At 42.4% G+C, this 139,100-nt stretch overlaps 4 protein-coding genes across 14 annotated transcripts; 3 read left to right on the top strand and 1 right to left on the bottom strand.

Annotated features, from left to right (window-relative positions):
* The first annotated feature begins 34,042 nt into the window (after positions 1 to 34,042).
* Positions 34,043 to 83,685, top strand: LOC125760541 (putative transcription factor capicua). Of its 11 annotated transcripts, XM_049420746.1 has the most exons (19): positions 34,043 to 34,197; positions 35,489 to 35,645; positions 56,564 to 58,134; positions 63,048 to 65,090; positions 65,888 to 66,581; positions 66,691 to 67,573; positions 67,647 to 67,758; positions 67,880 to 68,101; positions 68,224 to 68,345; positions 70,105 to 72,701; positions 72,850 to 73,315; positions 73,458 to 74,018; positions 75,666 to 75,982; positions 76,981 to 78,203; positions 78,302 to 78,453; positions 78,532 to 78,669; positions 78,897 to 79,129; positions 79,217 to 79,355; positions 79,452 to 83,685. In XM_049420746.1, the coding sequence occupies exons 4-19, from the start codon at positions 63,544 to 63,546 to the stop codon at positions 79,580 to 79,582; spliced, it is 9,537 nt and encodes a 3,178-aa protein (XP_049276703.1). In that variant the 5' UTR covers positions 34,043 to 34,197; positions 35,489 to 35,645; positions 56,564 to 58,134; positions 63,048 to 63,543; the 3' UTR covers positions 79,583 to 83,685. The 11 variants fall into 11 exon arrangements, with proteins under 11 accessions (XP_049276703.1, XP_049276697.1, XP_049276702.1 ...); XM_049420740.1 differs by lacking the exon at positions 35,489 to 35,645; XM_049420745.1 differs by lacking the exons at positions 34,043 to 34,197; positions 35,489 to 35,645 and adding an exon at positions 34,410 to 34,485.
* Positions 83,686 to 83,980: 295 nt separating this feature from the next.
* LOC125760545 (SWI/SNF complex subunit SMARCC1) lies at positions 83,981 to 90,384 on the top strand. Its single transcript, XM_049420759.1, has 6 exons — positions 83,981 to 84,485; positions 84,968 to 85,087; positions 85,180 to 87,327; positions 87,395 to 87,668; positions 87,758 to 88,576; positions 88,696 to 90,384. The coding sequence occupies exons 1-6, from the start codon at positions 84,363 to 84,365 to the stop codon at positions 89,469 to 89,471; spliced, it is 4,260 nt and encodes a 1,419-aa protein (XP_049276716.1). The 5' UTR covers positions 83,981 to 84,362; the 3' UTR covers positions 89,472 to 90,384.
* Positions 90,385 to 90,688: 304 nt separating this feature from the next.
* Positions 90,689 to 99,648, bottom strand: LOC125760543 (uncharacterized). The gene is made up of 7 exons (XM_049420757.1): positions 99,191 to 99,648; positions 98,186 to 98,402; positions 93,344 to 98,099; positions 93,157 to 93,256; positions 92,665 to 92,745; positions 92,464 to 92,588; positions 90,689 to 92,383 (listed from the first exon to the last, which is right to left on the bottom strand). The coding sequence occupies exons 1-7, from the start codon at positions 99,230 to 99,232 to the stop codon at positions 92,260 to 92,262; spliced, it is 5,445 nt and encodes a 1,814-aa protein (XP_049276714.1). The 5' UTR covers positions 99,233 to 99,648; the 3' UTR covers positions 90,689 to 92,259.
* Positions 99,649 to 100,101: 453 nt separating this feature from the next.
* On the top strand, positions 100,102 to 110,026 carry LOC125760552 (5'-3' exoribonuclease 2 homolog). Its single transcript, XM_049420793.1, has 3 exons — positions 100,102 to 100,361; positions 100,472 to 102,950; positions 108,841 to 110,026. Exons 1-3 carry the CDS (start codon positions 100,287 to 100,289, stop codon positions 109,335 to 109,337), a joined length of 3,051 nt encoding a protein of 1,016 aa, XP_049276750.1. The 5' UTR covers positions 100,102 to 100,286; the 3' UTR covers positions 109,338 to 110,026.
* Positions 110,027 to 139,100: the final 29,074 nt, after the last annotated feature.

Genomic DNA, 139,100 nt, shown 5'->3' with positions numbered 1-139,100 from the left:
GGTGTAGAGGCAATGGGACGGACTCTCCTGTTGCTGTTCTCTCCAATTTCTCGGCTTCGCGGAAGACATCGACATTATCGGACGGACATCTGCGACGGTGTGCGACGCGAACACGTGACTGAAACGCAAAGCCGATAGAATTGGATTGAGGATCAATGCGACAAAGATAAAGTACCTGCTTGTCGGAGGCTCTGTCCGTGAAAGAGCCCGACTCGGGAGCAGAGTATCAGTTGACGGCGACGATCTCGAGGTGATAGAGGAGTTCTGCTACCTTGGTACGATCGTAACTTCGGACAGCAACATGAGCAGGAAAATTCGAAGGCGCATTGTTCATGGAAATCGTGCCTACTATCGCTTACTCCACAAACTCCTCCAATCCAGAAGACTCCAGCAACACACGAAATGTACGATATATCGCACATTGATACTTCCGGTAGTCCTTTACGGGTCCTAGACTATGCTAATGGAGGACGCCAATGGAGGATGCGGGTACTAAGAACTATCTTTGGCGGTGTGTGCGAGAAGGGCGTGTGGAGAAGGAGAATGAACCACAAGCTAGCTGAGCTGGTTGGCGATGCAGATATTCTGACGGTTGCCAAAGCCAGAAGGATACGATGATTTGGGCACGTGATGAGGATCATGCCCGGACTCATGCCCCAACAGGAAGGTGTTCGTCAACAATCCGTTTGGCACGAGGCGGAGAGGAGCACAGCGAACTCGTTGGCTGGATCAGGTGGCGTCAAACCTTTCAGAGATCGGATGCAGCCGTGGATAGAGGACTGCAGATCTGGACCGAGTTTCCTGGAAACGGATTGGTGACCTGGGCATGTCTTCGCGACGTGCTCGACCATAAGCAGCCCAAGAAATAAGACTAGTTAGCGTAGAGCGATCTATGTTAAATAAATGAATTTAATTTGTTCCAAATTCTCATACTTCAAGCAATCTACAAAACATTCCTTTATGAACACTTATTTTATAAAAGAAAAAAAATTTACAATAAATGTAAATTCGATTTATACAAACGGATAAAATATGTCAAAGCACAGCATCCCAACCAGTTTTGTATTGTCTGTATTGTTTACAACTATTTTTATCATATAGTTACAATCCAGACGAATGCGACATTAATAGACGCGTCATGGGAGCAGCGAAGACGACTCCTACGCTGCACCTCTGGTAATGAACGCCACGCGAAAACGAACCGTTGCATCAGAAAAGGCGACACCTCTGCTGATGCATCAGGTAGCGTTCACGCGCACTCGGGCGACGCCACTAAGGTTAGGTGCGTTTTGGGTTAGGTTAGGTTTAGGCATTCTAATACTAGAATCCAATGCGAATAGTTAGATGGTAATAAATGTAAAAATCTTAACTCTCGTCTTGTAATTATATATTGTTACCCTCTTAAGGTGCTTTTCTGTTAAAAAGCAGTTAAAATGTGTTAAAATTAACATCGGCAGGAAATTTTGAAGCTGCATTAAGAAAAGTTTATTATTTACAACAATTTAAGCGATAATTGCAGAAATTTAGAAGCAGCTTTAAATACTACTCAACGCCACAGGAAGCTCCCCACACACTTTTATGTTGGAGTCGTGTGCTGTGATATAGTTTGTCTCAAATTTGACTCGCATTTCAAAGCAACATATTTTTGGCTCTGTGGATCGCCTCTCACAACAGTCGTATGTCAGGACGCTCATATATCAAGGTATCGGTGTATCTCGAGGAATCGCTGTATTTCAAGGAATCGCTATATCCTGTTTTTGATCATCAAAGTACAGGGATGATAGTTGTGCCAGCTGCTAAATACGGGGAATATTGTTAATGATATTCTCCTTTCGGGCTTTACAAACATTCATTCAACGTATTCTGGGCGTAAGGTAATGGTAAGGCGAGGTAATGGGTAACATTTCTAGCCTAATATTTTTATTTCATAAAAAAAGGTTTCTATTGGATTACCAAAAAAGGATCAAACCGGCAACACTATCAAATATGCTATAGCGCCGCTCCAATCAATTAATCTTTTGGGTCTAACGAGAATGGACATTAACGAAAGAATACAAAGTTTGATTCAATTCTACTGAACCAAAGTTCAGTGCATCGCCTATAAGCAATGACGGATTTATAATTCTTGGAACTCTAAGCGGACATGTAGGGCCCTAAGCGAGAATGCAAATAGGGCCCCTGTAAAATGCTTGGATTGGAAAAACTGTTCTTATTTTATACAACTGCATACAACGCATAGTCCGCTTACTGTTAAATCTGCCACTGCCTCTAAGATGTATAAAACTCATGAATTGAACAGACCATCAAGGTATCGAAAGCACAGTTAATCCTAGTAAATGTCAAATTACTATTACACAACCATTCTGCAGGGCTACATTTTTTGTTTTACTAACAACATAACAACAAAAAGATATTACTTTGAAATCATTTTTAAAAATTCTTTTCGTATAGCATCCAGTAGCATCGTGTATCTTCTAATCGAAAACTTCTATAGTTTGCAAATTGCAAATAGAAGGACACTCTCATGTACATACACACACACACAAAGGCACACAGATACATAGGACTGGGCATAACGTCAGCTGGCCATTAAAGTTATGCAGCAGACCCTGCCCAAATGACCCGAATGACGATGCGACGAAACCAACGCAAATCTACACGTGCCATGCCTGCAGCTGCGCAACTGCAATCGGAATTGCATTTAAACGGGAATGCACGATTTTGCACCGTGCCGGATTTCCGCATACTCTTTGCAAAAAGAAAATAGGGGAAAGGGGGGGGGGGGCGAAACCCCCCAACCGTGCTGCATTTTAACATCCCAAGTAATGACAGTGTAATGAGACGCCTTTTGTGGTAATGTCATGATCATTTCGTTTAATGGAAGAAATCAATTATCCATCTCGCGCCAGATGTCACGAAGCGCTGTTACGATGTGTTACGGAACATTTCGCTACATTTCGTTATTTTACTTAAGGATTAATTTTGTTTAAATACCTACATTGTTCGAAACTTTTCTAAAACTCTTCCACTTACTAAATTAAAATGCAACACACAACATAGCAACGAATGTTTAATCACGCTTACCAGAAAATGTTATCAAGCTTGTAACCTACACAAAACCACGCTAGAGAGGAAAATAAAAACCCAAGATCATGTAATTTAAATACATCATAATGATAACAATCAGCCCTGTACCTGTACACGCCTCATTAAACATCTCGAATGCATCGCCACGGTTACCGGTGGCTGCTTGTAGGATGAAGGCGTCCATACAGCATCGCGCGGCACCATATTTGATTGCCGGAGTAAACACTCACATAAAACATACAAAACCGCCCGGCATTGTGGTAGAAGTGAGTGAGTAAAAATTTTCCCTCTGCAACAACATTTTCATCAGTGAAAGAGAACACAGAGAGAGAGAGAGGGATAGAGGGAGCAAAAAAACACGCCTTATCGTGCAAATTATTTTCCCGCAGCCCAACTCTTTCTCCCCTGTCCGCTTGTGGATGTTTTCTCAACAGAACCCAAGCGTACGGTGCTTTGTTTGAAGCAATGTAAAAACCTCATTTCATTTCGATTCACCACCCCCCCAAAACACGGTCCTTCATGAGAATTGAGGGGTGGGATGGGGGTCGTGTAGGTGTAGTTTTTACCTCCCACCACGAATGTAGCGCATATGTTATGTGCTTAATCAAAGATGCAAATTTTACCCAGTGTACAAAGATGTTGCTTTTTTCCTTGCTCCCGGTCACACTGTTTGCGTTCCACGCGCGGTATATCGTATTTGTATTTTTTTTGTTTTCGTTTCTTACTTATCATATTTCCTGCAATGGTGGTAAATGGGTTTGTGGGATGTATTTTTTTTTTCTTCATCCCTTCCTTTCACCCAATACAAACGGTAACGAGCGCAGAAAACAAATAGAAACATGGGTACGAACGCTCATCATACAAAAATCCTTCGCGTACGCTGCTAAAGGTGATGAAGGCGCAAAGCGATATAAATAAGAATAACCATCATCGTTAACTCACCAAGGCACAAAAACAAAACGAAGGGGGCACAGGCACACGGAGGTGGTTATAAAAATATTGGTATAAAATGTAGTAAAGCTACATGAAAAACTGGCTGTAAGGTTGACGGCATGCAATTGAGGTTTTTTTGGAAAATTCCGATTCCAACCTCGAATGGAAAGTACCTGCAGCAATACCTACCCACACTGCCCAACCGAGGGGCAAATACCGTCCACTAAACTTTCCTACACATTATCAATATCAATTATTATTGACATAAAAAAGAGATTCTGTTGCCTTTACACTTCAATTCCCCTCCCATCAAACTATATCAACAGCAGTAGCAGCAAAAAACGACTATCAAAAACACCCTCCTTCAGGCATCCTTCATCCATGCATGCAGCAAAAAAAAAACCATAAAGTCATAAAGTTAATCCTTCTCAAAACAACCTACACCGACACTGACCGTACTTTGATTGCTGCTTCACAAACGGTCCCACCGCAAGCTGATAAACGATCTTCTATGGCTTTGTTTTGCCACCGATTTAACGCGGTACCATCCCCATAACGATCGCCGGCAGCATCGATCTTTTTACTGCTTCATAATTGACACGGGGACGTATTTTCGTGATGGTGAAGAACGATTCGTTCGCCCGCTTTCGCCACGGTTTGCCGTTGTATTCCGGTGGTGTTCGGTACCACAAAATAAGACGAGAGACATTTAGAATGATACGATAGAAGGATGGTATGGTTGTGAAGGATTCTTCGTGATTTTGTGGGTTTGTGTGTTATTTTTTTACTCTTCGTCTTTTGCCACATCGAGCCGCACAGTACTTGTACGGGTTGAACGAAAAACACACCAAAGAGCAAGAAGTGTGTTAAGGTCTTGCTGGAAGTCAGTGGTCGACAACACTATGCAAATACTAAACATTCAAATTTGTATGTTGATAGCAAACTCCTGATTGAATTACGGAAATTAAACTCACAGTCCTTGTAGTCATTAAGGATTACATCCGGTTCTTTAGTTTGCTTAAACACATACTTTAATTACATTGTATTTTACTTTAGAAACTTTGAACTTTGTACTTGCTTTCAGAGTTTCGACTTGGACCCGGACTTTAATTATTACTGCAATTTGGACTTATAAAACAGACTTTGAAAATAGACTCCGGAAATAGACTGTGATTGTAGCCTGAAGTTTTGTTCTTAGCGGTTATGTATTTAGCCTTCTGCTTAAAAATCCTACTTTAACAGTCTGCAGCGTATAGACCAGGTCGACTCCAAAGTATGTGGCTGCCATCTCGGATACCACAACATAGATCATCTTCTATGGTCTTGTGTGGAGTAGGATGCTACTCGACCCCCTGGTTGGACGCAGTCCGGGTCATTGGAAAGTTGCCGAACATTCCGATTCGAAACCTGCTGGGGGACGTCGACTAAGCTTACCTAAGGGCCATCTTTGGTTTTTGGAGTGCGAAAAGATTATAAGTGTGATCCCCACTCCTTCCACCCCTCATGAAAGAAGTTGCATCGACCGACGCTATGGACCAACAAACAAGCAAAAAAGTGAGCAGGAGGCCACGAGTGAGAAACCCCAAGATCGGGCATAACCAGGAACATTCGAAATGGAAACCGTTCAAGACCCTCGCTACGATCAGGGCCTTGCACATGGACTACGGAACAAAGCAACAAAACACTCGATGTGGTGCCGGTTCACGATAAGACCCTTGCTACGAACATGACCCTGACTATGACGGAGTAATGCGCAACAATGCAACCGATCACATGCGTCATAAGGTTCCCTTTCACGGCTCGGAAGAAGAAAAGCCTCCCATTTAAGGTGAAAGGTGTTTCTATTCTATTTACAAGTTATGTGAAATAAAAAAAAAACATATGATCCCGATTTTTAAAAAATGCTTCATAGCGTATAACGTTATTGCGCAAGATTTATGAAGTAAAAACTAATTCTTTAACTTAGAGGTGTTGGGGGACACAATCTCGCCACTTTTCATCTCATTATTACCATCTTTTTTGTACGGTTTGTGTCTAGGATGGTTTGAGTTCTACAAAGTGGCTTTATATCATAAGATGCATATAATATACATATTGTATCTTAGCTAATAATAATAATATGTATCATAATATACATATTTGAAATAATAATTTTTTGTGACAAATGTATGAATTCTTTATTTGATATTGAAAACTAATTTCGATCGAATATTTCAAGAAAACGGAACATTTTAACACTAACATGAAGTGGGCATGAAGGGATACAAATAAGGTCCGTCTATATGATACGATTCCTGCTTGATTTTTCATTTTCTGCTAATATTCTTTGTATGTATTGGTGCGTTCGAGCAGAGTTGTCCAATCTTTTTCGTCATAAAAGATTAGCCAACTTTGGTGGATAACACGAATCTTTCGCTTGTATTTTTTTGACATTTGTCTTGTACACGTGGTTATAATAAACTGTTAAATCCTTTGACGGAAGAATAATAACATATCTTTTCTGACACATTTTATTGAAAGAAGATAGCAAACCTGTCAAAAAGAATCGTATCGTGAGAACAAGAACACACATACCAATCTTTTTGTTTTAGCTACCGGTGACATATTTGTGAGATTGGTGATCAAAGAATTGTATCATGTAGGCCAACCTATAGAACCAACCTACGTACTGAATCCTGTACAAATTCAAATTTAATTTAATTTAATGATTTCTCAACAGTGAGATTTTACGTATCTAGTACGACAACTGGGGCCACAATTTATGGATGAATTTTATTTTAGATCAAATTTTAAAAAAGTGTAAATGCTTCTATATTTACTTCAACACATTCTAGTTTAACTGGGAAAAAATCTATAAATAGTGCCATCTTAGCAAATTTGAACTAAAAACTTTTGAAATTTGACTTAAAACCGCGAAAGCTTTTCAAAAAATCGTTGCTGTATCGTTATAGCTAAACGTTGCTAAATCTCCAGAAATAAGGAACTGAACGTTTTACTTAAACTTGAAAATAGAACATGATCTCTACTGTTTTTTTCGTCATTTTAAAGATAATAAAAAAATGCCTTCGTTAATCCTTTAATCCGTACCTTCCCAGTATTTGCTTGCATCTCTTCGCCTGCCGTGGCTTAATGGTTCCAATCTAAAACGTAAATTCTTCAAAGCTAATGTAATCAACTAAAGAGTACACGGTCTTGGGTCCAAAATAAAAATAAATATTACACTCTGCAGGAAGTCCCAAATTGATCGTTCTATGCAAACATACCCAGTGGGCTTTGTAAATATTCGGTACCATTCTTCAACTAATTTGCCGACCACTGGCCTTCAGCAGCCATCTAAACCATACCCGTTTCCGGTTGCTGACATCGTCACAGCTAACCCCGGTGCCCTAGTGGCGGTGGCTACGGTTGGCTCTCCATCGCGTATTGTGATTTGTGGTGACGGTGGCGGTGATCCATTTTTTTTAGAGGTCATCAAAATTTACACCCTCATGATGCTGTTGCTCCCGTAAACGACCGGAGACTGGGTAGTTTTTTTACGATTCACCAAGGGTTTTTTTTTTTGGTGCTCGCTTGTTTGTTGCCTCGCCGTAATGTCCTTTTCGCAAATATCTAACGACGTACGCAGCAGCAACCCACCATCCAGCCCGTTTCGCAGCGGGATATCGAGTGGTTCTATTTTATGCGTGTGTTTCCGGTCGTTTTAGGCACCGAATGTTCCGAATGTAATCGGAAGTTGGTGAGCACTACCCGGCCCTCGTGCTCGTGCCAGTCCATTACGGTGCGCTAAGCAAAGGGGTGGGGGAAAAGGATTATGATGGACCAAACGCCAAGTAAGAAGAGGGAAGTCAGTGGAAGAGACTCCACCGGCCGGATGGAAGTTTTCTGTTCCGTTGTTTTTTTCTTCTTCTATCCTTGCCGTTTCTTTAACGTAGCCTTTTACCACCTCCAGGGCGCTTTATAAAATTTATGCTAAACAAATTAAAGCCATTAGATTTTATGAGATTGGTTTTTCTGCTCGCACCACTTGGCACTGCGATTTTACTTTGTAAAAGTATACCCCTCCCGGTGGTTTGGGATCGTTCGGAAGAAAACTCAAAGGTAGCAGCATCTAGCTGTCCGTTTGATGCGTTTGACCCTGGCCTTTTCCGCCTCGCGTTCCAAGTGCAGGACAACCCATTTGTCTGAAGCGAAGATGGGAAATTTTGGTCCATGAAGTAAAAAATATGACCCGTTTCATAAAGAGTTATGGAATAATGACAGGCAACCTCGGGTGATGCTGGTGGGTTAAGGGTTTTACTATGTGTGTGTGTGTTTGTGTGTATTTATTTTTTTGTTTTCCCACACCAACACCATCGCCTCCCTTGGGCTCTTTATAAAGCCACACGTTTTTCTTCGTTTGGTTAGTGGATGGTACAATTTGGATTCCAAACCGGACGTAGATTGATGTTTATTTTAGCTTCCCACCCTCCCCTCTCTATCTCTCTTTACCTCACCTTCCTCACTACCTCTCAATCCCTTCACCACTAAAAAACGATGCTCAAAGATTTCTTGAAGTTTGTCTTCAATTTATTTTTATTATCATATTTTTTCCGTAATTCTTTTTTATTTCTTACTTCACACAAAAACGATTCACCGCCACAACGGGCTGGGAACTTTTTCTTCTTTACCTCGGATTGCGTTGAAAGGGGTTTGCCAATGTAATCTTTGCAACTTTTGTAGTGTGGGACTGGGTAGGGAGGATTGATTCGGTTCTTCTTCTGTTATGCCACTTCGCTTACCTCCCGATGGTGCAGATTAAACGAAGCTCATAAATATCGTATAAAATCTCATCCTTGCGCCAGCTTAACGTTCATCATTTGTGCGTTCGCCTCGGTTGCCTAGCCAGTTGATGATTCTATGTGGTACGATCGCTCGGTTGCGCTTAAAAAAAAAGCGGCAAGGAAACAAGTCCGGAAATCGGAAAAAGAAATATGCCCAAATAAAGCGCCATTCTTACAAAGAGGTGTGGAGGGAGGGGGGTAAAGGGCGTGTTAAGGTTGGAATATAAATAATGCAATTCCAGACCAAGCTTCCCATGCGGTTTGTAACTGGAGGGTTAAAAATGGAATCCATCGTCCGCTGCTAGGAGCAAATGAATGTTTTGCCAGGCGGCTTTCCCATCCTTATTATCCACCTCCCGATCGCTTCTTCACGAAACGGGGGCGGGGAGGTTGTACAAAAAAAAAGTTCTCAAGATTTGTGGAGGTTCGGTGAGTTTTGTCGCTTCTCTCGATTTCCGACATTGAGTGAAACAGCCAACATCTTGTTTGAGGATAATTTTATTCCATCCAATCCCGGAACATGCCACAATTGGCACAACAACAACATCTTCCCTGGAAACTCTTTCCCTTCCAGAGGTAGATGCATGTATTTTTTTTTATTCTCCGTATTTCTATATTATTTCTGCCTTAGCATATGATGGAACTTGTAAGGAACGGGTGTGATGAGGTCTCTCCAGTTTTTTTCTACCAAACAATGATAGACGATCACATCCGAGAGGATGTGGGTTGAGTGTAAAGCATTTACCAGTGGTTCATAAGCAGCTAGGCCGACAAAGTGGCCCACCGCGTAGCAAACATACGACCCGTAGTGTCGTAGGCCATTCTGTTAAGGATAAGTATTATTTATGTGTACGTCATCGGGCTAGGGGGATAAATTGTGACTTTGCCCGTTACCATTAGCGAAAATGTCACCCGTTATGACAGTCACTTGAGCGTAAGCGTGCGGCAAACACGGGACGAAACGATGGAAAAGATCAGTGTGGAATTTATGCCGCATTATTAATGATACCGTAGGCCTCAAGAGTATCGCCTACGAAGGCGTCTTCAACGTTAGGCCAAATTATACCCCCAAAAACGTGATTGCATAAGTGATGCATTGATTGTGAGGAAGAATATTACGCATGCGAAGGATTTGGTTGGATCAAAGTTATTATTAGCCTCACTGGCTATGTTATGTACTGGTGCTGGTGGTGGTGTACATCACAGATACTAGCATTTTATAATGAAGTGTAAGAAAAGCTGTGTAGATAGCTAACAATAAGGATTGAAACGGGAAATAAGTTTGACATAATTATCTACCTTTCTCAATTTATTTATTTTTCTTTTCGAATCAGTTGTTTATTCAATTTACTGAACGACATTTTTTATACCAATTTTAAATTGATTATTTTACATTCTAAATATATTTTTGGAGAATATAGCAGAAGAAAATTAAGAAGAAGTGATTGTGAAAAAGATTATCAAATTGGTTAAATAACGTCACGTCACGCAGCAGAGGGTCGTTGAAACCAATTGAGGAACATCCGCTTACATCCACAACAAATAGAGACAGAAATGGGTGTAAGAATTCAGTTTATTCATGGAAAAGAGAAGATAAAAATGTTTGAACCATCTCAAATATGGATATGACTCCGTCATAATATGGGGAGCGTTCAATAGCTATAATAAGAGCGATTTCGCGGTAGTTCCAAAGCATAAAATAAATATAAGAATTACAGCTGTCCTCATTCGGATTCTACAGTCGTTCACTGTTCACACTTTCAAAACAGTATCAGAATATAACTACAAAAATATAAATAACTTTTTCAAATAAGTTTTAAGTTTTAAAAGGTTAATAAGGGTTATTTTTTCTATTTCGTTTGCGCACTATGACCTCCAGAAATATTGCCATTTCTGGGTTTTCTTGGCTTTACATACTAGTTTACATTAATACCTAGACAAATGATTTATGATAGTATTATTGAATACGTACTGTAAAACATGTTTGCGACATTGTTCATGCATTAGTTTTATGAAGTACTAGGCGCCTCCATCAACCTGATGCATAAGTTCTTTCAAGTACTAGGCGCCTCCATCAACTTGATGTATTTTTCTTTTAATGGTTGCCGTCGATTCGGGATGAAAACAATCTTAAAAAATTTATGTAAAGATTTGTAGAGACTATGAAATAATATAAATATTTTTTCTGCACTGGTTTTTTTAATACTCCAGCATACTCAAGTGATCTTGGCCTGTCATTTCTAACGCTTCTTGACTTTACATACTCGCAGCAATAGATGGTCGATTAGATATTCCACCAGTCATCCTCAGAGAGTACCAATTGACAGTAATCTCATTCAGATTTAATTGATTTATTCTTTTTTACCCGAAAATTCATTAAAAACTTAAATGAAGCTATAATTTTGGGGCATCATCAATTTCGGTTTTTGGCTTTTTACGTGTATGTTTGGCTGATTTTTTAATTCACGAAGAATTGCTTTAATTAATGGGTTGTTGTTTAAAAAAAGTATTCTAAAGTGTTAATTGAAAACACAAAAATATCTTTGAAATTATTGAAAAGCGTCTAGTTCTTTATCTAGGCAATGGATAAATAAAAAAAAGGTTTTTTTTTGTGATCCAGTGTTTCCGATTTCTGTTGTTTATTTTGCTTCAATTAACGTTAAAATCAGTTATCCTTTTGCAATAAATGTATTTTTCATGCTATCTATTGTCTTGTGCACAATTACTGGCTAACAAGACTTATTTTTATCTCGCATACGCCAAGTCGGATTTTGTCCCGGTCCTGACGAGGCTACCAAAAAAAAGTAACAGTATTGTACTATATTCATGGTAAGCCCTTTTGTCTTTTGAATCTATATACATTAAATCGTTGAAAAAGATTGATTAAATTAATTAAAACTTCACTCAGCATACTATATCCACCAGGAATATTATGCATGAGAAATATGCAATGAAACAAACTGTCGAAATTGTGCACCAAATTAATTACTAACTGTTGCATTTTTTGCCCAACTAATTGCCAACGGGGCTGCACCCATTACAGCAAAGATATTTTCCCACCCACGACAAACACACTAACTGAATTACCGGCGTTATTACGTATTATCACTAGCAGCATCTCCCGTGTGCATTACTCCATTAAATCATTTTAAGCGTTCCATTCCACCAATAACAATTTACATATCAACCACCCATTGACTGGCATCCCTTCCACAAACCTTGGATAAAGGGGGTGGTCTGAAGCTTCTGACCAGCCTCAGTGACGAACCAACAAACCACTCGATCAAATCGTTCCTGATTTCCGCTCCGTTGAGTCATTAGTCGATTGGTGACCAGGAGACTAATTTGCCCAAACGCTCGACTAAAAACGTACACCTAAATGAGCAGCATTCCATTGTTACCATTCCCGCCACCACCACGATGCAGTACGATCGTAAATTACTCACTCTTGACCGTATCGGTGGTCATTAACGTACATTTTTCCGCGGCCAGCCGCTAGCTAGAATGTGAATCGTCCTGGCAATTGACCACCGTCAATCGGAACCGCATCTTCCGTTCCATCTGCTTCGGGTTCGATTGTGATGATTTAGTTGTGCGATTTATGCGGTTGCAGTTAGTATATGTAGGTATATATATTTTTTTATTTCTCCTTGACTGCATTCACCCGCACACAGTTCCCATGGAAGTCAGACCATATAGCACACCTAGCGATGGTACGGTTGACTTCCTACAGTTTTTCCGCTTCCGGCACGGTATGCCACTGTTTTTCTATGACAAATAGTCAATTAACTCAAAGCTGAACGACTGATTTATGGTATTAGAATAGCACCAACCTGTGTGCGGGAGGGCGGTCGTCGGATAGTTGTTGTTGCCGGCCGGTAAGTTTTCCCTCCTGGGGCCCAACCTGATTCCACAATCGCTAGAAATCGGTGTTAAATACTATCACAGCAGCACGATACAAGTAAAAAGCGATAGTACATTGCGCTAAAGCACATACGCTCATTAAAACATGCGCACTGCCATAAATCAACCTAATCCATAGACCGGTCAGAAACCCGCGGTGCGGGGGATGAGCTAAAGATTTGGCAAATGGTATCCGGCAGAAAAAGGGAGCGGCATTGAATCACGACAGGAAATTCATGATCATTTGTACCACACTTCACCACGGTAATGGTGCACTATAATTGCTGCTGTTTCGGTGATTGCTCTCGACTTGATTGTTCCCATGTTAGTTAATCTAAATATGCATATACACACAGGCACGCAGGCACATATATTTAAGTTCAATCATGGCATGCAACCTTTGCGTGAACATGCGATCAAATGTTTGAAGCGGTTCCTGCTTCCTTCCGCGGGATGATGAATACACTCCCGCCGGAGGGATAACAATTGATAAATAATGCTTTTACTGGTGGAACTAGGAATCCTTCTAGCTGGCTACACTCCCTTTTATAACAGTGGCCAAAAAGATTCATTTATACCTAGACAAATGATTTATTGTAGCATTATTGAGCGCCTTCTGTAAGACATGTTTGCGACAATGTTGATGCATTAGTTCTTTGAAGTACTAGGCGCCTCCATCAACTTGATACATTTTTCTTTGAATGATTCCCATCGATGTCAGCGCTCTTTAAAAATTCGGGATGAAAATAAGTTTGAATAATTAGTTTAAAGGATTGTAGAGACTTTGAAATAATATAAATATTTTCTGTACACTGTTTTTTATTAATATTCCGACATACTCAAGTAGTATTCTGAGATATTCAAGGAAATTGGCCTACCATTTCTGGCTTTTCTTGACTTTACATACTAGTTTACATTAATACAGAAGCAATTAATTTATGATAGCATTATTGAGTACGTTCGGTAAGTTGTATTTGCGACAACGTTGATGGATTAGTTTTATGAAGTACTAGGCGCCTCCATCACCTTAATGCATTAGTTCTTTCAAATACTAGGCGCCTCCATCAACTTGATACATTTTTCTTTGAATGGTTGCCGTCGATTCGGGATGAAAATAATTATAAAATAATTAGTGTAAAGGGTTGTAGAGACTATGGAATAATATATATACATAATAAAATACAAATACAAATAAATGTAAATATAAATATAAACAATATCATATAATTAATATAATAAATAGAAAAACAAATCACCGTTCCATACGTACAATGGAACTTTAAGATGGGATATATGGCCTAAATTCCTGGTCTCGAAAAACTTTGAGGCTTTGGAGCACAAGCCCAGTACGGTGGAGTAATAGGCCCAGGAAGCTGAATTCCTCTATCTTACCACCCAAGCGCCTTAAAGTATTTTGTTGCCTTTTGTATTTTGTAAAATAGAATCTTCCACATTGTTGGAAACAGTAACGCTTCGTTATAATGTTTTAAACATTTGATATACTCCCATAATAAACGTTTAAAAACCCTACAAGTAGTTTGTTTTTCTTATCTGACACAAAAATGATAAACTTTTATCACCTTAGAGAAATGTTACGAACTTAGCATAATACTAAGAAATGTAGTTTTCATCGAGAGGAGTTTTTAGCTTTTTTAACGAAAAGTTTTTTCGTAAAGTTGAAAAAAAACTAGGAAATATTTATGTAAATAATGCAATATGGACACTCACCGATCCATCCTTCACTAACACACTCCCAAAAATATTCTTCTTCTCTACTCGCTCTCGCTCGCTCTTCGTCATATCTACATTTATTTTAACTATAGTGTTTATATATATCCTTTACATGCGAAAGCATAAATCTTAGTTTAAAGCTAGCACAATAAAAAGGGAACAAGAGGCACTAACATGTTTGACAGAAATCGACCCAAATAATGCGAATGTTTCAACAAATTCGTAATCTGAAACTTTAAAATAGATTTAACAAAGTGATTGACATCATCCCTTCCTAATCCCTAATACTCCTTTCGTTTCAATCAGTTAAACAAAGCGTTTAAAGACGCATTCCGTACCTTTCAGCCTCACAAATCCAATAAATCTCAGCTGCATCCAAAAACTTATTCCGACCAATACCGACACCTGCGCCCTGTGGCAAATTTCGGAAGGCCAGATGGGCATTCGGTGAGCTAATGAATGGAATGAATTGAAAGGAATATTTCTCCATCATCTGATCCCACCGGCAATATACTTGCCCCATGTCACCACCCTTTTATATGGCATGTCACAACTACCGAGCCCTCCCCGGTATCACCGGTAATGCAAGGAAAATGAATATAAATTTCACTTCATTTTCAGACACACACACACGCGCAAAAACTTTCAAATCCCTTCTTGGAAAGATGGTCAACAAAAGTAAACAAAATAAAACAAAAACAAACAAACGACACAGAAAAAGGAAATGTCGGCGCCCATTTTGTGGGTGAACGGATTTTCCTTACCTTTTGTTACGTTAAAGCCACGGTCCATGGGGTCGTTTTGTCTATTCGTGAACCGTGGGAATGGTTGGGTGAAGGTGCCTGGATCGGACAGCAAAGGGCATCCAAGCAAAAGTGCAAAACTTTTGCCTTACCTGTCGTTACCCTTATCACGGGCCACCGCAGTGAGTGCGTATGCTGCGAGCGCAATAAACAGTGATTTTACTCAGGCCCTTCACGATGCTATTCTCACGGAGCTATGTACTGATGGGAAAAAATAGAATAACATATTTTCACAACTATTGCTTCAGTGTTTGGTCCCAGTCAGCCTACAAGAGTGGGAGACTTTCCATTTTGAGTAATAAGAAACACTATTGTTGTTATCCCAAAAATCCGTATTAGATTTATATTGAATGAAAAACTATGTAATATTGTTGTGAAAGTCCATTTAATTTTTATCTGTCACTTTTCACGATTAAATAGTATTTGCATATCCAAATAGAAAGACCAAAAAAAGCAATTAAAATCAAAATCAATGTGGTGTACACTATAATTAGAATGCATCATAAACTTAATTATGTATATAGAATCACACAATTAATTTTAAAGCACAACCATTCGTCGACGCTACACATAAAGCACTACCATTAAGCCTGCCAAATAAATCCACACGCACTGTAAACTTATAGTTATCAATCAATCAATCACTCCACCAGAATCACTAATTGGCTATCAAATATGCATATCGCTACTGAAAATGTTTTATCGTTGATAGAGAGAACCCTGGTGAACTATTTTATGATACCACTCGGTACACGGTACACCTACAGGACAGCAAAAAAGGGGGTGGAATGTTTTGTAATCAAAAACAATTAATAACAAGCCATAACAGTTCGCCTCAATGGCCTATCGCTAGCCGTGTGCGAAAGTAATTGATTTTGATGGGGACAATAAAAATTTTAGAAACACCCATAACACACACACACACGACGAACGAACGCGAAAATAGTGCGAACTCTGGGTCACACGTGAACATCAGCAATTGGGGATGATAAAAATCAATTATTTTGACTAAATCATGCAAGAAGAATGAATGCCAGTATTATTGAGCATTCTTTTGATTGCGTATTTGGCAAAGAAGACATAAAGCACGTTGTACGGGATGGAAAGTTTATAATATAATCGATTAACAGATTAGTATGAGTCGTTGGTAGCTTCACTTGCCATTTTTAATTTTCTTTCAATATCAACTGAAATATGTGAAGGTAGATGTAGAATATTTATATCTTTCTCGAGCTTTTGCTAAGTGAAACCAATTCGATACAAAGCTTACTCAACAAACATTGTCAACTATTTGTACAGAATCAGTTTAATTTTGAAAACAGATCCAGAAAGTTGAAAGGATTCCACATCCAACCTGCTGTTGGATCCCTCTAAACCAGGCATGAGCAACCTGGGGCCTGCAGGCCGCATGCGGCCCTCTAAGTGGTTTTATGCGGCCCGTGAATCTAGCTTCAAAGCTTCAAGCCAATAGCAAGTTTTATATCAAATGTTATTAAGAATTAAAAGTGCAAATCACCCGGTTAATACAACACTCAAAAAAAAAAAGTTTTTTAATCACAATTCACTTTTCAAAATACAACAATGTGTCTAGTGCGATTACTACATTCATTATTATATCAATGCATCCTGCAATGTGGCCCGCCAACCAGTTTTTGATTTTGAATGTGGCCCGAAGCTCTAAAAGGTTGCTCATCCCTGCTTTAAACCGCTCATGGTCAAACACTGTCGTCTGTCAATTTACTATCCCGGGATTTCTGACAGATACATCAACGCTAACGCTCCATCTTCATCTCCATCTGGGTATATTAGGTCTGTGGACTACCAAAAAAGTCTTTCATCGTACAACTTTTAGAACTCATTGTTATAATGGTTCTGCTATTGTGCTTTCTCACATACGTGGATAATAATCCTTGTCAGCAATTTCCAATCGAACATGGCTAAGCGTCTCTTATCATTTTTGGACAAAGTCCATGTCTTAAATACGTATGGGAGTACTGGAGCTATATAGGTTGTATACAAAAACAGTTCCAATCGACGCAAAGTTTCTTCAATCCCGAGTGACCGATTGGCAACACCCTTACGCGTATCTCTACGCTTAATCAGCGTATACCAGAAGCTGTATTGATTTATAGAAGATGGTCCCCAAAGTTTCCATCCCTCGGTCATGTAAAACATTCTCCGGCGCTAGGTTGAAGAGTAGACAAGCCAGCCTATCTCCTTGGCGCAAACCCTTTTTTTTTTTTTTTTTTTTTTTTTTTTTTTTTTTTTTTTTTTTTTTTTTTTTGTTAACGGGGAGGGAACCTTCAAAAGGTACCCACCTCGAAGGGCGGCTTGCGGCTACAAACCAATCCCTCCGAGATGGGTTATGTGGGATTCATCGTGACGCTGGGCCCGAGAAGCGGACCCGGCAGCCGATGGGACCCTAACTAAACCACTCCTCGACCTGATCCGAACCCTGCCGATGCGCTTGATGTGCGTAGTACTCCATGCAGGAACGTTTGTGCGATGCACCCATCCTGTTGACGCGCTGCTGCTTTCCAATGCTGCTACTGCGTCATCCGTCCTAGTTGTCTCAGCTGCTGCTGCTGCTTCGTGCCTTCCTTCCGCTGCTGCTGCTTAATTCCGCCCGTCCGTAGCCGCTACTTCCGGTGGGGTCTAGCTCCTGCTGCTGCTCTGGTTACTCGTTGCTGCTGCTGCTGCTTCCGTTGTCGTCATCCTTTGGTGCGGTTACGGCGGTAGCTGTTGCTGTCCCGTTTGTTCCGTGTTCCGCCGGCGTTGTTGTCGTCTCCGTCTGGCCGTAGGTGGACTTTCCTCATTCCATCTCACTTGGAGGTTTCTGAAGATGGTCCTTGCGGCGGTCCGGACTGCTTCCCATGTGTTGCTGTTGGCACACATTTCCGCTGCAAGATTTTCTATCGTCAAGCGGGTGTGGCTCTGCTGCTGCATCTCGTGTTGGGTTCGAGCAAACCGTGGACAGTGGAACATTACGTGGTCGACATCTTCCACTTGGTGTTCACACACCGGGCAGTTTGAAGAGCCGTCGAGGATGCCTTTTTCGACGAAGTAGCTCCGGAGAAACCCATGCCCTGTAAAGAGTTGAGAGAGATAGAAATCAATTTCTCCGTGCTTACGATTTACCCAGGACATAATGTCCGGGATAATTCTCCTCGTCTTCATCCCCGGCGATCTCGGCTGCCCCGCTCCGGCTGTCCATTGTTGTTGCCAGCGTCCCATGGTCTCTTCCCTTTGCCGCTTTCGTATGTCTGGTCCTGGACTTCCCCTCGCTACCTTTTCGTCGTGGCAGCGGATGTCCTCCTCTAGGAGAAGGACTAACGGGATAGTGCTTGCGACCACGCAAGCGGCATCGTAGGAGACCGTTTGGAAGGCACTGGCCACTCGAAGAACTCCTGTGCGGTGCGTCCTCTGAACCGTGGTCCGGTGAACGTCCTTCTGAAGAAGCGTCCGTCCCCACGATGGTGCCGCGTAACGGACAATGCTATTCCCAACGTTAACCAAGGGTCTCCTTCTGCTGCTTTTTGGGCCACACTTATTCGGCATCAGAGCGGTCAAGACATTCGTGATACGTGATGCCTTGCTGCAAACCTTCTCCAAATGCCGACCGTGGTGCTGTTTGCGGCAGAGCTCGACCCCCAGGTACTTGAGCGATTCAGTGGATACGATCGTGTGTCCCCCCGCACGTAGTTGACCTACCTGCGGGTTGTGATGAGTGCAGAAGATCATGTAGCCGGTCTTTTGATGGGCCAGCTTCAATCCCACTCCATCCATCCAACGCTCGATCGTCTCCAGATTCCTCGTAGCAAGGTTGCTGATTTCCTGCGGGTCCCTCCCTATAAGGGTGAACGCCACATCATCAGCAAACCCTATAATGTCCGCACGCTTTCCGAACAGCTCCAAACGAAGAAGGTCATCGTACATAACATTCCACAGTGTTGGCCCTAGGACCGAACCCTGCGGGACACCTGCCGATACTGGTAACGAGACCATTCCTTCATCCGTTTCGTAGTGGAGCGTGCGATTCGTGAAGTAGTTCCGCAGCAACGCCTGGAGGTACGGTGGCGTGTTCCTTCGCTGCAGAGCTGCTCCGATCGCTGTCCAGTTGGCCGTGTTGAAGGCGTTCTTCACGTCGATTGTCACCATCGCACACAGTCGATCGCCCCTGCGCTTCTTGTCGAGCGCAACCCTTCCGTTGGCAATCACCCTGTTGATGGCATCCATGGTTGAGCGTCCTTTCCTGAATCCGTATTGGGCATCAGCGAGACCGCCCGTTGCATCCAGATGCTCCGTAAGTCTGCGCTGTATGAGTCGCTCCAATACTTTTCCCAGAACACTCAGCAGGCAGATTGGCCGGTACGACGATGATTCTCCGGGTGGTTTCCCGGCCTTCGAGAACAGCACTAGCCGTTGCCTCTTCCATTCGACGGGGAAGTGGCCGGAATCGATGTAATGCTGGAACGTTCTCATGAAGACGCGTGGAAACGCCGTCATCGCCGCAATCAAGGCCACGTTCGGAATGTTGTCGTCTCCTGGGGCACGCTGGGGATTGAGCGATTTTGCAATGCTCACCAGCTCGTCCTCGGTAACGGCATCCCGTGCCGTGTCCTCGTCCGTCAATCCTGTTGCCGTGGGCCATTCCATGGGCGGTTGCACCGGAAAAAGTTCGCCGACGATGTGCTGCAGCTTGGCTGGATCCCGTTCCATCGGTACTCGGGCTCCTTGCCACATCTGCCTCCGGATTTTGTAGCCTGGCCCGAATCCGTGGGGCCCCAGCTGTTCCGGAAGTTGATCGCCCTGCTCCTTCTTGCTCCGCTTGACCGCTTGCTCCAGTGCTGCTCTCGCTGCTGTGTACGCCGGACGGCGATCCTGTCGCTGCTCTTCCGTTCGGGCTCGCCTGAGTCTTCTCCGCATCCCGATGTAAGTGCGACGTAACTGGGAAATCTCGTTATTCCACCAGTACACCGATCGTCGTCCTCCCCGTGCTGCTGGCAATCTCGGCATCGTCGCGTCGCAGGCAGTTGACATTGCCTGCGTCAACTCGTCCGCCAAGAGGGTGCGGTTGTAGATGTCCAGTGACCCCAAAATTTCAACGAACAAGTCCTTGTTGAAATACCGGGTTGCCCATCTGCTCTCCGAAGCCTGCTGTGCACTGTGTCCCAGGTTACGCTGCGTCGTCGTCCTCCCGACCGCAAACTTGATGGTATTGTGGTCACTTGGATTTTCGTCGCAGACTCGCCAGTTATTTTCCCCCAGAAGAGACGAGCTGCAGAAGGAAACGTCGATAATGGAACTACGGCCACTGTTGTTGCTCCAGGTTGGCCGGTTGCCCCGGTTCAACAAGACTAGCTCAAGTGATGCCATAGCATCCATCACCACTGCTCCCCTATGAACTCGTTCTCCATCGTTGTGTCTGCGTTCCATCCCCCACGCTCCTGACCAGGCGTTGACGTCCCCGCCGATCACGGTGTCCCGATTCCGCGGAATCACCGACGCAATTTCGGTCCATTTGCGTCGATAATCCTCCACTGACAAATCGGACCCCACAGGAGGTAGATACACGGAGCAGAAAACGATACCACGCATTTCGACCACGACGAAGTAATCCCGCCGATTCTCGATTATGCGTTGGATAGGGTATCTTCCTGTCGATACTGCTGCAACTCTGCCCGTCGGATCCGCGACCCAGTTACCGTTGTTCTCCGGAATCCGATATGGATCGGCGATCAACACTATGTCGCAGCCTTCGTTCCGAGCAGTCTGCATCAGCATGTCCTGGGCCAGCTGGCTGTGATTAAGGTTCTGTTGAAGGACATTAATCATGACGAGGCCGGTTTTTTACCCCTTCTCCTACTTGGCGGCAGTTGCGCTGTCCGAACGAGTGCCCGATTGCTTCCGGGCCCTTGCAGACGAGGCATTTCCGTTCCTTGGTGCACGGTCCTGAGTGCTTAGTCTCCGCACATCGATGACACTTGCTTGACCGATCCTTCCCACGGCAGTGAGTGGCAATGTGGCCAAACTCGTAGCACCGATAGCATTGGCGCTTCACCTCAACCTTCTTGAACCGGCAGCACTGGCTGAATCCGACAACATGCTGTTTTAGTAGCACGTCGTCCGTTACTGCCACCTCTGGGCATCCGAAAAATGCGACCAGCGTTCCGTAATTGGATTTAACGGTACTGATCTGGTCCGCGTAGATCGTAACTCCCAGGGCTGTGCTTAGGTCCGTTGCAATTTCCTCGTTGGTGCAGCTTGGTGGAATGTTCGTGCAGGTGAGGCGAGTTGTGGGGGTCCGTGGTCGGGCTTTCGCTTTGCCCTCCAGTGCTTCGGAAACTTTCCGCCACATCTCAAGCGTCTCGTCGTGGCTCTTGCAGGACAGTTCCAGAAGAATATTCCCCTGGAAATTCATCCTTACACGCTCCACTTTCTGCCGATCATCCCCCAGCTTTTCCTTGAGGATGCGCATCATCTCGTCCTGTGTTGTGTTGTTCGTTGTTTCCAACTCCAACGCATCTGGGACGCGATGCGCGCGCTGCTTCGGTTGTTTTGGTTGTTGCTGATGCTCCGGTTGCTGCCGCTGCTGATGCTGGTTCGCGTCAAGCGCCACTGTTTCCTGCTTCCGCTGCTTCCTCCGTGCCCGTCGCTTGGCCTGTTTGCTCAGAACTTTTGTCCATTCGGGTGCCGGTTCTTGAGACTTGTCCTGGTCCTGTCTGTTGCCCGTAGTCTTGCTCTTGTTTTGTCTGCGTTTGCGTTTCTTTGTCTTTTTGGCTGTCTGTGTGTCTGTGTGTTTATCTGTTATGTTGCTTGTCTCATCGTTTGAGAGGGTCAAGGGTGTGTCCGTGGTCGTGGGGATGTCTGTTTCAGAGTTTTGTGTGGTTTCGGTCTTTTTGTTTGTTTGTGTTTTGGTGTTTGTGTCTTTTGGTGTTTTTGTCATTTTGTTTGTGTGGGTCGAGGGGTTGTTTGTTTGGGTGTCCTGTGTGTTTGTTGGTTTGTCTGTTTGTGTGGTGTCTTTGCTGTTTGGGTTGTCTGATGTTTGGTTTATCTGTGTTTGTGCTTGTGTTTGTTCCTGTGTCCACTGTTTTACAGCGTTCAACTTAAGCAGAAGCTTGTTGTTGGCCTCCAAGATCAATTCCGTCGTGTGCATCAGCTCTTCCACCTCCTCTTTGGTCGGACCGGGAGACAGCTGTTTTCTGGGAGACTGGGGTGCAGGCTGGGCCTCCACGAGTGAAGACCTGGCCACTTCACCTACATTACCCGTGGGCTGCCGCTCAACCGGTGTCACAATGAGTTCCGGTAGTTCGTCCACTGCACGTGGCGGTGATTCGGGAACGTCCGTCATTGTTGTTTTGTCTTGATTTCCCGTCTTTTTTTTGTCGTCTGTATCGGCAATCAAATTCAAGGTAGTCCTGAATTTGAGTGCCCAGTCTTTTGGCATAGTGGGGAGTCCTTTTGTCTTCTGTCCGTCCCGTATGTCACGGATTAAGCCAGTCAGTATCGCCATTGCCCGCTCTAAATCATTCGCGGGACTGTTGCCAACGGGGTACCGTTCCAGGAAGTCCTCCAAGCTGCGCCCAGCCGTAGATGTAACCAGTGGTCCAGCACTCCCCTCGATGATTGGCGCAAACCCTTGCTGTTAGAAAAAGATCCGCCCTCCATCACCTCCAGAGTTTTCCACCTGACATGTGACATTGGTCATTGTTATTCGTACAAGTCTGGTAAGCTTTGGAACGTCATGTATGGCGGCGCTCTAACACTCGTTCAACTTCCGGGAGCACAACTCACCGGTTTTGTAGGTGTCATCGCCCTGAATATCACTGGCGCGTCTATCGGTGAAGTGGAGTCACCGACGCAGTTGGCAAGATCTACGAGTGAATGAAATCAATGAAATTGGAGATTGCACATGCGAAAACTGAGTTCATACTCATTAGCAGCCACAAAGCAGTTTAGAAGGCGTCGATACTGGTAGAATGTATTGAGTTCCTAGAAATCCAAGTACCTTGGGGTTAAAATCGACGACCGACTGTATTCAAGGACCAGCTGGAGGAAGTCTGCCATAAGGCTATGAAAACGTCAAACGCATAAGCCTCATTTACGCCAAACATAGGAGGACCGAGCAGCAACCCAAGATGCCTCCATGCCAACGTCACGTCTGCGTTGAGATATGGAGCACTAGTTCAGGCTCACATCCTAACGAAGAAACAGCTCAGGAACGTTCTGAACAAGGTGTATAGACGGCCGGCCATGCGTATCGCACATATGTATCATCTTTGAGGAGGATCTAGAAAACATCCGTAAAGCACATGTCGGGGAACCCTTCACTGCAGCCGAAAAGAAAGCCACCAAAACTGCCTCAATGCAGAAATGGCAGAACATTTGGAGCAGCGCATCAAACGGGAGATAGAGCTTCTCGGTGATCTCCGATTTGCCAACATGGTTGAGAACGCTGTTTCTTTCCGGCTTCAAGAGTTACCTACACAGGTTTCGGGACGTACCTGTGCCAGATTATACGGACGAAGACGACACGACGGAACATGTCTTGTTTCACTGTCCAAGTTTTGCCGAGGAGCGCCAACAGCTGAACAGCAGATGTGGCACGAAGGTATGCCGAATTACCTTGGGGTAATTGATGCTGTAGAGCGTGGCTCTGTGGGAGACCATCTCAACATCGATTCGCCAGATCCTGGAGAGGCTTCAACGGAAATTGAGAGAGCATCAGCTAAATGGATGTGTGTGAGTGTTTTTGACAGTGCGTAACAAGACAAACTAAGTGACACAGCACTGCCTCTTCCATGAAGTAATACCACAAGGTGATTCCGTGGGAGGGTCCAAGGGGAGTTTTTTGTTACTGGATAAAAATCTCATATCCCCCATGGTGAGTGTCCTTCGAAGATTTTAAACTTCTTGTAAAAAAGATGCTAGTATACTTGGTCGGGATTCCAAAAGAATTCATTATGCCATATATTTTTGCCCTCGTTATGCTATTACATGCGGCCTTGAAATCAATTAATAAAAGGAAGAAATGGAGCTGTTGCTCCTCCATCTTCCCCATCATCTACCGCATGGCGAAAATATGATCAGTAGTTCTACGAATAAGACAAGTCAATCATGTAGTATTGAGGAGAATTTCTTGTAGGTGGTATTCAATATCGTTATAATATGAGACAGTAAACAGATACAGAGTAAAACTACCCTTAATCAGATTAAATTAAAGACCTTCCAAGAAGCCGATACGAAAATAATAATTTTCAAAAATATCTACTTCTATGATTCTACAAACGTAGATCTCCATCTGTTTTGTCTAATAACTTGAATTATCTAAAGTGAACTTAGTCTATTGGGCACAAAATCATGCCGTGATTTGAAATCTGATTGTATGAGTTATGGAAAGGAGCGTTCATCGACCATACTTTATGACTGATTCAGAATTAAAGATCGGCTGCAAAAAACTTCCAACAGGACTTTTAATCAAAACCAAACCAATTTCCTAACTTGACGCAAATAGTCGCAGAAACTCGTAAACATAACGCCCAAAACTCACTCGAAACGCAATAATACCGTACCACTAATCGTTAATCATGCAAATCCAGATTTTTTGCATCTGTTTTACATACCTTCGGTCCGCTCCTACCACACCGAATGTGGTGTGATGGAATGCTTGGCAATAAAATAATTTCCTCAAACGAATTTATTAAACCACCGCCATCAAAAGGCCACCGTTGCGTGTTTTTTCGCGTATTTACCTGCTTAGGTACCCTCCCCAGTCCGGTATCTCGGATCGCACACATATCCGGTGAGTTGGAATTTTCAAACCCGATCGACCATTTCGGACAAAACCTCAGTACGGCACCAACACGCGAGTCACATACACACACAAAGGGGGGGCCCGAGAAAATAGGGAAAAGCGACACCAAAGCGGTATGCCTTCTAGCACACGGACAACCCTGATGCGGTCACCGCGGTACGGGCTAGTACAGGTGAAAGTTCGGCAAATGCGAAACCAAAGCCACACGGGACCCTTACCTTCGGTTTGGCATAATGCAAAACGGTGCTCCGAGTTAGACCGAGCGGTTGTGTTCGCATTTTCCAAAAAGTACTACAAAAGCATCCCGAAGCGAGATCCGATTTGCCCTCAGGTCGTCTGTCATTACAAACACGGGTACACAACCACACGCTGGAATGATCCGAGGTTTCCCGAGCGACTCGTTCGTGGTAGTTGGGCAGGGTGGGTACTCTTCACCCTTGTCACCCTTGTCACTCTCGACCCCCAACTACGACGGTGGGTATGTTATAATTTATTTGAAAATTTAATAAACCATAAATGGTCGCTTTTACCCGGGAGCAGCGAGCGCATAGATTCAGCACCAAACCGTCACCCAGGGCTGCCCTAATTCCGAAACCCTTTTTCCACTCCGGAGAGTCCCCGGTTGTTTTGTTGTGAATGATCATGTGGACAAGCCAGTTGAAAGAAGAGTGAGAGGAGGAGAGAGGGAATCGCGGGTCAGAAACAATTCTTTTCTGACGGGTCAGTAGTCCCGGGGTTTTTTGTTACGTTCGCATCGATCAAGCCGAATTGAAGCGACGGATCGACGGATTGCTAAAGTGAAAAGGTTTTTGTTAGCTAGATGTACAACATAAACTGCAGTACTACCATGAACGGGTGAGTAGCTATAAAGGCATTCGAGCATTGATGGGCGAACTAAAGAAGGAGAAAAAAACACTAATTCGTTAGTTGATACAGTTTTCAATTATTATTCCCAAATGAAATGGATGGATGGATGGAAGTGAAATTAACTTTGATGATTTTAATTAAATTTTATAATATTGCTCAAATCACTTCCTTACTTAAAACTGTTAAAAGTGTATTTTTTGTTGAAGCTTACTTTATTTAATTTATTTTTTTAATATTTGTGAAAAGTGACGCATATACTATGGTAGGAAATGAAGAACTATAAAAATTTATATTAATAATTAATCCGGCTACAGTGCAATTTATAGTTAATATTTGCAGAAAGAGCTTCAATTATTTTCAATATTGTTTCAGTATTCCTTGTGGCATTTTCAAAACAAATTACAATTATCGACTACTTTAACTAATTTATTGGATCGTATAATATTTGATTATGAATCGATTTTTTTAGAAATTTAAATTAGTAAATAGTGTTTGATTGCAACTTTAAAATAAAGGGATAAATTTTTTTCAAGTAAATTTAAAGCATTTCAGAGTAAACCGCCCTAGTTAAAAATCAAATTACTGTGTAAATTCTGTACAGAAGTTTATATAAATCAATTTAATAATTTGTTTATCTTTGATTACAACAAATGCCTATAAAATATACTATGATTTATACTTATATGCATTACACAGTCTTGTGGCTTTAACATTTAAACAAATCAGTGAGGAAAACGTTGTATTTATGCTTATGCCTACATCCAATTGTACCCCTTTTCTCTCGTCCCTATCACACCCTCTCCTCTCCCACAAAAACCCTTTGAAACCCTGCTCTGCTATAATATGTAGCATCTAATTGAATAAACTTGCTATAATTTCAGATACAAATCTTTCTCCACGACACATTAACGATGCAGAATCACCCCACCCTGCAGAGGCGGTATAATGTCATTCTATCTAATTTGATACAAATCATGCCTGGAATATCGGCGCATACTGGCTGTCTTATTTATAAGCTCCCAAATGTAACGCTCCAGAACCGTAACCGAATGAGGCTCGAAAAACGATGAGTAATTGAATAATTATACATGCAAATTTACAGGCCACCCAACCACTACCATTCCCCACTCGCTCCGTCCCCGTAACACGTAAGTGGGAGTTTTTTGTGAAGGTAAACATGGGCCAAAGTTTTTGACTGATGGATTCAAACGTTGGTGTAAACATGCCAGCAACAAAATCAAAATCAAACACTTCTACACAGCAACGGTTTGCTAAAAGACGCTTTGTTATAAGATTGTTGAGGAATTTTTTTTTACCTAAAATTTCTAATTGTGTACCATTGTTTTTGGAGCGGTATGCAAACAGAATGTCCGGATGTCGCCCCCTAACAGCATCAAAGTGCACAAGATGATAACATATGATTTATCTGGTGTAATGAGAGCAACCGAATTAATTTCCACACGCTCGGTAATGAAACATGGTACCGACACGTGTCCTGATAAAACTAGACTTTTAGGTAGGCCCCCGCTTTGTGGGCAGTGGCAAAAGTCAAACGTTTCCAGGCCACTTAAATCGGCAAAGATAAACAGTAAAGTTCCGTAGAGTCAGCACTGATAAGCGAACCGAAACATTTTGGATGAAACAAAATGATTTAAACTTAAATTGTTGTTACACTCATTTTGTTCGACTTTGGTGGAAGGTATAGAGGGGACTGGCCACTTAATTTGATGTATGATCATTTAGTCTTCAGGTACGTGTCCACTATTGGAAGAGAAAGGGAAGTAAGGTAAAGAATTAAATCTCCTTCTTATCACTTAATGATAATATTATCACGCGACTGAAGTGACTAAAAAGGTCATCACAAATATACATCTTACGACCAGTCACGATCAGTCAGAAAACTTTCAGAAAACATCAGGAAAAAAACAAAAAAGAAATTTAGAATTTCCGCGAATGTCGAATCCCCGGACAATTTCGTTTTAAATTGACAGTTTTTTTTAAGTAAACTTCATTCTCTGCTCTACAATTTATTCCGCTTTTTAGATGATTTCTTTAAAGCTAACTTTAGTAAAAAAAAAATTCAAAATAATATTTAATTGAATTAGAAGACAGTTTCTACCAAATTTATCTTATTTCCTCCATTTTTGTTCTATAAAGTCTACAAGTTGTCAAATTTAATACCCGCGTTTTTTAATACCCCCCTGCGCTTCGTCTGGGACCGCTGACCGGATTATCGGACCAGATGTATGTTGCTTGGACTATCATCTCTCGAGGAAAGGTTGCTAAACGCCATTAGATTATTCGTGGCGCTGCTACACTACTCTCGATTATCAACCTCTACGTGCCCCTTGGTTCTCTCCATGTGCAATCCTTGCTAACATTGGAAAATCGACGAACTGTTTTTGAATCCTCTGACCCTGTCCCTGATTATGTGCCGTAATTTAAACGATGTCTGGGACGCGTTTGTGCCAGGCATGGCGAACGTAGTATTTATCAACAACATTAACATTCTACGCGCTATTTCCGAACTTTGATGTGCTTATTTGTTGGATGTCCTAAGCGCTGTCGAGTAGGCCACTTGGTCCGTTGACTAATAAATTATCACTATTACTACTACTACTATAAGTGTATTCCGTTAACTATCTGTACTTGGTTTGTAAAGTGTTGTTGAATTTACCATGGAACTTTTTACATTACAACATTCAACTGATCATAATTACATTAATATTGTTTAAACACAATAAAATAAAAAGAAGACTATTGAAAAATTATGTTTTTTTTTATGTTTTTATTATGTTTTTTTATGTTTTTATTATAAATACATGTATCTGCCATTTAGGCTAAACAATGATCCTATCCTATTATAAACCTAGAACTAATACTAAAAATTAACAATGAAAATTAACATTACTAACGTAAACTCAAAGCGGAAATGAAGGAAAAGGATAAAACAAGAGACAAGAATAACATTAAGACACATGAGGGGTGTTTAAAACACGAGTACGAAAGGAAGCAAGAGAGGAGTTAAAAAGAGAGGAGATTATGTAGTATAGTTGATTTTATAGCCATTTTCTTGCGTATCTTTAATAAGCATTCTCTATGTATCGTTTATACCCAACAATTATGTTTTGCAGTGCAAATTGCATACTTCCAGGCTCACATATAGCAACGCTTTGAGAAACTCCATCGTGATGTGGCTATGAAATAGCTAAATTCCATTTAAACGTACCATACGACACGATGTTAGTTTCAATGATCTGTTCCAAACAAATTTTGACGAATAATATTCCCAGCGAATCATATTTCGGTAATTGATTTCGCAAGGACAGTGATTCAGTTTGGAAAAACGTGACTTAGAACCATTCGTTCTGTGGTTTTTTCTTGCATTCTAACATATAGTTGCATTTATACTATCCTTCACTGGAGTGCAAATAGAAAATAAAAAAAAAAAAACAAAACAGAAAAAAGGTCACAAATCCTTACCAAACCCCATAAATCCATCGAAACGGGACAAAAACTTATTGCTCTAACTTTTTGGCCACCCAAAAACTACTCCACTTTACCGTTTTTCGGGGGACTGGATTTTACCGTTCGCTTAAAACAACACAAATCATATCAGCATGCGGAAAACCAAAATAACACAAAAACCCATCCAATTCCCTCCGAGGCATCAGTGTGACCCCACGTGGCGCAAGTGCACTGCTATGTTTCCATGCACTTGAAATAATACACCCGTACCAGATTGTGCCATTCGCCCAACCTCGGGCTGCTTCGGTCCATCCCCGCGAACGGATCTCCCCAACGCACGCATCGCCGACAACGGTTAACCGATATCGAGAAGTGCATTTTTCCCTCGATGGATGTTTTTTTGACACACCGATTTCAACAACTGCCACGCTCGAGTGTGGAGTGTACGCAACATGACTTAACGCTTAAAATTTTATCAATCTAGCTTCTTTTTTTTTAAATGTCCTACCTGCCCATTGTGGGCACACTGTGGTGGTTGAAGCTTGGTTGAAGTTTTTCTTGTTTTGTTGGGAACAATTTTTGCGTTTTCGTTTAACGCAAAACCGGACAAGTGAAAATCTGAACACAACATTAATGGAACATTCGATATTGACCGACAGTTCACGCCATTTTCTTCGTGCGTCGCGAGAGGCAAACTGAAGTGGACGGAACTCCACTAGCAGCAATATCAATATGAAATCCATTTGCAAACATGGAATTGTGGCTACCGCCCGGTACACTTTATTCATAGTATTGGGTGCAGCAAAACAAAACAAAAAATACAGGACAAATGATTGGTATGGAAACAGCTGCTTCCTCACGCATTTCGTTGGCCGTGGGTTTTACAGTGCTAAAATTGTAATACGATACGCCACAGTATGGATGTGGGTTTGAAGTTCATTGCAATATTATCAGCTCAATGAACAATTGATGCGGCGTACGGATAAAGGCTTTTCGCTTTTGTTGCCAAATTATTTCAATACTGCACAATGTACGCTGTGTTTTTTTCTGTTTTTTTTCTTTACTTGCTATGCTTGTGATAAAAACGAATTCACATTCACACTGACCAACGGAAACAACTAATACCACATTTAAATACAAATTTACTCTACAGGCACTTTTTATAGCAGCACCATGTTTTCGGTATATTTTGGGAAATGTGTATTTGTATAGTTGTAATCCTCTTTGGAATATATTTTTTTTGAAAAATGTTAAATTGAAACAAAATAAAAATGAAACTGGAAATGTACGAAAAACAAGTCATTTTTCGGAAATTAATTAAATTTGTTAAATCTTTTTGCTAAAGCCAAACTTTGCTAAAGCTTTGAGTACAACTTTTTAGCCAACATAAGGCCAACTTTAGCCTTACACGAAATGGATGTCACTTTGAAACTTTTCTATCAATTGCTTCTAGTAAAAATTTTATTTCCGATATTTCTGAATGTGGTTTACTTACCTCGGTAAACGATAGTTTGTACTCAGGACACTTTACTTTCATAAACCACTGGAAAGCATTTACTTCGGAAAATTACTGCTTCTTCGCGGACCTTTTGCTTTCACACATTTACTTTTTGCTTTCACTCTTTTTGACTTTCATTTCCACGCACATTTAAAATACCTTTGGCACATTAAAAGTCCTTTGGCTCATTTAAAACACCTTTGGCACATTTAGAACCCAACACTCGCCTACAATGGCCTCATTTTAAAATACACGAATTCACGAAATAAGCAATAAACTCTATGAGAAATAGATATCTACACAATATACACTTTTTACCACCAAAAAACAACCAAACATTTGGATTTTTTCTATTGGCATTAGCATATTAGCAACATACACACTTTAATGCGCTTTGACACAATTAAAACACAACACTCGCTTACAATGGGCACTTTTTACACGCCATAAACGAATCACGAATTCACACAACAAGCAATCACTGATCACTGAGAAATAAAGATCATCTTTTGTTCACGAAAAAACAACCATCACTTGCATTTTTTTCTATTGGCATTGGCACATTGACATTTTTGCGCTTTGACACAATTAAAACCTACAATGGCCACATTTTACACGCCATAAACGAATCACGAATTCACACAACAAGCAATCACTGATCACTGAGAAATAAAGATCATCTTTTTTTCACCAAAAAATAACAAACACATGCAGTTTTTTTTCTGTACACTTTTCACAATATGTACCGAAAGTTTGTTTTATATTAAAACAATTTATATTATTATTTTTTTTTTTTTTGAAACAAGCACGGACTATACGAAAGACAAAACACCACACGTTTTTGAGATGGTTTTAGAACAAATCTCGTTTCTGAAATGCACTGCACAAACACAAATGTGAATAATTTGCACGCTTAGTACAAGCATAGTACACGCACTGATTGTAAACTTGATTACACTCACACAAGTGCTCTCCGGCGTTAGCGTACAGTGAACTACGCTGACACAATGATCGCTGGCTTTAACGTTGGATTCAGAACGCAAGAATGTACATAGCCTGCAGAAGTAAAAGCGACATGGAACAAATCTTGTTATCGCTTAACCACGATCAACACGATTCCGTGAGATCTGAATCTGTAATGATGACAAATTCATTCCCGAAAGAGTTCATAAGGAGGGAAACACACTTGCTCATAGTGGCATTCTTCTTTCACTTACACTTCCTAACAAATATAACGAGAACATACGCCGACAGAAACCCAAGCCGACGCTGGTAACAATACAACGCAAAACACAAATCTTCACTGTTTAACACAATAGGTCAACACACGAATTGATATGCTAACCATTATTTGTATGTATTAAGATCCTCGGGGATCACTTTTTCGCACCATAAATAAAAAAAGCAACTCTTGCCAAATTGTCTACGTGCTGAGAGCTTTTCTCCATAACCCAAAAGTATCACTGTCCGATCGCTACTGATCACACTTACTCCTTTTCTCATGATCATCATCTCTTCTGCTTCGTTATCGCGACACACCTACACATCTTTAATTGTCGAAGCGGCCGACCGATTTTATTCTTTCGCACACACTTTGCTTCGGAGCCTGAAAAGAGCCTCGTAAAAAAAAGAATTCAACAATATACTCTTCGCTCCTTTCGTTCTTACATTTATAGCATGGACAATGTTACCATATAAACATTATTTAATAACATAAACAAAAATTTTGTAGTGCTTAGTATGAAAACGCTTTAAAGGGGCTTCGGTTTGATCTTGTGATTCATTAAGATCAGTTTCACACATACTCTCTTGATTTTGGAAGACAATCTACTGAAACTAACTTGCCGCGTAGATTGTTCAATTTGCGAGAATAAGGTAGGTATTTTTACAAAGTTGGAACAGATAAAGTAAATACTTTTTACTTTACTATTCTATAACATAGAACACTCAAGTTAACCCAAAACGCTCACGGCGCTGTTGGATAAAATTAACTCATTACCATATCAGATTCAAGAAGCTAAGAACTCCAGCTTTTTGGCAGTTCCATTGGCATATAAATTCGAGAACGAGAAGATTTTAGTCTGTTAAAATAATAAGGACACGCCTGAAATGCAATCCGACCCGAACTATCCGCTTCAATTTCAATGCATTCTTAAACGCGTGTCGTCTTCTCGGCCAGACTGTACGGCGGTGGTAAGCTTTACCCTTGATGGAAAAGGTTCTTTCTTCTTTCACTTCCTCCAACTCTCTGTCGCTCTCCTTCTCGTTTCCCGCCCCTCTGTGAGATAATGTTGCATGCTGCACTATTTCTCTGTGTGTGCCCAAGCTTCCGGAGTTGCTACCGGAAGGTAAAGGCAGTGTGGGTGGCTTTTGTCTTATGCTGATAAGCCGTTACGGTGAGCGGAAAATCCGAAGAACCAATGTACGGTTGCAGCGTACCGTGCGGTTACGAGTACTTCCCGCTACAACAATGCATTCGTACGCGATGGTCTTACGGTATGTGACTTAAGATTGGGAGATTCTTGCCAGCCGTGCATAATTTAACGTGCTTTCATAGATAGAAGGAATACTACTTTTGAGTGTGAAGCTTACGAGGTAGGACAAAAAGGATACCAAACCCACGAATTGAACGAGCCGATTTTTGACAGTATTATTTTTCTATTAACTTTAGATTTTTTGAAGCACTATACGGATTAGAGAAACAGTTTTTGATTTTTATTTTATTGAAACATTATGATTGAAACAAAAGTTCAGCGAGCGATAAGTGGCGGACAGTTGGGAGACGGATTTCCGTGCAATCAAATTTAAAGAAATTTTCTTTGCTGGTTGTTTTCGCACATTGAAGTGTCAACCCGTGTTGATAATTAATGTTTGATGTTTAAACATTCTAGCTGCATTTCTCGCTGGCTAATTTAATTCAATTATTCTGGATCATTTAAAATAAACCGGGTTACAAAAAAACACATGGTTTGAAAAATACAATATGGAACTAGAATTTTTTCAAAATTTTGCTAGCGCCCTCTATTGCACACTGGCGGAAGCGCAATAGAACAATGAAACATACGCTGCTGTCAATCTTCGGCAGCGGTCGGCAAATTTCAGCACGAAAAATCTCGAGCGCCAAACTAGCTCTGATAAACGCACTGACAGACGAAGAAAACCAAACAGTCAAAACAAGAGGAAAACACAGAATTATCTTGCGTGTGTTATTTTGTGCATTAATGCGAGTGAGCAAGTTTGGATAGGTCGTCCCATCGTGTCGAATTGTTGCAGGTAAACCCACGTACAGTGGAAAAGGAGCATAATTTTTAGCATAACTCGTTCGTATGTGACTGTAGTGGGTGTAAACAAAGCTGGTCGTTCAGTGTGCGTGTGCGTGTCCCATCGCCCTGGAGGAAAGAAATGGTTAATTGCTATCGTTTATCGATTGTTAAGATACGTTCAATTCGTTAAAAAAATCTTTACTTTTGTTATATTGAAAACAGTAGCCCAAGTTGTCTCCGCTCGTGTGCGTGTGTGTGTGCGTCTGTATACTCTCTGCAACGTGCTGCGTGGGTGTGTGTGAGTGTGTACAATGGTGCTTTAACCGTGCCTTCCGTTATGAGTGAATGTTGTACATTTTTCTGGGAAAATTAATACGCAAAAGTGTTCGGTGTAGTCTCTACGCACGATTCATCCCTTTACAACAATGCAATGGTACAAATGGATGCTACATCCATCATTACGCAGGTGTCGCGGGATGATGATGAACGCAATCGACCACACCAACACAGCGGCAGACGCGTAAACACGCACATCGACGAAACCCGTCGTCATCTCGTACGGAGTAGCTATGTGTGGTGTGCAGCCAACGGAGCTAAAAAACCTGCGGACATGCGAGCACACTATCTCTCTGCCCGTGCAGTGATTCTTTCTCAGCAGTGCTGTGCGCCAGCTCTGGGGTTCTGTGTTCCGGGAGCAAGTGTACATGTGTTTGCTTGCAGTGTGGCCAGTGTGTACCATCCCAATGATCATCATCCGCTAAAGTAAAGCGTCTGTACAGCGGGAATTATGTCGGATTTACACTTTAATGTTGTGCAGTTTATTAGAAATTAATGCGTACTACGAGGTGTGTGTGTGTGTGCAAGTGCACGGGGAAAATGTCACATTGAAAAAAACAAACCACCAATCCGAATTTGACGAGCCAGCAGCGTAGGTGTGTGAGCGCGTTTGCAGTGTGAACATGTAGGTGCGTGTGTGTGTGTGTATGCATATTGATTGCGTACGTGCGTGCGTGCGTGGGTTTTCTTTTGCAAAACGGCGAAAACAAAAACGCAACTGGGAAGAGTAGAAAGATCAATGGGGGGGAGGGAAAAAAGCCAGTTCACCAGCCCAACAGTGAAAACCGGATAGATTTCCATCATTACACTCACACACACACACATACACATACATAACGTACAAACGCACGGGGAGCAATCGCGGATGGAATGTTCTTGTCCACTTGTGCAGCACAGAGAGCCTACTCTCTGCATCCCTCTGGCTCTTTGTGTGTAGCATTTTTTTTTTCTGTGTGTTTCGTTAGTGAGAAACGGGAACTTGTTTTTCGAGCAGAAGAATAAGAAGGTATTTGAGAAGTAGCAGAAGCAGCAGCAGCAGCAGCAGCAGCAGTACCAGCGGGCAGCTAGCAACCAGTATCATCAACATAGTAGGCGCAGAGTTCGCGTTGTTTGTGCGTTCTGGTAGGCCCTCGGCTGCTCTTTTTCTCGGTCCTTTCGCGTTCGCTCGCGGTTTCGTGCCTTTTGGGTGTGTGTGTGTATGTGTGCGTGCATGTATGGTGGTGTGGTCGCTTGGTAACATTCCTGTGCTTTCATTAAATCCACTCTACTGTCGTGTGAATTTGTAAGGTTCAGTTGTCTCTTCGAAGACGACGCTTGAGGGAGAGATTGGTGTTCTGTGGCCCTATGAGTCCATCGCAGTAATGTTTGAAACGCTGATACGCGGGTTAAGGCGGTACAAACGGCCGACCTCACGTCTTCCGACTAAGCAACAAAGCACTGCCAAGGTAAGTTTCCACCGATTAATACACCCGATGAGGGATGCATATTGATAGAGCATTTTTCCCGAACAAAAAATTACCCACTTTACAAAATATGTATCATAAACCGGACAAGAGGAGAATGTGCGTTGCATTTTTTTATTTTTCATTATTTACCCTGCCAACATTCTGCATCGTGGAACTTCGTTCATTAAAGTTCACCACCACATGTACGAGCGCGAAGAGCAGAATTATCATTGACTCTCGTACGCGACACCACCCCGTGTACACAGTGTGTACGGTTACGTGTGTCGGTCACGCATTTGAGAATTCGTTGGAATTTTCCCATGATTAGCGTCTTCTGAATTTGGATGTAGCATCATCATGCGTACAAGTGTATGATCGTATGATGATGTCGATGGTGAAGATGCTGTCTTGCGGTAAAAAGATGGAAAGAGTTGAATCGGGCAAGTCAAGAATGTCTGAAGATGTGCAAAAAAAACCGCTTTATAACACATGCAGCCAGTCATATATACACGGATGTGGTGTTGGTTATGGGCTGATAATCATGATACATGGCCGGGAGCATGTGTTTCGGAAGGCATTTATGTTTCGCTGCTATTCACGCAATCAGTGTTGTAGCGTTGTCGTTGCCCCGGGGCCAACCAGGGATCGCACGATCTGGTTTGAAGTTGTATAGTAAGAAGATCCAATCGCAGTCGATGAAAGTAATGATTTAATTATTGATACGGCCATCAAATTTAAAGCATATTTTTTTCCAAACCAAATACAAACCAGAATGTGGACCTGACAAGTTGTAAACATTAGCATGATACTTGAATGAATTTTTATTTTTTTCTTTATCACATAATAAACGATAAGTTACGCTTTTACCAGCTTATCATCAAAAATCCTTTTTTATTAAAAATATAGTGGAGCGCCGATTATCCGGGTACCTTTTATCCGGCAGTCTCATTATCCATGCAGCTTCTGAAATGACAGCTTCATATCGAATCCAGCCATGTTTTTTGTTTTTAGTCTTGAAACTTCGGAAATTGAAGGATTGTATAAACTTAGGATCGGAAGGATCTTCAAAAACTATCATGTTTGGAACATGTAGGCGATTAAAGCGCAGAGAAGTGGATGTTAATAGATTCTAATTATCCTGGATACGAATTCAAAAGCGACACAGGTATTATTATAGAAACAAGTTGCAATACGGACGATGAATCTAATTCAGAATCAGAAGATGAGTGACTGAAAACCCCTATAGATTTCAACTCTGCAAAATCGTATGCTGATGAGTTGTTAGAATTAATGCACAGCAAGAACAGCTACTTAAACTTAGGAAAATAAGAGCAAATATTAAATGTATTATCATGTCAATCAAACCTTGTGAACCTTTTATCCGTGTTGTTCGATTATCCGGCCACCATTGAGTCCCATCATGCCCGGATAATCGACGCTCCACTGTACATAATGCGTACGGGGTGTCCACACAATCGCACAGCAACTAATATCAGCATGGTTTTGACAGGTCACATTTGACAGGTGAGAAACCGAATGACAGGAGAATATGTTTACGCTACGCAAACAGGCTACTTGATTGCGATACTAAAGGCGTTCATACACCCAAATCCCGTTCCAAAGGAACAGAACGCATCTTCGAACATTAGTCCTGGTTGTGTTTGATAGAACGCGTGCCGGAACAAACTTCAGAAGCTACTAGTGTTTTTGAATCAATTTTGTTTGCTTGTGTTTTAACCATGCTATGCTGCTTTTCACGATGGACGCAGGCGCAGCCTCTAAATTCTCTTTTCCGTCTTTATTTTATTCCCTTCTCTCGGAGAGCTGCTTATGTTGTTTGCTGGATTTCGTCCGCTCACATTAAAATCCGTCCTAGGTTCAGAATGAATTGGGCAGCCCAGGTTCAGAGTATACGAGCGACGAGAAAATGCGTTGTTCGTGCGGGGAGAATGTTCTCTAAACGGCGATGAGGAGCCGTATGTTTTTATTTTATTTCTTTCATTTTCACACCGTACTCGTCCGCGCGCGCTCTGTTGCTGTTACTATAACTGCCCCACGACAACTCCCTCCGCCTTCTTCGGTTTCCCCATAGCCTTTCCCCGATCCCACCACCTTTGCCCAAGCGTAGCTTTTCCAAGAACAGTGCTCTGCTGGTCCCGAGAACGTAGTGAACGTTTATGGAGCTCACGTTGGGGGTGCCTTGTTGGGAAGAAAATCACTTCCAATCAATGAATCTGCGAAGCAACCTCGAACGTCGCGCTAGTGTGTCGGAACGCGTTCGCTCGCACAACGAACTCTCGAGCATCGAGCATACACTGTGTGCGCGCTCACTCACACTAAACGGTCGTCGATTACCGTTTATGCTGAACATTTGCTAGCTTTTCCCGTTCCCTGTTCCGAGGGGCTCTTGTTTTGTGGAAGAGTTTTTAATGTGAAAAAAAAGAAGTTCTAACATCACCCCAGCCTCGACTCGTGAAAGCTGCAAAACCCCAGAAAAGCTTTGATGGGAATGGCAAAAGCATATCAGCCCGTTTAAATAATTAAACGTCCCCGTCGCTTCCAACTGACGTCTGCACAAAGCTTTACAAACAACCTTCGAAGTGCATTGATTAGCCCTTTCGTAAAACCCAACCCAACCTCAACCCCAATGACAAAGTCAGGCATTTGGGCTTTTAGTTATTTATTTTTCTACAGTTTAACCGTAAACATTCCTTATTGCTGAATGTCATGTACAGTGCAAAAACAACCGTTTTACAATCTTACTGCTAACCACGATATTTAGTAGGGAAGTTTTTGGGGTGTTTTTTTCTCTGTGTGTGTGTGTATGTGGCTATTTTACACTTTTGTTCACTGCACTGATGCTAATAAAAAATTCAACCCCCCCCCCCCCCCACCCCCACCTTCTCCCTCCCATGAAGGCTTTTGTGAATGTTTGTTTGGATTGTAGTTTATATGTTTATTCTTTCTTGTTTTTTTTCTGTTTTTGTAGTTCTATAAATCGATAGTCTGTTGCTCTTCCTCTCTATCGTCGCGTAATGAAACTTACCCCCTCTCTCTCTCTCTCTCGTTCTCTCACGCAATGGTTGCTTTGATCGGCAAAATCGTTGCTGGGAACACTTGTCAAACAGCACACAATAACAATACGCAATGTTGGTGGCGGAAAAAAAGTAACAAATCGCAAGTCGTGTAATTTTATGTTATTTATTCGTGTCTGCTTAAAAGTCGTTTGGTTTTTTTTTGTTCGTGAACGTAACAGGAAAAGAAAAGAAAAAAACAATCTATTAACAATTTTTGTTATCCACCGGCTGGGTAAAATGAGCTGAAAGCGTTCATTAACCTTTTTTGGTGGTTTACTATTAGTTTTGTGGTTTGTACAGATTGTACAGAATTGACTTTTTGGTGGTTTTAAAACACATATTATATTCCTAATTTTGTAATTATTACACAAACTTAATTAATTTACCCTTTATCCACCTCACTAGTGTTAATGCTTAATTTTTATTTTCTTTAAATGTTATTCATGAAATCTCTCCATGGACAAAGGTTTTCCACTATGGTGAATAGCGAAACGCATTTGGATGCGTGACAATTTCTTTGTCCACTACAAATCTATTTACCAATGACGCAGTGTGTATGTGTGTGCGTGAATATGTGAGCATTTTTTTCGCCTCTTCTGTTGGAGTTCTTGTAAATTGTGCAGCAAATTATTAGCGTTTTAATTTATTTTCCCCTCCACCCAATCTCTGAAGCGTATCACTTCTTTACAGTTGTATGCAGGCACCGTTTTTTACACGAATGTGTGTTAGTGTAGGGAGTGTTTGTATGGTCACAACCTTGGACCTACCCATCCCTTTTATTCCCGATATTTAGATATTCATCACCCATCCCCCCGGGACTCATCTTCAATCAATGGGCCTATACTCTCTCCATCGGTTTGCTCGGTTGTGCTCTGATAATTGTCACGTAACGAGTATTCCCGCCGGTTTCCGCCACACATCCAGAGTGGTTTGTAAATTGCCAACGAATGCTGCGTTCTTTGTCGTATAAAAGATTATACCCGTGATTCATCTAGAATACCCATCCGTACAAAGAGCATCAGGATGAAGGATATATAGATATGATCATCAAAATTGTTTCGATTGCAGCTATTTGAACTGTGCTGGAAGTGTCACAAGTTTCTCAATTGATTAAATAAATTATTGAGTATTTTATTTTACTCATAGATAGTGTTTTAACAAGCCACCGACAGTTGAAAATTCACTAAAAAAGAATGCTGTTCAGTATCATGCACATGATCGTGGGCAACTATACTTATCTGGATCGTTTCTCCTTTGTTGCACTATAATGTCATTTTGTTTGTATTAGACACGTTTGCGTCGTCTAGAAATAGCAGAGTTGTACAAATTAACAATCTTTAAAATTTAATAAATTAACCAATTAAACCAATTTTTGGACAAGAACTCTTCTGTCTCATCACATAAATAAAAATATACTTGAATAGTCTTTGGACTATTCCATTCTTTGAGTGTGGAATTAACATATTCTGCAGGATAAAAAAATGTTTTCTGATTTAAAAACAATCTTTGGAGTATCTGCTGCATTGTAAACTTTTCGTGACGTTTTTTCATTAGACACTCCGTTCTAAAGTTCCTGTATTTTATTTTAATATTCTAAGGCGCACGCTATTATGTTCGCTTTCAAGTGCAAAAACGATGATTTTTTTAAAAAGTTGTACAAATTTTTCATGTTTTAACATAATCCAGAAACCCTACGAACGGATAGCAGGAATTTTAGCGAAGATTGAAGGAAAAATATTGATATTGTTCTTTACACCAACGGGGAAGTCTCTATGATGATGTCCACCAACCAACAATCTAGTGTCAAAAAAGATGTAGAATTTATCAATCATTATTCTGGCATTTTTTTCCTAAATTTTTTTACAACACTAAAGTCTTTAAGTCTATATTTTCTGGTACTCATAGAACTAGTAATTTTCATGTTGGAATAATTAATACAAAATACATAAAAAACACGTTTAAAATCTACTCGTATGCACTAGGAACTGTTAATCAAACAATTTTTTTTATTGTTCACAATATTTGAAAGAGACTTAAATCAATTTGTGCACAATTCGTTTCTACTATCAACCTGTAAATTGTTTACAATAATGGAAGAAACCAAGTGCCTGTCGTGTGTATCGTTCTTTAACCATGTTCAAGCTCACTGGGTGGCTAATGGTGTAACCTCTGGTACCTGATTGGAGTAACGTAGCAACTCCGAACAATTTACGATCGTTTCTCGTCGATGTCGAGCGGATGCCAATTATCATCAATGCCCTGTACACCACACACTGTGCATACTGCTGTGTGCCATGGATTCCAATTGTTGACGCACTGAGTGGAGTCGCATCGAACTTAATCCCTGGGACAGTTCGCCCATACGGCGGGATGTAAGATTTATCGATAGTTTAGTATTTTTCGGTTGACCTCGCTAAAAGTGCCTGATGGGTAGTGTATATGATGCTTCCACCGGGCACTGAAGTTCGATATCTCCCTTCGAATCGAATGTTTATCGTGATCCGATTCCCAACCCCACCCGGTGACCGATTGGTGGAGTGTATAAATTCTCGATTTACTACCACAATCGTCGTCGAACATTGATCCAGTTTGCTAAACGAAACGATTGGGTGTTGGTGTTGTTAGTGGAGAATACTCCCAAAATAGACCTTAGTACTTACAGGGTTTTTCTATTCAGTTTAGACTAGCAGCACACTTTTCCCTGCTCTGTGCAATTGATTTTTAGTAAGCAGCATGTTTTTCAGGATACCCGCGTCGGATTTTTAAGTATAAGCAATTGATTTCAACATGCCACTTTCTGGCAGCTTTTAGGACGCAAGTTTATAACTCCCACGTTGAGAGATTGAATTTTATAATGAAGTGCTGTTTACACGAGGAAATTAATAATCATCGATATTGTTGTTTGTAAAATATATTTCTTAAATTAAAATCAATCAACGTCTTACTTGGTTGGCGATTAGCATTATTCTTTGATTTAATTAAATCATTAAAATATATGTAACTCTTAACGTATAGCAAAGTCCTCACATTTTGTATGAACAACTATGTATCTGACTTTTCACAACACAGCATTTTTGTTACCAGCAAATGCTACATGCGAGGTTATGAATATTGCGCTTCAAAGACAGCATGCAATCTTTGTTCAATTAAATTGTATTTAATTTATGAAATATATTTTACAAACAAAATCGATAATTATTAAAAACAAACATTTTTTCGTGTAAACAGCACTAATAAAATTCAATCTTTCAACTTCGAGGTTATACACTGCGGCTTCAAAGCTGCCAGAAGCTGACATGTCGAAATCAATTGCTTGCACTTAAAAATCCGACGCGGGTATCCTAAAAAACATGCTGCTTACTAAAAAGCAATTGCACAGAGCAGGAAAAAGTGTGCGGCTAGCCTAAACTCAATAGAAAAATCCTGTATCGTAGTTAACCGCTTTTTTTATTGCAACTTGAAGTAGTGATGGTGGTTAATTCGTTTTGTTGGTTCATTTGTCGTGGGTAGAAACACTACCCACAATAAAAGCAATATTGCAAACCACAATTTTTCGAACATATGAAGATGCGGAACTGGAGAAACATATTCCATTATCTGAATTTTCTATCATGTGGTTAATGATTATAGGAATTTATTTTAAAAAAAGGATTTAAAAAAAAACTATACTTTTGCTACACATTGTAAACGAAAAAAAAACAATTCCGTAGCACATATGGAAGATGACATTTTGTCTACTAACACCTACTAAACAACGCTGGCTTTTTCATCGATTTTTTGTTGCGTTCGTTGCGTTCGCCGATTGATGATCGACATAATTCGTCAACGCCTGCCCATCGTATCTACTACCTAGGTGATGTCGATGTAACCATGCGATACGATATAGAAAACGCGCTTACCTTTGCAAAATCGATGAATGCCCCGTGCTCTTGGTAGCTGCTTTCAGGTGGCTATAAATAGCGTTTCTGCTACACCTTCACACACTGCCAAACGAACAATTTCCTATTTGGATGAGAATATGTAAACGTTACATTTCGGCGAACAGCACTATTACCTTCTCCAGTATGTTTAAGATTATTTTTATACGTGTACACAAATCGCAAGTTGATTGGGAAAATCTTTTTATTTCTTGGAAATTTTCGCATATACATTACATAAAGCCGACACAACGCTGTACAGGAGAGCTTGCGTAGGAGTGATTAATGTTTTGCTAACATTTTTCAAAGTGTTTTATAATATTTTTTTTAAATCACTTCAATTCACTTCTGCTTTTTGTCTGGTTAACTTAACTTTTCTAATGGTTTCGCAAATAACTTGAATTATCAGTAGCTGAGTTATTATACTCCTGTCTGTCTAGAGTCTACGTTCTATCACTGATTTGCTCTCAAATCGAATGTTTTATGAAATTGTACATAAATTATCAAAATTATCAAGAAATAATTCAACGTTTAAGTCTGTTATTAGAAGTATGTTTTAGGGAAATAAAAATTATAAAAATTAGTTTTTAACAATGTAAAATTGTTATTTACATTTTTTGGTGAAAATTGTGATAATAATGTAAAAAAAATTGCAAAGTTTTGCTCATCATGTACTACACTTCCTTTTCTTCTTTTACTTTCTTGGCTTAACGACCTCTAAGGTCACGCCTGCCATTTCTGGTCTACTAGACTTGCTTGACCACATAGCCTGATAGTCAGTCCTTGCTACGGGGTGACACGGTCTGGATGGGATTTGATAGCTGGTCCTGTCGTGTTGAACTGACGCCGTTTAACCACAACACTTTGTTCCCAATTTTCTCGTCTTTTGAGCCCAATAACGAGTCGATCCAATTTGTGATTCTATTAACTAAACAGAAGCGTTTGTTTACTTGGAAGCGGTTCGTAATATATGACACCCAACTAATTCCACCATATGCAGTGGATGGCTTTCTGTGAGTAAATATATCACAATATGTCTAATATTAGGCTTATCATACATTCTGTCCAGTAAGTTTCTGGCAGCCAAAGAATCGTTTCAGCAGCTACGATCGGTACTGGTGGCATAAACTTTTGTAAAAACGCTGGAGACTAACTTGTAGACACAATATTTTATTGACAATGTACATGCGTGTAACTAATGTCGTTTCATCAACAGCAGCGGTACAAGTTCATTGTGACGCCTATCATGTTTAGTGGTGAATGACTGTGCAAGGGCACTCTACAACCTTCTCGGAAACAGCAACCTATTTTCTGAGTTTTGGTTACGATGATGATGAGATTGTCTCTGATTCAAATATGTATGTTATTTCATGTTGTAGAAAAATTACAACCAATCGCAAAGGAGCGTACAGATCGATAACTAAACAAATCTTGATGCTAGCAAACACATAGTAAAATAACTAAAAAAAGAGAGATTTTAACATTGAATTCTTAAAAATTATTAAAATCAACAAAGAGAAAATAATTTTCAATGAAATGTTCTTAAGCTAATAATTACCTAATTTGAATCAACATACCGCACGCTTATAGATTAAAAATGTAAAGCAAAACTATTACTGTTCCCAAGTTCACGAACCCAAACCCCTCTTCCTTATGCTTTGTCTTTGGTGTGTTTAAATAACCGATCGTATCGTAGTGCAACGAAATCCGCAAATGTAAACGCATGCTAATTTACGCCTCTCGGTGTGCATAATGCGACGGATGACTCATAACGCAAAGGCGGTTAAACCCCGATAGTGTTAAACTGCGAGGTCGCCATGGTTCATTGCCATTGACATACACACACACATGCTGATGAATAGAACCGCGAATGACTTCTAATGACGTTACATCATTTTTCCCCCCCGGTTTGGTCTGTCGCGGCGTCCCCTCAATGTAGAGACGCCACATTCGTACCACTTTTATTAACCAGTTGTAGTGAGAATGGCACTTGTTGGACAGACAAGATGGTAGAACCCGTAGGGCCATCGACAAATCATTCCGCTAGGGTCAGATGTCTTTTTTTGTGAACAGTGAATCATGAACATGTATTTTTGTACATCCATTGTTATGTTTTTTGCGGTCCAAAAAAATAAGACCAAGAAAGAGAAATCTACTGTTGTAATGATTCTGCATAAAATGGCATAAAAACTTTTCATATCGAATTTTTAAAAAAATGACATGTTTTTCATTTTTTAAGCAGTTGCGAAAAATGAATGCTAATGTTGAAATATGTGTAATCTTTTGGTAATCTTTTAATTCAATTTCAATTCAAATTTTTTTCAATACAATGTATTTAATAATACATTTAATTTTTTTCACATACTTACCCTCTGGTCGACGAAAAAAGTTTGTCAAAAAAAAATGAAAAAAGTTTTTCATAAACCACCGGGTTATCCGAACAGAAGCAAATTTGTTAAACCAAGTGAACTAGTCAAATGTATTTTAAATGATCAACGATCATTATCCTTTACCTTGAAAAATACTAATAGTGAAATAGGTAAATAATGATTAGGTGATTATAGATATTTCCGAATTAATTGAATTAGTAATCGCAAATAGCAATATGAAAATTTTTCTTCACTTTTTTGAAACTCACTTTCCAACTCTACACATAAGGCTTGTTTTAGAATTTCCCAACACTACTACCGCAAAAGACAAAGAAAATGGTTTGAATTTTCTTTTTTTTTCAACAAATACAATCAAATGGTTGGGTTTTTATTAGAGTATTTTGCATTTTGTTCGTTTCACTGCAAGCATTCGACGTTCTTGAATAGGTTTCAATTGCATCAATTAGTGTTGTTACACTTGTTCCATTATGGATGTTTTATTTCTGATGCATGATTCATCGACTTCAGGATGATGATGATGTTAATAGCTGTCTCGGTTAAGTTGAAACGAGTTTTTAGCAATGGTGGTGTTGGTTCTCACAAGAGTTAGAATTAATCATAGCCGTAACATCATGCAAGTAGTGGCTTTATTTGACAATGGTTGTCTTTGTTAAAAATTTCAATTTTATTCTTTTTATTTTTAATTGAACGAGTTTAACTAAAAAATGTAACCCATATTATTATGATTAACAGAGGACATATTTTTTTTAGTTGTGATGACCATTGCTCTAACTTTTATCTACCGACATGAAGAAATAGTAATCCTTCCAACTTAAAAAAAAAATGGAAAAACAGATCTCAAAAGCTGATGCGAACAATACTATTGGCTTATGTTGTATAAATGGAACATTTAGTATTTCGAATTCCAGCGTAACGTAACATAAACAGTTCAACTAAATGCGTACGATAATACAACACTTATCCGTTTGAACGGGCACAAACACACACGTGTGCTTAAAATCATCAATGAACATGTGCACACACGTATATAATGGGCCGAGACTAAAAGGTGCCGATCACCGTGCATACACCACGTAACATTCAGTTCACCCCGGTGTACGGCCATAATGGTGGATGCTTTTTGTGTGGGAGCCATGTGTTTTTCATCATCCCCAAAAAATACGAAACGAGCACGCATAGATTCTGTGGCCATACCCCGTGTGTAGTAGAGCAGTAGCTAACCGTTCAGCTATCTTGGAAGGGATTGTTTCAACTTTTTTGCTTTACTGCGTTCATTTTTTTTTCGTTTTGTTAGCAAATAACAAAACACATATGGCACAGAAATGTTGTTTCATTCATCTATTTCCAAAACAATTTTCATTGATTGTACTCGTGGTGAAGGTACTCGGGGGAACGTCTTGCCGTCTCGCTTCGTTTCGCATTTGCCATAACGAAACGTTTCGATTTTATAAAGGCAGTTGACAGCTGTCAATTCAAGTAGTGATAAGAGAATTACTCGATAGCAGTTGTGTCTGATCGTATCATGGGCGTTGGACACTTATCATCATTCATTGTGCGAGATATAAAACAAGCAGCATGATGATGAAACAAGCAATAAAAATTACTAACCCAAAGTGTGATAAAACCAGAGTATGGAAAAATATATTACTACGTGTTTCTGTTGTATATATTATTTTTTGCAAATATTAATATTTTACATGACACAATATAATAAGAAAAATAATTTTATATCCAAAAGATGTACTGAGAAAGGGTGACCTTGAAATTGATTGTAAGCAAACTTTGCTTGAAAATAAAGAGAACCAATAGATCTTCCATCATGGAACACCGATACGAGTGCCAACATTAGTGTGTGTATGTGTTTAAGAACATAATCTGCACCAGCAAAATTTTACGTTAGACGCTTCACTGAACGAGAAACTTGTTTTTCAGACATGGACGTTTCTTGCACCGTGTTTTTTTTCCTTTCGCCACATTTGCCATATTTTAACCGTTTGTTTGTTTTATCTGCATCAATCGATATGCCAACGTACGCGGAAAGATTGATTGCGGCCCTTGGTGGAAGGTGAATTTCGTCAGCAAAACAACAAGTAATTGGAGTTGGAGTTTTTTTTTGTTATATTGTATGTGGTTGTGCATTTTAATACAGTTAAAATATAGATCTTGTACTTTGGTAAATGGTGATCATCTTTTACCTTAAGAAGAGAATAATTTATTTAAAAAATTACATGAATTGTCCTGTAAGTAGGTTTTCCTTAGTAGAAAATGTATGTACAGAATAAGTAAATACATCAAGACTCTAAATGAAGCTAGTAACAGATAAAAAAAAATGTAGAAAAATTATAAAGTAATAGTAAAAAAAGTGAGTTGTATGTAAAGAAGAAAAAAAAGAATTGAAAATGAGAACGAATAAATGACGACTGTGACAGTACGGAAAAAATGAAACTTTTTCCCATGAAATTGTTTATGGCTGAACATTCTATTACTTTTGGGACTGGTTTTAAATACCATTAATAAAATTAATTTTTTGCCTGCAAACATAAGCTATCTTTTGTAGCATACCTTCGACTTTGTCTGGTTTTATTAACCATTCAGATGACCCTGGGCGACAGCTGTATCGATTATCATCTCTGCATGTCATCTGCTTTAGGATATGTTACCTCTAGTGAATGTACAACCAATGTAACATACAAACGTTACAAGCTCTGTTAACCACAGAAGAGTGGATGCAAATTTCGCCCGACGACAGGGACAGTGCAGTGACATTCTGTGGCACGAGGGCAGCAGTATCATTCGACCGACTGTTCGATTAGATATGAACTCATCAGACCACAATTTTTGTTCACCCTTACCACAAGCCCTAGCACGAGTTGTGTACGAAAGATGTGTTTGTTTTTCTTCTACCGTTGGTGAAAGAATAAGAAAATCGTCGTTCGCGCATTGACTCTAAACGTGTTTGTAGCGGATCGTGTTTGTGTCTGTGGTAAAAAAAAACATCGAAAAAAATGGATTGAATTCGCTCTCCGCAAACATCTTACGATCACAAGGCGAGAACAGTAGCAGTGAGCGAATAAACCCCCCCCATCGAAGAGAATGATAGCAGCACGGGGGGTGGAAAAAAGGGTACGAAGTAACACGTGGGGACACAGGCAGCGACACAGGGCTCGACTGAAGAGAAAACGTGAAACACAAAACCCAAAGCAAAAGTATGAATGGATAAAAGGCAACGCGGAGAGTATTGTGCTTGTAGCTTCTGCTTTCAAACCAACCGAGTACTCGTCAGCTTCACACATAGATGGCCAATGCAGCAGAGAACGCGAGTATAAGCGCGTAGAGGACGTAGATGGCAGAGCGCGAATGTTGCTATGGGGAGACCACAGCGACTAACCGTACTACACAACGTTTTTCCCTACGCTCGCTATCGGTTGCCATCTTTCTACTTGGCCAACCAACGTCTGCTTTCCTACGCCACGACTTATCGCCGCCGGTCTACCTTCTGAGTCCGGCCATAAGCGACATTTATACCCTGTTTCTTGTGGTTCGTTTTAGTTGATGTTTGTGAGTGAGCAAATTCGCAAATGTGGGATGTGTTTATGTGTTGGGGTTTTTTTTCTTATTTCTGCATTCCATCTTCAAATCTGTCCGCATCGGCGATTTCGATGGATGGGCACGTTGTTTGGAGTGTCAATGGCAAGGACGTCGCACCGCTAATCGAGGTTGTTGGAGTGTGTATCGACATACGAATGAGAGATAGAGAGAGAGAGAGAGAGAATGAGAGCGAAATTCTTGATTAACATCATCATAAATCTTACTTTTTTCCATCTTTGGGATTTCCTCATCAGGAACTAACTAACATCCAAGAAGCTAACTAATCTTTGCAAGGTTGTACTACAAGGTGTACCAAAATAAAATGGACCTTTTTTCGATGAAATAAGAATATGTGATTTTTTTTCATCAATTCTTCCCAAAGCTGTCATCCAAATGTGAGACTTTCCAACATGGCGAATGTGTCAATCTATCAAGCATATTGTAACGAATTAATTTCTTTCTTAACATGATACCGAAAATTGAAAGGATTCCACATCTACCTCTATATATTCTACTACAACTTGAAGAGAATCCTACAATGCCATCAATATCTTTGCAAGAATAGCTGACCAATAATGACCTCACTTCGACCGGCAGCCAGAGAAGAATGCCTTGAAGCTACGAAAATCTTTCACGTATGCAGATATTTAGCATTCGCGAATTCGACCTCAGCCATCCAAAAACCGGTTAGAGTGTGTCCAGCCAGTGTGTTAACAAATTTCCGGTAGAGGAGTATCGTTTTCTTGGGACTTTTGTATTCTTCACACTGTACGGTCGCATCGTGTTTATGTCTAAATTTAAGTTCTATCTTCTAATGTATCCTTTAAGTCAATATAATTCTAACATAAATTAGCCCACACGGTAAAGCAATGTATTTAATAATCATTTTAATTTTTTTACTCTAATTTGTGAAGTTATACCACCCTGCTTTGTGGTTGGTGATCGCTACGATCTTTTGCTGATTCGTACTTTCTGACGAATCTAATGATCCTATATGTGATGGTGTACAATTGGAATATCAATTCACAAAGGTGAATTAACTCTGAGTGAGTGAGTGACATTAATGACCATTGACTCTTAAATTAATTTTTTGAAGAGTTATTCATCAATATAAAAATTAATGCAGAAAGAAACGGTAAAGGTAGAGGAGGGGGAGAATTTTCCTTTTTTTTAATTTTCAACTTGTATCAACCAACATCATTTAATGCGACTATCGACTCACTCATGAATCAGTTAAATCACTCATGCCATCAAACGCGACTCATAAAAGAGTCAGTTCGCTCATGAGTTTTAGTGGCGACTATCGACTCATTCTTGTGTGAGTTATTTAACTCATAAATGACTCGATCATTGCCTTAAAGAGTCATGATTCATGAGTGAATTGACTCTTCTAAAGGTTATATAATTCATGAGTGATTTAAATCTCTTTAAGTGAGTTAAATCGCAAATAAGTTATAACAACTCCTGGTGGAAATTCAAATTAACTCACTCAGGAAAAGGATTTAATTCACTCATTTATTCTCACTCATTATACACATCACTAGTCTAGATTAAAGTCAATCCACATCTATCGTTATATTTAGCTGTTAGGCCAAACGTTTTAGCACATCTTTACAATAGAGCAGGCGCCCACCCCCCCCCCCCCCCCCCCCCCCCCCAATAAAAGGGTGATACTAAAACTCGTGATTAGTATTTTCACTTAGTAATGCTTTTGCCCCATCCTAATGACAACATTAATGTTTAATTATCTACGTAACGGTGCTAGATTTGATCCCAATGTGGCTCTGGCATCGTTTCGTAAACTCATTTACCTTTTGTTTATTTGTTTCCGGGCAACCGTGTACGATAATGGGTCTCGTCGTAGTGGCTGCCCATTCTCGTGTCCCGTGGTAGCGATGTGTATTTTTCTCACCGTCCCATCACATTACTGCAATAATCGCATCGCAAATATGTATGTATGTATCAGCTCAATGAAACTGATGCACTTACCATCCATGCATGCATCACCACCTTTGCTCACGTTCAGGAACAAACAAAGCGAACCTTCTGTATGCTTTCCCCACCATCGTTTGCATCGTTCGGTAGACTAGCTGGCGAGGTAGTAAATGATGAGGGGTACAAAACGGGGTAGCAAAAGTTGGAAACGATCCATCTATTTTTCGGCTTGACCACTCGTACTCGGACCAACCGTCTCCCGTCTACTTACACAGGAAGCCGCCCGAGACAGCTACGAAAAGATAGAGACACAGTAAACACAGCTGTCAAATCCATCGCACCCCATCACCGCCACCGGGGTGTTGCGATAACGAATGCACGGGGTGATAATGATACGACGATCATCAACACACGGTGACAGGCAGGCAAGCGTCGCTACTTCGCGTGTGTGTAAAACACACTTCGTATTGAATGCAGTCACGGCTGTATGATGTTCCTGTTCTCTTACATCAACAAATATTCAAACCATCGGCAAATCCAAACCACCAGTTTCCTCGTGCAAGCGACACGACGCTTCCCATCGCCTGATCCTTATCGATCGCCGGGTGTTTGATTATTTGTCCTATACTATCTCACTCACCTTCGCTTACTGTGCTGCTGGCCACAGTTTGAACTGTCGATGGGTCGATTGCTTTTGGGAATGTTTTGCCCTGCAGTACTAACCGTTGCACAATTGTGTTCCGACCAGAAACGGTCTTCTGCTCGATCGAAACACAGCATTTCGACGGTCGCGTACGTTTCGTAAAACTTTTCGCGAGACGCTCTCCTTTGTGAATGAAACATTACATTGATATATCTCTACGGTAGAGTAGTTCCCTTCTACCTTCTTTCCCATCCTTCTGTGTCTCGTATGGTTCACAACCCTTATCCAAATGGGCCGTCACGGTTGTTTACGTGCGCGCTCTGTGACGCACGTGCACTTGGGGGATGATATTTAGCTTCTCAACCGAGAGTAGAGAAAAGGTGGAGTGAAAAAAAAACAGTTTCATTGTTAGTATTTCATATGTTTGAGTATAGAAAAATGTTTTATATTTTTCTTGCAGTTGAAGAGATGTTTCCTTTTGAAGTTTTTGGTTAATATTTAATAATTTTATCTTGAATTTATTATTTATTAAGTTAATTTTTTTCGTTTTAATTTTTGTCGTGTATAATTGGTTAAAACATATAACATTGCCGACAAGTTTCGTAGTGTTTTTACTGAAATTTTTCTATCAACAATCATAGCAAAAAACAAATATTAAAAGAAGGAAAAAGTGGTAAACCTACAAGCAGTGTCGCCGCTTCACTTTTGTCCTTTATCGCACATTTGACATTGATGCTTTGACATAGAAACCAACCACCATCGTGCGAAACCTTCGGCCATATTTGACGGTCATGGTTCGCGTTTTCCCGCCCCGCCCGCGTTGGTGTATATATTAATTTTTGGTTTTGCCTTATGAAGTAACTGCCACGAAAAGAGAGCATCGTGCCCTGTTTACTAATTACGCTGAGAATTTTGCTGACTTTTGCCTACGCTTTTGTCAACACAAGAGATACGGTTCCGTCCAACTGGGCATGGGCAGGGAAGGTACCGAGATGATGCCGGCCAAAATGCTGCTTACAGCCAAACCTCCGCCGTTTTACGTTACGTGTACCTATCTTCTTCGGCGTTTTTCGGATAGACGTCAGAAAATGGTTCCTCTGGTTTTTTTGTTGGTTTTGTTGGTTTTTTTGCGTATCAAAAGAAGTAATTTGCGTAACGATATTAGGCAATGGGTGACTACATTAGCGTTCTAACGACGTTACTTGTTTCGGTAAATACTTTTTCTTTTCTTTTTTAGTTTATGTTTAGAGAAAACAATTGTTTGTGTGCCGAAAATGATTTCTCTCACCGCTATTGCTTTATATTTGTTTTCGAATCATCTTCTGGTAATGTTTTCGAATATGTGAATAAATATTGTGCAAAAATCCAATATTTTCTTTGTTGTTATTAAAATTATCTTATTATTACCATTCGTTAGTAATAAACAGCATTTAACGTTGTTTTAAAACTATTTGCTACATCAACACATTAACAGCTCTAGTGTGTTACTCATCGTGAATGATGGAAATGCATCTAAAACAAAAGAAACACTAAAACACAATGGTTGTGTGGATGCAGTGAACAGGAAAGCTGTTGCAATTAAACGAAACGGAACTGATGCGAAACATAAGGGGATGGCATTACACCCCCTCCCTCAGATGTCATAACGTGTTCCAATGAAGACAACCATTTTACCGGTTGTCCACCACCTCTCTTTCTTTCTTTCTATTGGTCACCAATTTCTCTTCTTTTGACCCTTGTGTCCATTCCGCAAAAAGCTTTGTGACTTTGTGCGAATGGTTTTGCTTGTTTTGCTTCTCTCTCTCGTTCTCTCTCTGGATGGGTGGGATGAAATTCTTCCACATCTACTTAAAACATGACGCCTGGTACACAACCCTCTGATCTCGTTCATGAGTAACAACACTAACAAAAAAAATACACTAAAAAACAAACAGAACAGCAGGAAATGACAAGAAATAGAACCTCAAACACCACTAACACGAAACATTGCAAAACCATCACAGTGCAGTCCAATTGAAACACACTTCGTGTGTGCGTTAATGAGCGAGAAAATGTATTTATGTTTGCGTTGTTTCATTTTGTCTTCTTTCCGTTTTTTTCTATTTCCAGATCGGTCACATTTGTGCAGTTTTTACACGGTACACCACCAAGCAAAGGATAGGATCGGAAGAGGACGGACTGTGGTTGCGAGTTGGTAGCCAACTTTTTGCACAAATATGCGAGACAGCATGATGATCACACAATCGGGCTTGTGTACGAAGAGTCGCTGTAACACCAGCTCGACGGAACGTGCAATGATTTATCCAGCGAGAACTTACCGATGGCCTGCATAGACCCGCCTGATGTGCGGCTAAACGGACGGGACTTTCTCTTCACTTGGCGCTGTTGTGTTATGGTCGGCGTTCGGAACCTGGGTCCCGTGCACCTGGCACAAACATGCCCAAAGATGCACATCTTAACGGTTGACGGAAAGAATTCTCTCTTGATTAATTATTAGAATGTCTGCTGAGAAAGGAAGAAGAAGTGTAGCAAAAGCAGAAGCAAAAAGAAAAACGAATATATGAAACGTTTTCTTGGGATATCTGCCAAACGGAGACGCAGTGACACAGACAGGAATGGTCTACAGTCGTACGCTGTACTCTGGGACCAGATTAATCCGACGCGACATGACGTGATGGTTGGTTCAGGACAGTTGTACACAGCACCATTTACGGCGACTTATGTAGTCCGCAACAAAACTGTAAAAAACCACCCTTGCAAGAAGCCAACAAGTCGACGATGGGCCGATGTCGCCCCAGCATTCCAGGGCATGTTGTTTGCTCGATAAAACTACACCATTGCCGTCGTCCGAGCATTAGGCTTGGCAGTGTTTATTGGAATATCAGCAACTATGGAGTTTATAATCATTTAAGTTAGAAAGGTTAACTCTTCAGACGGTATCTGTCGAGACAAAAATTCGAAAAAAGAATGAAGGATCGTTTTGATCCAAGCTATTGATCTGCTGTTATGCTAGACCAGGGATGAGCAAACTTTTAGAGCTTCGGGCCATATTCAAAAGCAAAAACTGGTTGGCGGGCCACATTACAGGATGCATTGATATAACAATGAATGTAGTAAAGCTGCTTTTATCCGGACATTGTCGGACTAGACGCATTGCTGTATTTTTGAAAAATGAATTAGGATTAATTTTTTTTTTTATTCTTTTAATTTAATTTTTAATTAAACCACCTCGAGGGCCGCATGTTGCTCATGCCTGTGCTAGACGATTCTTGAAGAATTTTTCTGTAAATATTATTTTAATTTTTTTTTCATGTAAAATGAAATATTGTTGAGTTGTATACATACGTATACAAAAAAAATCAGTTCTAAAATATGGAAAACGTAACCTAATCTGGCTCTAAACCAGTTAGAAAAGTAATTTCTTCTGGCATTTGTCGAGCAGCTGGTGGAAGCTTTTGTTCAGAAAACTTTTTAAGTTTAAATTATCTGCCTTATTTAGCTTTTCAGTTAGTATGAAAAGCTTGCAGTGGATAACTCATCCAAACGTCAAAATACAGACAGAAAAAATTGGTTGAAGATTATTGAATACTTCATTTGATCATGACGTTTCATTTGACGCAGACAAGGGAAGATTGGAATAAAACCACTTAAAAATGATCAATAATTCTGCTGCCTAAATGAAGAAACTTTGGGTTGTTCGATTTTTAATTACATTTAATCCAACCGTTTACAATGCAATTTGGCCCAACTGGCAGCGTGAACTTTGTTTTACCTTAATCTCAATGATGGAATCTCCGCATGCATTGAAACCTTTTCTCATTTTTTGAAACTCCATCCCCTGTGCCACGTATCAGAGGTCACCTCTTCTGAAAGCTTTATGCTGGATACTACACTCTCGGTGCTAGAGTTCCATTGATATGTAAATTCAAAACTTACATATTCAATAGACCTACACCTCTCGTTGTGTAGCGTACTGTAACAACCATCAAACCGTGGCTGTCCCCTGGTATCCATATTTCTAAATACGTTGTGTTTTGTATTTACTTTACGTTCTGCCCCCTCCCCAAAATCTACCATTTTCCGCAGTTGGACACCGGTGTTCATCGGCCGTACTCTTTGTTGTGATTTTCCCGCCTTTCTCATATTATGTTTGTAAATTACCGATCGCCATTACGAATCGGCGGCTGATCTCATCATGATTCCCCATTCTTTTACACGCAAATACACACACACGCTCTCGTATGCGTGTTTGAATCGTAGTTCGAAAATGGCAACAACGTACACGCATCGCCTTGCAGCAGGGGTTGACAGTTGCTGTATCGGGATGCGAAACGTCATTGCAACGAAGCATGTCTCAGTAGACAGAATGTGTTGAAACGTGGTCAGTTGAAGAGGTGGAAGTAAAAAAAAGAGGTCAGGAACACAAGAGAAGTGCTCCGGAGCAAGTGGACTTTTGATGTATACGTACATCGGCCCAATTGGCACTTGACAATTGCCGTTCCCCGAGAGTGTGTGGTGTGCGTCAACGCTCGTAGTAGAACATAAGTAGCTTCTTTTTTAAGAAGAACCGTGAAAGAATACTATTAACCGTGTTGGTGTGCTGTGAGTTATTTTTGGCCCACCTAAAAATGCACATGATTTATAGTGCAATTTACTAAGATTTACTACTACAGTGGAGCGCCGATTATCCGGGTACTTGTTATCCCGCTGTCCCATTATCCGTGCAGCTCGGAAATGACAGTTCCATAGGCGAATTGTCATATTAACTGCAAACCGCTGATGGCAAAAAATAAAAGCGTCAATAGGGAATGATATAATTTGCTCAAATTCGAAAAAAGAACAGATTTACTTTGCAAAGTGCATCTAAATATATTTACATTTAGCTTTAGAAAAAAATTTCACCCGTTACACACTAAATACTAATATTTATCAATAGAAGAGTTGTGCGTATTATCCGTGATATTCGCTTATCAGGGCAGGGATCGAGTCCCGATGAGCACGGATAATCGGCGTTCCACTGTATTTACTTTTCCTTTTCTCCACAGCTTATAATTCCACCTGCGCGATCGATTCAAGATGAAATGTGATGTGTGTGATTTATTGTGAATAGTAGCCGTTAGGTGCATTTTCTTCTAAATTGTAAATATTTAAATGATCGTTGTTCGGTGCAATAGTGTGTGACAAGTTGTGTGCAGTGTTCCAGCAGCCACAGCAAAAGGAAGAGCGCACTTTTTATAGTGTGCGTTTTGTGTTTAGTGTCTCCCCCTGATGTGTATTACTATTTAGTAAAATTGTCCACCCAACACAACGGTGTACTTTTAAGGGTTATGTGATCGTTGTGTATGATTGTTCTGGAGTTTGTTTTGCGGCAATTAGTAACAGATTAAAAGGTGCGTTTCATAAACTATGTGACGTATGTGTGTGCGTTCCGTTTTATTTTTTTGGTGCCTTGTCCGACGGGAAAATCGAGAAAATAGCCGTGCGGTTTGGTGTACGCGTTAATGAATGGTGTTTCCTTCCCGTTGGCGCATCCGTTACAGTTACATGGAAGCCGTTACTGTCCGTACAAGCCCATAGCGAGCGTACAACACAATGGCCGTACAACGGCGCAGGAGACGGTGCATCATACTGCTGTCGTAGCTGTGCGGAGTAATGGGTGACGCAAGCAAGTGTCGCAGTATTAGAGCGCCCAGTCTGTGCATTAGGGAGTTGCAATGTTATGATAATGGGTGTAGTAACCCGCACAACTAACCTTTAGTGTACGCGCCCCAGTACGCGAGTACAAGCTGCTCCACGTGCGCGCGGGTGTGTGTGTGTGTGCGTAGGCGTACGCAGGCGTTCCGCGGCAGCCGCAGCAACAGCATCAACAGCATCAATCCGAAACAAAACAGGCGAAACAGGCATCATTGCTTCAGCGGCGTTTGTTGCGGTTTGAATGGGAGTGGGGCGCATTTGTGTGAAAGTGGCAACATCTTTCAAACCGCGTCTCGATATCTTCATCGATCGTGGAAGACGCATGGGAAGTGAATGAAGCCGTTCGTTTCTGTGTGGGTGTTTTTGTGTGACGGTGACCATCAGTGTGCTCTCTGTGCATCAGCAAAACAAATCATTTACGTTTGAAGTTGTGCTGTAAAAGTAGAAGAAACAAACCCCCCCTGCAGCATCATATACGCTAAGACGTCCACCAAATACGGCTGAAAAAAAAACGAGAAGTGGCAACACAAAACAAGTGCCGCTGTTTTTCAAGCTCCTCCGTGCCGTGGGTTTGGTCTGCCGTGACCAACATCGCTCCTCGCGCGATCCTTGTGTAGTAGTAGCTTGACAACAAAACAAACAAAAAAGGCAAAAGAAGCACAACACACACACAACGGAGCAGCACGGGTGGCTGCAGCAGCATCAACAACACACTGGTGCGACCTTTGAGCATAGTTCAAAGCTTTTGTGCCTCCCTTTTGCACGAGCTTTTCACGAACGCAAGAAGAATTAAGAAACGTTAAAAATTCATACACAAATTTGCCACATACTACGCAGCACTACGTAACAATTGGGCAAAGCTAATTAAATACGACAAGAATCAACTATCCGTATGCAGCGGATAACGAGAGTGCAACAGAAGGTAGGTGTGTGCGGAAACTAATGCTTGTGTTACTTTTAGTTTACATTTACTTTTAATTTAGTTGATGCCATCAATAATATGGTTGATTTTGAGATCGTGAAGAAACATTCTACATATTCCATTTTATTTTGATAATAATCTAAAAATGGATTCAACTTCAGTATTTGTCCTCGAAATTCGTCCCAGGCAGAAAATTGGTTCTCTGGAAAATGGAAATTTTAACATTTATTTATGTTGATTATTTTTATTTGTCGGCCCGGTAGTGTATCTGCTAAACGGCGCACGCTCCACGCGAACGGGAACTGATATCAAATCCCATTCGGACCGTCCCATATGCCAGAATTGGTCTGTATGACCTTAGGTGTCGTTAAGCCAATGAGATAGACAAGCAGAGAGAGAGCGATTAGTCGATAGAAAGTACAGTAAAACGTCGATTATCCGGGGGCGGATTAACCGTGCGCCGAACATTAACAGCTGTTCAACCGTGATGAACATTTCTTCTGATATCAGGTTGGTTAAAATTATGTGTGACCAAATGAATGAAATGTATATTTAAAATGTTTTATTTTACGTTCTAAATATAATTTTAACTGTAACCTGATAATAATTTGTTTTGTCCGGAATCATTTTTGGCACCAACTGGACTACAACCTAGAGTCATTTCATTATTGGATAACTTTCCGTCACATCCAGCAGAATCATTTTTGAACACAGATGTCCTGTTTTTGCCCAAATTTCTTGCAACAAATGTAACTAGCATAATCCAACCAATGGACCAGGGAGTAATAAGTTTACTCAAATGACTGTACCGGTTCAGTATTTTAAATTTCTGGAACTTGGCCGTCGTGTTACATTTTTGGAATATATCGGCATGTATGGAGGTATATTTGGAAAATATGTGTTGCTATATACAGTGATATTATATCCGCTTTAAGTATATAAGTGACATTGACATTTAAGGGACATTTTCGTGGAAATGAATGGACGTGGAAATTGTTTAACCGGCATCTGTTCGGTCTCGAGCACCCGACGTTTCGGATAATCGACGTTCTACTGCAATACAATAATTGTTACTACTGACCCAATCATCTACAATATACACGAAAGTAAAACTCAACGTTTTGCGAATTGATGCCCAAAATACCTCGAAGACCTGCGAATCGAGTGAACTTTCAACAGATTTTGTACTCAACGTTTGCCAATACTTATTGCCATTTTTGAATTGGTTTTTATTTGTGTTATACTAATATCATGTCTTACACAACCGTAGTTTTGTCTCGTAATTAGAGTATTAGCTTTAATCCGGAGCAAATTAATCCTTTTTAAAATTAATTTGGGTTTATTTGTTGTTGACCTAACAGATCGAACTTCGTGTTCCACAAATGATGTATAATTCTACCAGTGTTGTTTTTAAATGTTCGAAATCCGCATTACTATACCCAGTGTATACTGCTTATTCCAAAGGATAGTACGGACGGTGATTGTTGCCAAGTAGTAAACCCCAATCCCAGCATCTTTAACCGTCCTCTTAGCATGGGACGCATCCCGCCCCACATCGTTTATGGTGGGCAGAAAGGAAACATAGAGAAGCGAAAGATGATAGTATAAGTGACAAGGGAGAGAGAGAGAGAAAGAGATGGAAGGGTTAATGAACGGTAAAAGAAGCGAGAGGATGGATGGCCTGTGTGTAAACACGCTGGTTGGCTATATTTACTTTAAATTTATATTTATAAATCCCTTTGCTCCGGTGTATGCGAGACCAGTTGTAGGTTCGTGCCTGATGGATGGATGTATTTGTTGGCAAGTGTACCTTCCTTCCCTTCTGGTGTGCAGGAAGGGAAACAAAAAACTCGTACGTGCTTCTCTCCGTTGGGCGGGGGGTGTAAGTGCATCTTAGCCCCGCTTAACGGTTAATGATGATTTCAGGTGAAGTTGACCCTACGACAGTCGACAGACGATCGAGCAAATTTTTTTGTTGCTAGAAACAGAGGAAGGAGAGAGAAGTGAGCGAATGGGAATAGAATGACACATCAGATCGATTAGTTGCTGATTGCGGATGAACCCGAATAGGAAAATAATTTCTTATGGAGCTGACTGGAGTTGGAAAACTCCAATGAAACTCCTGGCACACAGGCACCGAAGATCAGATCACTTCACATACTCTGCAGCTTGGCAAAAGGAAAGGAATTGTTGGTAGATTAGACATAATTGAATGATCCGTTCAACTCAGAGACAAGGGCACCGAAGAAAAGTGCATTTGTGCACTTTTTTACGTCTGTGGATTCCTTCAGATAAATGTTAGATTTGAGATAATTCTCTATTGTAAAAATCTATTAACAATTCTTTTTAAGAAGCGTTTTCGTGAGGTAAATAAAATACAGTGGAGCGCCGATTACCCGGGTTCCTTTTATCCGGTTGTCCCATTATCCGAGTAGTGCGGAAATGACAGTTCCCAAGGCGAATTGTCATAGTAACTGCAAACCGGTGATGGCAAGAAATAAAAACCTCAATAATAAATTATACATTTGGCTCAAGTTCGATCAAATAGAACAGATTTATTTTGCAAAGTGCATCTAAGAATATTAACATTAATAATATTTATCAATAAAAAGAGTTGTGCCTATTATCCGTGATATTCGCTTATCCGGCAGGAGCCGAGTCCCGATGAGCACGGATAATCGGGGTTCCACTGAACGGGAAGTTTAGTACACGGAAGTTTGAATTTATTTCCAGAACTCGTTCTAGCGATTTGCATTTTTCGACTTTTTTGCAAACGTGCTAATAATGCATATTAGAATATTTGGCAAAAGAATCAAACAATTCTGAAAATTTTCTTCTTTATCTTTTTTTTTGTTTTGCTTTTATTTCTGTTCCCTCCATGAGTTAAACAATACTATAAAAAGAAAAAAACATTTCTTTATCACCTCCCCCGTTATCAACTCTCTATGACCTTCATATACATGTATGTAAAAATAAAAACAAGATGAATTACCCCTTAGCGTGCTCTACTTACGTCCACCTTTTTCTCCGATAGATACACACGATATACTAAAGCACACTTCCCTGTGCGTTAATGGCAGCTCACATCAACTAGATTGAGTTAGGGTGCCGTGTGCGATGTTCGAAGACACGAGCGGTAAGGTCTCATTCTCTCACGCAAAGTACATAAACTTTATCCGGCAAAAATTCCCGCTGGGCACTATGTGCTTGGATGCCATTCCCTTCAAAGGAAAAGTGTATGGCAGAAAAGCTGCCCACAGCCAAGCAGCTGTGGTAACTTCTGTGCTTTTGTGCAATAAATCCTTTCCGATTGCGTTCGGCTAGATGTCTCTATATGCCATAAATAACCCCCCCTTAGTTTATACTTGCTTTGCATCGGTGATGGTCGGTGATGCTTACCTTACCCAAGATCCCAGGAAAAGTCCGGGAAACCCGTAAAAAATTGGGAGCTCGCTTTTTTCTACCTTCTCTCAAACTAAGATGCTTCGATCGAACTCGTTAGGGGTTAGTGATGCCTACATCAATGCACGTTGTGAAACAATGGTATCCTGTCTTCGTTTGGGCTCCATTAAACAACTCACCCTAGGCTGTTCTGTCCCTTTTTTTTCGCAATCCCTCGGTTTTCCGCTGTGACAAACTTACAAGACGGTATAGGCGCTTGTGGGCAAACACCACCCTACATTGTGCAGAATCATAAGAGCCTACGCACGTGATGTAAGTCGTAAAATGTTTGCAAACGCATTTTTTGCTGTTCTCCAAAAAGGGTAGCTTCCATTCAGGGCTACTGGAAATTGAGAACGAACAAGAAAGGTTAGTTAGTAGGAGGTAAGCACACATTGATATAGGGAGCATGAACGAAAAAATAGTTTAAACATTAAAGAGGGTGCTACACCCTGTGGCGGCTACAACAAATGTTGCGCTGCCTACGATGAGCAACATCTCTCTGGCCGCAACGTGCCTCATGAACTTTGACACAATCTTTTAAGGAACAAAAACAGCTGCTGAGTTCACTATATCACCTTATTGTAAAGCTAACACATAGAGTCCAATTTAACACATTTTGTAAAGTGATTAAGAACAGATAAATTTACCAATATGCTAAATAAAATATAGTTAAATTATTTTTTAGCATCGTAACGCATCTATTTTTGCGTGTTAATTGCACGAGAGCGTAAATTGCACGAAATCACTAGTAGCCGATCCACGATCACTTCAATTGATGGACGCCTCCAGTGTTTATTTGCATATCTCACACGATGCCCACAATTATATTCCGGCAAAGGGCGGTTTGTCACTAATCACTAGCGATCGTTTAATGAACGTGCCTGAGAGGGCGAAACATGAAGCCCATTTTCTACCGCCATACTTTAATTTACATTTACGCTCATCGCGATCATCGAAAGTAGCGATGTAAAATAGTAATGGTCGTTTCACGAACAGTGAACTATACTACAACTACTACTGCTAACTGTGGCATACGCTATCAGATTTCCAATTGTTACGATCTGTGTTCGATGCCGCCGTCGTGGGAATGGGTAACATTATCCCGGCAACGAAGTGTGTTCGATCATCGCTGGTGGGTGAGAAAAACTCCATGAGACAACGAGCTCTGAATGACCGTTAATATATCGGAACCTTTAATTGTTTTTTAGCTACCTAGTTGTCTCAAACGTTGTTCCGTAGTGCATTCCTGTGCGTTTCGTACACCGATTAGTGTGCATCATAATGCACGACATCGTACGATTTCTCCCGTTTAATTGTTTGCAATCCACTTTGTTGCGCTGTGCGGTGATTAATGTATGAGATTCCATCCCTTCCGAGGTGGCAATTTCTTTAGTATTTTTTTAAATTAAATTTTAATTTAAGATAACTTGATCTAATCGATTATTATGTTTTTAAATTCTTTTTTACAGATACCGGAACGGAAAAACGAGAGCAAGGACAATCTAAAAGACGTAGACGTCAATAAATAAGACCGACCGCGAAGGTACCGGATGCACACACATTGTATGGTAAAGTGGTTCCAAGATTAACGTGCACGATCGCAGGTACTCGATCGATCGCACCAAACAAAATCACCGTGACAGTGCCAACCGGGATAGAGAGAGCGAACGATATCATCGGTCAACCCTTGCGGTATCCCGCAAGTATGGCGATCAACAGACGACGGATAGCTTTGTCCGTGGTGTAGTGGCGTACAGCCGACCCGAGCTATATTAGCTCCCCGCCCCTCGCCGTTTACCGCTACGTCACCGCACAAGCCAGCAAAAAAACAACAAACAATAGCAAACAAGAAACACAAACGCAACTTAACGCGACCCGTTGCCGAGCGTTACATTTAACCAGCCAGCGGTAGAGAAAGTGCCAAGCCTTGATGTGGCCAGTGTCAGTCCTGTACCGGGGGCAAGCATGATACCGCAAAAACAACCCCCACCAGCAACAGCACCAACATCATCACCATCATCATCGTCCTTGGTGTCGTTATCGCAGCAGCAGTCAGTGAATGCCAGTGTTAGCGTGGCCAACAGTAGCAGCATGACAACGACCGTCGTCGCCGTTAGTACCGGTCCCGGAACGGCAGCGACGGTCGGTACAACTTCCGGGACGGGATCAGTGGCGAACACCAGCACCACGATCACCACCACCGCTAGCATCGATCGTACAATGCTGGCGGAGAAAAGCGCCAACCAGAATGCGACGCCACGGCAGCATCCGAAAAAGCGAAAGTTTGATCTCGCTGAACTAGAAGAGATGGAATCGCATCGGCCAGTCCCGCCACCACCATTACCAGTGCCACCCACGTCATCGCCCGCCGGAACCAATGGTGGGAAGCTGACGGCACAACCGATGGATACGGAAGGAGGTGGTGGTGGTTGTCGTGAAGCAGATGTTAGAGACGGTGGACGCCGTGGTGGTGATGGATGTGCCGAAACGGACATTGTATCGCGATCATCGTGTACCGGAACGACGGTATTTAAGAACGGTGAATCGGAGGAAAATGGAAGCTTCGCTGCATACCATTACGGTGCTAGTACCAACGGTAACTTTGGTCGTGAAGGTACCGGTAGCAGCACCAGCAGCAACCATATGGCCACAGAAGCGAGAACGTACGAAAACGCAATCCAATCGGAACGATTGCAGCGTGAACCGGGCAGCCGGGAACGGATATTGAACTGCACTGGTCATCGCTCGCAGGCGAGCAACAGTCCCGGCCAGGGTTCGTCTACAGCAGCAGTATCACCGGCGAGCAATGGTAGCAATGGTGGTCTGGTGGTCGCACAGCACCGTGTCAGCCCGGGCAGTGCGGAAACGGCACTGATCAATCTGTCCTCTGTACCGACAACGGCGACGCTGCTCGCGATGGTACCGGCCAACAGTGCTGGGAATGTGAAGGCACACCATTTGCACCAGCGTCCAGCGGGTGCTACCCACTATCCACATCAGCTTCATCATCAACAACAGCCAACCGGTGGCCACAGTCCGGGCATGAATGCTGCCAGTAGTAGCAGTAGTAGTAGCAGTATAAGTTGTACTAATAATACCAGTAGCATTAATAATAGCAATAGCAATGGTGCCACTTCGACCTCCTCGTCCTCTGTCTCTTCCTCCTCTTCGTCCATCGCCACGATGAATCGATCTCAGAGCTATACCATTTCCACGATTACGCTGCAACAGCCATCACCGTCGAACACAGCGTCACCACCGGGTGCCATCGATCCATCCAATCAGTTACACCAACAACAGCAGAATAATCAGCATTCATCTCACCAGCACCAGCAACAGCATCCGCTAATTGCACACAATCGTCAGATATTGCTGGCGGTCGATCCGGTTACAATAAGGCACCATCATCAGCATCAGCAGCAGCAACAAATTTTACGGCTGCAACCGTCGTCCTCACCAGCCGACACATACTACATCAGCAACAAGAAACTCCACACGACACCATCGTACGGGTAAGAGTCATTTATATGAGTTTTCAGTAGCTGAGTCATTCAAATAATTTCAAAAGATTCTTTGAAGAATCTTCAAAGATCATCAGTGGTACCTAACAAATTCTTGCATTTTTGAGGATTCTTGAGAATTGTTGAATTTTCGAGGATACATGAATTGTCATAACAGCGAATCAGAATGATTCATTCAATTTAAAGACTCATCCAGATTCATGAATCTGAAGCAGATATTCTTCCAACGCTAGTTGGAGTACCAGAGTACACAAAACGACAAGAAAATAAGTTTCTCCCTTGTAAATCTCATGCGCGCCAGTCTGTTCAGTTTTGAATTGCTGAATGTGTAATAGAAGTACATTGGAATTGGTAAATCACGAGTACACTGCAGATTGTTCTAGTAAAAAGATACTCTATCGACACAGATTTGATCTGCATCGAACATATGCGTAATATGTCCTCATTCATAGCGCGTCCCGTTGCCACTCGCATCAACAATTGCAAGACTTAAATTTTGCAAATGATGATCGTGTGAATACTAGCATTACCGTTTATACGATTCCCTTTAAAACGCGTACTAAAATCTATCAGCGTAAGATAATAAATTTAAATACTATACGGCTATTTATACACGCTTGGTTACTGTTTCACAAGCAGACACAATAGAGCGGGTCAAAATTCATGCATAAACAATTCAGAAGCGTACGCGGCTCCCGTTTCACTCGACATGATTAGAATCGCACCCGGTTGGTTGTTGTGTACATCCATACTTACCGTATTTCCATTTCGTTTCCTCTACTTTGCAGCTCACCTGGAAGCTACAAACCATCTCCAACGCCACCATCTGCCGGTAGTGCGATTGCCACATCGACACCTTCGCCCGTACATCAACTCTCAGCAGCAACGTCGTTCTCCGTACCACAGCATCACTACCAGCAGCAGCATACACTGCACCCGCCTGGTCAGCATTCCCAGCAGCAGTTCCGCCAGCAATCACCACCACCGTCATCGGCGTCCACCACTTCCTCCCAGCAGGATCCATCGTTATCGTCAAGCGGCGGGCAGTATGGTAGTGCACCGGCCGGTAGCACCACCACCACCACCACCACAACAACTCCGCTTATAGACCTCAGCGAATGGATTAACCATCGTGTGTTGGCTCGACGAAAAGACGTTTACGACTCTGGGCGCATCCGTGCAACATCTGCACCGGGTACGGTTGTTATCGGATTCGATCAACCCGAAGGCAGCCATCAGACGTACGACGGTGTGCTGGACGATACGCACCGACAACAGGATATCATCGACGATGTGTGTCCCGCGTTGGCCGATCTACAACCGGGTGTGCGCGTTTGCGTTAGAGCTACCTGTGTACATCCGCATCCGGTGACGTCCAACGGTGGCGATGTATTTGTCGAGGGCATAGTGAAGGAAGTGCATGGCAACAAGAAACAGTTTTCGGTTCAGATTTTAAGCAGTGCCGTTGGCGATAAGCAGGAGGTAATTACAAACACTACTTTATTTACAAATTGCATTTTTAAATGCCCTCTGTAATAGTTTAGAATGGTCACACATTAATGTATTAAATTTTCTCTCCGTCTTGTTGCAGCTTCGGATAGTGAAACGTGTCGATATGCGTCTGCTTAAACCGCCCTGGTGGGATGAGCTGGAAGATGCGTTGGATAGTTATAGCGGCCATACAGTGCCATCGGGACTGGTTGCCGATTGTGGATCAACCAGACGTAACACAATCACCATCGATCAGCATCGTGCTCAAGACGCAGAGAACGCTGCGAAATCACACCAACCCCAACAACCAGCCATAGTAAGCTACGTACTGGCAACGTCAGCCAACAGTGATCATTTACATGGCAGTGGCGCGAATCAGCTGGTGACTGGGGTGTCGAGCGGAACCGCGGGCCAACCGTCTGCCACCATTATCTACACCAGTGGTGCACCGTACAAAAACAGCATCAGCATAACACAGGGACGCGGTGTAGCGAGTGCCGGCATACGGTACGATCCAACGCTGGGAGCTGGCTCATCGCTGGAACAGCAACAGCTGAAGCAACACCTGCACGTGCCATTACAATTGCAACATGTGCTGCCAGCCGGTACGGGTGAGGAACAGCACCATTACCGCAGTGCCGCAACGTCGCCTTTTCAGTCCGTTCAGCTTACGATCGGTGCGGATCGCGATCATCGCGATCGGGATGGAATGGATGTAGCAGCCAGTCACTACACAGGGGCACACTCGCGATCCCATTCGCTTCATCATGTGTCCCATCCGGTACAGGTTGGGCTATCACCTGCACCGGCGCACAGTGGCAACACGATCGGTGGGACATCTGGTTCAGGTGGTGCCGGTGGTACCAACACCAGCAGCAGCTCAGTATTAAGAACGCTCAGTCCGGATGATCTGCGCATCACGAACCGTAGTTACGATAATGAGAGCGACGATGAAGTGCGTAGCAGTTTCCCAATGGAAGGAGGTACGTAATATGTTACCTACAGTATTTAGATTGTAATTAACGTATGTTAAAATTATATTCTGTACAATTGTAGAAACGGAAAAATACTCAGGCAGCAGTAAGCGAAGCAGTATGCAAAGCCGTGGAAGTACCTCAAGCTTACTGGATCAACGAAGTACACCCCGATCTCAACCTGCAACCCCAAGGTATTGTCGCGTGTTCGAAAGGCTGTCGATCTTGTCATTAGCTCTAAAAAAAATTTGAATTATTTTTGTTAATTTTCATGCCTGGATTTTTCTTTTTGCAAATCATAATATGACGATCCAGATCTCAAGCGGCAACACCGCACCGATTCAAGAAGGGAGACGTTGTTTCAACTCCAACTGGCATACGGAAGAAATTCAATGGCAAGCAGTGGCGCAGGCTGTGTTCGAACGAAACATGTTCGAAGGAATCTCAACGACGAGGCTACTGCTCGCGGCATCTCAGCCAGAAAGGCAACAATGCACTCCGTTCGTCCACCAGCTCGGTGACAAACCATTTCAATAGGTAAGGATATTTCTGATTTCTTTATATGAAAGATACGTTCATACGTCATTAAGGTGTTAGAAAAGAAGGGACAATTTTACATTTTTTTAACTTACATTTTTTACCTTAATATTCTTCAACAGTAGTCGATCAAGCAGTAAAACGCAGCTGGATGAGGAAACGTCTAGAGATTCCGAAACTTCGCCCCACTACCGTGTCGCGGGACAATTTGATCAGGATGAAACCGATGCCGCTAATATGCTTGGTAAGTGTAATGCAAGAAGTGATTCAGTATGTTCAAAGTCGAATAGATTTTTTTTGTTGCTGAAATTGGTAAATTGCGAAAGTGTTACAAGAATTGAAAATCAAACTTTCCACTATCTAGCATTTTTTACCATATATCGGAACGCAGATTATTCTGACGCCATTAAACCGGGTGTCGGATTATTCGTGCAGCTCGGACATGACAATTCCTAATTCATTTTAATTTATTAACTGCAAAACCAACGATAGTATATAAATAAGGACTCAGCTGTAAATGATGCCATTTGCACAAGTTGACCAGAAAATACAAATTTATTTTGTAACTATAAACCACAAAGAAAATTAAAACCTTGCACCTAATAAAATTCCACCCATAACATATTGTACGCAACATATTTATCAATAAAATGAGTTGTGTCTATTATCCATGTTATTCATTTATCCGGCCAGGGCTGTGCCCGGATGCGCACGGATAATCGGTATTCCACTGTATTTAAATCGATACGATTACTGGAATTCTTCGATTGTAGGGTTAATAAGCAGACATTAATTGGGTGTACCGTACTAACACATTGAAAAAATAATCCTTTAGAATCGCCTACGGCGAAGAGAAACTGTAATAAGCAGAATTAGACAAAAACATGCCATTACTACCACATACACATTCTTAGAAAAATATGACAAAAGGCGAATAATTTCAGTGGCCTTTTGCAATTTTACAAACGAATTTGTATTTCACTTTTGTTTTACGATCACATCGCACGTAAAACCCATGAGCTATACAAACCTAGAGTTCGGTATTCCATTGCAGTCAAAATCCTATCCGTTCAATACTAACAGTCGGGTTCGAGCACTAACACACACATTCGTTCATCGTTCGATCGTTGAATCAACCGAACACGGACTCCGAAACGAACAATGAGTTCAACCGGTTCCATGTAAATGTTCGTACGTCGGTGCAGCAGCAGTAGTAGTAGTGGTAGTAGATACCTATGGAACACGTTTTGGGGCAGGATTGCTTTCAATTGGTTGGCTCGGGATCATTTGTATCAGTACCGCGCGCCGGTTAAGCATCTCGCGCTTCACACGAGCAAAGTTGCCTGTAAAATTGTAGTTAAAGCATTATTTTTTCTATTTTTCAATATTGTTAAAATAAAACGCTAACGCGTAGTGGTAGGACTAGAGTGACAATAATCGTGCCGTTTGTAGTTGGTTTGATTTGGTACAGTTTTTTCGCGGCAAAAAAGTATGAACTTTATGAACATGAACATGTACGATTTGCAAAGTGGCGCCGAGCTGTACATTAAATGTCTGCGTAAGTGTCTGAGTGATGATCGCTATGTGTTCATAGAACATTTGATGGTCGTTTCTTTCACCGTCGTTTGCACGTGTTCGGAAACGAGATAATATCCTTTTTCTAAGTTCTTCCAAAGCAAACCTTTTGACGGGACACTGTTACATCGAATGTATCTTTCTTCCTCCATCTTATAAAATTATTTTCTTCATGCGCGAAAGTGTATGAGTGAACATTTTTTTACGCACCGGCCAAATGTCAAAATTCTAGTGTGGAAAAAAAACATTGCGAAGAAACAATTTAGTAATTAAATAAAAAAAATATTTATTTATAAATTGTATAAAGTTATGCATCAGGAAACATACTTTTTTGAACAAAACAAAATATATTTATATTGTTAAAAAATATATGTTATATTGATATTAGCTAATATATCCTTTCGGCATTCGTTTTTTCCCATCCGCAGTATCGCTCAGCAGTTCCCGTTCGGCGACACCGAGCAATTCCTTTTCGTCACCAACGGGTCATGGATCTTCCCCGTTAGCAACACAATCGCCGGTAATGATCGGTAATCGTCAGAACCTATTTCTGCCCATCGGAAGCCCGGCACCGTCCAGCGAACCACACGGCAGTGTTGGTAGTGGCAGCAGCAAGTACAAAACGAACACTCCGAGCCCGAACCCATCGCACGTGATTGGTGGAGGTATTGGTATTGGCGGTGGCAGCAACACTAGCGGTGGACATCACCATCCGCTCATACGGCCAGAGTCACTGCGGCCAACACAACCGCCGACAAGTAGTGCCACTGCTCCACCACCGACTGGTCATGCGACCAGCGTTATTCGGATGTCACCGCTCTATTCACAGCATTCGGCACATCCGTCTGCCATCTATGCCAGCTATCCGTTACATGTGAGTGGAAGCAGTTCTTCAGTGACACAATCATCGTCCACAACTTCTCAGCAACAAGTTCACGTGGAATCGTTATCGACTAATGGCGTTGTGCAACATCAGCAACATCAGCCACTTTCCTTGCAACAGCAGCAGCAGCAACAACAGCAGCATGAGCAGCAAGAGCAACCTCATGCGCTGGTAACGACCAGCCGATCGCAACCAACTTCTGGCCAGGTTCAGCTCATTTCGCAGCCCCCTGTTCAAGCCCACCATCATCACACGATCATACAGCAGCAGCAGCAGCTTCATCAGCAGCAGCAGCAGCAACAACAACAACAACAGCAACTTTCACAGACTTCGCAACAGCAACATACCGTGGTGTTGACCAGTCAACATCAGCAGTCTTTAACTGTGCCAAAAAACGGCATTAGCACGGGTTCCACCTATCAATGGCATGCATTGCTTCCGATCATACATAGTCCGTCGGCGATCGCCAAGAGCAATCACCATCCTCATCATCAACACCACCACTATGCGCATATGGCGCACGCGCAGACCTACGGACCATCTGCAACGATAGCAGTTCCTGCTGCTGGACCACCATCATCAGCGGCGGCGACGGTTGCATCACAACCATCGTCGATTGGAAGCTCCTCCACAACGACAGCGAAGTCGTCGTCGTCAGCGACATCCTCGATGATCATCGTACCATCGAAAATGTACTCTTCACCACCACCGCCCCAACCAGCCGCGGAAGATATGGTATCCATCGACGACGATGACCAGGGAGACGATGATGTCTTTGAAGCAGAGCCCGTGAAAACAGCACCCGATACGAACAATTCCGCCGCGCACGGTGGAGATCAAACAAACAACCGGTATGCAGTCGGAGACACTAGTGGCAATGGTGGTAGTGGTGGTAGTGGTGGTGCAGGAAGCCATCAACTCCTGAGAGGAATGGACATTGAGGCACCTGCAACGGTACCTACTAATAAGGCTTGTTCGGGCGAAAGTGCCGAATCAATCGCAAAGCGTCGTACGCAATCATGCAGTGCGGCACTGCAGGCGGCCGCAGTAGCAAACGGTGGTGGAAGCGGAGGTGGAAGTGGCAACGGTACACCAAAGGAACCACAGAGTCCTTTGAGCAACAAGAAGGATGCAAAAATTCGGCGTCCAATGAACGCGTTCATGATATTCTCCAAACGGCACAGAGCGCTGGTACACCAGAAGCATCCGAATCAGGACAATCGCACGGTGAGCAAAATTCTTGGCGAATGGTGGTACGCACTAAAGCCGGAAGAGAAAACCAAATACCACGAGCTGGCGAGTGAGGTGAAGGAAGCACATTTTAAGGCCCATCCCGAATGGAAGTGGTGTTCAAAGGATCGTCGTAAATCGTCTTCCTCTGCGAAGGAGGGTGTCGGTGGTACGCCAGCAGGTGGTGTCGGTGGAGGAGGAGGTGTATTAGTATCAGCGGGAGGTAACAACAGCCGTGGCCGAATCGATTCCTTCGATGGTAACGATTCGTTCGATGAAAAGAGTCCGAAAACACCATCGGAAGTAATGCCACCGATAGGTTCTTCCGGATCGGCTGGAAGCGCAAGCCAAGCGAACGATATCATCCCACTAACGGTGGCACCTTACAACACTATCGAAGAAACGTCCGAAACAGCTCCAGCAACGTCCACCGTCATGATGATGCTTCCACCGACGACGACGGCCAACCACGGATCAGCCGCAACGAGCAATACGGGAAATCACAACAATCCCGAAGCGATGATCGTCGATTCAACAGCAAACGCCTCGTCCCATTCGCAACGCTACGATGATAATAAGGACAGTCGAGAAAGGAACGATGATCGGATGGACATATCTGTGGATGAGCAGATGGATGAAAGTGATACTGTGACGGTTGTTGCAGGTGGCAGCATTTCCGACGAAGATCAGCACATGACGCACGCAAGTGACGAAGCGATATCGAAAAAGGCACCATCCACGTGTTCGCAGTCAAACGATGTGGCTGAACTAGACCTGAAATGTGCCGAAAAGGTAAGCGATTCGGATGTCGAAGATATCTCTGGAAGCGCTAAGGGTAAACAAGAGCATGAGGAGGAAATCAGGCACAAAGTAACTACTGCTACATCTAATGCTGCTAGTTCTTCTACTAAGGTACGATTTTGCCAATTGTATTTGTGCAACTACCTCTTTCCTTTTGTTGTGCGCTCGTGGCGGGGGGATGATCGTTTTTTTTGTTGCGCTTTTGTGTATTAATTGTACATTTTTGTTTTTATTCGATTATTCCACACTGCTCTTCTAGGTTTCACAATCGACGGTTTCAAACGACTACCATCACGGTAGTAACGGGGACGTAGCGACGGATTATTCGATAAAAACACTGACAACGGCTAGCAATGGAGGGAATGTTAGCGGACCACCAACAACACCCGGTGGACCGAATTCGTCTTCGCTCGAGCCATCTTCCGGTTCGTTGCTGACATGCAAACCAAAGCCTATTAAAGCGGGTACCCTTCGGCCACAATCGATGGCATTAGCGGCGGGTGACAGTGTAGGCAACGGTACGAGCGCAAATAACACTGTTGTTCCAGGAGGCGATAGTAATGGTGGTGGCAATATTACTTCTGGCACTAGTGGTGTTGGTGGGCATGGTGGTAGCATATATCAACATCACCACACCCATCCACACCATCATCATCAGCATCCGATTGGGTACGCGTACAGCAGTCCGAAAAATCCAGTTGGAGTTTCACCATTCCAGCCAACGGGTAAGTGGAGAGGTATGCCACCTATAGAGCGCTTTTCGTATTTTTGCTGTTCTTTAGTTGCTTCATTAATATACGAGTAAATGGTAATTAATTTTTAATAAATGTGTGTGTTTTTTTTTATTTTCAAAAATTTAATTTAAAGGAGGAGCATTTAAAACGATGCCTCAAAGCCCAAAAACCCTGGGAAAACAGGACCATTCATCATATCTGCTTTCACCAGCTGCCTCAACTCCAACCGTGTCTACGATTAAGATGGAACCAGCGGAAAATCTATCCACTAGCAGCGCCAACGCCCGAAGCAATGTCGATACCATTTTTAACTTCTCTACCGCCGCCATTAAAGAACAATATTTGCAGCAGCAACAGCAGCACCAACAACAATCGACGGCACTGTATCATGCCACTGAGCAACAGCAGCACAAGCTTCTCCTTGCCGTAAACAATAACGGCGGTGCAGAATCCATGACGGCGGCAGCAACGTCCACGTTGACTGTTACACCACCGAGCAGCAGCTGCTCGTCGGAAAGCGGTGGAAGCGGTCTCAGCAACAGCAGCAGCAGCACCAAATGTAAATCGCTGTTAGAGCTTAATCCCACCATCTGTTACACGATCTCGAATGTAAACGGTAACCATGCGGCCACTAGTAGCAATGCAAACCTTAAGCCTAATAATACTAACGCAATAGTGATGAGCATGAAAAAAGGTAAACTAACAATGGATGTTGTGAACACTGCTACTTCTACTTCTACTACCATTACCACTACCACTAACACTGCTAGTGCTAACGAACTTAATCATCATCACAAACCGTACAGCCGTACAGATAATACTGAAAGCAATCATCATTTAACTTCTCATCTAGATGTTGTTCATCATTCTAACCATCAGCTTTCATCATCCACGACACATTGCATAAACAGTACTGCCCGTTCTACTACTTCCGGTGTTGTTATCATGAATAATGCTAGTACCTGTAGTACTGCATCTAATACTACTACTACCACCACCACTATTACTACTACTACTACTACTACTATCACTAACTCTACTACAAATTCCGCTACCGCAAAGCCTTCCTGTTCGTTTGATGTTGTATATAGCGATAAGATTTATTCTCCATCTAACATCACCACAACCACTACCAGCAGCTTAGCTCATCCAGTGAAGAAAACATTGAATGTAGTAAATGTTGTAAATGTAACAGCCAATGCACATCTGGTTCCATCTGCATCGAAACCCCTAAACGGAACAACTGCCACAATGGTTACTGGTGTCGCACAAGGAAATGCCAGCAGCAGTGCGAATGCAACAACTGCATTCATCATCAATACTTCCGGTGGTGCCGGCAGTACGATCCTACGCCCTACCCAACAATCTCTCCCAATGTTTGCGAAAATGACCAACATGCCGTTAGTGTCAACCAACCACCAGCAGCTCATCCGATCCGACACGGACGACACGGCCACGGTTGGTTCGGACCAAACTGCTGCTATGCCCTCGTTTGTGTATGAAACAATCTTAATCGAACGTCCAGCACAGCTGAAACAACAGCAACATACAACCGGCGGTACGACATTTGCGCTTCCATTTAACAACGCTTCTGGGTCGACGATCGGTACTAATGGATTGCTGTTAGGAACAGCTTCAAACAATGCTCCAGCGAACAGCAGTACCACGGCTCTACCGAGCGGAAGCATTATTGTTCTGTCTCAAGCTTCTTTGAACGAATTACTGTTGCATGGTACATCTGCAACGGCGTCACAGCACCAGCATAATGAAAATGCCAGTAGGGAGATGATGCTACCAAGCGCGACAGGCAAAGATGGCAACCAGCAGCTTATACTTACATCCTGTGAAGGCGCTGTATCAAACACTAACCTCGTCAGTCCTATCACAGCTGTGACCTGTTCCGCCTCCTCCTCCTCCTTCATTACCTCATCCACCTCTACTAGTGCTAGCGTAGTCAATTCAAATATGTGTACTAATAGCATCCCTATCAGTTCTTCCCTCAATGTGACTAATCGTATCGTTGTGCCTGATCATACGAACTCCTTCACGACCAATGCCATTACTGCAAATACCAAAGCATCCACCATTGGTATCGATTCATCCAGTACTAACGATGGGGCGAAACTGTTGACGTATAGTATAAGTAAAAAAGGCATCACCACTGCTACCTCCTTCTCGACCGATCATCATCACCAACCTCTATCCAATCTGTCCTTTACAACCATTACAACCACTACCACCACTACTACTGCTCCCACCACAAACAATTCAAGCATCATCAACCACAACAGCCACAACACGAAACAGACGATTATAATGATAAATCCAACAAATTCAACAGTTCTACCGGTGACATCGACATCTTCCACACCGTCGTCCATCGCTTCCGTGCCAGCATCTTTGACACTGTCCTCGACGCTACACTCGCTGCAACCGCCCGGTGCCGGTGGGTTCTCCATGCTGTCCACCGTCAGTTCCGGTGGCAGTAGCGTACCGGTGACAAGCATATCCACTAGCAACAGCTGTCCTACCGATTTGACGACGGTGCTACCAGCCAGTGTAGCAGCGAGCGTTGGCATTAATAGCACCACGGCAACAATTCTTGCTTCGCCATCGCAGCGTTTACCCGGTCGGCAGAAATTGATGCTGTGTCCACAGGTAAGCCGGCAGCGAAGTGATCAAAGCCTTTACGCGCTCTAGTTAGGAAGGCATTACTGATTCACGCCTAGCTGCTTTTTGATCGATTGTGTTTACGTTTTACGATTTCTTCTCGTTAGCATATACTTCCGTAGAGTTGATTAGAATTTTTTGCTAAATATTCGCTTTCAACCTCATTTTGAATCTCATTTTGCTCATTTTCCCCTGCTCATATTACCTTCCTACATTTATTACCATCCTTATGCACCACACACGATCCCTTATCCCGGCCTACAAATCACACACGATATTATAGTGAAAAAAAAAAGTACAAAACCGGAATTTTTAGCACCACTTCGTTAAAATAAAGCAAAAACAAAAAATGGCCACATAATGGGGTCATTTCTTTACGTTTTGTTTCTGGATTGGCTAGTAAAAATTGGTTATTCATTGAATAATTTAAAACATTATTAGCTGCTGGACCGCTCAATTGTTTTTCTTTGTAGCTTAGCCAATCCTTTTTCATCCCCATTATCCTGGAATGCTGTAGATAATAATGCGAACGAACGCAACAAAAATCAAGAACAATTTAGCGAAGCCAAAGTAGTAATGCTCGACAAGAAAATGCCTTCCGGCGTATGTAGCCCTGTGAATTATAATGCTGTAATGTTTTTTCTTCTCTTATTTCGTTATTTGCGTAGTTGCTAGCAGAGTGTATATGCTCTAGATTGTTACTATTAAAAGCATTTTTAGTCTGTTATAAGTTTTTTTTTACAATTTGTCACCTTAAAACTTGCGCCCCAGCCAGTCATGGCGATGCTCCATTTATGCATCTTTCAGTAGATTTGTTTAGCAATGAGTAAAAAGTACGCCTTTTTGAACGATTTGTTACTGCTTCCTTTGCGCATTACGCTCGCTCGCTCTCGTTCTCTCTCTCTGTCTTTCACTCTAGTGCTGGTACTAGTTCCATTGACTAACGGTTCTTCCAACTTACTTACTTATACTTCTCTCAATTCCAGTTTGCCCTAGTCCTTCCCGATAATCAGCAATTCACGCTGAGCGATCGTTCGAAGATTTCGTTCGCGAATCTTTCGACGGCCACCATGAAACCGGCACAGGCCAACACAATCTTTACCGCAATTCCCTCCGCCTCGGCGTCCTGTTCCACCATTGCTTCCTCCCCTTCCTCTACCGCTACCGTTGCATTTGCACTAACACCGACCTCATCATCCTCGTCAACCACTGGCGCTTTGCGGCAGACCAGTAACGGAACCATTCAGCCGGTGACGATGGCTCACGTGAAACTAACAAACATCCTTCCGACAACAGTAACACCTTCTTCATCATCCACTACATCTTCTACATCATGTTCCACCTCAACCATATCATCTTCTACGTCGAGTATGCTAATCAAACCGTCGGCAACGACAGCAATAGTGGCCAATGGCAACGGGGGGTTGGCCAGTGCTGTCGGTACCACGACCACCACCACCACCTCCATTCCCGTACAATATTTGATCCAAGGCAAGATACCGAATCTTCTCATCTCCACGAAACAGGGCTATCCGACGCAGTTGCAGCAGTCGCATCATCACAACCAGCAACAGTATGCAACGATCAAGCAGGAACCGCCGGAATCGCCCGGTGCGAAACATTACCTGCCGGTTACGCCGATTTCCAGCAGCACCACGAACGTTGCATCTTCGTATAGCAGCAGCAGCGGCAACAGTACCCACCAGAACTCTGGTTCCGGTGATGTTAATATGACAGCTGCTACGGATACCGGTACCTCCAACGAGGAAGACATGGAGGAGGATTATGCTGGCGATCGGGGTAGTACCGGTTCGGTAGGAGGGCCTCCGGAGAGCAAGAAGTTTATACTGGCACCGACACCGGCACAGTTGGGTCGTGCTCCGCTACAGCGCCGACAGATGAGCAGCGGAGGTTGTAACAGTAATAGTAACAGTAACAGTGGTATGATGCAGTCGGAACACCAGCAACCACCGCTGAGCGGCAACAGTATCGCCCAACAGCAGACAACACCGATGGAAGATGACGCGGCCGATGATGCGGCCAATTCGTCATCGAACGGTCAAAACAATCACCACCATCAACACGCCTCGATGCCGTCCGCTTTGCCGACCCCGACGTCCGCCTCGATGGAGGACTACCACAGTCAGATTTCACCGTCCGCCGCAAAGAAAGCATTCTTTCGTAAGGCTAAACCGGATGATATGGATAAGTAAGCTATCGCTCTGATGTATAGAAACGATTCTATTGCACAATTATTGTTCAATAAGCCCAAATTTGTAACTTCCTTTCTTTCTTTGTTTCTTGCAGTGTTCTCCGACAGGTTGACTTTGAGAAAAAGTTTAAAACATTGCCCCAGTTTAAGCCGGAAGATTGTCACTCACCCAGTGCCATTATGGCGTCGTCGCCACGTGTGTTCACGCAGAATTATCGCAAAAAGCAAACCACCACTCACAAAACATGTAAGTTTTTTTTCTTCATCTTTTTATCATTATGTTGTGTTGTAATACATTAATTGTATGTTGATCTTTTTATTGTAGTACCCGATGATGATCAGCATAATAATCTACATTCGGACGGAAGTGTCCCACCATTATCCAGCACGGCTACACCGTCCAGTTCGTACGTGATTGGGAATCGGTTTTTTGGACCAGATTTCAACATGGAGCAGTACAAAGGTATACCTTTATTCATTGTTGAATGCTCGTAGCCGAGGGGAGATAACTCTAGCGATGTGCATAATGAGTGAGTGAGAATGAGTAAATGTAACTCATACTCTCACTCTGAGTCAGTTAAACTTAATGATCACTCACTCACTTCTCATACCTTCTACTCGATCAACAACGAATCAAATCCCTTCGATAAATACGTGTCAGAGTGTTAAAAAGCAATATTGTACTTGCAGAAATGTCGGCCGAAATGGGACGTGCAGGAGCAGTTGGAAGCGGTGGAACGGGCAGCGGTCCAGGGGCTGACGATCGTTCGCCCCGGACGCCCAAGACACCATCGCAGCGATCAGTCAATTCGGCTGAGGAAAAGGGTCATCGGAAGATACTCGAACAACGGCGCAACCTGGTGGTGCAGCTGTTTAATGAACACGGGATGTTTCCATCAACGCATGCCACAAACAGCTTTCAGGTAGATATTCGTTGGATGTTACGATTACATTCCCTCTAATTATGCACAGTTTACAAGTTTACTCACTGTACTTTTTCCCCATTTCAGTTGGCACACAGCGACATATTTCCTAACAAACAGAGCCTGCAACTGAAGATACGTGAAGTGCGTCAGAAATCGATGGCCCAGCAGCCTGGTTTTACGCCGCAGTCAGCTGGTCCCATTACACCGACAGAAATTAACAGTGGTCCGTAGAACGGCAACAGCGAACGTCCAGACAAACATCCGGACTGTACATCCATGGTAACAGCATTTTTATGTGTGTCTGTTATTCGTGTTTTAGGTCAGTCCGATAGCAACCAGCAACATTCGTTACATCAGCAGCAGCAGCAGCAACATACGCAACAAATTCACCATCTTCATCAATCGCAACAACATCAGCAACAGCAGCAAGAACAGCATCAAATAAACTGAACAAAGCAAAGCTGAAGATCGACCGAGGAGAAATAGCAGGTAAAATGGGAATGTCCTCAGAAAATCGTGGCTGCACGAGCTGGTTTCCTCGCGTTACGTTTGGGATTAGAACAAAGAAAAAAAAGCACACACAAACACACAATCATGCATAAATTGCGATCGCAATATTGCCAAAGCAAAATGTTTAAAGCATGAGTCTAGATGTGAAGATGGTATTGAAAAAAAAACCGACAAAAATGTGTAAAACATAATTGAAAGCAAAATGTAAAGAAAAAACCTCGACAGTAGACATGATTTAATTATTTTTTTCAAAACCATATTTCTATCAGGAGAAATAATGTGCAAATTTCGCCAAAACGTTCTTCCGTTTAACTTTTTAATGGTTAGCAGTTGTGGATACGAACTTGACATGATATCTTTTTTTATTTTCCAATAGCAGAAATACAACTTTAAACCACGCAATACATTAACCTACAATAGTACGGCAATTAAAGCCGCGATACAAAAACAAATAATCAAATAATAGCCATTCCCCTGCTTTACTCTACACTCCCACATAGACTCACTATATCTACAGCAAATCGATTGAATTACCCCCGTTGAAAGCTATAAAAACTAGTAACAATACAATGTGCTTTCCTTTCATTTTTTATATTTTACACATTCTACCTTATTCACCGCGTTACGTTATCTAACATGTTAAAACGTTTCTAATTGTACATCTTTTGCTATGAGCTTTAGATCGATGTAAGAAATTGTACAACATGATCGCTACACACATTACACAGCACTTTAGTAAATGGATGTTGTTCCGATGCTTGACGATTGCCTAGAAATATCGATCGTGGTAGTATTTTCATTTTTTTTTTATTAGCAGACACTTCCAAGTGAACACTTTCTAGTTGAATATTATTGGTTTTTGGCATTCTACTAAATGGATTAATAATGGCACGGTCCGGTGGATAGTAGTAGGATGGTAGGTGATCCGAGTGTAGAAATAATCATTGATGATGTTCGGGTGTGTAAGTTTTTGCGCATGTGATGTAAAATAAAACATATTAGAAAGCAAGAAGATTTGCCGGGCATTCTGTTATAAGCTGTTTGCAAATTATCAACAACATCAATCATGATGGCAGCAGCAAACAAGTTTAAAGATTAATTGGATCTAATAGCCACGCACACGTGAAGTAATTGTGAACAGCAGCATATAAAATACGATATATATATATGTACACACATTAAAGGGAAATGCAATGGAAAAACGTTTGTAAGCAAAGCAGCAGCTCAGCAGAAAGAATTCACAAATTACAAGTTGCAAAAGCTCTGTTTTCCTGATAGATGGAACAACCCAATGTCTTATAGATGCAATGGGAGCAATGCGGTGATTTTAGTTCTGTAAGTCCAATTGTGCAAGGTTATAGAAAAAAAAGAACGAACGTTCTATAAAAGTTATATTCTTCTCGATATTATCTTCAGTTTATAGAAGCAAATCAATCAGGGTTAATGCGATTATGATATTGCTGCGTTTATGGCACCGGTTGCAAAAATTCGTGCGGCAACCCAATTAAGCGCACGTAATGTGTCTGTATATATTAGTGACTTAGCACACGAATAAGTGTTTCGTAGTGTCCTTTTTTTTTCCTTTGACAAAAAAAACACACACACACACAACCTTCAGTTTTGTTGTATGAAACGCAAAAAAGTGGAAAAACATCAGTCAAAAGCACTTTATGTTTTCTGCTACAGAATCGATGTAACATTGTAACAAGCAAAGTACAACCAATTTAGTAAGGATAGGGTTTTACTGCAAACATAGTATGAGTAGATGAAGAGAGAAGAAGAAAAAAACATTTGTACGTGTGATAATGAAAAAATAGTGGCCAATGCTGCGTAATAGTGTTTTCATGATAAAGAACACAATAACATATGAAAAACAAAACAAACAAACAAACAAAAAACACATAAGGCAAAAGGAAGAGAAAGAGAGACGCGTAGTAAGAGAGATTTGTTTGTTAGATTCCATGTTGCTTAAGCAATTGTTCACAGGGCCTTCGTTCTCACACATGTCCCATCGTTCATCTATATGAAATATCATTTACTATAAGCGGGTCTTGATCGTACATTCAAGACAACGATGATTTTAGTTTCTTCAGTTAAACCTCACTAACTGGGGACAGTTCAATTTAAAGGCCAACTAAAATGTCTCAAGACGGAAAACGTTTCGCTTTCAATTTCAATCACATGCGACTTGTGCCGAAATGGTTGGCCGGGCTACTACTTTCAAATGCCTTTGTCAGGCATACCCAAAACACAAATGGTTTTAGATAGAGAAAGCGAGCAATGGTGTGTGGTTTTTGGTGGAGATTCATTGTTATTTTGTTTCCATAGGGATAACACAGAAATGGAAAACAGTGATCGCTTGTTGATTATGAGCAAGAGCCTTACATACGCGTGGATCATTTGTCGATCATTTGTTATGTTATCAATCTATCGCTCAGAATACTTCTCTCTTTCTCTCATCCGACACACATACACATTTCTTCCTTATCATATGGATTTCTTAAGTAGCAAATCATTCCCATTTGTTTTGAAAGAAAAGAGAAACAAATATAAATTTACGCAATGTAATAAAAACACAGAAGATCCGTTTGAAATAGTAGAAAATGAACTAGTAAATGTGACATCGGCACCCGCAAGTTTCTTGTATCGCGTAAGCGACTAATGGTGGCTCGAATCTGACCACAATATGAATGGCAAACAAAAAAACTGCAGCCAGCAATTGTACACCGTCTGTAGAATGTGTTTTAGAAAGGGAAAATGAAAAGATATAATCTTTAACTCGCTATTGAATGAATTAATTCGCTACACAGAGGACACACAGACAACACACATACACACTGATCTGGGCCATAAAAAGGTGGGAACGTAACAATAATATGTGTCCCCGCAGTTAATTGTGTTCTGCAGCACTTGTTTTTTTTTATTAGTAAATATAAGATCGATAGAAGTGAAAATTATCGCTAGACAAGGCTAGACGAATAGCGATGGGACTTGGGTGCGTTTATTTTATCTGTTTTTAAAGGATAAAGCGAAACAAATCCGGTCCGGAACGAAGGAAGAGAAACAAACACAAATGTAGACATTATTGACACATCAAGAATTACAGGACATGATGTAGTAGAGAGGGGGCTGTTCTTACAAGCAAAAAGAAACAAATTAATCTAGTTAAAGAGTGAGCTATATCCTTCAGTAGTTGTGCATTAAGAAGTAAGAAACGACGTAATGGAACTGCATTGTGAAATGAATTATCATATTGTATATGATCGATGGAGGAGGAGTATGTTACATATTGGGACAGGTACAGGTAAACGACAAAGCCGTTCGCCTGTGTGAGCGGGGAGATGAAATCGCGTAATTAGCCAAACACAGCACGCCACATTAGCATCCACTGCTTTTCCTTTTCCTCGTTCTTCCCTGATTAGCGATAATGTAGGGAACAGAAGGAAATCACATTCAAATTAACTTCTTTGCGTTTAGCATAGGTGTGTGTGTGTTTGTAGTGTGGGAAAAGGATAGATGGGCAGAGTGTAGCAAACCCTGAACTCGGAAACGCGAGTGATGATGTGCTAATATAACGAACGAATTTCTAAAGTTTTCCTCTTAACTCACGAAACAAACAAGAAAGAAAAACATTGTATACACATAAGCTGAGAGAAAAACAAAATATATAAAGGAAATGAAAACAAAATGACAAAACGATCACACAAATTTAATGGTATAAACAGACAAGAAAATAACACAAAAAAAACACATGTTAAATAGCCTCTAGGGCGACCTGAAATGTAAACATTTGATATACAACGCACTAGAAACAAACAACAAAAGGAGAAAAAAATGGTATAACAATAACAGAGGTATAGAATTTCAACGCAAAAAAAAACACTCTAATGCAAAAGAGTGATATAGTGACAATTGCAAATCGAAATAACAGCATATTTTTACCCAAAACAGAAAACATGAAAAGGTTTGTGTTAGTTAAAACGAAAGGCAGGTGCAAGAAACAAAACAAACTCCCAAATACACAAATGTTGAAGAAAAATGTACCATTTGCTTTACCGAATACTTCCGTTACAATTGGTTGGGTAAGTAAAATTAAAAATTGTAAAATTTGATTAAGCTCCTCGATGCAAACACGTGTGCAGGTCATGCGCCATTCGGCGATTTGAAATATTTCATATCGATCGCTATTGTTTCCCTGAATCATGTTAGTGATACAAGCAAATTATTTGTATCGTGTTTTTATCATTATAATATTAAAAAAAATTGTAATACTTGTGTATACTATTTCAGTCACATTTTAAACGAAATATTGCATATAAAACTCTCCATGCTTTGCAAACTCCAGCGAATGTCGACCTGACAGTTCAGCAATGTCGACATCTCATCCACTGAACTGCAATTTTGGCGTCCTGTCAGTTTCATCACGGACACGACAGTAAAAAAAAACCTCGAAGAAAAACGCCTCAGTTCGGGGTAAAAAGGATTCACAAACTGTGTTGTAGTGTTGTTTCAGCGCATTTCTTATCGTGTTTTTAACCAATTTCCCATCACAAACAGTTCATACAACCGCGTGATCTTCATCTCCGCGCGTCTGTGTCGTGTCGTTATCGTTTGCCGTCACTGCTACACTCAAGGCAAGCGTCAGTGAGAACACTGAAAGAAAAGTGCTGCAGCGGTTCCTAATCGTAAACAGCGCACTAAGCAGTCGCTGGCAAAACCCATGGAAATGGTGTCTTTGGGGCCGAAAAAGGATGGAAATCCTAATGCCGAGTTCTTTACCGCACCGGAAACGTTGCAAGGTTTCGAAACGGTGCGGCTGTGGTTGCAGAAACACTTCAAAAAGGTAAGTGTTTTTTTTCGCCTCTGTGTGACGATGATGCGATGGTGAGCCATTTTGTATGTCGCTTTTTTGTTGGTGGCAAGTGCAGTTGTTAAAGTTTGTATGTAGTTTTATTCATAGGAACGTGATTGTGTTTGATGAATCTAGTGCAAAAATAATGAGTTTAGAGGAAAAGTAAAAGAAACAGAGGAAACTATTCATTGTTCGGGCGATATTTCATTGCGAAAAAACAGCTCAGGTGGTCGGGGAGGAGAGGTATCGAACACCGGGTTCACAGAAAGCTTGGGTAACAAGAAGCTGTCAAGGGGCATTTAACCCTTAGCACCGTGTGCATTAAACCCTTAAGTGCATCGAAACGCTACAGTTTTGTATTATTGTGTTTATACTGTTGTGATCATTCATTTAATTGTGCAGAGTGTTTGTAAACAAGTTTTAATTCATTTGTAATAATATTCTACAATTATTTTCTGTTTCTTCCGTTTTAGTTTCTCGCCCCTGATCCTCCGACGAAAGAATCGTTGGCACATTTGATCATACAATTCATACAGTATCAGGAAGCAAAACTTGGCAAAAACTCCCAAGATCCACCTACAACCCGATTACCGGTAAGAAATGTTTCTGTCTCTCTCTTCCTCTCCCTCCGTCCCATCTCCCAGCATGTCTAATTTGTTTCATTGTGTGCCTCATTTGCTCGCAGATACGATGCTTCATGGATTTCAAACCGGGCGGTGCCCTGTGCCACATTCTGTCAACAATGTACCGCTACAAGGCGGAACAGCGCTGGCGAAAGTTTGACTTCACCGTCAACAAGAACCCGATGCGCAAGGATCCGATCGGACAGATGGTGCTTGACATTGAGACGGCACTGATCGAGGCGGAATGTATGCGACTTCCGATCGTATACATTCGCCCGGAGGTTGATCGTGCGACGGCCAACAAGATAACCGACATTGTCACAAACCATCAGGGAGAGATAACGGTGGATGAGGAGGAAGCAACCCACATAATCTACCCGGTTATTGATCCGCTGCCGGAGGATTATGCACGGCCGACGTTCCGGCGTGAGAAACACGTCATGATCCATTGGTACTACTTCCCGGAGTCGTACGATACCTGGGTACCGAATTCGTTCGATCTGCCCGATAACGTACCGGAAAGTCCACCGTCCCCGGCCGAACGTTGGCGTGTGTCTGCCTCCTGGGTGATTGATCTGGACGAGTATAACGAGTGGATGTCGGAGGAAGATTACGAGGTGGATGAGATGGGCCGGAAAAAGGTGCATCCGCACCGGCTTGGTGTGGAAGATTTGATGTCGAGTGTGGCCGGTGGTGGTGCTGGATCGGAAGATAAAGTGAAGAAAACGCCCAAAGTGGTCAACTCGAAGCGTAAACGATCGCCTTCCCCGGCCGCGGGTAAAGGTGGCAAGCGAAAGAGTTATCGGTCACCGGCCGCATCGGCGGCAGCGTCTTCCTTCCAGAAGAAACCCCGAGCTGACGACGAGGAGTCGGAAGATCTGACCAAGGACATGGACGATCCGACGCCCGAAACGAACATCACCGAGGTGAAACCGAACATGGGCAGCTCGACATCGGGACCGGCCACACCGCAACCGAAACGCGATCCCGACATGATGCCGATGAAGTACGCCACCGTGACGGATCTGGACGATGAGATGGAGCGCGGTGGAGTCGGTGCGGGTGGCGCAGGTGGAAGTGGTTCCGGCATGGGTGGTGGTAGCGGTGGATCCGGGGCCGGTGTCGGTGGTGATGACAGTCAGGCGGGCAAGACGAGCGATAGTAGCAACACGCAGGATTTCCCGGTCGGTGGTAAAGACGATCTGGAGGACAACGTAACGGAACAAACGCACCACATAATCGTGCCATCGTATTCGGCCTGGTTCGATTACAACTCGATACACGTGGTAGAGAAGCGCGCGCTGCCGGAGTTCTTCAACGGCAAGAACAAATCCAAAACGCCGGAAATTTACATGGCCTACCGGAACTTCATGATCGACACGTACCGGTTGAATCCGACCGAGTATCTCACCAGCACGGCATGCCGACGCAACTTGGCCGGTGACGTGTGTGCGATCATGCGCGTACATGCGTTCCTAGAGCAGTGGGGTCTGATCAACTACCAGATTGATGCCGATTCCCGCCCAACCCCAATGGGACCGCCGCCCACATCGCACTTCCACGTGCTGAGCGACACACCTTCCGGGCTTCAACCGATCAATCCGCCCAAGACGGCACAACCATCCGCGGCGAAGAATTTGCTCGATCTGGACAAAAAGAATGCGACCCTGGGCGAGAAGAAGGATGAGCTTGCGCCGGGTGCAATGGCGACGGGTGGTGCAAATGGTGCTGGTGGTATTGGTGCACCCGGCACACTGATCGGTCCCGACGGTATCAAGGTAGAGCAGGGTGCTATCCCGACGGCCGACCCGAACGGACAGTTTGGTTTGCGGTTGGATCAGTACGCGAAGAAACCAGCTGCCATGCGCAACAAGACGGCGGCCAGTATGACGCGCGAATGGACTGAACAGGAAACGTTGCTGCTGCTCGAAGGGCTCGAAATGTACAAGGATGACTGGAACAAGGTGTGCGAGCATGTCGGTTCGCGAACGCAGGACGAATGCATACTACACTTTCTGCGTCTGCCCATCGAGGACCCATATCTGGAGGATGACAATACGTTCCTGGGGCCACTATCATATCAACCGATACCGTTCAGCAAGGCGGGCAATCCGATCATGTCGACCGTTGCGTTTCTCGCTTCCGTGGTTGATCCGCGCATTGCGGCCAGTGCTGCCAAGGCGGCAATGGAAGAATTTGCCGCTATAAAGGTAATGTAGTTTGAAAGCGTGAGCTCCTCCATCCGTTTCTAATGCAGATGGAATGTTTTGTTTTTAGGATGAAGTACCAGCTTCCATGATGGACGCACATTTGAAGAATGTAGAAAAATCTAGCTTCGGTGGTAAATTTGATCCAAACGCTGGGTTGGCAAACAGTGGTATTGCCGGCACAGGTCCGGACAAGGATAAGGAAGATGAATCGGAGAACAAATCAGCAACAGCGGCCGCTGGTAGTACGGCGACACCTACCGCTGGTGCTGGTACACCTGCCACCCCGGCCACACCAAGCACGGACGTGGAAATGAAGGATGTGTCGAAAAAGGATGATGCCGGTAAGTTGCCGGTTGCCATGGTTATTTGTTTGCTTTTCTATAATCATGTTTTTATGTATTTCTTTTGTAAACAACCAAAAACTGCTTAGATAAAGAAAAAGCAACCGAAGAGACAGCCACGAAATCGCCTGATTCCGATGCCACAGCAACGACGGCTGACGCTAGCAAACAACCTGGCGCCACAACGGATGCTGCACCTGGTACGGCTGCTTCCGTACCGGATGCGAAGGACAAGGAAGGTAAAGACGGTGCGGCACTAACGCCTAGCGCAACTGGCAATCAATCCGAAACGTCAACCGTTGCTAAAGAGAACGGTTCGACCGATCCGAAGCTGTTCAACGAAGGCAATCTGCAAGCGGCAGCTGCTGCTGCATTGGCCGCGGCTGCCGTTAAGGCAAAACATCTGGCCGCAGTCGAGGAGCGCAAAATCAAGAGCCTGGTTGCGCTGCTTGTCGAGACGCAGATGAAGAAGCTGGAAATTAAGTTGCGCCACTTCGAGGAGTTGGAAACGACGATGGAACGCGAACGCGAAGGACTCGAGTATCAGCGGCAGCAGTTGATACAGGAGCGCCAACAGTTCCATTTGGAGCAGCTAAAAGCGGCCGAGTTCCGGGCCCGCCAGCAAGCTCACCAGCGTTTCCAGCTAGAGCAAGGCCAATGGCAACAGCAGCAGGCACAAGCGCAAGCGCAGGCACAAGCACAAGCGCAAGCTCAGGCACAACAGCAGCAACAGCAGCATGGTGGACCCGCAGGAACGGTCGGTGTTTCGGGTCAAATCGCTTCGTCGGCCACACCATCATCCCATGGTTCGCAACAAAGCACCGGTTCGGCATCGGGCACGACGACTACTTTGCCGCCGGGTCAACATCATCTGAGCGCCGCTACGATGGCCACCAATCCGGGAACTAGTGAGTCCGATATTCAGACCTATGCGCTCTGCGAACCACAGCACACCGTTAGAAGCACCTGACTAACAAACCGAACCAATGTGTTCTTCTTTCCTTTCCTAACCACTCTCTCGTTGCAGACACTGCAAAGCCGCCATCTATCGTTGGTGGCCCGGGGATGGTGCCGGGAGCGCCTGGAGCGATACATTCCCCCAACCAAGCAATTCCGGGTCAAGTGTCCGGACCAACAGCAGCAGCAGCGGCAGCGGCAGCAGCAACAGCATCATCGGCACTGCCAGCGACAGCATCCTTACCATCGGTCAGCCAAGGACCGGCAGCAACGTCCGCAGTGCCCCCCTCCAACGGTATCATCCCCCCTATTACCTCCACCCAGCCGCCCTCTACGAATCCTACCGACGGTATTACAGCAAATAGTATAATGCCACCGGGTCTGGGTGCTCCGGGAGCATCAGTGCCACCCCCCTCACCGGCCGCCGGGGGTCCGCACAGCGACCACTCGGCAGTAGCGGCGTCGGGCCCGACCGCACCCGGGCCCGCCGGTGTCCCGATGGTGCCGCCCCCGTCTGGCCCTGGCGGACCCCAGCAGCCATCGCCGTCGGAACAGCAGCATGCACCGCTGCTAGCGGCAACACCCCCAACAGCGGGTTCGTCGTCCGATCCCTCCCTACCACCACCAACCGCGGGAGAGGGAATGCCACCGGCGGCAGTACCGAACCCGTCCCCATCCTCCGAATCCCTCGGAGAGCCGGGCCAGGTTACCGCACAGCCACCGGAAACGACAACGATCAGCGCGAGCACCGTCGTAGCGAGTGATCCGGAGCAACAGTCCGCCGGAGGAGCGCCCAGTGAAGGACCGGTTGGTGTACCACCAGCGACCGGCACGCCACCATCATAACTCCGTCGGAACAACCTCCACCGGAAGCGGCAGCAACAACAGGAGGCAAACCCCCCGTTAGCGATGAATCGTGGCGTACGAGGCCGTGCCCGACGGCGTGGCAGCTGAAGCCGTCGATGAGTATGAGGCATATGCGCGCCCGTAGGCGTGTGTGTACAGAGTTTCTACAGTCGGTGACAACAACAAAAGAAAAACACAGATGAATCTTGTTAGCGATTAACAACGGGAGTAACTAGTAACAAAGCATTGACTTAGCACAGGAGCATAACACCCTTCGGCAAATATGTGTCCTTGAATATGTATGTGTGTGTGCGTGTGTGGTTTATTTTTTAAAGTAAATGTAATAGTATCGTAGGGAACACCCCGGGGTGTACAATCCGCGTGTAGAATCCGCACAGCAGAGCAATTTCATGCAAACCAAGAAACCGCGTACTCGCTTCACCGCTCTAATTGACAGGCTTCTCTAATGTCCACGTTCATTTGCCAGTTTTAATTTCCGACAACAGTCTTCTGTTAACGTTTAACCAACCACCACTTTCTTCAATGTTGTGTGTGGGGCGCAATAATGATCATGCGTTACGCACCGTTTTTCTGGACGATTCGCGCAAAACAGCGCACTGTGTATGTATTGCGTTTACGGCTATACATTTTTATTTGTCAGCAAAACAAGTCGATTTTTTACGACATTTTTAAATGTGACGATTGTGGAATAAAAGTTGTGTATGTAACCACCTTCCCAGGATCCACCCTCCCCCCTTGGCACACACAGTTTTGTGAGGCAGTGTGAGAGTAATGCAGTTATAGGTTCGCGGTACACTCTACTATTATGGTTTATTAGGAGCATTAAGGCGATTTATAAGAATAAGAAAAAAAACATAAATTTAATTCCGTATTATACCCTAGCATCGTAGCACACGTGACTGTTTCCTGTTTCATTTATCCGAAGAGATCCGCTGGTGCCTCAACTGCATGGAAATGGAAGTCCATTAGTATTGATTGTGGCACTATCCCCCCGATAGAAGATCGGTTGCTTCTCGGTTACTAAAATAATTTATCCGCCGGTAGTCGGGTCCACAATTCTAGTATTCGCCATTTCACATAATCTGTTCCATTTGCCGCATTTTCCAACACATGAAAGTAGACCGAACATTAGCAAGAATCTCTTTCATCTCCTTCTGTTCTCAACATTCTTTCAACTTTTGATTTTGGACGATGTGTGATGGGGGTCATGTTTAATTATTTATTGTTTTCACAGACTAGGAAGGTATGGAAGGTTGTGTTTATAATTAAATTACTACCGTTTTTTTCCCCACCATTTAAGTGGAATTTGTTGATCCCTTCCGTTTTGCTATGCATTAAATGTTAGAAGAAAAACAAAAGTGCAACGACGGGTTGCGCTAATCAAAAGGCATAAGGGAAGAAACAGCAAAACAAACAAAAAAACATTCAGTCCTTTTATAAAGAAAGAAGTATAATAACGTACTACAGAGACATTGCATACAGCAAGAGCTTTTTACAGAGGACAAACATACATAAAATCGAAACATCTTAGCTGGTAATCTGCCTTATCTGCTCTACATCCCTATGTGTCTGTTTGTAAAGTTTTTATTTGTTTTTTTTTTGTTTCTCCCAACTTGCAACAAAGCCTGCTCCTACCAATAACCGTACGATAGGACCATTTGATAGAATGCGAGTTGAGCCTTGCGAAGGTATTGCATATTGGAGTAGTAGTAGTAATAGTGAATGCATTATACCGTAGTACGTAGTTTGATAGTTTAACAATGGCGAAAAATGGGACGATAAAACATACTATTCCTATTGCCTTCAGAGGTTTTCGGTTCTCCCCTTTAACACGTTGTGTGCCACGCTTATTTTGGTGATGTTTCCTAGCAGGCCACGGCGTTTTTGTTTACAAATTGACTGTCTATCATTTTTGATAGACATGGCCCCCCAGGAAATGTAAATTTCAAACTGTTATTTCTCCGCGGCGATACCACATTTTTACAAAAATCCTTCGGCAAATATGTAGATTAGACTTTAATGAACCTAATTATATAGTTGGTTTTCGGAAACCCTTAGTCAATTAATTTATAAAAGTATATTTTTGGAATGCCTTTTTTCGAAAAAATCTGACGTTTTGTTCATATTGCTATCTCTTGTGAAGCGCCGTTCCATCGTCTGTTGTTCAAGCATATATTTATCTCACTCGCACTGCAGACGATCAAACGGCGCGACATAAGAGATAGCAATATGAACAAAACGTTAAGATTTTTCGAAAAAAGGCATCCCAAAAATATACTTTTATAAATGTATGGACTGAAGATTTGCGAAAACCAACTATGTAATTAGTTTCATAAAAGTCTTATCTTAATATTTGCCGAAGGTTGTAAGTAGAAAAGTGCAGCCACCGCGGAAAAATAACAGTTTGAAAATGACGACTACTGTCTATCAAAAATGATAGACATGGCCCCCCAGGAAACTTCACTGTCTATCAAAAATGATAGACATGGCACACAACGTGTTAATTATAGATCCTCTTCCCCGATAAACCGTACCGTACCGTTACCTACGGCAGGTAACAATCGCCATTCGATGAGATGCCGGGAAGGATGGTAAACGTGTCCTCACTAGATGCTTCTTCCTCCACCGTTCCAACGTCAACAGTCGAATCGTCGTCCAGCTGTGCTACCACGACCGGAAGTGCTACCGCGTAGTGATACTGACGATGCGGCGAATCCACCGTTCGCTGTCCGTGCGTTGGCCGAAGAAAGCTTTCACCCGCCGGTTGTCAAATGCTGTAGTCCTTGTTGAACTTTACCTCAATGTCAACACGGCAGATGGGGCAGTGCTTGTTGGTCACCAACCACTGGTCGACGCAGTCCTTGTGGAACAGGTGCATGCACGGCAATCGTCTGAAGGTGTGGCAATGGAAATCAAATTGTGGTTTAGCATGACATTTCAACAAATCTGTACGCAAATCGTTGTACCATACCTAACATCGTTATCGATTTCGAACTGCGACAGACATATCGTACACTTTTCGCTATCCTCATCCGTTTCGCTAACGCGCCTTAGCCGTTTGTACTTGTGCGGGAACGTGTGCGTTTCGATCATCTCCTACAAAGGGTGGGAAAGAAGAACAAGTTAATAATCATTTGTTTTTTTTGGACAAATACCGCCAGAGTCAAAGTACCTGTGTTGCACCCCGACTGGTACAGGAATCTTCCATAACACGCACAAACCGATTCAGGCTGGACAATAAGCTCGGTCGCAACTGTGTAAAAAAAGAATTATATTTGATTAACAGAAGCTTCAAGAAAAAGCTCATTTGTGAAGAGAAAAAAATACTTTAACGCTTCGAAAAAAATCCAGAAAGTGTGAATAATTTCGGAACTCTTACCAGAGGTAGCATGTTTTCCATTTTGGATAATCTACGATATTAAATTCTTTGTGTAGTGACTTGCACTTAGTTCAAATTTTTTTAGTACGCAAAAATCAGCGAAAATTGCAAACAAATCAAGAAATGCTTAAATTTTACCATCTAATGTCCAAACACCCCATTATTGACCGGGGCCATCATCAAATACCACCCCAAGACTTAAAACTTCAAAAATAAATGGAGAACATATGTTTCTATTTTCGAGCATGCTGACCCCGTGAATTGCCCGTGACTGGCATCACTTACCCCAATACTGAACTGAATTTCCGGATGGCTACCGAGGAAGTTACCCTGCGAAGGTAAATGATGGTACATGTGATGATGCACATGTTGGTGATCGTTTCGACTGTAAAAGAAGGGAATACAAATGAATCATGTTTGATTTTCCAAAAGAAAATATCTCTCTCTCTCTTGCTCTCTCTAAACCACCTACCGGAAGATATAGTTTTGGTCGTTTGCAACACGCCGTAGAGGCCGATGCACGCGAAGGTTCAGTCCCTGATCAGCTGCCGGAGGCGGATTGGTCCGTGCGTTACTCGTATTCAGATTCGACAAATATCGATGGTATGGCAAAATGACGGTACTGCGCATCGACGTCGGTAAGCGCACGTACCCCTCACCATCAGTGCCAACCACACGGCCAACGTCACTACCCGATGCTGCCGGGGACGATGGAGGTGGTGGTTGTCCACGAGCGGTACCCATGCAGGCACCGGAAGCACCGGAACCAGCCAGCTGGCCACCACCGACGGGATGATGATGATGATGGTGATGATGGCGATGCAGCAGAAGATGCCGCGTACAGCCAGCAGATTGCGAAGAGGATGCACCCGCCTGGGCCACATTCGAACCGGACGAGGATGACGACGAAGATGAGGAAGCGGACGAACCGTGGGTGGCTCCGGTTCCCGTGCTTGACGGAGCGCCCGGTGCATACTGTTGCATCGCATCGTAATGTGCGGTACGTGCAGCGTAGCTAGCGGGTAGTCCCTGTGGTGCGGCACCGGACAGCAGATGGAGCGGTGGCGCAGACACTTCATTTGCATTGACGACCGACATCATGCGGCGCTGCGTTTCCAGCGCTTGGTGCTGCCGCATCCAGAGCGTTTCGTGGGGCGCGTAAGGGAGACGCTGGGACCGCAAACGGTTCGATGCCGAACCGATACCGAACAGGTGATGCGACTGGTACTGCCGCATGTCCAAGGAGTAGCGCGAGCTGCCGTACGGTGGCGGTGATACCGAGGCCGGCGATAAAGGAACACGTGCGTCAAGGGATGCGGACGGACCCCAGGCACCGGGATCCGAGATCATACTGTCGTACGGTGACCGCGGATCCCGACCGTCCACGTTCGATGCTGGTGGTGGTGGTCTCGTCGATGCAGACGGGGCATTATTATTGTTGTGATCGTTAAGCCGCTGGCGTGCAATGGTGGGCGGTGCTCCACCCGTGGGCTGTGCCGCTCCATCCGGTTGTGACTGTGCCGGCACTGGCTGCTGTGGGGACGGAGTTGTAGCAGCGGAATAATCGATCGGACTGTCGCTGACGGTGATGACCGCGGACGGGGCAGCATTGTCGCGCCTTCTTAGCATTGCCAGCGAAGGTTCGTAGCTGGATCTGGCCGCAGTTCTCCATACGAAGTTTGGCGTGTAATTTGCGTTGCGATTGTTGCTACACCCAGCAAAACTACCGAGCGACGTATTGTCGATCACAGCACCGGCCGTTGTACTGAATGCACCGGTGGAAGTACCAGCACCAGTGGCCTCACCATTCGGTGGCACCATACCCGCACGGCCACAGTCCGGTACACCGTACGGTTCATCTTCCTCCTCGTTCGATGCGACGAGATCCACCACATCGGTTGGGGTGACACCGTCGGGATCGACCGCAGCACCATTCCCGGTGGCAGGATCCATCGCGAGGGAAACCGGAGAATATGAGGTAGAAAGCAACGGCGAGGGTGATATTGTTTGCAAGGCGGGTGAGCTATGGCGACCACGGTTTCGATGGTGGCATACCGTGCAGCTGGCGGTATGCGAATGCACATTGCGCGCACCATGCAGCACAGGCAGGGACCGCGACGATCCTAGAAGCCCCGGCCGTTCGGTCTCATTCGCCGGTCGGTACGGAACCGGACAGCGACCACGGCGATAGTCTCGCGCTATCCGATGCGTATCGCACGCACTGTAAGGTACGTTCCAACGACGGCTGAGCGCGTGCCGTACCCGCGGGTAAAGCGGTGGCCGATGGTAACGACCATGAAGATCGTCTGGGCCGAGGGACCGCGATGAATGTGCGGCCGTTGCTAGCGTACATCCTTCCCGGTGCCTGGGGCTAATGTCACGGCCTGTTCGGTGCGCAAAAGGTGGCGGTGGTGTATAGCTCCGGTACGAGCGTGGCGGTGGTGGTGGTGGGGGTGGCGGCGTTACCGTACGCATGCTGCCCGTATTGAACAATCTACGCGGTGGCACAGACAGCAACTCCAGGTTAGGATCGAACGCGGAATACAGTGGTACAAATTCACAATCTTCGCTGTTCCGTTCGGCATTAATGCGTGGCAGCAGCGTATGGACCAGGTACCGTCTCACAGCCGAATTACTATTTCGCTCCATTCGCAGTCGACGTAACCAGGCGGAATGTCTCTGAGCCCACCCGGCACGGGAAGTATAGGAAGGGTAGTGTTCCGGTATTGACCGTACCTCCAGATCGGTATCGTCGTCCGAATCATTGGTTAGATCGATTGGTTCGCCACGTGTCGCCGGCTGCCGACATTTGGTACGACGCTGCCTTCTAGGCACTGGTGTCGCGTTGCTATTGGCACTAGGGCCCGCTGTGGAGCTGTTGGCAGCAACGGACGAACCACCGTCGGCACGATCGACCATAATAACGTCATCATTGTCATCGCTAATGCTGATGCTGCTTGAATCCGTAATCCAATCGAGCTGCAGATCCGGATGTGGATCGAGCGCATCCGAACCGTACAATCTACTGGTGGGTGGATTTGCAGGCGTTTCTACAGCCGCCGCTGGACCAGTGGTTGATACGTTTGGTCCGTTACTACTGCCCGAACCCGACGGTTGATCCGTGATCAGCTTCGGTACGGATGCCTGCTTGCCTGGTTGCGATTGCGCGGTGTCCACCGCATATTTTTCGTTCCTCCCATTACCTTCGTCCTCCTCCACGAGAATTACATCTTCATCCACCTCATTTTTGATACAGTTGGTGGTGTTGCGCGAAACACCAACACCATCGATACGATCATCGTCTGTATCAATATCGTCGTCATCATCATCATCGTCCTCATCGTCCTCGTCGTCATCATCATCACTAAAGTAGGGAAGGTAACTTCGGCGTCGATTTAATCGATTACTACCAAACGTTGGACGACGACCGAAAGATCGCGTTCTTGATGGAATCCGATTCAACCCGCTAGGACCGGGCATTGATGGCGGATCTTCCGTCAATCCGTTCGATGAGGAATCACCCCGCTGAGCGCCGGTACTGGATTTAGTGACTACCGTACCAGAAGAACTAGAATCCGAAAGGCACGATTGCGACAAAGCGACAGTCGTTTCATTGAGTTTGGACGCATTATTGCTCAGATCCAACCGGTTCGATTCTGCTCTCGATTCTCCATCGTTTACATTTGACTCTTCCGTATGCTCGGATGTTGCAGTTTGTTCAGCGGCCGCATCAATTGGTGACCGTTTTATCGACACATCTGGTGCTGCACTATTGGTACAGCATTTCGACGGTTCCTGTTTCACTATCACTGCCGGAACCTCATTATAACTCCCGGAAGGAACCAACGGTGTGCTCAGTTGTTCGTCAGACGGTTCCAACTTAACGACCGTGGGCTTCGATTCTGGCAATAACGTTACAGTCGATTCTTCGCCAGTCGAGGTAGAAGGTGCAACAGTTGGTGCTTGTGCTGGAGCACATGAGTAACATTCACGCTTTACTACCGGTGCGTTGTATCGTTCTTCGCTGTTATCGCTTTGACGGATAGGAACACATTCCTGACAAAAACAATGCGTATTCACCACCTCCTGCTTGATGGTAGGTTGATTATTGGACGTTGGACGAACATTCGGTTGTTCCTGTACCCGGCCAAACACGCGTGAAGAACCAACCATATCGGTAGCTTCGGGCGGTATTGTTGATGGTAAACCACCATGCGTTGTACCCGATTCGAAGGGTTCAACTTTACATAATGTTGGAAACATTTGTATCGGTGGTTCATCCCGCGTCGGTGTGGGTGGTGTCCGACAGACAATCCCACGCTGGACTGGCGTTGTTGATCTAGGTTCGGTTTTAACCGTTGCACCATTACCGTTGGCCATTGCACAGGACGTACCTTGGGAGTTTCGTTCGATTTTAACCGTCACACAACCGGAGGATTCAGTGTGTGGCTGAGTTGCTTCACTTTCCATCTCTTCCTCAAACGGTGCAACTGTCATTGTTGTGTTTCGGCTCCAGCGGCTACTTTGCGGTTGCTGTTCGATACATTCACCATCGATGTATCGTTTGCGGGCGCGTCTTACCTCGCTGCTGGTCGCCCTCGGTGGTATGTCGGCATTTTCGTTCGTAGTGTATCCGAGCGATTCCGATGACGACGACGACAACGGTGTGATACCCTGGTGGCGATAGTGAACCTGATAGTGGTGCTGATTTGGCACGGGTGTATCATTGGCAAAGGTACGCCCACCATGGCTCGCATGCGACCCAAACGTTCCCGACGATAAAGTACCGCCCGTCCCGGTATGATGATGATGGTGTTGATGGTACTGCCGGTACATCGAACCAAAGCCTACTTGATTGTGCTTCGAATAGTCATAACGCACACGGGTACGTGGTGGTAGGGATGAGGATGAAGCTGACGGAAACACAGCGGCCGGTGGAATGGGCATGATAGGAATCGGTGCTACCGGTGGATCCACTACTGCGGATGTGTTCCCATTCAAAAGCATCGCCGCTGATCGACGATTGCTCGTCGGTGGATAGCAAGCATCACCTCCTCCGTTCGTATCATACATGTAAGGGCATTCCTCCGCAAGGGCATTCTGGATGGCATGGGAAAACTCCCGATTTGGTCGGGAAACACGTACCGGTGTGGATGGTGCCGGTGCGTAATCGAGCGAATTGCTTCCGCTCGCAAACAGCGATGGTTCGATATCCGCATCGTTCGATCCTGTTGTTGAGAATTGAGCAGCATCAAACAGAAAGCAAATCTTAAAACATTTGGAACAAGGAATTGTATGTTACATGCACTCTTACCTGCAGCTTCTGGAACGGCGTCCACATTCGACTGAATGGCCGTATCGAAAATGTCTCTCAAACTGTCCACTTCCAACCACTCAGATGGACATCTTAACGACGACGTGGAAGTAGCAGGTATCTCCGGAGGGGCATAATCTGCTTCGCCACCATCGCAGGCGCCTTCTACGCCGTTCTCACTATTGCTCATTCGGTTGCTGGGTTGCTTTGCTGATGGCTGATTTAAAGTGTCAGTACCGCAGAGTTAACTTTAACAATTCGTATTTCATTCAAATGTTGTACCATTGGTTTTTTTTTGTTTGCTCCTCCCTATTTTGTTTGGTATTTTATCTACTTGATTTGGTAACGAAATAAGAAACCATCTCCTCGTCGTTCTAACGCAGAACGCACCGACAGTACTCGGTTGCGCTTCCAAAGCGCAGCGAACGTTTAATCGGAACAAGTTGGAAAACACAGTGATGCACACATGATTACACCACTACACAACATACATGCTTGAAGGAATCCACCTATACGCGTGCAGTATGATTTCATCTTCACCATTCACCTGTGTACATGGCTGCGGAATCGTTCTTGGTACGTGTAGGTACGTGTCTCTACCGCCCGTTCCGATGTGTTGGCTGTCGAATGAATAAGGGTTATACCCTGCACACAGTAGCCCTTTGCACACAGTACTTTTCTTTATCTTCTACTACTACTACACCACTACACCAAACTGAGCACGGAAGCGTAGATGCAAACTGCAGAGTGGCGATTATTAGAACCCCCGTCCGATAGCTTCATCGAAAGGGAATGTGACGTTTGTCTACACCCTCCTCACCAATCACTGCTACGTCGACTGAAGTGGATTCGCTTCGAACAATCACAAACACAAACGGGACGAAACGTTAAATGCAACCATTTATTTCATGTAACACTGACCGTGTGCGTTCTAAAACGGATCCACCTAACAAGCTTGAAACACTCTATTGCTCAAATCTTTTACGACGCAAATGCAAAACGTACCCAGAAGAACACAAACACACAAGATAGCTGCTGATAAAACATGCACAAACGATTGCTGCGGCAGTTGGTTTTACGCACTACATCTTTCACGGTTGGTTGGGAAGGAACTATGCAGGCACTGTTTGCTACGACAGCAGCCAGCAAAATGGGTAATTCTTCTAAAAATGAAACCAACTTCTGCCGCGCACGTCCGTCATCACATCTGTTCAATTCCACTTTGTTGACGATCTAGGCAAGCTGTGTGGTAGTGGTTGTGAGATTTCTATATGCTTGGTATTAATTTATCGTCCTGTGGTGTCAAAATCTTGACATGAATGTTCAAAAAACGGGAAACGACTCGTGCTTGGAAACGATGATGATCGAAATTCATAATCTGTGTTCCGAAGTATCAGGTACATGAATCAATTAATAATATTATTTAGAACCACGCATGGAAGTAAATCCCCGTAAAAAAGAAGAGCGAGAAAGAACAGACAACCGCGCGCACAACGTTTTGTACGCATCTTGCGTGAATGAAATATTTCAATACCGAAGCAGCACCACTGAAATCGTTCGTTATTGAACAGTTCAAATAATGTAACGTTCAAACTAAGCTACAATGCATGATATTAATGTATTCATACATTTTTATTGTTTAACGACAACAGTGATTCGTAAAAAAAGGAATAACCCTTTTTTCACTGAAATATTGCTGCAATATTTCCATCATTCTAGGTAAATTCACAAGGTTTATATGGATACATTTCAATGTTTCACCCCAGCTCTTTCTATTGTTTAAATCCGGTTTCTATTGGTTTTGCAGTTTTATGATGGTTATTATCTTAAATTTCTTTGAGAAGAATCATGTATGTTTCCTCCACAACCTCTGTTTCGTCTAGAAATCTATGGGAGTCCATCAAATTTGCCGGCAATCATCTCCCTGCCCGGATTTGACAGCACAATTGTGACAAGCGTAAAATGCTTGATTTTGACAGTAACACAAACTCGTGGGAAAGCATTTGCAGGTGCATAAACACGAGTCTTGCTTGTAGAAGTTAGTGAATATTTAGACAAATAAAACTTTTCGTAACAAAACCACCGCTAATTCGTCCACATCATGGGAGTACCAGCATTTTTCCGCTGGTTGACGCGGAAATATCCGTCCGTGATAATTGAAGCTGTCGAGCAGAAGGTAAGATTGTGTGCACGCCACCGAGGCGATGTGTGCACTGTGCATTTATGTTTTCCATAAGGAAAGTGAGTTTTCGCAGGCATTATCATTACCGTTGCATTCTTCCGCAGACCGTGGACGATCAGGGGCATGTTACCTACGGAAATTTTTCGGATCCGAACCCAAACAACGTGGAGTTTGATAATTTGTACTTGGACATGAACGGTATTATTCATCCGTGTACACACCCGGAAGATAAACCGGCACCGAAGAATGAGGATGAAATGATGGTCGCTATCTTCGAGTGCATCGATCGACTGATGAACATTGTCCGACCGCGCAAGTTGCTGTACATGGCTATCGATGGTGTTGCGCCACGTGCAAAAATGAACCAGCAGCGGTCACGTCGCTTTCGCGCATCTAAGGAATCGGCCGAAAAGGCGGCCGAGGTAGCCCGCATCCGGGAGGAGTTGGCTGCCAAGGGTGCAATTTTGCCACCGGAGAAAGAAAAGGGAAGTAACTTCGATTCGAACTGCATTACGCCCGGTACACCATTCATGGATCGTTTGAGCAAATGTCTGCAGTACTACGTACACGACCGAATGAACAATCATCCGGGATGGAAGAATTTGAAGGTTATCCTGTCGGATGCCAATGTTCCCGGCGAAGGGGAACACAAGCTAATGGACTTCATTCGGAAGCAGCGCGTTCAACCGGACTATGATCCGAGCACACATCATGTGCTGTGTGGTGCCGATGCGGATCTGATTATGCTGGGGCTAGCAACGCACGAAACGCATTTCACCATTATTCGTGAAGAATTTCTCCCGAACAGAGAGCGGCCGTGCGATATCTGTCAGCAGATGGGTCACGAAATGAAGTGCTGTACCGGGTTACAATCGGAACGAGATCTGTCCAACGCTACCCCACCGACACCGGGCAAGGAGACGCAGTACATCTTTGTGCGACTGAACGTACTGAAGGAGTACCTGCGGAAGGAACTGGATATGCCAAACTTACCGTTCGCATACGATTTCGAGCGCGTGGTGGACGATTGGGTGTTTATGTGTTTTTTCGTCGGTAATGATTTCCTGCCGCATCTTCCGAGCTTGGAGATCCGGGAGAATGCAATCGACCGGCTGGTGACGCTGTACAAGAAGTGTGTGTACAAAACGCGCGGTTACCTAACCGACTCTGGAAGCGTGTTACTCGACCGTGTAGAAATGATTATGAGCGATCTGGGCTATGCGGAGGACGAAATCTTTAAGCAGCGTAAAGATAGCGAGGATCGTTTCAAAGAGCGCAACAAGCGCATGCGATTACAGAAGGAACGCTGGCAGCGTCCCAAATTAGAACAGCTAAACAACTCGCAGTTCGCACCGACGCCGCTCGGACGCGGTATGCAGCCCCAGGCGATTGTGAATCCTCGCCAGGAAGCGGCCAATTTTCGAATGCGCGGACAGCAGGGTGCAGGAAATGCGGAAGTTAATACGGCTGGTAACAGTAGTACAGAACAGCAAGGTCCACGTGGTATCAAGCACAAAGCGCAAGAATCACTCGCAGTGGCGTTAGCCGACGAAGAGGAAAAGGATACGCCCGACGAGGTACGGCTCTGGGAGGATGGATTCAAAGATCGTTATTACGAATCGAAGTTTGACGTTACGTCGCAAAACAGCAGCTTTCGGCAAACGGTCGCGTGGGAGTACGTGCGTGGCCTTTGCTGGGTTTTGCGCTATTACTACCAGGGCTGTGCCTCGTGGGAATGGTACTTCCCGTATCATTATGCACCGTTTGCGTCGGATTTGAAGCACCTGGAGAACGTAAATACTCACTTCGATCCTGGCACACCGTTCAAACCACTGCAGCAGCTAATGGGCGTTTTCCCGGCCGCCAGTCGCAGTCACGTACCGGATGCGTTCGCCGAACTGATGGTCGATCCCTGCAGTCCCATCATTGACTTTTATCCGATCGATTTCCGCATCGATCTGAATGGTAAAAAGTTTGCCTGGCAAGGGGTAGCCCTGCTGCCGTTCGTCGACGAAAAACGGCTGTTCAAGGCAACGGATCCGAAGGTACCGTTGCTGACGGAAGAGGAACAGTTGCGAAACCAGAACGGGGATGCGAAGTTGTTCCTTCTGCCCGGTTCCGCCGGGTACAAAACGTTGGCCGGACTGTATGGGGATGGTGAGGATGTAGATTACGAGCGCGAAATTTCCGCTACGATAGATTTTATTCAGGGATTCGTTATTCCGACGAAGGAAAATGTACCCAAGGAGGGTATGCTTTCGTCGCCCATAGCTGGACTGCCGGCAGTGACCGAAAATCAGGTGATATCGGTGCGCTTCCAGGATCCCAAGTTTGCGGACGATTACGTGTTCCCGGCCTGTAAGCTCGCTAATGCACAGGAACAACCGAAGGTGTTGAATGCGAATGCGATTGGGTTTGGTCAGCGTACAGACCGTGCGCACCTTGGCGCGGCTGGTCATCGGATGGTGAATAATCGTTTGGGACTAGGGTACGGTGGTGGCCAGGGCGGTGGATACAACAACAACTTCCAGGGATCGGGAGGCTATGGTAACAACAATTATCGTAACGGTGGTCGTGGAGGAGGTAAGTTTCTCTTAATGTTTTACAATTTCTTAATAGTTTTAGCGCTTCAGAAGCATTTATTACGACTAAACGCTAGTAAAGCATTCTGTGCCATTAATATTAATTATTCCAAGGGTTTGGCGTACGTTAAGCAGCTCGACCGTCCCTCCGTAGCAAGGACTGACTATCCGGCTATGTGGTAAAAATAAGTCTAGAAGCCAGAAATGGCCGGCATTACTTTAAAGGTCGATAAGCCAAGAAGAGAGAGAACTTGTTTTTGTATGATATTTTGTAAAACATAGGAAAATTTCCGTCTTCAGGGTCTGCTAACAAACCCTAAAGCTAAAACCTTACAGTACCTTTTATGCCCGTTTAGTACTACGTTTTGATGAAATTTTATTGTGATACGAAGTGCAATGAGCTTTTCCAGATTGAATTTGAAATAATCATAAATTAATGAACAATGAAGTAATAACATATTTCCAAATAATCAATATTGGAAAGCGGATGGACGCTTTATCTGAGATTATCGAGCTCAAAGGTTTAGCTTTCAAATAGTAGAAATCTAATGCACGAAACGATCATTCGGGTCAATCATTCCATGCTGCAGTTATGGCTAGTAACACAACAACCACAAACCTTTAGTCGTCAATTATGCGATGATTGGAAACCAGCAGCCAGATAATGATGAATTAGCGAAGCCAACGGCAGATAACACAGGGATGGTTTAGAAGTTTTGCAGTTTTGCTACAACTTTTTTGTTTCCTCTCCTCAACTCCCTCTGTTGCACAGAAGCCCCAAAAGAACGTTAAGTGTCCTCTCGACAGAATCGCTCATTGTCGGTTTGTGAGGCCTTTGTTTCTTTCGGGTTGGGCGAGACACGTTAAGCGTATCCCGAACCAGGATTGCCACTTTGGCACGTTTTTTGCCTTCTCCACCTACACACTGCTGTTCCATTCATTCGGTGCGTCGCGGCCAATGCGTGCCTGCCGACAGGGTTGATATTGTTCGGTTAATTAGTTCCGACTGTGTGGTTTTGTGTGGTAGCACTTTTTTTCTGTTGGACTGGCTGGAATATCTTTCACTAATGAGTGTGTGTGTGTGTACATGGATGGGAGCGGCTCATTTGGATGGCGCACTGTGGCTTAATAATGATGGTTTGTGGGTTTTAGTGGGATTTTTTTTATTGTTGTTGTTTCGCAACGACACGGAAGAATGATAAGCATATGCAATCAACGTCAACAATCGCACAAACGCACGTACCGATGGTGTGTGTGTTTTTTTGGGGACAATCGACAAATGATGCATCCTGCCAGCCATCTAGCTGAGTTTAAGTAGCCACCCCTCGGGGGTTGGAAGATGCTTATCGTGCTCACTAGCAGTGTTGAAGTGTGTTTGTCCCCGACAAGGGAAGAGTTCTGTTTTACAGCACTATGTAGATTTTGGTTCCTTGCAATACACAATATTGGTGGGTGGAATTTAAAATGTATTGTTCCCAAATGTAAATGTTCCCAGCTGTATTAAGTCATATCTTTTCTTAAATAGCAAAACGAGACATAGCAATGTATGGGGTGACATTCTATTTTACTAGAGAAGTTATTCTATCATGTCATAACATTGAGCCATATTCTTTTGCTCCTGGAATGCCAGGAACGTTTGGAATCGAAGACGACGATACGGACTAAAGTATGTGAAGATGTTGTTTTGTGGAGTTTGTGTTTTTTTTATTCTAAGACGAACATTTTTTACACCCTTTTTCTTATCTCCATTCCACATGCTTTGTCGCGTTCGCTGTTGTTTATTTGCGGACTTGAAAGAGAAAATTTCCTAGCTCTCTATTCCTTCAAGTGGAAAGGGTTCACTTGCACAAGTGCTTTACCACAGAAGACACAGGCAAGGAAGAAAAGGAATCATTATTTGTTTCTAATAAGGATATCCACTTACAGTTCTTTTATTTTCCCACCCGTAGCAGCTCCCGTTCGATCGCTAGTATCGAAGAAAGATAAACAAAACACGTGAAATGGAAGGAACAGTTTGGAAAGGGATAAAATGAATGGAATCGTAAAGAAAACAAACTTTTTTTTTGTTGCTGGGGTTTTTTTTTGTGGCACGATAGCACGATCCGGAAGATAGCGTCCCCGAATGTTATGCTTCTGTGGAATGTATGGTTTTTTATTTTAAATATATGTGCGGACACAATCGTGTGTACACGCTTTGGTGATCATCTCCAAAAACATGTGAAGCTTTAATTTTGAAGTGTTGCTGGATCAAATAATCGATGCTACAGAGTAGTACCCACACGATATCGGGGCGTGCAATTGGAGAAGTAATGTATAAATTTTCGTTATATGAATAGAAGCGTATTTTGCGGCACAATTTGAATATTCAATGCCAAAACGGATAAGGAGAAGAATGCTAAGTCTTAGATGCTATACATGCATAAAAATGTCACAAAATTAAGGTTGGGGGAGTATAAATTAAGATTATTTGTTTAAATATTTCCCACATTTGTTAATGTGCATGAAGAAATTGTCGTGAGGCAAGCGTACATCTACTAATCTAGGCAAGTATGGCTAATAATAGGTTCTGTTCTTAGCCTCAATGCAGGAAATAAAAGCATTGTCTAATGAGATAATATCGATAACACTCTCAGCTTGCCTTCGCCGCAAGGACATATGTAGCGAAGGATTAGGAAGCGTTCGAGACTCTCAATTAGAATTGAACGAAGATTTTCCCAATAGAAAAAAAAGCTTGACACACTGTCAACATTCGTCGAATCTGCCATTCACTGTTTCGCAGGAGTAGGGCCCAAAAAGAAAAGAACTGATCCTTCTTCTACGTCTCCCATTTTTTTGGCTTTTCTTCCTTTTTTTGCGCTCCTTAAAAATGGATTTGGATTAGATGATAATTGAGGCTTGAGGAGTCAACTTGCGAAGAAGCATACTCGGTGACGATGATTGTACTGAACCGATTACAAAGGCTCATCTTTATGTTGCCTATCTTCGTATGCTTGTGGGTGTAGTTTTGTTTGCCAACAAATGCATTGTTTGGGTTGTGGCCTTCCGTTTCCTACCTGCCGTGGTTTGTAGGTTTACAGTCGAATTCATACATTCTTTCCACTGCAACCCCGCTACCGTTCGGCTTGGTTTCAGATTGGCATCAAATTACAACTTCGGGGAAGATCAGGGATTGATCGATTGCATTGAAATGAAGTGCAGCATGCAGTCAGCAGATTTGTGAAGCCGCCATAGTAAAAGATATTAAAAAAAAACATGTGCTTTGTTTTGTTAAAAATACTCCTCTTATTGTAATCTGATAACGATCCTTGATTTTTAGATAAAAAAAAAGTTGCGCCTTGTCTTTGCGCTTTGAAATGTTAGATGTGTTTAAGGGTAATTATGTTACGCATCGGAATTGTAATGGAAGCCAATTACTCTTTATGGTTTAGTTGTCAACGTGTCCGGCCGTTCACAGCGATCCCATCTGCTTTGCCATCTGATTGACACGTTACGCTTATGATCATTCACGAAATGTGTTTAAATGTATTTTAATATCATTGTAAATTACATCATACTCAGAACAATTGTTTAATGTTTATTCTTAAAAAATGTAAAAAAAAAAAGATTTGTTATACGTTTATGTATATTTTGATCTACTTGAACCTGTTAGGTCGATCTTGTCTAATTGTTGACCATCAATGATTATCACCATTGGCAAAATAATAAGGTTTTGTTTGGATCAGGTTTGAATCCGACTCATAGTAAACAACTTTTAGTTGTTCCCATCACCACGATTTAAAAAAATCGTGAATTTATAGAATGTATACACAGTCATAACTAAGTCTCTAGCTGTGTAAGTTTTCATTTTTGAGGTGGTATTTAAGAAAGAGTTCAGTGATGGTCATGACTACGTTCCCATCTTTAATAAAAAGATAAAAATTCTGTGAAAGATTTGAGTTATACTTTGCCATATTGTCAGGCACGCTTATGCTTCTTTGTGCCTAATGTCCATAAGATATTTTCTCTTTATATTTTGCCTTTACCCGTATATATTCGTGTTACGAAACATACAGGTGTATGTAATCTGTGATCTTTTGTTACATTTTACATGAAGCGTTCACCGGTCTCCTATCGGTATATGTCGTCGTGTAATTTGCGTCAGATCTTTTCCAATCCCATGCTCACGCTTTCCATAGCTTTGAAAATATCCAGCGGGTGACAATCGGACAATAAATTGCAAATTGATCTCGAGAGGCTTAATGCAGGGTGCATTTCAGCGTTCGAAAAGTACTCACTTGAAATTCGCATTCGCTCAGAAAAAGGGGGATGAAAATTCGAAACCATCTCATCTCCAAAAGCCAGCCAGCCTTGTGCCTAGTCAGTTCCGTTCTATTCAGTGTATCTCTTCCATGATTGAAATTGACGATTTTCGCTGTGCGAAGAACGATCCCAATGAAAGGCGCTGTAAGTCAAGTGATTTCCGGCACCCCCTGATGGTGATGTAACGGAAAGGCAGGATTTACATAGGTTTACCGCTAGTTGAAGGGTTCATCATCATGTTCACTAGCAACGTTGCACTTTCGGGCTGCTAATGATGCAGTTGTTGAAGGTTCAGTCTAGGTGTGACGTGATGTTTGAGCCAAGACCGTGACCGTGACTAAAACAGAAGCATTAACAACGTAAATAGTTTTTTTTTTTCAAAGATAAGGATAGATATTTTTGGTTAATGCAAAGTACAACGATACATCAATAAATTCAAGGCGATTCAGTTCAATTTGTATAAAGTTTAAGTAAACTGTTCAATTAGGTTATCGTTAGAAAGCCGATCATTTTATTTTTATAAATAATAAAATAATATTTATGTTTTGTTCGTATAATAATCTGATTCATACGAACAATAAAGTTATTGGTTTGGGTTCTATTAGGAAAATCAAATGTTTCGTTTGTACAATCGGCAACGAACGGCAAGCAAGGATTATGCCATGGCGCTATCGTGCGGTTATGCGAGCAAAAAGCAAAAATAATAAAGATAAGGGTTCGTTTCGGTCACACCGTGCAATGTCTCGTGTGGTAGCATCAGTAGGTTTTAAGCGGAACAAATACAAATTGTCACTAGAGAGCACTGGCTGGCGCGCATCATCGACGCAGCAGGACGCAGGGTTTGCGGTTTGGCCACTTAACTTTCCCGAATGCGGTCTATTGTGGAGCATAGTTTGTCAAGGTTTGTCCCTCCCATGGCGGGGGAGGGAGGAAAACTTTGTTGGCGCGCCGGACTGATCTTCTTTTGGGCCCACTTAAATCCTTGGTGTGGAAATGTTCGACACTTGAACAAGTTCGCTATTCATCCCGTGTGGCTTACGGTACCGGTGGCAAAACGTTGGAACGACACGTGTCCTTTTTAGAGCAGGAAGGGTTTGTAGTTGCACATGGCTGAATAATCCTTCGCCGTACGAGTTGATCTATTATTCTTTCGGGGTTTGATTTTGGCAAGGCATTGGTACGTTCGTACGTACCGAGCATATGTGTGTGGGACATAATTATGCGGACGAGTGCTGTTTAGAGAGCTGGTTCGATATGCTACGACGTGCTGAGATCGTGATTGTGCGACATGACGGAATGGGGGACCACTATTTGCGTTCAAATCGCAATCGGCAAAGAACTAGAGCAATGGTTCCATTTTGAATCTTCGGTGTGGATCATCAATAGATGTGCCAATGTACCACGACGTTAACTCAAGTGATGTAACAGTAACGGGTGCATATTAGAATGGGCATGATTGGTGGTTATGTTTGCCAGAAGTGTTGCATATGTGTTTTGACAGTGCTTGAACATAATTTTCCTGCGAGCGTAAGCTTCTATGGCAATGTGTTTTGAATGTTTAGTTTTTTTTTTGTTTCCCCATTTCTCCCCAGCTACGGACAACAACTATTCCGGCTACAACAGTTCATATAACAGAGGTAACCAGCAGTATAACCGTCAGGGAAATGATAGGCCGGCGGACAACGAAACAACATCCGCATCGGGCAACAACGACAATCGGAGCGTGTTCGAGCAGCTCAGCAGCCAGATACAAGAGTACCAGCAGCAGATGATAAACGAAATTTCGCGCAATACCTCATCGCCACCTACGGCCTCGAACGTGCTGCCAAACCCGTTCGCTAACCAGATACCGTACGATTACAACAATTCTGACAACAATAGAAGCTGGACAACCAACAACGTTGGACGTAATAACAACAACCGTGGTTTTGGTGGTGGTGGTGGTGGTGGAAGATCCTTCGGATATGGTGGCGGCAGAGGGAACTATCGGAATAACAACCAAAACAACAATCGCTACGGACAGAACAATTATGGTTCGTCGGGTGGGGGCGGAAATAATCGGTTTAACAATCAGCGCAGACCGTACTAATCAACGGAAACGTTCCGAAGCTGACTACCGAGGTTATAGTATGTTTTTAAGGTTTTGTTTTTAAGTTCAATTGCTGCATCATTCGGGGATCGAGCATATTTCTCTAATGCGTTAAATCTGCTTGAAAAAAAGACGGTGAGATGGGTTAGTAGTAAATAGATGGTAAGCGCAGAAATGTCATAAGAAAGAACATTCAGATCACAACAATTTACTATTGTTCCGAATGAATGGTACAAATTGGTGTATTTTATAAGGAGGAATCTTATTAAAGCAACGGTACTGGTTCATTCTGCGATTAGGAAAACAAAACCCGATTCTTGATGCAAATTATTTGTTTGTTTCTTCTAATGAAGAATCATTACATTAGGCCCCGAATGTAGATGAAACTTGCAAAATTTGATAAATATCATGGTAGTGTTATTAGATATGAATATGATATCATCGTCAGCGTACAAAATGCATTTGTATAATTGATCGTCACTGTAATTAGGTTGACACTGTTGGGTTTCCTGCAGTACATCTGCTTTGTGAGAAAGTGTTCTTCCGCACCTTGCTAACTATTAAACTTACGTAAGTGTAATACCATTTGTTGAGATACGTTCTGAACACATTACTACATGGAACTCATATTTAGAATCAAAACCGTATTTTGCGAATATTAAACGGTTGACGCACCTTTTATCAAGTGATATGTGACGTAGAGTTTTACTTTGTATTCCGAAAGCTGGTTTTTCCTAAGGCTACATTCTTCTTCTTGAGGATTGCGACAATCGTGGATGTTGTTGTAGGATCTAATCCGGTCTAAGGCTAAGTATACAAATTGCGAACCGCTGGCAGTCATGTTATTGACGTGTCGACAATTGTATTTGCAGTGAAACAATCTTGAGAAGCACAAAACAAAATATTAACATCGCCCTTATCACTGGGACCAGAGAAAGGTGATTTCGATGCTCTTTTCTCTTGTTGGCTTAACGATTTCTAATATCATGGCGGCCATTTGTGGCTTAGTTTACTTACTAGACGTAGCCTGCTACAATGGGACGGTCCAGATAGGATTTGATACCCGGTCCTGTCGTTTGGAATCGGCGCCGTATATCACACTCTTCACCGGGCTGCCCCTATTTGGAATACACTATCTAATTATAAACCACCAGGGAGGATTACTAAACTTCACTGATCGGTGCAGCTGAAGGCGGAACTATCCTTATTATGGTCAGTGATTCTTTTCCGGTTCTCCAGAGCTCGAAAAATAACGTGCCGTAAAGATTGTGACCCGAAAGATATTCGGCCAAAATGTTCTAGCACTAAGAAAAATTATTATGAACAACTCGCTAGTGTCGACCGTGGTCGAATAACTTCACTAGTTTTGGGGTCATTATAATTGAACTGATAATATCACAGATAAAGATGATACAAATAAAATTATGTTTTGCAATTTCCCACATATCAGATAAACTGGTATTATTTTTATCGACACTTAATCGATGGAGAACATGAAGGATCATTGGTTTCTTGACAAGGATCTCCAAGCCTAGCAGCGTATAACGTGATTGTAATGTAGTGTAAATAGTAGTAAAGCCGCCGATCACGTTACATGAACGGAACCGAGCAGCACAGTACGTAATTTACTTTTGAACCCTCCACAAGAGCAAAAATTGGGTGTGATTGGTCCAAAATGAAATAGAAGGATGACGTCGATTTGTCAGAAAGGTTTGCAAATATGAGTAGCATACACCAGCGCTCGATCGGAATGGCCTTCCGAAACGAAGGCTTATGAATTTGATCCAGACCGTGAAAGTTTTGATTAAAATAAAATAATAACAATACAAATAATTCACATGGTTGAGATTGTCGAAGATCTCTGTGACCATGGAATCGTGATAGTAGTTTTAAATATCAGACTTCTCCTATTGCGACTCTCTCTCTCTCTCTCTCTCTCTCTCTCTCTCTCTCTCTCTCTCTCTTTTGTTGGCCAATCCGGTTTCAGGGATCTCCCTCTATGGCTGTAATTATCCATCCACGTCTTCATCCGATCTCCGACAGGTGATCCGATCGGCTCCATCTGATCCAGTCAACGAGCTCGCTGTTGTCCTCTACGTCTCGTGCCGAACGGGTCGCTGAGGAGTACCTTCCTGGTGGGACATGAGTCCGGCATCCTCATCACGTGCTCCAGCCATCGTATGCTTCCGGCTTTACCAACCGTCAGGATATCTGCACCGCCAAACAGATCAGCTAGCTCGCGGTTCATACTCCATCTCCACACGGGCTGCTCCTTCGATAATGGCGAGTGCATTGGCGTCCTCCGTTAGCATAATCCAGGATTCTTATTTTGTCTTCGTCCTCAATCGATCCTCAATCCAATTCTATCGGCCTCGCGTTTCAGTCGGGTGTACACAGTTGCAGATGTCCGTCCGATGTTGTCGATGTCACCTGCGAAGCCAATAAATTGGAGAGAACGGGTGAAAATCGTGCCTCGGATGGGCCGTGATTCGCATGACACCTTCCAGAGCGATGTTAAACAGCAAACAGGATAGTCCGGCCCGTTGTATCAGACCGCGGTGAGATTCTAAAAATTCCGACAGCTCTGCACCCCGTCCCTAGTGGTCTTCAGCCGTATCAATTACCCTGTGAATCTGTGCTGCTGCATCGTGTCCCATAGTTCGGATTCTCTTATATATTTTGAAATTTATAAATGATTGAAATTATTTATAGAAATCCGAGAAAGAGCTGATATACTGATTATTTACGAAAAAACAAAATCTATTCTATTAAATTCGTTCATTTGAGAATGGCATTCATTATCATAATAACGATCATTGCAAACCACCACAAGAAGCGTCGTTTGAACGATTTCTCACGGTTGTCCCAAGTGCTTAGGCCCTCCAGCCAAAGGAAGCCCAGTAGGCGGTGTTGAAAAAGTGTTTAAAAACATGCAAGGAGAAGCTCACCAACCATGAGAAAATGTTCTCACCAAGACGAACGAATCAACGGACCAACGAATTTTCTCGCGATCTTTTGACACTTATTATTTCGGTCCAGCAGCAGTGTTGTGAAGTAAAATTTTCTCAACCAAACGGCGCTCCTTCTCCTATCCGCTCAAGAACAATTGAGTGGTAAAGGTCATCCTATTGTTTCGAGAGGGTTTTCCTTTCTTATTGAACCACTGGCAACTTGGCCGTAGTAGAGCTAAAGGCGCCCCAGATATGGTATGGTGCATTATGCGCTGCGGGTGCAAAGCGTAAGAATTTGATTTCCTTCATGCGCTGCACATTTGATTAAGGGGGATTAGCGAAAGTACAAACAATCGATACGCTTATCGGTCATAGCAGATCGGTTCGTCTTACGTGTAGAACGTTAAACAATCCTCAAATGCAGGGCCGGCTGATAGATGCGGGACGTTGGGAATAAAAACATTTACCGCTGAGTGTGAGTTTTACGAAAGATTTGTTTAACTAGACCACACATATTTGTCACAGTTAAACACAATGCTGGCTTGGTGGTCGGACAAGAGATTTTATCATTTTGAGGTTTTTAGACGTAAAGAAAATATGTGTCTATTAAGGACCACAAACCACAATACACTCCAAAACGCACGTCCAAGCTCAATTGAAGTACATATGCTTATCATTTCCTGCCAGGCTGTCTTCCGCCTTATGCTCAAGATGTGTGCCTCGAACCTCCAATTTCTTTCCACGTTCAATCCCTTTTCCCTTTGACTGCACAAAAAATGATCACAAAAACGGAAGCAAACAATGTACAACAACAGGAAGCATGAGGCGATCACGATCGTCCGCAGTGTGATTTTTATTCCATTTGTTTCGCTGTTGTCTCGCTGTGCGATGGGCATTTTTTGGTTGGTCTGGTTTCATATTGCGAAAAAAAAATAAAATAATAAAACGGTTAGCAAATGTAGCGCACCGCACATCGGGACCACCCGTCCCGTGGACCACCACGTGTGACTGTAAATGAGACATCAATTAGCGAACGGAAAAGGGATGGGCCACAGGCACATGGGCCGAGGAAAAGAACACCGCGGGCTGGACAAAATCTTTCCCGGCGTTCCTTGTGACGATTAGGGGATTTTCAATGCTTTTACGTCTTGAAGGGGCCGACTAGCCGGTGGGCTAGCATAACACCACCTACTGGGCGGTCACACGACATTTGAAGCTGCGTTTCCTTAAGAGTTGCGCTTGTTTGTCGAATTGGCATTCGAAAAGACCCTCGTGAAGGGATAGCTACGATGTGGTTATGTGAAAGATTGAAAAAGTGTGCCTATTGTAAAAAGTTAAAAAACAACCGAAGTTAGCAATTAAAATTGATCATTTGAGATATTTGTCTTATTGGTGCAGAAATTGAATTAATCCATTTTTGTCATGTCTTTAATATTATTTTGTGCTGGATTTAGTCTTTTTTATATCGTTCCATTAATGCAGAATTAAGATGTGCATATTATACATCTATTTTTGCCTTATTTTCAATCAAATATAAGCTTTTTTAACTAATAATCGTTGGTAGACTTTACGTCAGATGGAAAGATTGCTTAACCATTCTTCGCATGTTATACTTTTTAAATCTTATTTTACTTCTTTAAACTAATTCCATTCGCATGAAGAAATGCAGATAACGTTTTTAATTGTAAACATAAATCTTTTTCTTTTCCCAAAGTTTCCTTACACTGAATATTGATTTAAGATTTTATTGGTGTTTTTTTTAATTCAGGTAGAAAGGCCTGGTATTTTTTTGGTGGTTAGTTAATAAAAAAAAACTATAAGAGCTGATTATGTTATTTTTTCTAGAGATTTGTAATACAAAAAAAATATTTGTAAAAGTTTAAATATTAAAAAAAATGACATCAGAAGAAATTGCACCAGTCTAATTGATCTCTCTTCTTGACTTAACGACCTCAAAGGCCGTTGAATCCCATTTCTTACTAGACTTATTTTTTACCATGTAGCCGGATAGTCAGTCCTTGCTACGGGGAGCGTTTTGAGGATTTGAGGCCCGGATTTGTGCCATTTATCATATACACCACCGGGTCCCTCGTGAATCGATGTTCACGTATTTTCAATCAAATCTTAACTTGTTTGACTAAAGATAGCTAACAAAATTGCTCCTTTATGTCAGATATAATACTTAGCAAATGTTAAATATATAACAGGGGGGCGGCCCGATGGTGCATATGATAAACGGCGCCAGCCCACACGGCCGGACCGGGTTCAAATCCCATCCGGACCGTCTCCCCGTAGCAAGGACTGACTATCCGGCTACGTGGTAAAAATAAGTCTAGTAAGCCAGAAATGGCCGGCGTGACCTTGTAAGGTCGTTAAAGCCAAGAAGAAGAAGAAGAATACTTAGCAAACCTGGGAGAATTTCAACTTCTAGAAATGGTAAAGATTTGTTCACTCCATCTTCCACTTCAAGAAGGGTTATTGTTAATTACCCTTCAGCTCAAAGTTTCTCTTTTTTTCAAATTCATTCACAAGTTTGTAACTTAGAACAAATATTCGTATTCTTATCAACACTTTCAAGATAATTTGTACGTTTTCTGTCTGGCAAAACGAACCTCTAAAACCATCATTTCCATTCGATTAAAAGTGCTTCAAACAGAGTTTTAACTGTTTTCGTACCGTAATGTTCTAATCGCTTGTAAACAAACCATTTTTGAACACTTGACGGTTTTACCGTACCGATAGCAACAGCATCCATATAGCCTACCGACCAGTTAGTTTGGATAGAAAGAAGTTTAATAATTGCCGTGAATAACCGGCCCTATGGCGCTGGAGCGCCACTAATGAAATTGCATTTTCCCGCTTACGTTCTAATTCGTTCAGGTGAGTGAAACGTGAGCAGCAGTAGTAGCACGTGGACGGAGTTTTTCTCCATCTGGCAAGACTTTCCGTTTGGGCGCACATTTGACTCGAATCCTGCCCACACAGTCGTCGACAAAAAAAAAACGATTACTTGCTGTAGCTAATAGGATTTACTACTACTGTGCTGTCTGGTTATGCTACGGTTACGACGGCCAATTCGGGGCCCGATGATATGAGGGTTGTTGTTATGGTAGCGTTGGAAGATATTAGAAATTTTAGCCGTACAGATTAACATTCCTTTTCAGAACGTTGCCAATAAACCTGGGAGTTGGAAGTTGTTGGATTGACGGAAAGTTGAACGTTTCCCCTTACCGGTTTGCTTGGTTGGACGTGTGCTTAATAAGAAATCCCAATTTCTACCGCTAGGCAATCCAACTCAAGGTACGTATGATAAGATGCTTTGATAGTTTTTAAACCATATAAACTTTATATGTATGTTTAAATTTGAAACATTCTTCCTGGTGTGGAAATACATACCGGGGAAATGAAGAAAAGAAAACCTTCATGAAGTATGGTAAGGTGTTGTGTGAGCGGGTAAAATTACTATCCAAAAAAAAAACTCTCCAATTATTCCGGCGCCTACTTATAGGCCGCCAACGCGCTCACAGCACCGTTGTGACAGGTGGAGCACGTGACGTTTGACTATTATGTGCTGCGATTTGCTTTCTTCAGCACTTTACGCACTGCTGGTCGGGTTCTTTGCGCTTACGAAACGAGCTGATATCTTCGCCCAATATCTTGAAGAAGCCACCAGGCAGGAACCGTTGGAATGCCTGTGGCGCCTTAAAGTGCTCAATGCGAAGCTACGATGAGGCCGTCAACGAATGAGGCCCATTGAAGTGTTGGCGCTCGGATCGGTGGGGTAATAGTGATTTTTTCGTTTTGTTGGGTGGTGCTTCTTCATTGTGTCCATCACGGGGAGAGGACCGTTGACGGGTGGACTTAAAATGTCTGATCGTGGAAACAAAAATTTCCTACTTCTCTTTCTTTGGTGCAGTTAATCGAGAGGATGAACGCTGAATTGCGTGTGTGTGTGTGGAGACGGTTTTGGGGGTGGGGAGATAGGTAGGCATGTTGAAGGGCAGCAGCATTAGAGTGGCCCATGCTTAATGGTAATTAGTGTGAAGAAGTCGAAAATTTTTCAGGTGAATTGAAGCACAAACGTTCATTGATGGATGTGTGTTGCTAATTATACATATTTTTTCCCTGCAATTGTTTAGAAAGGTGATGAAAAAATTCAATACATGTTTTATGGTGGTTAAGTTTCTATATATGAATGAAAATTACCTTCGAAATACGCTACATGGCGATTTTTAAGACAAAACAACATTTTACTAATAAAAAAACTTAGATATTCTAAACAAAAAAAAACATTCAGAATTACAACGGATAACTATAGCCTGCACGATCATCTACTCAATTTACGCGGTACGTTTCAAACCGATCGCCAACTGACAGCGAGTTAAAGTCTAGAAACAAACAGCTCTCAGCTGGCCACTCGATGTTTAGGTTTAAATATTCTGCTTCATTGCGTACGGATAAAAACCATTTTTACCTTTTCCCGGTGACTTATTACACGATCGCGTGTAGTAGAGGCGAAAACTGACCACAAAATTCTCGCCCCCCCCCCGGGAAAAGAAGCTTTAAGTGGAAGTCACATGACACATGACGCATCTTCGCAGAATGGAACCACAAGAATGGCCCGGGAACGATCCTACTTTCTGTTTAGTTTAGTTCTTCGTTCTTGCGTTCCTTTTCTTCCTTACCCCATTGCACTGCCCGCGAAAAGCATCAAACATTGCGCGAGATCATTATGACAGGTTTGACAGTTGATTTCCGCCGCAAGATATCGGACCTCAAGTCAGAACAGGGACTTGCTGGTGTGCTGTGATGCGAAGTAGGCTGTGAAGGTGTGTAAACCCTTAAGTAACCGACCGCTGCCGCGTTCAGTACAATCGACATTCGAAAACAACACACACACGTCGAAACGTCATCAAGTGCTGTTCACCACACTGTGGCACTTGAAGGTAGGAAAAACTACTAACTTTTCCCCCGAGCTCCCCTGTGCGTACTACCACAAAAACGGCGCTTACTCCCTGCAGCCTCTTTGGTGAGTACGTTTTCGCTTATCTTCTTGGTTCATCTCATTTTCTCACCCCGTTTTCCCCTGGTTTGGGAGTGTTTCAGAGAAAACGAGTTAGGTTTTGTGCGTGTTCTGTCGTTCGGTTTCTGTTTTGCATCCCATTGCCTGGGGGCATTTGTTTCAAGCTGTTGGCGTTAGTTTGTATGCAATCTTGACTAAATTTTCAATTAGTTTTCCAGCACTTTGTTAAGTTTCATTGAACTTTCGTTTTCCGGGGAGTGATTTCATTTCGTTCTCTGTGCTGTTGCTGAATGGCATGATGGAGGGAGTGATTAGCATTAGTGAACGAAAGACGGAATAAAAATATTTACAGCTGACCCAAATGAAACTGCATTAAGAATTTTTGGTACCTATTGATATGTTCTCCTGCTTTCACGTAAGTCATTTTCCCGCGAAGTAACTGTTGAGATTTTGTCCGATCATTTTAAGTAGAAAAATATTTTCATACTTCAGCTTCTTTCTTCAGCAACTTTTGATGCTTACCAACAAGCCTCTTTTCATCCTTTCTTTATAATTATTGTGCATTTGTACTGACTGCAGCTCTAGGCGAACTTCTTGGGAAGTTCCATATGTTTGCAAGGATAAAAAATGAATTCATTCATTCTTTCCTAAGTTCGTACCACTTTTCTACTTCTTCAAGTGCATTGCGATACACAAAATGCTACTCGAAACCCTTTTAACGCAAACTCCGGCAGTAAACCTTCCGGAGAAGGGCGAATGGATCGATGTTTCGGGCCTGTAATCGTTGCAAGAGTGCGCTAACAGTTGGTTTGACAGAGAACTACATTTCTTGTAAAATGTGTGCCTTCTGTGAAAGTAAGCGCGGGAATTACAAGTTTTAAATGGGTACGATATGGACAGGACATTCGGGTTTTGATGTGTGTACTAGTAATTTCTTTGATTTTGATATTAGAATCAATTGTAAACTATCAATAAGTTAGTCCAATATAAAAAATACGGCTAGATTCTAGGGCCTTTACTAATTATTTTTAGGACTTCATTCCAATTGGTCAGTTCGTACAATGGATATTTGAAAGAGGATGCCAAATTTTCAAAAAAGAAAGGCGACCGTGCCCAGGCTACCCAAAATTCGGCAAAAGGATATTCAATTCCCTTCGGACGTCTCAAAAATTTACGTCGCGTTTGACTTTAATAACGCTTCCTAATGCATCTTGGAGAAGCAAACATCCTTTGTGAAGATTAGCTATGGGAGACTTGGGAACTTGGGAATCATGGTATAAATACGGCTATCATAGACATCGATCACTCCTTTGAACAAAGGACATGCCGTTAGAAATTGGATGTCTCCCCAACAAAATCTTAATCATAGTGCGTCGGTACAGGACCTCTGTGTTGTGCAATAAAGTTGGTCTTTAGCTCCTACTGGTTTTGATATAGCATCGGTAGTTGAGAGACTGTCCGATTTAGTGATATCCTTCGAAGATCCCGACAAAAGCACTTCGCTGTCGACGAGATCGTTTTCTTCGATCTGTCTTTCTGTGGTCAATGTAAGAAATTTCTACTTTTTCTATACTACTACAATATTTGACTACAGCATCAGCAAATCAGAGGATCTCATTTCCATCAAGGTGATGTTGACCAAATTCCTCAACGAATACAATTCCTAAAACGGATAGCATACCGCCAACGGTAGGATTCTTATCGTTTGATTTCTTGATTCTCTTGAACTTCACATTCATTAGAACACTTTTTTAAAAAAACTAAAGAAATATACACACACATTGCATACATACAAGGCATATACATCCGTAAGCTACAACGAATCCTTCCGGAATAGGTCGATTGTGTTGCTGACCGGGAAAAGCGGGTTAGCTCCGTTTTTGGGATGGCAAATGGCTGCAACCGGAAACAGCCCGTCAAGGGGCTGGTATGACGGTGGGGGTTTTTTTTCTTCCACTCCACCGGCGCATACAATGCGCACATGGCGCAGAGCAAGGGCATATGCTGCGTTACGAGCGCTGCAACGGTGAGATCGCGCTCCTTCAGAAACAAAATCTTCAAGTGGCCACTCGTGATCGAACAATCGATGAACAGCGAGAACGGGACCGGGATGGCGCGCGCGTTCAGCGGTTTCGGCCTCATACGGTGCGTGCAGTGTAGCGCGGGCATACACGGCGCACGATTCGATGGTAGAACGTGAGAGGTTTCGCCAGGAGAAAGGGATTCCCGTAAGGACTCTTCACGATTTCATATGCCGTTGGCCGCTAGTACTGTGGGAAGGTGAAGAGTAGAGGGAGAGGCAAGGAGGGGGGGGCCTGCGAGAAAAACCGAGAAAAATGGAAATTGAGTCCGAGTCGAGTTCGCGCTATAGTAGAAGAATACAAGGAAAAAAATGTCAAAAGCAACGGAACAACGAAAAAATATGTGTGTACATCCGCTCGAAAAACAATACACACTTGGTTCCAGCAGAAACAGCAGCAGCAGTTAACCGATATAAAAGAGATGGGAACGAAAAAACAAAAAAAAACTACAGAAAGGTGATCGCAATTGCCACAGACGTTTGACAGCTTGAAGATGGGAATGCCAGCATGTCATGAAAGGAGTCCTTAGCTTTTATCAAATGAATTACTAGCTGGGAGCTGGGTGCGAACCAATATAGGGGTAGGATGGATGGCGCGTTGAAAGCAGTATGGTACAAAGGATTGAACATATAATACCAAAATACCTGCTGGTTCAATACGAGTTGTGATAAACGTGAGTTATGGGTAAATAACACTAAAGTATGTAGTATTGCAGTTAGTAGAGTTGTTGGATCTTCCTTTGTAGAGTTACAATCAGTATGATATCTTATACATTGGTAGTCATTAATAATTTGTTTTCCAAATTGTTGAACAAATATTTTTCAAACAAAGACTCAAAACATATTACTATCGTCAATCAATTAGTGCTTTTAATTATTATGAAATTCGTTTTTATTTGTACAGAACAGTTTATTTATATTTTTCCATCGTTTTGTTATTTATTTTTGCTGCAACTGCAGTTAAGGGTGACCACCTTCGACCCACAGGCAAACTATTCCATGCCATTCCATAACCACTAAAAGCTGTTCTATAGGTTTTGCCAGTAAAATCGTCTATTAACCAATACCACTATATGAAGCATCATCGAGATGATGTTTGTGGCGTTCATTTGAATGCGTGTTTAATTGTATGAAACGGCATAATAAAAACCATCAGACACATGCGGCTTCGATTTGAATTACTTCGTTAGCGATTCTATGTGGTTTACTTGAGTGCCGCTTGTTTGGTGTCTTTTTTTCCTATCTCTCTCTCTCTCTTTCTCTCCCTCTCTCTCCCTCTCGATGTGTGATTTGTAAAAATGGGGATCCCATTAAAAAGGGCATTGCTGGGTAAAAATTAGTTCAACATGTTGTGTACGCTGTTTTAGAAAGGCAATGTCAATGCAAACCATGGGTACTTATCGCATTCATTACAGATAACACATTAGCTGCAAGCAATACGGCCAGGCCGTTCTTTATGAATAAAAAAAACACATCAGCTGCAATATTTTGTACATGTTGCAACGTATACCACAAGGGTTTTTAATATTTGTGAAGTAGTTCTTTTGTGGTTTTAATTACGCTTAGTTTAGCTTTTATGGAAAATTAATTTCAAGTTTTACAAGGGCAATGACCTACAGGATACTAAACAAGGTTTGACACATCTCGTATCATGTATTTATGTTTCTAATCTCACGATGAAAACCTTCTAACACTACATACTTACTAATTTACTTATCAAGCGTAACATTGAGTAATGGAATTATAAGATTCTGATATATAGACACAATAGTGTAAGATTAAAAATAAATAAGTAATTAAGAAATAAAAATATCAAAACTGGAGCTTGCAGTGAATTGAATAGGATATATTTACTTATCCTCACTTTCGGGGCTGGGTCGTTTGGAGTCATTCACATAACATGCCCATCCCATCGCTCTGGCGAGTTCAATTTACTGAACGCTCATGAGTTTTGAGTCAGCTCTAACGAATTGATTAAAAACAAGCGACAAATTTGTCTAATTTTTCAAATGAATAACTTGTCATCTGCTGTTTGGCCAACGTATCAATAGTTAGTATATAGTAGTTGTCTATATACTGTGGAAATTTATTAGCTTTATCACTATATTTGCGGCCAGCACACTGCACGTTGGCTGGGTTCGATCGCGGAAACTTTTAAAAGATTCTGGATCTTCAGAAGATTAGTAATCCAGTTCTGATCATTCGATCATGTTAGGCGGTCTGAGGAATCAACAGAAGTTCAAATGAAGAATTGATGTTAGTATGGACGCATGCTTGGTATGGTGGAAATTTCCTTGACAAGGTGGACGTGCGTTGATTCGAAAGTTTCGGTATAATCGTCCCGAAATTTTGTCCAAAATAAATAATCGGCAGCGTCAAGCCAAGCCGACCCAAAAAAAAAACCGGTCCAAGCATGTTGGAAAATCAAATGAAGGGGGTGGTGATTCCCAATAGAGATGTGCAAAGTGAGTAAGATTGAGATAGTAAGATAGTGCGAATTTGTTGAAATAAGTTTCATTTCACTCATTATGCAAAAAGCATAAAGTATTTTGCTTTAAATAACAAAAGAATAAAAAACAATAAAAAAATTCTATAAATCTTCTAAGGCTATAGCGTTAGCTTTTTATTGGGAAATTTAGCAAAATTTATAAATTGATGTATTTCAATGCGAATTTGTTGATATAAGTTTGTTTTCACTCAAATAATGGTTTAAATAAAAAGAGAATAAAAATTAATAATCTCCTAAGCAGACTTGGATCCCGTTTCATGTCCTAGCCGATCAGACTTCCCCGCTTGTTCGGCTATACAGGTTTGATAGTTAAGCAGAGTGAGAAGTATATTCACATATTCGTTTCAACTCACCACGGCTACATGCTTACATTCATGAGTGAGTAAAATGACCGAACCTTAACTTATACGTTTATGCCGGGTTTTTTTTATGACTCCGAAATGAGTCGTTAAACGAGCCTAATAACTCCTAATAACGACTCATTCACTATGAGTTGCCTCCCTTTAAAACCGTTTTTATTCTCATCTCTAGTTCCCAAGCATGTTTACTTTCTCCACTTGCCCTAGCTCAACCCGATAGAAAAATCCTGTGCTAATGTACAGAGGAGAATATATTTAAATAATTTCGTGACCAGAACGATGGATGATTTGATCAAAAAGGCGACTGGAACTGAAACATTTGCTTAAAAACTTCTTTTTGTCATCTATGGCAAAGGTTCCGTCTAACTGGCGCAAGATGGGGCGAAAGGGGGTCAGTTAAAATGTCATTTTCCGTTCTTTTTTACCAACTATTTGAAAAAGTATCTTTTTTAATGCTCATCATTCTACATACTCTTTCAATGCCTCTCTATGCATCTATGAGTATATAAAAAAATATGTGTCTCTAAAAATCCTTAAATCAATGAAATTTCATAAATCTCTGAAGGGTCGTGAAACTCTGAACATTCAAAGAAGATTCACTATTTTTTTTTATTATTTATGTACCGGGGGCGGCCCGGTGGTGCATGTGAAAAACGGCGCCAGTCCACACGGCCGGACCGGGTTCAAATCCCATCCGGACCGTTCCCCCGTAGCAAGGACTGACTATCCGGCTACGTGGTAAAAATAAGTCTAGTAAGCCAGAAATGGCCGGCGTGACCTGTAAGGTCGTTAAGCCAAGAAGAAGATTTATGTAATAGGACCTTTTACACATATGTAATATTCCCAGTACTACTAACCTCCGATTACTAAGGTAGATTCAACTGTGTTTTTTTAGTAACTATTATAGTTCCTGTTAACATTAATGAAAAAACGTATTGCAACCGCAACTAAAGTTACTTTATTTTTCGGAGGCATCAATTGCAGTAGTGTAGTAGAAGCAAGTAGTAGACATTAAGGTGAAAATCCTAGAACAATTCAATTCTTATTGTGAAGAAATTTGAAGGATTTAGACATCATTCGGCCCGGTGTTGCATGTGATAAACGGCACCGGTCCACACGGCAGGACCGGGGATCAAATCCCATCCGGGCCGTCCCTCCGTAGCAAGAACTGACTATCCGGCTACGTGATAAAAACAAGTCTAGTAAGCCAAAAATGGCCGGTGTGACCTGTAAGGTCGTTAAAGCCAAGAAGAGAGAGAGAGAGACATCATTTAAACTGCATAGATTGAGTTTCTTGGATAAGACAAAAAAGATATTATTATAAATATATTCCAATCGTAAAGGGTTTCCAAGTTATAACAAAGTTGTTGCGAGTTTTGTTCTTTTTTATATCTATTTTATTGGTTGAGTGATTTCTTTCGATATACTAAATAATCTTCAAGTACATGAATATAAAAGTTGGAGATTATACAAGTCCCACGAATGTGTAGAACAAAATGGTGTTCGGTTTACTAATTTGCTACTTGCTATAATTTCTCTTTCGCTTCGTTTTCATGATATTACTTCGCTGGGTATTAAAAAAAAAAGGTCCCTAATGTGTCTGTATGGCTCAGTAATGGAATCCTTTGTTTCTTTATGTGCCGTCCGAAAAGAAACAAATGCAACAGTACACAAGAAATGCTTTACATCCTGGTTAATTATTCTGGCAAAACTTCAAAAGACTTCTAACTCAGCGGTTTGAATGTTTTACCTTTTCCGCTTACCATTCACCACCGCAACCGGTCGGATGTTGGCCTCAAAAACAATTTAACAACATTGTTCCATCGTTGCTCCAGCACCAGTCCAGCGCTTTACCAGTGAGCATTTTCGGTGTAGACTCCCTAGCACATGACGTACCGGAAACCAGGCTCGATTCAAGCTCGCCTCAATAGGTAGTAAATTGTGGCTTGTTTGAATGTGCACTCAACGTGGCACTACGGAGGAGCATAAAAGGGTAGTCGTCCAAAGGAGATGCGACGACTGGAAGTTGCATTTTACCAGGAAAACAACATACCACCACTACCAAGCCTCATGCAAGAAGTAAAGGAAATGCATTTAAAAGTTTGTTTCTTTGCATTACACCGGCGTAAAAGCTATTATTGGGTGTTTCTTTTTGAGTGTGAGACATTTTTTGAAATTATTAACTGAAAGTAACAATACTGTAAAGTGAACGTTGAACAATAAAATTTTGTTTTTGTGTGAAGAAAAAGCTGAATGTGATTGTTTTATTAAAAGGCTTTCACTGCCGGTTTCTATGACGCAACTAAAACTATTTCATTCGTCATACATACCAATACAAATCGTGTTACATACTCGCAGATGTATGACGATTCGTTTGAAGGTAAAATCAATAAAATCCCAATGCCGATGTTTTTCTCATTTCATCCCTTCCTGCAACTCCGCGTAGCATTTGCTGCCACATAAATTTGTGCACGTACATTTGAAAATGCAATTTTCTTAAACCATGCATGAACAACAGTAAAGCAAATGAAAAACAAAACCCAACACACCATTATTCAACCTGTGCCGAAAGTATCACCACATCACCGCGCGACCGACCGGATGTCTTATCAAGTGGAGCGCATGCTCACGATAAAAGGTATCGAAACTGTATTCATTTCGTTCCGTTCTTATTCTGCGTCCGTTTGGGGTGATTTTTTTGCGTTTGTTTCCATCCGGAATGAAGTGGACCCCAGCGGGATGGAGGATGGAACTGGTGTGTGTTTGGGAATGCTATGCCGCTTTGTGCAAGCACGGGACCACGGGACCAAATTCGAAATTCATCACGAATCGGGTCGAAAGATTTCCCCGTGCCAAAGTGTGCGTGCTTTTGTGCGTTCGATTTTGTGGTAGTGGTGCACGCTGATTGTATTGGTTGTTACAAAATGTTGCCTTTTTGACTTCCTCCATTTTGTCGTATTGCATCTCGTTCGCACCCATTTCTTTGGTGGGTGTTTGCTGTTGTCTCCTTTTCTCATTCTCCTTTATTTCTCAACGCATTGCCGTAACATTACAATTACTTCTCTCACTGCAGGCCTGCAAAATGCAGAGTGTGACAAAATGTGGTATTTATAGAGTTTTGTAATTATTTTATACAAAAAGGGAGTTTTTTTTATAAGAATTAAAATAATATGCTACGAAAGGAAAATAATAGAAAACGCTTTTGATGGAAATTATAAACTGAGGGTGGGAATTTAAAAAATATCACTTTTGGATGATTTAATAATCAAAGTGACTTATGAGAATATCAAAGCTTCTCATAAGTCAATCTAATCATATAACAAATAATCGATATCTTTTAAAATGCAAAAAATATCCGTTTTTTTGTTTTTTTATTATCTAGTTTTTGAAATCTAGGTTGTTGAAGAAAGCAGATAATAAACGCTTCATATTAATATTACTTTTTGTACATCGCTGTTATGCGAGCAAGTAAAAGAAATTTATCAACGATTTAAAAAAGCAAGTTTTGGTTTTATATTTGCTATAAAAGATAGAATCAGTAATAGTAAATTTCGATCGTGTTTTATAACAATTTTCGAGGGAACTGGCGTGATGTGGCACTAAGAGAGGAAATCAAAACTTTCTTCAAAAGCAGTTGAAAATAAAAAAAAACTAAAAAAAAACAATAAATAGAAATGAACCGAGTGAAAGGCACCAAACGGAATGGAATGTTGTGGGTTTCTTTGCTGACCACTGCCGCACAAGAAATGCGAAAGATTTTGTACCAAAAAACCGAGAAACCATCGGCCAATGTTTATGCTGCCAGTCAGGATGAATGTGACTGCGGACGGTTGCCCTCGTTACTCGGGGTCCGATTCCGATTCTGCTGGCCGTGCCTTTTCGCTTTGACTGCCTGACAACCTTCATTTGTAAAGTCAATATTATTTGTAAAAATAACCGAATATTTTTCCTGGCCTTCTGCGTTCTGCCTATGGCCATTTGGCCATTTCGGCCATCGATTCGTGCCTGTTCAGGGTTCGCTTTTCGCCCACAGCTCCTTCTTCGTGCATTGTGCAGCCTCATGCGACGGATTATGTCGTGGATGGTATTGAACGGAACGCACGAAAACCTGAAAACTATGGGACGAGAAGGATAGAGTTAGAAGAAAGCATATACACAAAAAAACAACATTTCGCCCATTGTCCTGCTCGGTGGCCGTGTCGGAGTCCGGCCGTCTGAGATTTTGTAAAGGAAGAAAATTTTGAATTCACTTTTCATCGCGCAGTGTTTATCTTGGACTTCTTTTGTTAAGGTGTTTGAGATGATGTTTTTTTTACTGCTTTAAAAAATCAATGAAACTTACATAAATGATACGAAAAATGATCGATGTAAGATGGACATTTTTAGCTCAAGATAAATAATGGACTCAATAGGAGAAAATATAATGTTTAGCTAAAAATATTAGTTAAATTGAATCAATTTGCAATTGGAAGTTACTGATAAATTGATGCATAATTGTTTACAACTGTAATACTTGCCTTGTGACTCATAACTTGAAATACGAGAACCTCCTTTATTGCTTGCCATTTCGACGAACCGGGTTCATTGAATTTGGTTGACAATGGATGTCGTTTCGAGATGAAAACAATATGAGAAAATTCTTTATGAGTCTATGACTGTGATATTAAAAATTCCTGATTATTTTCCAAACCCGAGACTAATATATAATTTGTACGATTAAATATTGAGAATCATTTTCATTTCTCCGTTTCCCTTCGTAAAGTTACATCAATAATTACAACACTTGTCTGACAATCGTCTCTTTTGACGATTTTTCATTTGAATATGAGGGTTTGTTGTCTGCTCTAATTCTTCTGTTCCACACATCCCTGTATGCAGTAAGCAGGTTACTTGACACTTTGGCTGGTCCGATTTTTCATCGCTCGTTGTGAAAACGGATACGTGGCAGGTGCCACGTGCCATACGTCGGTGCATTATTCTGCAACGCCCAATGCCGCGCGAACTGAAAACGATCACTTAACATGATGTGCTGAACTTTAAAAACGTTCCCTCGACGATGATGGCAGAAGAATTGATTTCAGTGGCTCGTTATCGTGGTATCATGTTGAGGTTTCGTCTGTCCCACTTGTACCCACGTGTGCGATTAAGTGTCCGACAGCATCTCGTACCAATTCTTCACGGCCAGAGTGTGTGTGTGTGTGATTGCGGGTGTGATGACATTCCATTTCACGCCACATCCACAACAGAAACCGGCACTGTCCAGCATTAATGTGAGTTTTTTTATTCCTTTTATCGCAAAAGGGTGTGAGCATGGATAGTTCTTTCGTCCATCATGCAGAACTTTTGGAGGAGACTGCATAAATTTTGTTGTGATGTAGTTTTTATGACTTTAAACGAATTATTCTGGAGTGAAGAAATTGGAACTATTTTACCGACTTTTTGTGTAAATTAAAAAAAAAAATTTCTAACCAATTTTTCTAAGTCTAGGAAATAGTGACATTTTACTGTCGTTGGTTCATCATTGGATTTTATGGTTTGGTTTATTGAAATTATTTACCGACTCGTACGTTTTACAAAGTTCGTTGTGTTTTCCGATCGCTTTTCCTTTGCCATATAGTAAGAGCCATAGACGTTGACCGTTGCAAACCATACCCGAATTCGAACCAAACGGTTTGACGTAGCTCAAGGGAAAAGGGAAGGAAATGACGGATGACCAGTTACGGACGAATGAACCCAGTTCCCTCGTTTGTGGGATTTGCACCCTCGTTGCTCGGAAGCAGGAAATTGAAAATCGTCGGTCAGTGGAAAAACCTGTCATCGGCAGATTCGGGCAGGTTATAGCAGCTTTTCACCGGACCGTACCCACCACGGGCCATGTGATTGCAATCTAACCTTCGTTGAGTGTTCGGATTTGGCTTTTTGCTATCCCAATTTGTCTGCATTTTTTCTTTCTTCTTTGCTTCACTCCATTTTAACACTCTTACGTCCAAAGGCGTCCGTATGTCCGTGCAGGGAAAGGTTTTATGGCAGTAAAATTTCGTACAAAAAAAACGGGAAAATTACGTACCGGTTGGAAGGAAACTACTGCCTTCCGAAGGGAATGTATAATAGCGTCTGCAGTATATGTAGATTTGGCCGTTTTTGATGCATATGAAAAAGTGTACGAGTGTTGATTTGTAGCCGTGGTGTAGCATGAGGTGTCATAAAAAAAGAATAATTTAACATTTAAGATAAAACAGTGAAGGCGTTCGGGCGAAAGATTGAGTAAAGTTAAGCAGCTTGAACAATACTCGAAATGATACACAGTATTATATCACCAATATCATTAAGCTTTGATACAACTATTATTTGGATTTTTTTTGTTATGGCATCTCGTTTCAACTTGGCTGTAATGATCAATATGGCGTGATTACGCCATTACTTTCATTTCCGACCAAAAACTTGCATTCGATTGATTACGAGTTTCATACACTTCATACATCACACGATCCCATCCGAAGCTCGAGCTACAAATGAATATCCTTTCGCAACCAATCGATCCGGAAAGTCGGACGCATTTTGCCAAACTGATGGACGGACGAAGTAACCGAGGCTACCGAGAGAGGGTTGATCGGGGGTTCCGGGTTTAGGAGTGGGAGTTTCGGTTGCAAAATTTTCAATGATGGGTGAATGCCAATTCGGGTTCCGACCGCTAATTTCGGCCTGAAGCATCCCTAAAACCGGGGAGCTAACTGGTAGATTCACCATCCCGAAACTCTGCCCCTTACCCGTATCCCATTAGCTTTCCCCACAGGCACTCTCTAGCGAACCGATTAGAAAGACGATAGAAATTGATGAGAAATTTGGGTGCTTGTGGATTTTGTTGGAATCCATTGAACCGATTGAACCGTTGCCCCGATTGCTAAAGGATGGGAATGTCGGTGTACGTGCTTTGATTGGTGGCTTTTGGGGATGTAAAATTGAGCTCTGTAAATAAGTGCACAGTTGGTTGCGTGCGGTAGATGCCCGGACCAAGGGGGAAACTGTCCTGGAAGAAGAAATTGTTTAACCCGAAATCCGGTGTATCGACGATCGAGTGGTTCGGTGGCATTAATTTGCTTCTGTTTTACGTTAGGCTTGATTGCACGGGGCTTGAACTTCATTTTGGTGTGTTTGCACCAGGGAAATAGATCCCTTTATAAATCGTAACTAGTAAAATATATAAACTCTAAAACTATAATCTGGGAACAATAAATTCATGTGTACATTAGTTTTATATGGAATTCTATTTTTTGTTTTAAAATTGGATAAGGTTGTAGTTATAACTTTAAGTTAGTTGCTTTCATTCAATAAATAGAAAATCGTCTATATATCACGTTTAATAATAGAGGAGTTTTAAATTAACTTTCATTCTATGACAAGCGTTTAGCCATTAGTGATGAGTAAATTATAAATTTTGACTGAGTTGGATCGGTCCGACTCCGCCGCCAACTGGAGTCGGAATCGCGATGACTTTGGCAGAAGTGAGCGGGTGGTGGAACGAGTCCGGACTCGATCGGATTCATCTGGACTCATCCGGACTCATCTGGAATCGATCGTACCAATCCGGACTCGATCAAACGCCGGAATCAATTTTGATTTTCAGTAGGACTCGGATTCAATTTTCCATACGCGGAGTCGGAGTGGATCCACCATTCCACTCCGGATTTCACATCACTATTAGCCATGTGATTATTTGAAAAAAAAAAAAACAATGAGGTGCTTTTAAAGAACAGTCTCGTGTGTATCGGAGTTAGATTTAGAACATCGAAAAGTTATGAATCGAATCTTGTCGCAACCGAATACTCATACTTAGGACTGTGATCGTTTGGAATAGGACAACTTAAAGTTAAATAAAAAAGACTTGAAGAAGTAAGAGAATTAAATTAATAATTTTTAAATTAGTCAATTACGTGTTTTACTTAATGAATCTTTTGGGCATAATGAAGAGTCATACGAATCATGAATCGACTCTCAAAGGTTTCATCAATCTCTTAAGTCCCTCATTTCTGAATCTCTGAAGATTTAAGATTCTATAATGAATTTTTATTGTCTAGCTTCTGCATTAATATTATGTGAACAAATGGACAAAGTGAACTTTTTTGAAATTGAGACCAAACGCGATTTTCTTGTAAATTTTCTTATCAAATCCATTAAACAAGTCTGTATTTATTCCTTATAAAATATTTTTGAAGATCACCATATAATATCACCTAAGATGAATAATTAAAAATTCATGACTTTTTTAATTCCTTAAAGAGAAGTAAACCTGTCAGAGAGATATTATGTGATTAAAAAATTATATAACTTCAGATTTAAAGCTTAATAATTATGAGTTTCAGGATTATCTATTCGATTGGAAGAATCATTCAGATATTTACAACATTACAAATCTGTATTGACCTACGACAAGTAGGGGTTGTAAGGACTTTAGTAGGCTTTTATTGTAAAAGATGATTCTTCCATACAGATGTGTAATTAATATTGCAAATATACAATGCCCTTTGTATAGCAAGCAGTTTTGCTTTATACATCCAACCTGTATCAAACGATGCTTTTGTGTTCCTGTCTTATTGTCTTTTGTTGTGGATCCATCAGCGAATGGGCAGCGGAAAGAGCGCCAGCGAAGTTTCTCAGTTGGCCAAGTTCAAGTGCAGAATACATTTATTTCTCTCGTTTTGCAAGTGTCGTGAGGTAGGTTTATTTTTTTTTGTGTTGTTATCTTCGCCGTTAAGCAGCTATGGCAAATTTTAAATAAAAACAACAAATCACTTGGCAGATCAATAGAGATAGAGTAGTAGGCTGGCTTGGCTGGTTCGTCCTCAACCCTCCCTTCATCCTCTCTCCCCTTACCCTCTTCCCTCCAAAAGCCAAAGATGGTGGGTGAGTGTGTGGTGTATTTTGTTTTATGTTTCCTTTTTTTGTATGTTCGGTACGGTGGACCTAACACAGCAAGGCAGCAAGACGAGTGCACTCGAACGATTAGCGTAGCGCAACGAGAGGTCACCGATTTTTCCCACAAGGAAAGGGAAGAGCTTCCGTTGACCAGATTGTGCTCATTAGCACCGGGTGTGAGGAGGAATGGAAAAGGGAGGAAGGAGTAGGAGATGAAACAAGGGGAGACGTTTCAAGAGGCGCAAAGCGGGGAAGAATTTGAATTTTCAAACCAGTGTACCATCGAAACCGGTGCCAATGGAAATCAAACTCATCAACGCTATTGTGATTGTGATTCGTTGTTTTAACGAACGTACGAAATGTGCGGCAGCTGGTGTACGAGACGGTCCAGGACAGCCGGAGCGTGAAGTTCGCTGCCGGCCCGGACACGGGAAGAGGCTGCCAGTTTGCGTGCGCACGTTAGTTAGCAAAACACTTCACTTGTTACGTAAGAAGTGTATATTTCTAACGTTTGGTACATTGGGAGGGCAAGGCGAAAAAAAAAACCAAACTTCCTAGCTCCAGCGTCCAGCGAAACGCGTTCCTTCTTGACTGTTTATGCTCCGTATGCAAAGCAGCCGGTTCGGTACCTTGTGGCTGGAGAATTTGTTTCTTTTCTTTCCCGCTTTCTCACTCGAATTTCATTTGCGAGAAAACATCACAGCATCTTCTTGCTGCTGCTGCTGCTGTTGTTATTGTTTTGCTAGCAGCATCTTGATCGTTTTCTTAGTATTTTGGTTGAGCGCTTTTGTCTTCCCATCTCCCCTTCCGTATGACCAGCAACCCCATCCGACAGGCAACCTCGGTTCGATCGCCAACTCAGCACGCATCGGAACCTGTGCACGATCCTGAAAAGGTACGTACACCGAACCGAACGAATGAATGGTGATGGATTGATGAATTTGTGTGTAAATTAATTTCGATGGTTTTCTAAGTAGAATCCACTTATTGAGGGGCGAGGAAGGAGATGGAGTCCCTCTGTGCGATGTACTGCACCGAGCTGGCGTCGCTGGCTTTTTTTTTTGGGGGGGATGGAAGGTTGCGGTTGTGCTGGTGCATGTCCGATGCCACGGCAAAACACGGTCCGTTTTGGTACAACCCCATTTGCTTCTTTCAAGTTGTGTGGGCAAATATTTGTTCGGCGCTCGTTCAGGCCCAAAACGATATCATCGGTGGCAGAGGGCAGTTAGTAAAAAAAAGAATATAAATTTATTAAAAATACATTCTCCATCCTGGTGGTACTCTTGGCACAGTGCAAACAAAACTGTGAAGTATTCTACATAGCAGCTGGGTACAATCGCTCTGCATAGAAATCGCTAGAGGTTAGCATTTTATTTTTATTTTCTGTGATTCTAAAACCGAAATAATGATTGCTTTTTCTTTGACTCTGAGTTTGAGTGGACAAAAAAAATTAGCGAAGAGTATCATGTGGCAGCAGTTCGCGTGGTTCAACAACAGTACGTTTTATTGTTTGAGCATGGTTGCATACGCAAGTGGATTGAAGGATCGCAAGCGACAATTAATAGGCTATTTCGATCAATTTTTAATTATGAGATGTCTTCAAATTATTTTTATAAAACTGTTTTTTTATAAAACTATTGTAAATTCTAATCTTATATTTACAATCATATACGGCAATGCCTGGGCAATTCTCTAAGAATCATCATAGCTTTTGGGCTACTTGAAAAGACTTGAAAATAATTCTCACAACATGACTTTTCAGATTCTGTTTTATGAAAGTAATTTATTAAATTTGGAAGAGTCACATTTCTAGCTGAATTACTATAAATAAGAACGTTCTGTTGAGTTAAATTGTCTTGGAAATTATAGTGCTATTTATGTTTCTGCTATTCTATTCCTAAGCTTCCTTCTGTACAGGTTTACAGGTTTAAAATATAAAACGCTGTACAGGTTTTAAATATAAAAATAATAACAGTTTCAAACTTTGCGGAATTAATTTCTGGCAGTGTAATGGATGAACTTCTACAATCTTTCGCAATGCGTCAGGGTTCTTGCACAAACAGGGTTTCACAATTCTTATCAAATTTTATTTATTTTGATAAACTAACGCAATATCATTTACTGAAATAACTTGAACAATGGATTTCGTGAGGTTCGCAGCTTCTTTGATAAAGAATTCGCAGGGAAAAAATAGCTCGAAAATGCCACACTTTAACAATGATGGGCTAAGAAATACGCAGTTCTTCAAATAGTACGCAATGCATTTTCTCCCAGGCATATAATCACGGCTAGTAATGATTTACAGTTTTGTCCTTGATGTCCTAATTTTACTAAACATATGAAATACATATTGATTGTGAGTCTTTTAGAATTTATTCACGCACATTTTACTTATGAATTGTATTTCTAGTTTGATAACTTTGATTTGAGACACGTTCGCGCATTATTTGGGGATGTATGACACTTAAGCGCACTGGAAGATGATGATCACTAAGCCACTATGATACTCATCTGTTGATATTTTTAAGTGGCTATTGACAGAAATTATTCTGCTTTGGAAGACAGTGGCCTAAATTCAGACATCAAGACCCTCTGTCTTAGGACTACTGCAGACAGCATGAGGTTACTGAAGAACTGATGAAACCTGACACAAGGTATTCCCTTTTTCATATTGTACAACTTGTTTCTTACAAACAAAGGATATTTGGATCAAGAATTTTCTAGGAAATGTCCTGTGAAGTCACCACTTTTTCAGTAGAATTATTTTTATATTATCTCAACAGCAATTCTGATCTTTTTTAGCTGATGTTGGGCAGAAAGAAGAAGATATTGCCCTTCTAGTTAAATCGTCTAGGGAGTCCCTTTTATGTTCTATTTGCTATTCGCTTAACTGTCACAAAAAGTATTTCATCATCCTATCAAAACAAAAAAATTAAACTATTACTGGCTTTGTTTTCTATTATACTGATCGATTGAAACAATGATTAATGTTATAATATGACAATTTCATTACCATCTCAATACGGTTTACCACACGACTGTGATTTACGCGTACACATTCTCAAGACAACATATGATTCCCATGCCCATGGTTGCGTCCGTTGACATGCTCATTATAAAATAATAGGCCGAGCAGAATAAAAACAAACTCCATCAAGGTAAATGCTACCTTCCCGTAGCCCGTTTCATAGATTGTTGATGCTTTGTTTTGCTTGCTTCGTTCCCATTATTCCCTGGAACGGTTTGAAAACATCTTTCATCCAAATTTCCTCCTACGGTACTCAGCTTTTCCGCAAAAAAAAGGTGCAAGGATTGTTCCGCGATGGTGTTTCAAATACACAACACTCCCAGCCTGTCCCGGGTTGACGGTGGCAGCGTGTCAATTAATACGGTGTGGCCACCGTCCGTTCGCTTCTGTGTCCCTGTTGTCGCTTGTGACACGTACGTGCCATGGCAGAGGTGTGTTTGCCGGCACAGTAGGGAAGCAATTATTTTTTAATAATCAACCATTTCAACCACTTGCCCCGGAAGTCCGGATCGACTTGTCCTCTTGTGTACGGGGGAGTGAAAAGAAAATGGAAAAAAGAGAGAATGGAATGTTGCGAGGGTTATAAACCAGCCGGGGGTGAGGAATAAAAAACATACAGACTCGTTGAACGACCGCTCATCGGAAAACAATTAGGAAATCATAATTTGTTTTCCCAAAAATATGACATTTGCCTCCGAGATTGGAGGTCGACTGTGACGCTTTACGGCACGTGCCAAACCATTTCCCGAGCACCCGATGACATCCGCGTAGCAAAGCCTCGGGAACTGCATGGGCACGCTTGATGCGGCACGTGTGCATACTATTACGAAAGTCAGGTTAATCCGCATGCTTCGGATCCCCTGTCCGGGCGGAAAGCACCGATGATAAGAAAATGTGAGAAACGATGTATAAAAGTGTCAACATGTTCATACACATTTTTTATAATCCTTTTTTGATCAGTTGGAACTGTCAACAGAGCCGGATCAAAAACAATTTTATTTATTTAATTTATTGTCAGGTATTTTCCATTGCTATGGTAATATTAATAAATTAAAGCGTAACAGGACGTTAATTTTAAATAAATGATACAAGTTAAATTGGGAAAAAATACTCCGAAACAAGCAGGGAATGTTAGTATTGTTACAAAGGCTGCTGCCCTGGTTAATCTCTTGTTATTGGAAAATTGAACTCACGCGTGTGAGAGTAACCGGATAGCTTTGGAAAAGTCCTCTATGAAACGAGAGATAAAGGTAGTAAAAAGTATGATTACCATACAAATTCACACAGCAACCTTGGTTTGTTTAGAAAATCGCTTTATTATATTGCCATTTCAATTTGCCAGCTTATCGAGACACACTTTTCCGCCTCAGAATAAGTGTGAGTGTTGTATAGTGAGCGAGTTACATGAAGTGAGCGCTGAGAGTGAGAATTGAGGGATTGCTTCGAGTTTATCTTCGTTCCACGTCAGCGAGTGAGGAAGTGATTGGTGAAAATTTAGGGAAGCTCAGTACACGTACCAAAACCATCCCTAGTGCGAGCCTACAAAGTGTCCTTAGCCAATACGCATGCCTGTGTATCAAAACCAGCAAAATTTGGGGTGCAAAATTGTGTGCGAGACTGAGAAGGGAACGCGCTGGTCGAATTCGTTGCAGGTCTTTTCGATTGTGGGAATCGTGGTGCTTCGGCTTATTGCTGATAATTTGTTTCATATGTTCGGATTTAGTGAGTTAGCTTGTGAGATTTAGCTAGCAAGGGGGAACTAGAACGCCTGAGGATATGGTTGCAGTACAGGGTAAGATGTTCAGTAAGGGTGGGTGTAGTTGTACTTTTTTTTGATTTCCATGATTTTAACCCATCAATTGAGTAAATTTGGTGGATGTAGTTAATCGAGATGGTTTGACCCCTTTTCAATAAGCCTTTTGCCTTTTAATATGGGGTTCGTCAGACAATGGATTGATGGGCATGTAATTGTCATAAATAACAATTATCATATGAGTTTACGTAGTAAGATACTACTTTAATAACGCAGGACATACGAGTAAAAACTCATCTGAACTGTTGCATAAGTAATCGCAATATTGGCCACGATCTAGGTGAAATCTGTAAATCATCATCATCTGTAAATCAGGAGTAATTAAAGTAATCAGGAGTTCGTTAAGTTTATTATACATTACAAATAAAAAAAATAGTACGGAAATATTGACTCCACAACATAATTCCTCAACAATATCTATGTACAATAAAAAACAATCTGCTGTTACAATTAACGCGATCAATTAAACATTCCAATTTGCTTCCAGCACAACAAGGTACAATTAAGCAGAATAATACCAACGATTTCAATATACCAAGTGCGAGTGAGCGTGAGATTGCTTCCTGTCCTCGTAACACCTTCCCTTGGCAAAGGGCGACGCGAGTTCGTACAAAACACAGTTCCGTACAAAAGCTAGGGTAAACTAGGAGGGCCCGCGGGCAAATATGTATAGCACCAGAGGCCCACTGTGGTGCAGAAACAAACAGCACATTAAAATCGGCTAATCCCTAAGCGAATGCTGTTGCTGTGGGAACCCTTTTTTGTGAGGCATTCGGAAGCTCTCGTTCGATAACTCGAAAGGACCGAAAAGAAACAAAGGATGAATCTTTGCCAGAGTTGTCAGCACTACACAATTATGCTTATTTACATCACATTGGCTAACATTCCCTGCAGGCTAAGAAGAAAAGGGAAAAATAGATTTAACAAGAAAGTGTAAAAGATGATACGATTTAAAACTTTTATCGATTCTGGAGGTATTTGAGTTATAGAAGAGAACACAGCCGCAACAATTTGGAGTCGGTGTTGGGCCTATTAACCACAACCTTGTGACTAACGAAACTGATATCAACACACGACCGCACACAATTTAAATCGTTCTACAATACGTTCGACACGTTCGACTGTGTAAAGGGTGAAGATTGACGTATCGAAAGGTATCAGCTATGAAGTTTAAAAAAAAGAGGAGAAAAGTTCTTTTGTCCCTCATCAGATTCTAGGAAGAATGAAACCGTTGAAAACATAAAGCAAAAGGATACAAATAATAACACAAACCAAGTGCACAAAGGCACAAGAAAAAAAACGATCATGGGCACCGAAATGGACAGACTGCACAACGGAAATCTGTCAAGGAAGATGCACAGTTCTGGGTGGGCCACCGTCCGTTTCGTCCAACGGTCAGACCAATGGCCGCATCAGAACCGACGATTTCGATCGGCATTCGTAAGCGTGCTTGGTGTGGAGCGTTAGCGATGAGAAGCCAGAAAATCCAATGAAATGTTGACGACGATTAGTCAGCAAAAATGGCGCCCTAATCACACAGACCTCCCCTCAACCGCCTCCCACACCGCTTTTAAACAATCCTCACCATAACCGCTCGTTCAGGGATTTGTCGTCCCATGCTCGCGCATTTCTTCGGAATCGGTCGGGTTTAATTTTCGCAGAACATCTTCAACGATGACGGCTTATGACCTCCCTGGTAGACCTGGCAGTCGTTTACAAGGAGGAGAAGGATAAAGTGTACGACGTCTATCAGTCATACAAACCGGGACCCGGTCCTGACAACTACTGTCATGGTAACAGTTTTGCCCTGCCCTGTCGGCACCGTTGCGTAGTGTAGTGCGATAATTAAATAATTATAGCATGTTTTTCCTTCGCTTTCATTCGATTCGCAGCACGGCTCGTGCCGCTCGGTGTGACGGGTGGTCGGTCGGGTTAATATAAATAAAGCCTCCCTGTTTCGTGGATGATTTATTAGAATTATCGACTCGCTTTCGACGCTTTGCCGAACGCCGAGGGACAAGGGATTTTGGAAGAAAAAGAGTAACTGCACGAGTGGTATGGAACAAATTATTCATCACCTCATTTTCACTCTTTATTTCTATCGTGTCTTCTTCTACGAAACGAACTTCTCGATGAAAAGTTTTCCAACTTCCCTTTTTCTTCTTTTTCAATCACCCCTTTTCTGGGATAATGATCACGCTAGACATCATTTAAGATCATTTAAGAAAAAAAACAAACCTCCAAAAAAGCTCGCCTGTCAAATGCGAATACCGCTGTGCTGTCAAACAACCATAATCGATTCTAAATAATTGCTGGCGCAATCCCTCACAATGGCCATGTTCGGGGTCTTTCTTTAGTCCCCCCCTCTCCTTCGTCCTCTGGCTGGACGATCGACGTATTTTCCCTTTCTCTTCCGAACGGGATAAATTATGATGTTTTACTTTCAGTTTAAGCTCGTGGCCTGTGTGCACTTTTTGTTGTTATTAGTACACGAACGATTAATCGAGCAACGCGCGGAACATGTCACGTTTGCCGACGCTAATCACATGACAGCGATCCGGCGCGTTGATGCGTTCCGTCATCACGAGACGGTCAGCCAAACGCGTAGATGCTGATCGGCTCAAGGCGGGTTCGTCGTCTGCTGCGGCTTGCTGGATACAAAAGGCATTTTTTTCAGACAACATTACCGGTTTTTGGAGCGATTGAAGTTTGGGTCAATTTTTCAACATTATATTGTGGTCTTATCGGAACGTGCCACGTTAAGAAGTCCAATTTGTTTTATTACCGGAACAGGTACTTGGTTGAATAGTTGCCTTAAGTGATGGATAACGCCGCACATAAAAAAAAAAAACTCCAAACTGTCCGTCGGAGTTCACTGGAATGGTGGTAAACACTTCGTTCGTTCAATTATCGACATGTCAGCGAAAACTGGCACATCTTCATTCTATACAGACTTCGTGGTTTTGCGTGTGCGGTCAATCAGGGTATAATATTTTGATGTTTTGATTAATGGATATTATTTCTGATTTTGTTTTTTGAAAAATCCAACCATTTTATTTTCCAATTTAGAGTCTTGTGTTAATTGAA

The sequence above is a fragment of the Anopheles funestus genome, chromosome 2RL (genome assembly GCF_943734845.2).
Source record: "Anopheles funestus chromosome 2RL, idAnoFuneDA-416_04, whole genome shotgun sequence".
In the NCBI taxonomy this organism is placed as follows: domain Eukaryota; kingdom Metazoa; phylum Arthropoda; class Insecta; order Diptera; family Culicidae; genus Anopheles; species Anopheles funestus.
The sequence above is the reverse complement of the archived record's forward strand: the minus strand, read 5'-3'. Positions and strand labels throughout refer to the sequence as shown.

What these genes read in the sequence shown, in the direction of transcription:
- LOC125760541 (XM_049420740.1), top strand. Translation starts at nt 63,544, where the DNA reads ATGATACCGCAAAAACAACCCCCACCAGCAACAGCACCAACATCATCA. An exon ending in GTGACAAACCATTTCAATAG is followed by an intron (nt 68,102 to 68,223) that starts GTAAGGATATTT and finishes ATTCTTCAACAG; the next exon opens with TAGTCGATCAAGCAGTAAAA. An exon ending in ACCGACAGAAATTAACAGTG is followed by an intron (nt 79,356 to 79,451) that starts GTCCGTAGAACG and finishes TTCGTGTTTTAG; the next exon opens with GTCAGTCCGATAGCAACCAG.
- LOC125760545 (XM_049420759.1), top strand. Translation starts at nt 84,363, where the DNA reads ATGGAAATGGTGTCTTTGGGGCCGAAAAAGGATGGAAATCCTAATGCC. An exon ending in TGCAGAAACACTTCAAAAAG is followed by an intron (nt 84,486 to 84,967) that starts GTAAGTGTTTTT and finishes CTTCCGTTTTAG; the next exon opens with TTTCTCGCCCCTGATCCTCC. An exon ending in CACCTACAACCCGATTACCG is followed by an intron (nt 85,088 to 85,179) that starts GTAAGAAATGTT and finishes ATTTGCTCGCAG; the next exon opens with ATACGATGCTTCATGGATTT.
- LOC125760543 (XM_049420757.1), bottom strand. Translation starts at nt 99,232, where the DNA reads ATGTTTTATCAGCAGCTATCTTGTGTGTTTGTGTTCTTCTGG. An exon ending in GACCAAAACTATATCTTCCG is followed by an intron (nt 93,257 to 93,343) that starts GTAGGTGGTTTA and finishes CTTCTTTTACAG; the next exon opens with TCGAAACGATCACCAACATG. An exon ending in AAATTCAGTTCAGTATTGGG is followed by an intron (nt 92,746 to 93,156) that starts GTAAGTGATGCC and finishes TTTTTTACACAG; the next exon opens with TTGCGACCGAGCTTATTGTC.
- LOC125760552 (XM_049420793.1), top strand. Translation starts at nt 100,287, where the DNA reads ATGGGAGTACCAGCATTTTTCCGCTGGTTGACGCGGAAATATCCGTCC. An exon ending in TTGAAGCTGTCGAGCAGAAG is followed by an intron (nt 100,362 to 100,471) that starts GTAAGATTGTGT and finishes ATTCTTCCGCAG; the next exon opens with ACCGTGGACGATCAGGGGCA. An exon ending in TAACGGTGGTCGTGGAGGAG is followed by an intron (nt 102,951 to 108,840) that starts GTAAGTTTCTCT and finishes ATTTCTCCCCAG; the next exon opens with CTACGGACAACAACTATTCC.